This window comes from Daktulosphaira vitifoliae, unplaced genomic scaffold, assembly GCF_025091365.1.
Source record: "Daktulosphaira vitifoliae isolate Bord-2020 unplaced genomic scaffold, ASM2509136v1 Scaffold_2, whole genome shotgun sequence".
NCBI lineage: Eukaryota > Metazoa > Arthropoda > Insecta > Hemiptera > Phylloxeridae > Daktulosphaira > Daktulosphaira vitifoliae.
The window spans coordinates 43,731,238-43,875,416 of NW_026099573.1; the positions used below are offsets into that span (position 1 = coordinate 43,731,238).

Below are 144,179 nucleotides of genomic sequence, written 5' to 3' on the forward strand. Positions count from 1 at the left end.
ATGGAAAATTTAAATATAGGAAAAAAACTGGTTTATTTCTATGTTTACAATATTTTAATTTTATTTATTCTGACAACAATTAACAGACAAAATACATGAAATAAATGATTTTTAAATTATTGTTATGAGACAATTAGTAAAACTAAAAGTTCAACTCTTATGAAATAAGACGAATACAACAAATTTTAATACACTTACAAGCTCACAGTGTTTTCAAACAATAAATATAAATTAATAAATAATTTATATAACGCGTGTAAAAATATAAATTAAATAGCAAAAATCTATGATGCATAGATTTGTGCTATTTACAACTGAAATTGAAATATACTTATTTTTATATTATATGACTACTAAAAATCAAGTAGTTAATACCTATTTGTTTTAAAATTGCAAGCTATTTTTTTAATTAATTAGTCTAAGTATCAATAGGAACAATTTTATTTCTTATCTAAGATATTTGATTATTTTAACTAGAATTATTACCTTTTAAGAAACAAGTGTTCACATTTACAACAAATATTCAATTTTGGTAGGATTTTGTTTAGTATGATTTTCACTTGAGAAATCAGTTAGTTTTGAGGTAACTAGATAAAGTTAAGTTATGAGTGATTACAAGTTAATAAGCATAAACAAAAAATATAAAGAAATTGAGTATTAGCGATTTAATGACAACGAAATTTTATAATTATAATTTAATTATGCAATAAATTTTTTATATATGAAACTATTATATATAAGAAACTTTTGAAATTCAATTTGATTAAGTTTTACCACCCACTATAAATTAGTATTAGAAAACTAGTGATTGATTTAAATAATACCAGGTGTGTTCAGAAAATAACAGAAATGTTTAAATTTCGTAGGTTTGGAGAGTCCAATTATAAAAAAAAAATTTAGCTGGAAATTCATTTTTTACTTTGTCAATGGCAGCCCCTAAGATAAGACGTATTTTTATGAGTTGGGCGATTTTCGATTGTTAAAAAAGATAGATCGAAGGATTTTTATCGAAGACTCCATTTTCGCTGGATTGCATCGCTGAATTAGCTGAAGGCTATTCCAAACATCCAGTTTGAGAAGTGTTTCGAGGATTTGGAGAAGCATTAGAACAAGTGCATAATATCTAATGGGGACTTTTTGGAAGGCGACAACATTAATGAAGACGAATAAATAAATATTTTTTTCAAAAAACTAAAATTTCCTGAACATACCAACCCAACCGTATTTGTAATATCTGACAAAAACAAAAAAAATTTATAATTGGTTTATATTAACAATAGACCAATATTTTATAATCCACCATCTACGAGGTTTCTTGGAACTAAAATTAATATTATTACTAGAAAATTTGTCATAAACAAATTTCTCACAAAATTATAGTTTTAAATGTGTCACCGTAACAAAATATCAACAATATGACCGCGACAATGTTGAACAAGAAAAAACTATAAAACAATTTTAGTTCTAAAAATGATGACTAGACACAAACAGCGAAAAACTACGACAGATAGGCGATTCGAAACGAAAAAAAGTTATGATTTTTCAATAGCATAATTGCTACTCAGATGAATTGACTTGACCTGTGATAAAAGAGACAACGGGTGACCAATCAGTGTGACCATGTTTTGATAATAGAGTTTGCTAAGTGCAAACACATGATATTATATTATTTTATAGTTTTTAATTATTTATAATATTGATACAAAATTTAAAACATGAGTAATGATTTGAAAATAAATTACAACCATGTGTTATTAAATATATGATACAATTTGGCCATAAACTTTTTTCTTACAATTTTATTAGTTATTGTCATTGAAAATGTATGCATTTTATAGATTAATAAATAGCAAGAAACATTACAACAATGTGTTATTAAACTTGCAAACTATGTAAGCATAAAAAAATTGTTACCTAAAGCTACCAACTTTTTACCAGTTTAGGTGTCTCACAATTTCAAAGTAATAAATAACTATCTTACAACATTAGGTGAAAAATAATAACACAAGGATGTTACAGAAAACTAACAAAGTACCTTATTGAAAATGACATCTTTGAAGATTAATAGGTGGAAATAGTTGACCTAATATAAATAAAACCTTAAAGGTGGTTGAAGTCTAACACAAACTTACATATTCTCATACACAAGGTGAATAGCTAACTATATCTCGTGCAATACCTTCAATCATATAAGAAAATATATAATTTTTTCTTTTGAAAAGTTATTAATATCCTGAACACTTTAATTAGTAATAAAATAGTTCTATCCTCTCTCATTCCTCCTTCAAATTTTATGAAGTTTCTTAAATGGTATTATAGAAGTTTAACTTGCATAAAAATGAGAAAATTATCCAACTAAGAAAATGACCGATCGATAACAATTTTTTAATCATTATTATAAAAGATAAAAGTATTTTTGTATCATGTTGAGAAGAGGTGAGTGGTTTAAAAATTTTTAATGATTAAAATAAATAGATTTGCGCTTCAACAGTATATTTTATTATACTAGTTCAAAATTTGTTATCGAACAGTAATTTTCTTAATTATTTTATTATCTAATAAATAAGCTAGTAAAAATATGTATGTTGTCATTTAAATAAATACATTTATTTAAAACAAACAAATTTTTTTTTTTTTAACTTATTAAAACTATTTTACTAACTCATTCAATTTTAATAGATAAGAAAGTATTATTTAAATAAATTTGAAAATATATAATCTTTTTCTTAGAAAAAATCCAACATTTATATAAATGATTCAATAAATGCCGTCTTAGTTGTGCATCGAAGCTAATAATAAATCTTATTTTCATCGTAATTTATTACAAGTATTTTGTGCAAATTTGATGGATATTTTATGTTTACACAATAAATGAGAATTTTGAAAATTCTTACAATACAGTATTAACAATGTATGAGAGATGACGTAACTATCTACGACGGTTAATTTACACTTGGCTAGACTAGCATTAATAATGTTAACTATGTAACATTACATAATACTTGTAAAAAAACACAAAGAAAAATAGTAAAACACCTACGATAGTTTTTGTACTCAATATTATTTTGGAAAATAGTTGTAATTAATCTGAAAATATATATACTTGTGTTAAAACTTAATCGAAAATGTTTAATTGTTAGCTGCCAATTTAGGGTTCGATGATTATTAAAAATTCTATCATTGCATTAATTTGACCTTATATGATCCCACTGGATTACTTCTAGAAGCAACGTTAACAGCTTACAACATATAACGCATGTATTGGCGGTTATTGTTTGATAAATGTTGAAAGTTGTTTAAATTATTGGCTACAAGAAAACAAAGACGAGATCGTTGGCTCACTTGAATTGCATCGGATAGAATAAACTTTACCGCTTTACCGCCACCGCTTTTCCGGTTGAGTATTGCTTTTTAAGAGTCCCAAAAGTACTATTAATGCTCATTCCTCACCCCAATGTGCCTACTTTTATCCATCGAAACGAGTAAATGCTGCAAAAAGTTTAATTCACTAACAACATCTAAGGAGTGAACGACGCACAGTGTTCTAAAATCAAAAAAACTGGACAAAATTTATTAATATTATATTCTAATAATATTAGTAATGTTATTATTACTAATATATTTAAATAACTAAAATGTAGTATTAAGAAAAACAATTTGGAGATTAAGTTTTTAAGGCCACTAAATTCAAATTATTTTATTATTTTTTCAATATTATGAATTTATACGTTTTTGAGGTTATCTAATTCAAACTTGGTATTAATTTTTAGTTATTTTATGTGCTGAAGAAGTTATTTTGATTAACATCAATTGTTTTGTGGTATATATATTTTTATACATATTGTAAGTTGTTTATTTCAAATTTAGTATAAGTTTTTTGATATTTTTAAATGTTAGGCTATGTCGGGGAGTTCAAATTTGATACATTTAAAATCTCTAAATATGTTATAATTAAATAAATTAAGTTATTACTTGTTTAAAATATACATACTATACATATATTCTATAAAAATTGTAATCAGATTAAAATAAATTATGCATTTGACATACTGTAAAACTGATGATAAATACTAGTGTCCAAATATAATAATTAATACCTAAGATAGGCTGCCATTAATAAATACTTTAGTGTGTTTATCATATTTTAAATTAAAATATACGAGACTACAGAAAACCACATCAGGAAAATTTCAAGACTAATAATTAATAGCTTCTCTGTATCACAAATTCGGGTCCATTAATATTATCATAATTATGGGTAAACAATAAAATAATATAACCTACAAGTGAAATAATGTGTAAATAATTAATTTAAAAAATAAACAAACATTTATTTTTTAGTATTTAGAGTTTTCTTTATACGATGAAAAGGCATTCCTTATGTAGGGTAACGCTATTTCTGCGTATTATCAAAAGATTAAAAACTTGGATTTTATTTTATTATTTTAAGGTAACTAAAAAAATGTAAATTTGTTTATTTTTATATAAAGTAACAGACAAATTAGTTGAATTAAACGTTTTTTAATAAAAAATATACTTTTACACATTTAACCTAACGTTTATACCTTTACTATTATAATAATGCTCAACGACAGATTTACAAGTATTTGCATCTAAAAACTATATAAAAATATTCGGCATGTTTTGTTACATAAGCTGAAACTATTTTCACCGTAAATACTAGTAAAGCTTATTACTGAAAGGACATTTTATAAAATGGCAGTTTTTTTGCTTAACAAAATATATATTTTAATTTTTATTTAAGGTATTTTGTTAAAAATTTTAAAAACTATAGTTAAAATTGATTGCAGTTCTTAAAGTGTACCTTAATACAATATTCTCATTACTAGTAAAAAAATTTTTAATAACTATTTTATTAATGACTAAAGTTTTAGAAAATATAGTATAATTTTCATCAACAATATATTCAAACCTTAATAAAGATGGTATAATTGTCAAAATTTAATTAATAATATACGTTGTATTAAAAAATCGTTCATCTGTCGTAGAATAAAAATCAGTCATCAAAGCTTAAAAAAAATTAAACAAATAGATTTAGGACTAATTTTTTATAATTTGGAACACTAGCAACGCCAGTGTAAAGATGAAAAATTCATTAAATATACTAAATACAATTATTTAAAAATAAAGTTCAGTTGTTTTAATTTTTAATAACATGATAATAAATTTAATATAGTGGTTGTATAATAAATTCAATGTTGGTATTGAAAACACTTTGGATTTGGTACATTTTTTATTATTAAAATATTAATAAAACGTTATACGGCCATTATTAAATGATACTTTTTTGAAATAATATACAAATTAAAATTAAAGATATCCATTGTAACGTTTTCTTCAAACTTGATTATATGAATTACATATATTTTAATTTATAATGTTAAATATTAGTGAATTAATTGATTAGTACATAAACAGAACTGGTAGATCTTATGATTTATCATTAAGCCGGTGAAAATCCAAAGTTAGAAAGGTTAAATCTATGGACAAAAGGCTCTATTTTCATCAATTTCTACACTATGATTTTTTAGGAATTGTAATCGTCAACTAATTAATTCACGTTATATTTGAATAAAAAAATTGAAATATGTACTAAAAGTTATTCTAGATAATTAGTTTTATTCAGTAGCTATTTTTTTAACAAAGTATTTTACCAATATTCTAATTTTGGCTACGATTGATCTTGCTATATATTGAAATAACTATATAATCAACCATTCAAAAAAATATAAATAGGGATAGCCCTCCTAACAAGTATTTATTGTGATTAAAAATTTCTTACTATGTAAGAAAATAAATAAATTTCACAATTTTATCTTGGTAACAACAAAATTGTCGAATTAATTTTTTCATTCCTTACTTTTACCTTTAAAACTATACTGGATAAAAGTTTTAATGTACAGAAAATTATTTTGATTCTCCAAGTAATTTAAAAAAGATTATTTTTCATAAAAGTTTTGAACCCAAGAGAAATTTTAACAGTTAACTAGATATACATAAGGCACACTTAACCTTAAACAGTACATAATTCATTGAATATTTTCAGTTTCTAACTTAAACTTACCCGTGTCTAAAAATAATAAACCTTTTTAATTTGAGTCGACAGTAATTATTTGTGACTATTATTTTCATCAGTAGGATGGTAAAATAATATCAGCAGGAGACATGAAAATATCATTAGTAGAATTTTTTATTGGATCATTTTCAACAACAACCTGAGACGATTTACGCGAACCGAATAACTGTAGTGTATAAAAAATAATAATTTGATAATAACTTATTTATTTGTTTGTTCCTATTAAAATTTCAATTACCAGATTTATAGTAAACTTACTCAAGCGAATTAATTTTGCTATATTTGGACTTCACTATAGAATTCACTAATAAGAAGTTATGACATTCAAAAAACCCAAAGTATTATATATTTGTTAAACATCATTCAATATCAAAAGTACTATTTGTTGCAATTTTATTTTGTTTTACATTGTAAACTATTCAATAAAAATGTTTAAAAAAAAAACATTTACTATTATATTTTTAGAAAATAATAAATTACAAATTCAAGTTTAGTAAATTATCTTATTAAGTAATATACAAGGTGATTCATTTATCACGAACCACTTAATTAATTGAAAAATAAAAATAATATTGAGAATTTTTTATTTGGTTTATTTTAGATAAATTTTTTTTTCTCAATTTATCAGTCATGAAGTTTTTTTATGTTCATCCCTTATACTTTAAAAGGATATCAGCTTTATTTTTTCAAATGACAATACACATGACTTACTAACTTATTAAATGAGGAAAATGACTGGTCGCAATAAAATAATTTGGACTAGCACCTCACCGTACCTCATCTTTAACCATCAATTCAGTACATTTCTTAATTATATCATTAACTAATAAATAAACTAGTTAATTATTTTATACTTGAAAAAATAAGCTGATATCTTATAAGGTTGTAAAAAATGAAATATGTATAAAATATACTTTATGTTGAAAAATTTAGAAATGCATGTAATTCATAAAAAACAACAAAAATTTTCTCAGTGTTATTTTTATTAATTAAATTGTTTACAAAATTTGTATAAATTCGTCTAGCGTAGTAATAAAATCTTATTTTAGCGTGGAGATTTAGACCTTTTTATGCGTTGATATATTATTAATACTATGAAAATACATCCCACAAAAATGATACCATAATTTTAAGATTATTGTGTAATTAATTACCCTGAATTTCACCCTGTGAGATAAAACACAGTATATATTTATTTTTACTAAAAGTCGACGTTCTATTACTTTATTATGAAGTACCTTATAGACTTATTAGTAGTATTACGCTATTTAATTAATTCAACGAAAGATAAATTTTTTCTCCTATTAATATACCTTAACTATTATAATTTTCCCAATTTTTTATCTAGAGTATGTTATTATCATTTAAAAATATTGATGATTTTTTTGTAATAATACTAAGTGGTTGTAAAATATATTATATATACTACTTATTTAGTTAAAAATAAATTATTTAATTATGTATATTCTAGAATCGACTTTATATTAACTTGAATAATAGTTCTTTCTAGAATTTTAATCACATTAAAATACCAATTGAGCTTAAAACAAATTATAAGCTTAAGTAGTCAAATTTATATTAATATAATAATATAAAACAAAAATAAAATTACTTCTAATTTCAATGTATACTTGTTAGATTAATGTGTAACTTTACAATTAATCATTTAACCCTTAATTGTTTTAATATAGTATATTATCATAAAATATAACAAAAAATCAATTGAATCAGTAATATAAAAGTGTTTCCTGGATATATTGTATTTACTAAGAACGATATATTATTTATTAAGATGATTTGAGTAACATATTCATTGAATAATATATTATTGAGCTTGTAATACGGGTGCCTATGTAAATTTTCATTTAAAGCTAAGACTTTAAGTAAAACGTGCTAAAACTTCAAAGCAGAATTATATTCCAAGAATTAAATCCAATTTCAGTTTTATACAAATATATAATTTATATAAAGAGTGATTCACTTATTATGAACCACTTAATTAATCGAAGAATAAAAATAATTTAAATAATAAGTATTTTTGGTTTCGTTTAAGTACATCATCATAGCCTTAGGCTCTATTCCAGCTATTTGGGATCAGATCTATCTTACAATTTTTAACAGGAATTTTTCATAGACTGTCGATCTAATTCAACATCATTATAACTGTGAGAGTCATTAAGACGCAAGGTGCGTGTTACTGTTAAAGTTCCCTTACACGAGAACTCACAGCGCAGCTGAATGTCAGCAACGAGTAAATGATTCACTGTATCATACCACGTTCCATTTTTTTGTTTAGGTACATGTTTTACAGTTTATCAATCGTAAAGTATTTCTTATGATCATCTCTAATACTTCATAAAGGTATATGCCGCACACCGCGTCGCCAGCGAATGTTCTATTATTATATAAATATTATGCAAACATTATTATTAATTGTATTCGTCTTTTCGGTTCTTTTTTATAATAATCTGTTGTTGTTCATCAAAACCATTGTCGACTACATCATTGCAACGTAAGTCGTATCAGTTGTCATTTGAAAAATTAAATTCTTTGAAACTCTACAAAACTATAAAAGATGGACATATTTATGGAGAAATATCTAGTAAATTTTGTAAAAAAAGTATTTTTTGTTTCTTTTTTAAAATCAATGTTTAGTTGTTTTAAAATATACGTATTAGGTTTATTAGTTTTTTATAATATCATTAAGAAAAGAAAACCCGTTTTGTTTTTTATGAAAACACATTAACAAAAAAAAAAAAAATAAGCTTTCATTCATAAAAATTAAAACTTATAATATTTAAATGCATATAAGTATGAAATAAAAACATGTCAATTAAGTCTCATGAATTAAAAATAGTAAAACTTTAAATATTTTTAAATAATAATACACAAACATAACACATTTTTATAAAATAAAAATGAGTTCTTTCAGTCTTTTAAATAAAAAATTAATAATCATTAATTGTACAATTTTAAGTTACTTAATTATTATAAACAAGTATTGATCTTCACTTTCAAATTCATTTCTACAGTGAACCATCACTGTAGTATCAGTGTCATCGCCATCTAATAACAGGATATCACTATCTTCATTGCATAAACTTTGTTCAGGTGTATATTAATTGATTGAAATGGTATATTATCTTCCATGAAAAATAATGGTGAGAAATTTTCATCTGATTATAAATTAGGAACAGAACTTTTAGATGTTATATTTTTTGATTGATTCTTTAAAATTTTTAACTTATGAGTTAGTGCACATAAACTCCCTGCTCTCTTTTAGAGTTTAACGTATTTCTTTTTTTAGTATAACCAAGAAAATGTATTAAAACTTCTTTCTGTAACTGCAGATGATGCTGGCGTTGATCTTGATAAAGCTATACTTGGTATTAAAAGTCTCCACCACTCTTTTGGCCTATTAAATCAATATTTTTCTATAGAAAAGGCTTTGATCAAATTTCTTCACAAGATTAGTCATCAAACAAGTTATTTATAACAATAAATTTAAGAGTATTCATTTTTTGAAGTGATGATAAAGTTTGAGTAAGTTGGGAAATTTTAGGTCAAAATTTGTAATCATCAGTATTGTTACCTTAACACCTCTTGGTAAACATTTTAATGAGTTATTAACGGCAAAGGCCTACAATGGTCCATTATTTGTTTAGAGACATTGTAATAAAAATAAAAAACTGTACCATCCAGTTTTTACTAATAACTTTAATTAAGCTATAATATTTTGTGTTTCTCTGTGCTTTTTAAATCTGACTAATTTTAATGGTTTTTATTATATCCTTATACTTTAATATAAATCAGTCTGATATATCTCTTTAATGATTATAGCTTGCATTTTATCGCAGAAATTGTTAAAAAATTTGGTTGTATAAAATTAAAAGTTGATAATTTAAAAGACGGTTTTAACGTTTTAAAAAATTATTTCCTAGCTGTATGTTGTGCTGTAGACAAGAACTCTACTTACATACAAAATTTCAGCAAATTTTAGATGAAATTTTTTCTAATATAAAAATACAATAAAATTTATAATTATATAAGTAATTTTACACTTAACATATATTACCTTTATTCTACCAATTTTTTTTTTATTGTCACAATTCTCAAATATATTTAATTATCTACATATTAGTCAATAGAAGAAACATGATATTTTTCGAGCTGGGTTATAAGTCATTATCAACTTCGTCTGATTTAGACTGTTTATTATCTTCATTCGATGTTTGAATATAAAACTGCTTCTTAAAAGTGTCTGAACAAGATTTGTACTTTATCAAATGATTTTTCATTTTATTAAAATTTGCCAATTTAAATAATTACAGTACACACTTTTACTAACGGGTCACACACGGTGTTTATTGCGACTAATGTCAAATTACAGTATATATTAATAATTTTATGTAAATTAATTAATAAAACTTAAATAAAACAAATAAGTATCGACACAAACACTGCACAGTTTACTGAAATTAAATTTAGCTTATCTTGACTTAAATCGAAAGATTTAAGCCAAGAAAAAAATATCCTTTTATTGCGTTTTTATGGTCACTGATTTCAAACTTAATAACTGATTTTTAATTTTTCTAAACTTAGGGATACAAGAGTGGCAACCTTTTTAAATATAAAACATTTTATGTGGCATATGGAAACAAATGTATTTAAGAATGCTGATTTAAAATTTACCTAAATTTAAGGGCACAAGGAGTAGGTTGGTAGGTTTGTCATCATAGGTTTCGGGTTTACAGGCGAAAAGCGAACACGCAGTACACATTCTTTTATCACCTTCTGGGCTAAGATGACTCAAAACTGACGAGATATCATATTCATCATAAACTTAGATCCCAAATGAGATCTAATTTCACGCCAGTAACGGAAAAGTAATAAAGATAGATGCGACGTATTAGGTAACAGTCAAGCGTTTTTCTAACTTTCATCAAATCTTCATGTTGGAGCCGGCAACCTAATCAGATTAGACCATTATTGTCCACAAAAGGCGAAACTTTGTCATTTGACTTAAAAGAAATACGACGGTTCTCTGAAAACTCATTCTTAAGCTCTGAAAAATAAATATCTTGAGCGTACATCAGGACAGCCTGCAACGATGACTTATAGTCATAGGAACGTTGCGGCTCATGTGATAAACCCCGTTCACGACAATTTCTTATAAACCGACGAATTTAAGCAAGTAACAAATGACACTTGTTTTGACCGATTAATAGATAACGACTTAAATTCTGGAGTGCAGAAAATGCCTCAAGGGGAACTAAGAAGAAGGAATGTAATATTTGCAGCAATTTTAGACAGATCTGCACCTAACTTCTATTTTTAATATACGCGTTATAACAATGTATTAATGTATGCAGATCGATCAAAACTCGGATCTGACAATTTCAATTCTTCGCACATACTCTAACATCTGAAGATAATCTACAATGTGGAATTTTATCTATTATCCATACACTATTACTAAAAAGTGGTCCAAATATAATTCCGAGTTTAACTGTAAAATTACTACTTAACTACTTTTTTTATATCCAATATAGAAACGCCATTGTGTCCCCATATCAGTGAAGTCCGTTTTTTGCGCGTTAGACCCTAACGACTAACATACAATTCATTTAACACTTTATCAACTCATATGTTTGCAACATCTTTAAGTAACTCAAGCTGATCTTTTAACAATGACTATGCAATTTCAAAATTATCACCAGTTTCACCGACGCTTTTACCCATATCGACTGCTATACCCCGTTAACAACCATTAAATGATACAATTTTTCGCTGTTAGATAATCATGTCTTGTTTCCCATCAAATCCATAAATATAAAACAAAATTTTTGCTATATTAATAAGTCACCAGAAAACATTGGTAATGGAAATTTGGCAAAAACACACCGATATTTTACCTCTTCTTCGTGTTCACTATAAGCCACTGACATAGAGTCACATAGTTTGATTTACTTGTGTACTTCCTCTAGAAACGCAATTATAGTATAAAAAAGGACATGTGTGTTTTTCTCTAAATCTGTTTGAAAGTCGTTCAACTATCATGTTCGCGTTAAAATGTTCAATAGTTTATCACATTCTGTTGTAAGGGCTGTTTACTGACTTTCTAAATTTTTTGCAACTATTAAGAATTTTGATGTTGTACTATTATCCTTTGCAGCCGTCTCATACAATGAATAAATATCGTTTATTCGTTGGACAGCTATATCACGATCAACAATACATTTCTTTTTTAAATGTTCACTAGTCACTTCTGTATTGTACAGGTGTACAATACACTGATTTAAATACACAGATACAATACATTTTTCCACTGATAAGTGCAACAATGAAAATAATATATACAAAATAAAACAAAGCCAGTCAAATTTGTATTTTCAGGGCAAGATTGTGTATGTACAAAAGATCAAATGGCAAAAAAAAAAAATTCAAAAAACCGTAAGACAACTCATCAATCCAAACTTACTGGATAACAAACCTAATATTTTTTTTAACAGGGAAATAATAAAAAATGACAAAAAATAAATACACTAATAATTTTTACTACTCTAATTGCATCTTTTACTAATCCAAAAATAAAAAAAAATGATTAAATTTGATCTATTTCAATTCATCGGCTAAAATAATAATAGCGCTAATAATGACTATAAAAGATGAAAAAAATACCTAACTAAATTAATGCTGCAACTTTTATTTAACAATCTCCTATTTTTAAATAAATAAATATAACTTCTATATACATAACAAAAAATTTCAAATATAATATTTCAGTAATAAACCTTGTTCATTGACTATTCCACGTCCAAGAATATCAGTTATTTCATAAGGTAATAATTGTTACATAATGGTAATTTATTTATTACTCATCTATTATGTTAAATTTTTAAATTATGTGTATATACTATTGTACTTCTCAATATACAATCCAAAAATGATCTTTTTTTTTTTTTAATTATTATTATTATATGGTATAATGTGTATATATCTACTTTCCTGTGTTAATTATTATACGCTTTCTGAATGATGATTTTTAGGAATGTAAAAAAGGAATCTTATAACTAAATTAATAACAAAATTATGTCAATACACAGAAATGATATAATATGAACTTGATTATCATTCATTATTTAAAAACCAATAATATTTTGCGTCTCCAATTTACATTAGACAAATTAAATAACAATTCAAATTAATAATAAACAAAAGTGTTTTGTAGAGAACTAACATGGTCTTTTCTGCTGCCTAACTCATATCATTCTACTAAATCCACTGACTTAGTACTTTTGAATAATAATCGTAATACAGTTCCACACAACCAAACAATCTGTTTATTTCCATTACCAATTGAAATGCACGTATATGAAACAAAATCAATCTATTTTCAAATGTGATAATTTTCTTATTCCCTACTAAATAACCGCTAAAAGCGGTGATAAATAAATTCGGTCCTCGAAAATGAAAAAATAAAAGAAGTACCACATACTTATTCTTAATAATAATGAATAAATCACACAAGAGAGAAACCAATCTGGAGGAACTTGGTATCACATGTCATCTTATTAACTTAATACTTTTTACAATAAAACATGTTATTTGTAGAAATTTGTAAGATGAACTCACCTATAAAATCTTTTGGTTTTTATCCTATTATTAATGTAAATATCGAGCACAATTATTAATTCTCTTTTTATTGCAAAGTTATTAAGTAATAAAATATTTTAATATCAAAATATAACTACGCTTATTTCAAATTTTTGTTTATTTATTTATTAATTTAACGGGCTTAGCCCTTTTTACAAAATTAGGTTATTTAACAATTTTATAAAATAATATCAGTATAAATCTAATTCACAACGATTCAATAGAATATTTGAAATAATATATAGAAAAAAAAAGATAATATTAAAAGATAATATTAAAAGATTTAATATTATTATTATTAATATAATATTATTAAAAGATAATAGATAGAATATACTCTAATCATATACTTTATATTGCAAAATGCGCCATCAAATTCAGACGACATATACATGTATTAATAAATGAATATTATTTTTTTTATCAAGTGATTTAAATTGAAAACGATACTAATTTAAATTTAAATCAACATAAATTGTTTTAGCTGATGTGTGAATATAAATAATGAAAAACTTTTGATAGTTATTATAATAAATACTTTTTTTTATTTTTACGTACAAAGGCGGTATTAGATTTTGAAAAAAAATAAACGTTTAATCACATTATTCAGAAACTTTATGAGATTAAATTAATAACACATAAGTTAAAATGAAGTCAAGTTAAACGAAGATGAAAATTAAAAGTTTCTCTGCTTTATTATAAATTGAAAACTTTACTTAGAAATATTACCATGAAGACACTTTCACATAATTTTAAAGCTGTTTCATGCATTGAAACTTTTAAACAAAGACGTATGCGTAAAGATTACAAACAATCACAATCAAATAATTTCAGTTCACACAAAATACAAAAGGTATTTCATATTAATTAGCAGTAAATGTTTGTTGCAGTATACAGAGCTTTTATAATAATATTCTTAATTGAGTTTTTATTATGTTTACTTATCGTTTTTTGATCTATTCGAGAATTATTTAGATTTTAATGAAAAAAGAAAACTTCTACTTAAAATTTCCCTTTTAAGGACAAATTAATAATAATAGAGAAAATAGTACAATAAAATAATATCTTACAAATTTAAATATATTCCTTTTATGTCATAAATGAGGTTAATGATAAATTTAATACATAAAAAATGTTATTGTTTTATTATTTATAAAAATTATTATTCTTAATTTAAATTTAAATTATTACTGGTAAACTACTTCCAAAGAAATACATGTGTTGTATGATTTTTAATAGGGATTACAATGATCGATATTTTCCCAAAAGAAAACTTTATTTTCATAGTCTTCAAAAAATAAAAAAATTGATAAAAATTTTAATTTTTATAAAAATCAAACTCTTCTTAAAAAGTATGGGTACAATATTTTATTGTTATGATATCAATTATTGCGAATCTATTAATGAGTTAATTAAAAAAATTTTTAAATAAAATAAGTAGAAAGAGAACTTTGAACCTAACCTTAAATAAAACCAATTTAAGGAATTATTAAATAAAAATTTGAAGTAACAATTTTTTGTTGTGTGTTGAAAGTGTTTGTTGACAAATTGAAATTATAGTATGTGAGCATTTTTAGACGGATATTATTATTTATTATAAGTTATTTTATATACTGTATATCAAAAAGATACAGAGCATTTTGATAATATTTAGTTTTAAAGTAAGATTTCCAAACAATTTTAAAAGGAAAGTAACACTTTCATTCAATGACTCTTTCAAGTATAAAATTGTTCAAATATATTATTGGTTATATATTATTTCTATATAGGTAATATATAATTCATAACTATATTAAAGTTTCATAAATTTTAAGTTAAAATTACACAATTTTCTGTTTTATTGACATATTTTGATTTCTAAATTTTAAATAACTTAAGTAGTTATTTTTGTTATTCAGAGAAAAACTATCCATAATCCCTATTTTCGAAAATGGTAGCACCTCGTTTTTAAGAAAAATGTGATTGGGATAGTTTACATCTGGTGTAGATTTTTTAAAATAAAATCGCGTTATAAATTTACAATTTCATTAAATTATGAAAAATTATTTGACACTCAACTATACATTATAATTTTTTTTCTCGAAAAAATTTAGTTTTTTTCTAAAATATTCGTATTTTTTTAGAAAAATTACCCTTAAAAAAAAAAAAAAATGCATTTTAATAGAAAAATTTAATTTCAAACAACTTTTAAAGATTATATAGTTTTTAATTTATTTTTATTATATCAGTTTTCACTACATATTATACTGTATATACTGAGGAGGACATAACTATATAGGTTAATACAAGCTGTTTGTCCTTAACTCACATTAATTGTATGCAAAAATTTATAATTATAATGAACGTAACAGTTAATCAATCGATCATGAGAACACAACAAAGAACAACAATAATTGCTAGTGACATCTAATACATAAATTATTCAAAAAGCAGATGCGTAACTAATAATTAAAGAGTAGATAATTTGATTTATTTATATTAAACATTTTTTAGAGTGACGATTATTCATTAAAATAATTTGAATGTATTATTCTTTTTTCTTAATCTTATGCGTCTAAAATTTAATCAATGAGTAAAATATATTTTGAATAATACATTCTTAATTTTTTGTAACTTATTTTCATTAAAATTAATAAGGGTAATGTAAAATTTCTGGAAATTTAATCGTAGAAATTTTTTTATTTTACTAATTTCTTGTGTAAATCATCTCTGAGTTAATAATTTTAAATGACTGTAGATTACATTGAAACTTAAAATAAAAAAAAAAAAATAATTTCTTCTAACTATATTATCTAATTTTTTTTATCAAATTTAGTTTTACAATTCTAATTTAGGGTTTTAATGCAAAACAATATAACTATTAGTGCACTTAAACCAAATTTGATTAAAACAGATAGAAGTTATAACTTTTACCTCTAAGAGTTCTAACGTTATATCACTATATTCTATGGGAAAACTAGAATATTGATCTTAAAACATTATTGAAAAAAAATTATTAATTTGTCCTTCTGATCTTACACAGATGATATACTAATTACTAATATTTTGTTATTAGATATGTCTCAGCCATGCTCTTCTTCTCAGAAAGCTATAAAATTGTTAATAATCTAAATATAGGTGCAATTAGGGGGTTAATTGGCTACTTAGAACCCTCTCAGGCGACATTAGCTTTCCTAAGCAGATTTCACTATTATTTAAAATTTTTATAATGAAAAAAAAATATATTTCTTATTATTGTTATATAAATAATAACTGTATTTTTAAATTTTGTGATTATGAAATGTAATCGGTATAGTGTATAATATTCCGATGATATTGTACAGTAAAACACGCATACGTGTATATTACTTTAAACATAGTAAATACGTGTTTTGGTTACAACAATTGTAGTTAATTCTTACCACAGTGGAAGAAATAAAATGTATAATTATAATGTTACACATAATAGTATATTTATAAATATATGTTTCGAGAGAACCGAGAACATTTTTGGAACCTAAGCATCCTCAAGTACAAAATACTATTTGCACCTATGAATTTAAAAATAGCTCTAACATGTCACTCAACCCATTTTACATTATAAAATACTAATAGGTTTCGAGGGATTGGTTAGTTAAGTTGGTAACGCAGCAGTACCTGATGCAAACTGCATTGATTTGAAAAATGGTCATAGTAGATTCCATTTGCTGAGCGAAAAATCAATGTATTAGTTCTTCCTAAGTAGATAATCTCCTATTATATATTGCAATTCAACATGCATGTTTCTTTTTAAATAAATTAAGTTGACATTATTATTATGTATGAGGATGAACTGTCAAAGTACTTAATAAGTAAGATATTAAAAAATATATAAATCTAAAAAACATAATAATTTAAAGCAATACTCATATTTCGTTATTTGTATAAAATTAACATAAAAAATAAGAATAAATGTCACTTCCTTACCTAAAAGATATTTTCTATTATAAAAAGTATTGAACTACTCGTATCACAGTGAGACTAGGATAAAATATTCTTATAAGGGTCCTTTTTCGTCCATGCAATTAATTTAAAGTAACTTTTTTCACAGACATCCATATTATAATATTATTTATACTCAAGTCAGTAATACAAATTTTATATGCATACTTTTAATAATTTTAATAGTTTATTTTGATTCAAATTTCAAGATTTTTAATGCATAAATTTATATTATTTTATTATTTATATATATATATATTTTTTTTTTTTGAGGAACTTTTTAAATTAGATTTTTTATAATATTAAAAAAAACAGCTTAAAATTGACTATATCGTAATTTAATGTATTTTTTTTATTCGTTCATTTTTTTTTTACGTTTTTAAAATTTAGGGATCAAAAAATTTTGCATTCAAGTTTAAGTAAAAAATTGTAAAGAAAATATCACATCAATGAGTTGTGTAATTTTTCCGTTTATACAACAGTTTCAAACTAGGATTTAATTTCGTAAGCGATCTAATAATATTCAAATTTATGATGACCTGTCTTGTGAAATTCCGAAAGAGAAACATTTTTTATTAAAACCACTAGCTTCAAATATCACGATTTTATTTCTAAATAAAATATGCGTCGGCAATGTAGATTCTGTCATCATATTTTGTATCACTTTATTATTTTGAAAAAAAGAAAAATCATTTTCAATGTATTTAAAATATTCTAAGACTCCGTTTTAACTTGTACTTGATCAATATTTTCTTCAATCCATATTTCATCAGATAGCTTTAATACTGTTAAATAATGTACAAAAAAACTACGCAAGTTGAAATTTTATCAAATATTATTTGTTTAAACTAGATTAAAAACATAAAACCTTTTACTACGCATTATTTAAGATGCAATCCGAAAGGCATATTTCAAAGAACTGTAAGTTTGTTATTTTTTTTATAAATGCAGTTAAAAAATTCTATACCTATGTAAACAGCTTTTTTTTAGTAGATACGAGTTATTCTTTCAGGAAAAACGTAGATTGTACTGTTACTTTAAAACAGTTGTTGTTTGATAAAAAAAAACCCACCAATATTGTAGAGCTTGTTTGATACGATAATGAAAGAACTAGTATATTTATAAAAATATATTTATAGAATAATACAAAGTTATGGGAGGGCTAAATTTTATTATAAGACAAAACAAGTAATTTTTCAAACATTGAAAAATGTATTGCATAATTTGTTGTTATTTTATCTTTTAAAAATTTATTCTTTTTAATGTTAATTAATCAAAATTACGTCATATTATCGTCTCTGTGGCAAACCGCGTATATCGAAAATTTGAGATTTTTTGAAATAAATAATCTCTATTATAACTTGAGATAAACAATTGATGATATTTTTAACTCTAGAAATTCAATTTCTCTTAAAATAATAATTACATATTTACTAATAATATATAAGTACATATTTAACTAGCCTATGAAGTAATAAAAGATCTAATTAACAAAATAACTGGTCGATAACAACTTTTAAAACTATTACTTCTAAAATTATTACCATTTTTATGCCTAAAAAGATGGAGAGTCTTAATCGAGAAATGTTTATTGCCAAATATTGTTATGGCCGGGCCTCATCTTTTTTCTATATTTTAAAACTAGTATTTAAACTGACGAAAAATACCAAAAAAATTCTTTTCTTTAGTCGTTTAATGAACAAAAGAGAAATTGAACTAAAATTAATGTTAAATCTAAATATCTCCATTAAGCTAAAAAGTTTGACTTATTAACCAGTTTATATCCAGTCATGAGTACAACACACATAGAATTGATTTGAAATAAGACGTTTAAGCTTTAAAAAGTTTTTTTGAGAAAAAGTTTTCAAGTTTTGCTGTTATTTAACTTATTTTGTGTCACTATTCACAATTAATCCACTTCTACTGAACCTATTTTGCTCAACAATATGTCCAAAGTTTCTAGTTGAAGCTATCAGCGCCATAGTTATGAAAAATTCCCCTCTGTGCCCATAATATAGAGAAGTGACCCAAAATATTACAAATATCATAAAACAGTCAATGTTGATAATTTTAGCTTTCAATTTATTATAATATATTTTAGAAAACTTAACAGATTGATACATAATTTTTATTGATCATACTTTATATATATACTTTTCAAATATTTTCCTTGCTAATAGCATACTTTTCTGAATATAAATGATTAACTAAAATATTGTGGTCGTTTAAAAATCGTATAAAAATTTTTTCTTTTCAACTTTTGATATTGATTAAAAAATCCACTTTTTTTAAACCCACATTAAATTAAAGCTAATACGATGAACTGATGAAAAAAAAAAAACTATCGGAAAATATCCAATTCCTAGACGTTATTAGTTATCAAATCTAAAAATAATAACATTTTCACTAAAAAAGAATGATTTTGTAGTATTTTATTTATATATATATATTTCAAATACGTATTGAAACGTTTTATGATAGTGATTTTAATCACTGTCAGATATAAATTAATACTAATCTAAAAAATACCTCAACTCCACTATACTAGATCCCAATTGTACTTGACTCTTTTATTTTTTTAAATAAATAGATAATATTAATTTTGTAATGGCTAGGTTAATTATTTTTGTTCTAAACTGTTCAAATAATGCACTTTTACTGGAATTAAAATAAAACACCATCTTAATAGCTGTGAAAGAGTTGTGATATCAATAATAATATTTGATAACATTTTATATGATACTTTTAATTTTTCTTGATTATTTATTAAAATCATTTTCAACAGTTTCAAATTAAAAATCATAGCAAATGCTATTGTTTAGACATTCGATCATATTACACAACGTGAATTGTTTTGACTAAAATATTGTGTCGTTGACAGTTAAAAACAAAATATTTAAGAAATAAAACCTACGTTTTAATGGATCTTTAGACGCCACAATCGCCTCAGAAGTTATAACAAGTCAGTTAAACATATTTTACGAACACAACTGTTGTGATTATGGTAGTAATGAAAAATGTTAAAGGGTTTAGTTGGTCTACACCAAAATTATACTAGTCCAAGTAATAATATGTTCTTTTATTAAACCCAACCTCGTAATATGTGTACTACAAGAACCATCTATTTTAAAAGCACATATGGACCACAAGCACCGACCAAAATGCATTATTGCAGCCCTTGAAAAAGTCAATATTTCGTGTTTTGTTTCATAATAATTGTTATATGTTGGGACTACAAATAATGTGTAAATAATAATAGTTTCTCTATTTAATCAGAAAAATAACTTTCATTTTAATTTACGAAAAATTAAAAAAAAGTTCAAGATAGCCATTTTGTAGAGTAGATTTTAAGAAAAATTTGAAAACAAAACATCCTAATAATGTTAAGTGGTAGAAGGTATGTACTAATGTAAACGGCATAGAACCGTTTCCTATCTATGGATAATGTAGGGGACTCTGCCTTTCTTTGAATGACTGTTGTCTCTCGTTCCTAGATAGCGTAGTGATGTATGGTATACCATACACATGCTATTATGCAACACTATGCAATGTATGAGCAAATATACCGATATGCTAATGTATCTTTCAATAGTTATTAAACATACTATAATATTAAATTCAGTTTTTTAATGTGATGTCTATTTTTAAACATTTTCCATCGGTGAACGCAACTGTATAACTCATACATTCAAACTTCTCAGTCGGTGGTGTTGACGTGACACAGTTATAAAGTATTTTTGATTTTTTGAGAGGGGTTATTTGACAGACATAATATTCAAACTAGTGTATTCATTGTTAAGTCTGTTGCTTATTTATTACGCTGTTTTCACGCTCATTTATCCGAAAATTTCAAATGATAGAACACATATCTCTGTACAATAACTAGAATCGGGATTTATTGGATTTATAAAATTTGTTTGGATAACGTTTTTAAATTGTAGGAGGTAGTAATTCACGATGGCCCTCCAAAAACTAAAATAATAATTAATATACATTGATTAGGATTAGGAAAAGCAAAAAGAAATATCTATTTTTCATTAATGTACTCGGGATAACTAAAATTAACTTTGTTAAAATGCTAAAGTCCCGAACCCTTATAACAACCCTTTTCATAACCACTTAAATATTTGTTAATTAATAACTATATTTTTAATTCGTAATTTCTATAAATTATGCAATTTCCATCGTCCCTTCTAATTGAAAGCCAAACTATTAGAAACTTGGAATACTATAAAATTATTATGCATTAGTTGACAACAGTTTTTGATATTATGGAACACTTAATCATATTTATATAAAAGTTTTTTTTTAATAAATTATTTACATTTTTGGGAAGAAAAACTATAATTTTATTTAATAGATTATGTATTTATTATTAAAATTATGTTATGTATCTGTTGTGCAAGAATTATGAATGGTTAAATTTTTAATTGTTGGTACGATTTAAAACTAAAAATTAATTTAATAACATTTAATAACTGTGATAAATGCTAAATTTTTCAATAAAAATACTTTTGTTATATAATCAAAAGAAAAAAGTACTTGTAAAACTTTTTGAACCAATTAATTTTTTTCACAATATAATAAAATATTTATATTAATCATTTCATTCTGAATTGTTCAATTAATCGCCGTAATGTTTTGCAAAAAAGAAATTTGAATTGTAAATGATACTAATTGTCATGTTAAATCTATTTTGCACCTTGTGTTTTAATATCACTCATAAAGTGATTGTTCTGTTTCGTCAAAGATTAGTTGTGATATAAGTTCAAGAAAAATGATTTTTAGTCTAATATTATTTTAGAAACTTATTGTTATTAACATATAATAGTTTGAGAAAACTGTTTGGTTGAAATTGATAATTTGAATAGAGAATATGTACTACAAGAATCCTTTTAAATAATTCGAAAAATCGTGGTCTCCTAAATTTTCGCCTCGTCGACAAAAAGGTCTTCAACATTTTCCGAACGAAAGAAGTATATAATTTTTTTCCTAAAATACAAATGTTTTTAGAATTTTCAAGTAAAATAAAAAAATGTTAACAATTTTGATTATGCCGATCATGTTTTTCTAAAACCTAATGATTATTGGTTGGTAGCAAAATGACTTTTGGTCCAACAAAGAATTTTTATAGCAATAGTTGTAGGATCCCGAACCAATTTATACTGTTTCCTGTAGATAATTTTGCATTATAATTAATACGATTTATTATTAATGGTGACGAAGGGATGATTGCCGTCAGATAGAGCTGTACAGTGCGCGTTCGACACGACCAGCAAATCGAGGAGGGCTCCAACAACGACTTCTGTGCTCAACGGATCGTCTCAGCGTCTGCCCGTCTCTTGCATACCAACGACCACTGCCAGTTGCCGGCACAACATTACTTCAGTGTTGCTGCGATACACCACTGGCCGAGACGCACGCCGACGTTGTTCCGTCCTCCGAGCACGTGCCGCGAACACTCTCGTAAACACTATAAAATTAATTCATTTACTAACAAACAATTTTATTATTGTTAAGTGTGTGTGTGTGTGTGTTTATTTAGCTGATAGTTTAACCGTAGCCGTTTGAATTTTAACGTCTAGTGTGCGTTTTACTCTTAAATATATAAATAAACAATTTATCCTATTATTTTGTATAACATATTATATTTCTTCTTGCGGAATAAACATATATATATATATATATATATTAGATCTCAAAGTGTTTTTGTAATTATATTACGCGTTGATTTTCACACCTTGTGGTCCACAAAACGGATATTGACGACAGTGTCAAGTTACTCGTTGGATATATGGTCACACTCGACCGAAATCGTTCGTAACCGATTAAGCAATTATTAACTTTACTCTTTAACGTCCAGTCGACTTTGAATTAACATGGACCGGCGACAGTCGGTTCACACAATGCATGACATGTGCAAGTCCAGCAGGTTATTGTCTTCAGTTTTGGTGTGCACGATTATACTGTTATTTGTCGATTCAGGTAAGAACTCTATTACCCTTAGATAAAAAGTACTTACGATGATCAACGTGCATCGTGATGTTGACGCTGTAAATGTTTTTACCGTCGCATGATGAATTTTGTGAAAAACATGACCGAAATTATATAAATAAACTGTAGCTCGGCTATGTTTTGGTCATAGTTGACTTCACGTTTGAAAATTGCATATGATGTACATAAAATAACATTTTTTAAGTATCGTAACAAATTGTATTTTCAACACTATATTAATGTATGTTAAAACTAACAACCGCACGACATTATAAGTACACATTTCTTTTGATAAATCTTACTGTATTAAATAATTAAATATCACTTACAGTCAATATTTACATTTTTAATTGATAAGTAGAGTAATTTATCAAGAAAACTACCCCCTATTTTTTCACTAAATAATAATATTTCAATGATAAGATGTACATATTAAAGTTTGTTTTATTTGTATAAATCATAGAAAATGTACAATTACAAAATAAAATCATTATTACGAGTAACTTTTGAAAGTTTAATGGGATACTAATATTATTTTTTTTCACTAATAAATTAAGAATGGTCTAAATAAAATGTTGACTAGTCAATAACTAATTTTGTAACATTACTTTTTGAGATATTGGTATTTATAGACTTAGAAATGGTTAGGAGCTGAGTAGTGATTGGCGACGGTAAGCATAATTATTAATGCTTTCTTCGCAATTTCAAAATATTTTTTTTATACACATTGATTCCTTAACTACGCTTCACTCGATAACATTGAAGATAAAAGTTTTAATAAAACATATCTTTCAACCTAAGTGTTATATTTTCCCATAATTTATAATTTCCGTACAAGTATTTAGTTCTATCTCCTACTAAAATTGAATTGAGTTTTTTGTATGCACAATTTTATATTTGGATAGGAGGAGGCCTTTTACTTTACCTTGAAAAAAATTAAGAATTATTAATGAAAGCTTAACTAGAAAATTTTGACCAAAGCAAACAATTTGTCCCTGGATATTTTTATGCGTATGAATTATTAAATAGTCTCCTAAAATAGCCGAGTACAACAAACTCCTTTATCGATTCATTCCAATCGTGAGTTCTATTTTTATTTCCTAGCACCGTTCATTCATTTTTCGAATTTTAAAATATTTACACTAAATATTTTTAACAAATATATGCCAACTTTATTATCTTCAGTTCATTAATTTTAAATGCTGTTTAGAATGAAATCAGACTAGTTCATGTAAAGTGGGGGTTTAGTTTTAATAAAAAATATCATATTACATTGATTAATATTAATCAAACTAGCCTTTTATAATTTTTTTTTTGTTAAGGTAATTTTTTTAAAACTATAAAATACTTTTTGTTCGTGTAACTGTTAAAGAAAATATATTTTCGATAGCATCTTACAAGTATAACCTTTAACGTTGCACAAATGTACCAAAGACATTAAGTTACACACATATGAATAAAATATAAACTTTGTATCACAAACAGTTGGCACGCGTTACGTTATTTTAAGAAAAATGATCTTGAAAGCTTTAGGGTTCTTCAAATGCACATTTAACCAATGCTGTTACATTATTTACAAACTTTTCGCGCACTGTCGCCGTGATAGTCTTCCAAAGTAACGACGTCATTAATAGTTTTTTGAGGAAACACTAGTTGTTTTTAATCCTTTAATTTATATTTCTCAGTGTACATATTGCAATTAATAGCACTTTTAAGGAGCTATTACTTGTGTTGCTCTCTAAAACGTTCAATGAAACAGGTGGAGCACTTAAATACATAAGTTAAAATTCCCATTAACGCAGTGAAAAATTGATAGCCACTTCCGCCGGCGGTAGCAATTTACAACATTAAAATAAAAATTAATTGCAGTTGCATTTAATGAATACATATTTTTTACGTTGAATGATAAAATTAATCAAACATCTCCTTAAATGTTTACACATTAATTTGTAACACGATGTTTATTAATGAAATTGTTGAGATTATTCGTTAGATTTTCTAGGAAGAGATTTTGCCCTTTGTAAAAATCATCCGTCAGAAACTTTAACCATACGTTGATTGTTTGCTAAATATATTTTTTGATAGACCGATAACTCGGTCTATAGTATTGTCACCGAAGATTCCCCGCAATTACATAACGTTTGTGCATTGCGAGGGAAGTGACAGATACTATAATGTACTTGTGTACCAGACGTTTATTTTTCCTATTGGTTTTTATTTTTCTTGTGGAAATTGCCCTAATGTCGAACACAGTCAAAACAGTAGGTTGTTTGGTTCGTTGCCTGGACTTGTCATTCTGCTTGGAGCCCTCCAGGTGAGGAGAGACGAACATTATAATAGCACTGTACCGTTTGTGAAACCATCAAATTTTATAACAACATTATCTATCTTAAACAACCAATGACAATCGTAATACTTACAGTTAGGCCGTAAAAAACAGCAATAACGTCCTAAATCGGTATTACGCGTAGTTGTCGACTGGCGAGGATGTCAAAAACTTATATTCATTTTGTTGGCTATTGATTTTTTATTAGAAAACTAATGGCAACTTTAGTGAATTGAGATTTGTTTGTATTTTTTTTTTTTCCAACAAAAAGGATACACATTTTAAACTATCATTTTTCGCTGTTTTTAATTTTCGTTTCTGAAAAGTAGAAGAACAAAAGTGATAATTAATGATTTCAATATTTCAATGTGGATTCCTAGTTGACGTATACGCCGAACGATAGAAAAGTATTTTTGACACGTGTGGAAAACGAGACGTTAGAGCTGTTATAAAAAGTTTACGCAGTAACAGAGTACACTTTTTTTTTTCATTTTTAACAACCGTTTTCATATCAGTGACTGTCATCTCGGCTAACGAGACACTTCCTCTTATTGCTCACGCTACAGCTGTTGTACTATATTTAAGCGCTACTAGATAAAAAACGATGATAATTGTATTATAAACAAGAGTTGGACGAACGGTTTAAGTTAACTGGTCGTGTACAAGAGTCAGGATTGGAATATTTGTTTTGTCTGTTTAATGGGCCATCGTCGACACGTGCCCACCGCGTACATAATCATAATGATATATTGTGGAACGTGCCGAATTGAAGTTGTTTGGTAATCCCAATGAGCATGTGGTGTACCATTAATTGTCGACGGGTCGCATTGTAGACATGTACTGAAATGGCATCGCTTAAGCATCCACATTTGAAGGGTGCTGTCATTTTGAAAAATACACCGGACGAATTCGGAAAGCTAAGAATCCCCACGAAAATAAAACAGAAACGCTTCTAAAAATTGCTAACACGTTCAAGTGACCGTTGTCTTTTCAACGAATACAACTTCTATTGCATTTCAAACACTTGATATAAATTCAATTTTTATAAATTAATTGTATATTTATGGTAAATGGATTTTAATTTATTTTTTATTTTAACCTATTAATACGACTAACGAATCTGTGCTAAACTAACCAAATTATTTAACTACTTCAAAAATAAATCAAACAACAGCTCGATGTAATACTAATCTATTCGCTAACATCCGAGAGTAGTGTACACTGGTAGGTGTTTACATTTCATTTATAATGGGTAATATTGTGGAACAACTGTGTTTTCACTAGGTTAACGTGTTGTTAAGTAAATTTTATAATAAATATATTTTTCGTTAAATTAATTCAAAAAACATGATATATTATAATTAGTTAAGCAAATTGATTTCCTTCCTTCTTAATGAAAACACTATTATTGTTGTCTTTATACGTTTTGGAACGGTCATCTATGGTATCAATCCAATTAGATAGTGGAGTTATAAGTAAATCGTGCTAGATCTGTTACGCCTCATAAATACACCTCGTGATATTTTCCACAGAATTCAATGAAAACCCCTAGAAAAAACAATAGCTACCAATCAGTGTCACGGCCAAGAATCAAAACAAAAAAGATAATAATAGATTATTGTGTACACATTTTAACACAGAAGTATAATAAAATGATCGTTGGTGGTCTGCTTAATTGGAAATTGTGTGAGTAGTATTCAAAATATAGATCAAGTAAAAAAAATGTTATGAAATTCAGAGTTTTGTTTAATTCTAAGGACAATGCTGCACGATAAAATAATATAACCGTTAAGTAGTGACGTATCCGTGAGAGATGACGGGCTGAAACTATATAATTGGAAATTCTGAGTATGCCACTACCGTTAAGAAAATGAGAAGTTCGTAAAATATAAGATCTACTGTACTTTACGAGAATTAACAAGAATAATAAAGCTCACTTAGCTATTCAAAAACAATATACCAAACAATATGGCAACAAAATGAAATTATTATACTTATGTTTTGGAAAAAACTAACACAAAGAATAATACCTATTGATGAAAAATGTTCCTTATTATCATTTCATTGGTAAGTTTTGTTGGATAATGCCTGTGGATAGGTTTTTGCCTGTCTCATGTCATCATACTTTTTGTTAAGTTTTCTTTTGTTATTGATTTAGCTGAGGTTGTTAAAGATTTTCTTCTTTTCAGTTAAACGAAAAGCATTACCACCTTGTAAAACTCTTAGTACGCCTACTCTTATAAGTGCTACTAGTAATTCGAAATGACATCCTAATGCAACCGTCACGCATAACCTAACAGGAAATCGGCACCCGATATACATTATTTTTCCTTTTTATTGCTAATTTCAAGCGTCTAGATTACTTATACATGATTTCATAAATTATTGCTTCTTTGTGTAAAACCCTGCGACAGAGCATAATGACAAATTTATTATTATTCTAAATGAATTATTCAACAGACGGACTATACATAGCGATAAAAAACATACATTATCCTATTCATTGGGCTATATGAATGAATTCAGTCGGGAAATTATTATTATTATAACGAAAGAATAAGAGCAGAAACGCTGACATGATAACAATATAGACACTGTGCGATGCAGTCGAAATATGAAATTCTATTGAATTATTTAAATAATTTACCAAATTCCGAATTCTAAAAATTAATCATAATTTTTTTTTTGTATTTTAAAACATAGGTCACAGGAACTCGAGTGAGCTTGTAGACTTTTAGATGTATTCAAAACGCGTTCTATCAGTATTTTAAATCGATTTCTTATCAACAGAACATGTGGAATATTTATGCATTTTGGATTTAAGTCTGTGACATCAAACGCATTGTCTCGGTATCATATTACAAATTCTAACCACGACGTTTTGTGCAAAATTCGAACCCTGTTTTCTGCAAATACGTATGAATATACTAATATTATTATGTGATAGTGATGTTGTCGAATGTAACATCATAAACTCAGCGATGTGCAAAATATAAAAGTCATTTAATAAGAGAAAACGAAATTTGAAATAACTTTCATTCAAATATCTTAAAATAATTACCTGAGAATCTCGAGTTAAATCGCTAAAATAAAATTTATTTATATTCATTTGTATAAAATAAAAACGTTATTATAAAGCATATTAGAATCATGTGATGAATTATAAAAAAATACGGCCATGAACTTTTCATGCCATTTTTGTTAAAAATTAATTTTATGCTCGACATTATTGTTCCAAAACAAACTTATACACACCGAGCCAAGTTCCGTTTTGAGAATTGTTCCTTAAATAAAACATGACCGGTAGATCCAATTTAGCACCGGTGTCCAGGTATGTATAAGTAATTCCTTTGGCGTACTTATCCTTGTATAATGACCGCGTACTGTTCTATTAGTTTGATGATTCTACCGTGTTTGGAATAGTTAATATATTTTCATAATTTCTCATCTAGGCCATTTACTCGAACTGTCTTACTCCTATACTTGGACGCGTACAACACACGCACACACACAGTGGATTACGATCGTCGTGATTATTCATAAATGTAAAATAACAATTTCAGTAACTACACTGTGCAAACNCTCCTATACTTGGACGCGTACAACACGCACACACACAGTGGATTACGATCGTCGTGATTATTCATAAATGTAAAATAACAATTTCAGTAACTACACTGTGCAAACTCTATTGTATGTGCCGTTCTTTTGTTTTAGTTTGAAAAGTTTAAATCGCAAGAAACGCATCTTAACACAACAACATAGGCGATATGGTTTAAATGGTAACACGCATTGCTCAATAATAAAAACGACGATAAAACAGCATCCGCACGGAATAATGATCCAAAATAAAAACTTACCGAGATTATTATTTTCGTGAAACTAATTTTATCTCAACGCGCATTGAATACTTTTCTCCTTCGGTTTTAAAAAATATTCAATTAATGTGATTTTCAACTTATTTGCGGTTCTCGAGTAGTTTACACGGCTTTGATGCCCAACTTCTACCAGTGCGTTTTCTTGGATAATGTGTAATATACAATTTTGTTTACTCTCGCAAATGTAACATAAATGTTACATTTAAACATTTTTTTTTTATCAAATAACGTTGTGCACGTGGTGTAAACCTTTGAATTTTTTCCGTTAAAACTAATTTAGCAAAAAGTATAGCGTCTGCTTACTTAAACATGACAAATATAAAAATTAATTACTGGCTTTATGTAACCCAACATTAAAGGTAGCTGCGTTTTAAGTATGACATCGTGTGGAGTATTTATAAACGCTTTTATTTAGTAAGTGCTCGCGTATTAAGTGAAATTTTCTAATTTTAAAACCGTGTGAAACCGTTAAGAAAGGATTTACGACTTTACCCTGTCAGTAGCAGTCGCGGTTGGGCCAGAAAAAAATAATAATAATCTGCCGTTTATGTCCCTTAAAAGTCGACAGCACAGTACGGTAGTTTCAGGCATTTATCAAAGAAGGCAATGAAGAATTTTCACTATGAAAACGGTGGCTATTAACTGGTAGCACTAAGGTAGGCAAAAAAAAAAAACACAATAAACAATTTCTAAAGTTACCACCGGCATTTATGTACGTAGGTACATTTATTGTGGATTCCCTTCTCCCTCTTATTTTCAGCAAGAGTAAAGCGCATAATATTATAAATTATTATTATGGGCCTTTAACAATAAACCGTACATTACTGTTGTGTCGTACCATGATAGACTGCCGTTTTATTAGGTATCACTGTACTTCACTGTAAATATACAGGCTGCGCAATTTACCTGTTTAGACACAAAAATGACACCAACATAATACACACTGCACCAGGTGTGCGATTGTGGAGTCTCTTTCTATGAGACTAACGGTCGTTTTGAATGGTTACCACAGTATTTCACGTGTATTCACAATGTACGTATAAGGTCATCGTGGAGGGTGAAATATCGGCAGCTTGTGTGAGTGTTCAATATATTGGGATGAGAAAAAGTCAGTTATCACATGCTTTGCACTAGAGCGGTTAAAATATAGGGAAAAATATGTCAATAAATTATTTTTGTAAAAGCGTGCAAAAAACGTATACGCGTGTATGATATTTAGTATTAGTGCTAATTTATTCAAGACAAAGTAATAGTTTGTGTATTTATACAAAAACAAATATTGTCTCCGCACAAGACTTATATATTTTATCCTATACAAACAACAAATATAAAGAGTATTTTCTGACGAAACCGCTCAGCAGGACAAATATTTTTAAATAAATAATATTGAAATAATAAATAACGCATATTCTTCACAATTGATATCACACTTCATATCTATTGATTAAATCTCGGGTTCGCCGTATCAGAACGTAGTATTTTATTGTAATATTTTTACAAACGGTTGTAAAACAAGCAGAGCAAATAACTTTCAATACGTTTGATTAGTCTAGTTTCATTGCGTTATAAATGTTCAAGATAATTTGAACTATTAACAATTATTATAGAATTCATTTTCGGCTTTACGATAAAATAAAAAAAGTGTGTGCACATATTACTCGTACTAGATACAATCATCGTTCAAAAAAACAACAGTGGCCATTTGTTTAAGTCGATATATTCCTTCCGTGTTGACTATTGTACACGTCGCAGTTGTACTAGTAATAGTTGTGAGTCATGCCGTTAATTTCTACACTCGCCCCGATGTCGTTATGACACTGTAAATATTTTCGGGGTAGAAAATGCATTACCATCTTCAACAATCTATTAGCGGACGTGTTCTACATTTTCCACGCTATTTGCCGAATTTATTCATTGCCCCTTTCAAACAGACATCCTCTTCGGGGCTTCCTCCACGACGTCCGCACAAAACAATAATGGACCGCCGCTGCACTATAAATTATGAATACGCGCCATGTATATACGTTCGTGGCACGCACAAGAGTAGAAAGACGACCCCGCGGTTAATTCCTTCTGATTCGAAGGGATAGACGTCCCACTTGAATAATTGTCCCNAAATTGGAAGGGATAGACGTCCCACTTGAATAATTGTCCCGTTTCCGTATCGGCGCTTAATACTTAGGCCGAGGCAGATTTTCGAAAATNGATTCGAAGGGATAGACGTCCCACTTGAATAATTGTCCCGTTTCCGTATCGGCGCTTAATACTTAGGCCGAGGCAGATTTTCGAAAATCTAATAGGGTTCACAAGTAGTGCGTCTCTATCGCCCTCGTGCTTATTAGTTTCCTTTATGGATTACATGCGATAAGCTGATATTATTCAATATTGCTTACGACCCTAAGCCGTCATATTACTATGATATACAATTGGGTTTCAAGCACATCGATGATAACGCACGTTCGCTGATTGATTCAACTCGAGTCCGTTGTACTGATCGATTATAGACTTGTTGTCCCCAAATAAATATTTTCTGCACAATTTATAACAAAAAAATGTGTTTTTCGGAGTGTAAAATGAATTTTGATTGTGGAATCGCGCGCGTATACCAAACTAAAAGGCACAAGATCATGTTTCCAACGCTGTACACAAAATGCATACATTAAATGTTTTCAGTTCAATGTACAGATTGTCGCCGAGTAGAATATTTTATTAAAATAATTGAATAAAAAATATGTGTTTGCGCGATAACCAGTACAATACGGCTTGTCGTAAATCATACGGTTATTGTTTTGTTTGTCAAAAAATGTTTGCGGATTTTCATCGCGTGTACAGACGGCAAACTACCTGGTCACAGGCACTATTTTGTATTGAAGTATATCCCCTGCAGGTTTTTTGATTATTATTGTTTATTTTCCTGTAGTACTTACCGGCATTTGCTATGGCGTTTCAAGTTGTTTTGTCCTATACACGATTCTAAATTATGTTGACTCGAGTTCTTATAGTCCGACACCCAAATGCGTGACTCTTTAGATACTTGCGCCCAAATAAACAAAATTTAATAAACAAATAAAGAAATCAAATTTATCGTATCGATATTTGTTTGAAAACCACATTGACTTGAACATCGTCGAAAAACCCAATACGGATTGTTATCTATATAAATTAATGACAGATTTCGGGTTAAAACTTCTGTACTTTACAAAAATATTCGTACAAATCTCAAAACTATTCAAGTGTTACTAAGTCGATGGTCATGTGGCCCCGATTCCTTTTGTGATACAAGAGAACTTTCATTTATTCATAAATAAAAAAAATTCTTTATGCTTAGATGAAAGCACTGGGTACGCTCTACGCAAAATTCGCATCCGATAAGTCCCGGAACCGTATCATAAATTATATGCTCTCGCGTTCCCTTCGGTCTTCGGCACATCGGCTTCCGTTTCTACTCTTTAGTTAATAGATTTCCTTTTCCCTTTTTTGTAGATTGGTCTTATTCACAGCACCAGTAACGATATAAATAAGTTATCAAATTCACAGTGATTTTATTCACGACGTCCGGCAAATTGTATCTCTTCTACATACGATTTCTCTCTCTCTCTCTCTATATATATATATATATATATATATATATATATATNCTTTGTTGTTATTTTCCCCTTTTATAATGTATTGGAGGCCAGACAGAAACACCATTAGACCAACAGCGATTGGCCATTAACTTTGTAATGTTTCTTAATCGAAAAAAAGTTATTGATTTTAACGTTGTACGGCTATAGTTTCCCTTTTTCCGCCATAATTTATAACATAGTCTTGTGCCTCAGTTTATCCTAATTACTTTTTCATGTACATAACAGTTGAATCATGATTCTTCTATAGGTAACTACTAATTATAAATATCACTATCATAATATTATACGTTATAAATCTGAAGATAGAAAAAGTATACTTCGTTTCAAAGAAAATTCAGGTGACTTTCTGCTCATAAAAAACCCGAGTTTATCATCTTTAGTTAACAAAGATTATTTTATTTGCAAATACCTATTTCGCTTGTAAAACGTATTTAGATTAGTATTTCCCAGAAATCGGACCGATTCCATTCATTTCATCAGTGATTTGTTAACTAACTCTACAGTTAAAATCATTAATGGTAATTGACTCCAATAATTTAATTTGCAAACAAATAAATCTTTGTACGTTAAGCTGTTGCTTTGTTTAAAATTTCAGCAAAATAGCCTAAAAAACCATTAATATCAATTGAATAATGTTTCAAATTTATATTAATCAAATTTGAAATTATAAATGAGCTCGTATCGAAAACGCTCATTTGTAATAGATTTTATAAGTTATTTTTGAGTTTGTTGGAATTTTATTTTATTCCGCATTAAGTTGATTAATCATGCGACGTTAAGCATACATATGAGCCCAACTAATGAAGTTGACAATAATTGCTTACATTACATATGCTATACTAAAAGATTCCGGGTAATACAGTCTAACCCAAAGAGGAAAGGCTTTAGTCTTAAAAGTATTATAAATTTGCATACAGGCATTATCGCGGCTTGAAGCGTCTAAAATACTATGAATTATTTAAGTTCTATTACGATAGCCTCACCCTTCTCTCGAATGCAATACATACAACGGGAATTTAATTATAGTCCACCCCTTAATAATAAACCTTCGTTATTTATAGGGCATAAAAGTTATTCAAAATTAATTTAATCGTTGTAATAGTGTTCTTCGACAATGATCATCAATAAAAATTTACTATTTCCTCCCTTACTAAACTATACGTTATAGAGATAGACTTATTATATCTGAACGTGACATTTTCAAAAAACAATGCAATAATATAATCCCTTTAAGACCTCTAGTATTTATGGAATGTATTCGGAATTGAAATTTGATTTGCCTGTAGACAGAATGAAGATTCACCATTAATAACTGATATAATATAAGAGGCATTTAACGCCACAAGATGACAGCTTGGTTTATTTTTTTATCACTCCTTATGACACAAAAACTTAATATATTATCACGAGTTATTCGAGTTGGGCGTGCCAAGAATTATTTTTGTCACATTATTAGACCACACACTAATATTTCATATCTATGTTCTATGATCATAATAACTAATTGACTAGTCAAATATGTTTACGAAATTTTTAAAGTTTGCGAATTACTCTGATTTTCTGAAAAATGTATTAATGAGAATAAAATTTTAATTATTACAAATATTCCCGTAGTTAAAATTGAAATTTTTCGTATTTTATGGTTAAACATATTTATACGTGCGAATGAAAAATATTTTTTATTTTTGCTACTTGTTTTTATAACAAGTAACATGTTTTGTGATAACAGAAACATACTTTACGTTTAACAGTTTGGTAATATATTACTGACATTTGATAAAAAAATATTAAGTTAAAATATAATGATACATATTGAATTGTCATTATCGTATATAAACGTCAGATTGCCAACAAAATATGTTGCTAAGAAGCATTATGCCTTATTCGAAGTAACAACTTCTTAAGTGTTTGTCAATAGTCAATACTGAATATTAGTTATTTTGATATTTTTATGCTTATACGCTCAAAGGCACTTGAATACTAGAACAGTTTACGATTAATAATCATTTTACCCTTCTCTGAACGACAATTGAATAATCGAGAGTGGAGCAACTTTGGCCGGTAACAATAAATAATGCTCTTTGATACCATTTTTATTTTTTTTTTTGTCCAAAATGAGCTCAATGATTGTTACCACTAGTGTCAGCCTTTACCTGCCAAAACCGTATATAAATCCAAAAGCCTCTTTTGACAAAGCGTCCCATCGCACACGTTAATAAGCCTTGCGATAAATCACACCGTATTAACCTTTACTGTTGAAATACAAGAGCGAAGCGTGACGACAACCCTTAAACTTTTCATCATTCCTTCCAGCCTTATCCTTCCCTTCACTATCAGATCATTCACCATATTGAAATACTTATACCTCTTTTATGTTACCTTTTATCTGATTTTTTCATTTATAGAACTACACTTGACTACGCCAATTGCCTGAATTAAACATCGACTATGAAATAAATTGTGTGAAATAAATCATTAACACCTTAGTTTAACCAGTCTAGACTGCTTGTTTACTTCATTTTTGCACACACGAACGTGCCTAATAAAAATATAAACATTGAATTTAGTGCGATATCTTTTGGTAAATCATTGAAATATTTTACTTAAATAAACTATTGTTTTACTTAATTTTTTGTGTTCGATTGGTGTAACTCTTATAAATTGTCGATCATTCATTATTACCAATAATATAAGCAGGAGGCGTTTTATAATTTTTGTTCGTTTCCTTATTCAAAAAAATTCTTATACTTATATATAATGCTCTATAGAGTACTATGTTTTACGTGCAAACGCAATAATGTCAGAAAATGACTAATGCCGTTTGTGCGTTTAACAAAATCTGACCGGGTAATAAGCTTTGGCCACGAACAAACTCAATTAATATTGTCAGTAGTTTTTTAAGTGAACTTGTACATAAAAATCAAACACAATATTGACTAGATAGTCAATCAACTAATGAAACATAGTTAAACTGGGTATCCAATTAAATGTGTGCTTAAACTAGTCATATCCACTCTGATTGATCCAAGTGTAATCCCTTATAGTCGGAAGCAATTTAAAGCTATTTAATGGAATTTCGTGAATATGTGCGTCATCAGGAGGGAAATTTCCAAGAAGGAACAATTTAAAAAGATAATGATCGTTTTAAGCTTTTAGAAGGGACAGAAGAGAATAGAAAAATATACACGCAGTGTAGTAGAACTTGACAAATGGTTGTATATATTATTGTGTGTTAGCAATTTTGTGATGGCGGTGGTGGCGGCTATATTAGTGAGGGAATTCTAAGACCAAACATCAAAACTTTAATACTATTAACGACTGATTTATCGCTTTGCCTTCTTATCGTTTTCCCAAACTTATCTCCAAAACAAAACCATAGCCTGTGCTCGACCTGATTACCACAACACTATTGTTATTGTTATTGTTATTATTGTAGAGCTAGAGAGCCCTCTGATCTCTTCATCAGTAAAACTTAAATAAATTGAGTGTAGTCAATGTATTTCTTGAAAATTTGAATAACACCTATATATATATACTGAAAATATCATGGAAAATATACATAAGATGAAACATAATTGTTTGCGTTATTCTTTCAATAGATGACGGCAACAGAAAATGTTTGTTATTTAGTTTGTTATTTTTTTTAATTTGGCACTTATCTGTGCTCGTCTTAAAATATATTCCAATTATATTTCGAATTTTTAAGTTGCTAAAAATAAAATAAAAAGAGGGAAATACTACGTATTAGAAATAAATGAAAATAGTAAATTAATATCCGTAGTCGCATAGTTTACTTTAAGTTAAGATTTAAGTTCATATTGTGTTTTCATTATTGTTACAATGACAAGTGCGTGCATCAGACTGTGGTATAAAATTCAATTGACATGATTCGTCAACTGACAACGTTAATTTTGTATGTCTATTTCCTTCACGCATTAACCCTCAACCCAACTAATCGTATACTTCCGGCCAATTAAACGGTCACTTGTTATTATGGCGGTTGCCAAAGCCACGCTGTGCACATGTGGTCAGATGAAAGTAATCAGCTACGGATATTCGCAAACCAATAAATTTTAAGGAGTTTCCGTTCAATTGTTAAATTTCAACTGTTAATTAGCATCGACTTCAAATTACTTACACTGAAAGTATTGTAGTAATATTCTTTGTACAATTGAAATTTTATACTATTATCGTAGAACGTCTACTTGGCCATTAGTTTTGCAATTTTTATCAATAAAAAGAGCTTCAAGAAAATCGTACAACAAACTTACCACCCTCGTATTTATTATAAACCAACATGATGATAAAATGAGGAATCCGCGAAATTCTATACTCCGTCGAGGGGCATCCTTTGTGCACATTAACATAGTGTGTATCATATCTTCTGTGGTTATGTGTACAATTGTAACTAACAGTGAACGCGCGGTGCAATAAAAATATTATTATACTCGGGCGATTAATAAAGCAATCTCGTTTACTGATACGAGCGCTTAGTAGCGATCCGTTCAATCCATTTAGACACGCTATTCGTCACGCCGTCTTCCGGACTCCCCTTTTTTTCTCCGATTTCTATATTGTTCACACAATTGGTACACGCACCCTACTATGTGTACAACGATCTTTAAGCACCCAATTTCGTTTACTCTTCGCCTGTGTAAATGCAAATGTCGAAAAACACATTAATTCAGCGTGACACGGAAAGGAAATAAAAACAAGTCATTGATGATTTCGGTCAAGATTTATATTTTTCGTGTGTGCATCCGACACGACGTATGAGCTTTTGAGATTTGAGGGTGTGGTAGTTTTCCTAATTGTTGTCGGTACCATTGCCATTTGTATATGAAACCGTTGTAAATCGTTTGCAGCTACCGTGGATGTTTTTTTTTTTTAGGTTTCTTTCCCTTTTATCAACACCGCACACCCGTTTCCATCCAAATTTTAAATCTTGAACGTCAGCCGCCAGCTACGACTACCACCCTTATCCCTACGAAAACGCGATTCGACACGGACCAAACTGTGACAAACAATATAACGTTATAATAATGATGAAAATAATAATAATCGTTATTTTTTGAACACTCGATAAGATGAAGTCGTATCGTAGAGCCGTCGGAAACAATACGAAAAAAATATGATATAGTCATGCCACGTAATTTTGTCGATTGGTTTCACCCGCTTCCATAGCCGAGTCACGCCCTGATATTGGTTAATACAGTAATAAAAATTTTAAAAGAAATCCGACAAAGGGTTCAACGTCGTCGATAACAATACTTTATTGAACCTAGATTAAGACATCTACCTTTGACCGCGGTTGAAAAAATATTTTTTATTTGAGAATCACTAAAATTAATTACATTATTACCAAAGGATGATCTGCAACCGGAATCGTAGTATTGTAAATTGGACAGTTTTTAATTTTCACCAGTGTAATCCTGCGCAACATACATATCGAGAAAAGACTACAAATAATTAATTTTAAGTTTATGTTTGATTTGTCTGTATCGTGGCTCTGAAGATATATTATAAACGACGAGATCAATTATGTGCAAACCCTACAATCAGTACTGGCACTCAAATATGCAGGTTTTATTACAGTTTTAATTAGTAGTTATTGCGTTGGTGGGTATCTTTTGTATAACACGGTTATACTTTATAATTAATTTGACAGGAAACCTATAAATTAAAATTTACGAGGCCTAATAAAACTCATTGTCTAAAATTTGACTATAAGTAGAAAGTGCTTATGACCCTTTATAAACGGTTAATAATACTTGTGTATCTTTCGTTGTGTCAATCATCATAAAAGTTTTTGACCGTTGTCCCGTATCAGCATCATAATGCCGGTGGACCATTACATAATGATATTATTATTATTATTGCTGCAACAATAAAAAATATTGTGTACATCACATATATTCATAATCCCTAGAAATTGTTGCCATCGTACTAGACGTAGCTGCTAGTTGAAAAAATTATGTTTCTACGGGGAACGGAAAAGCCGCTGTAGTTGCGGTGTAGCTAATTCATTCCGACCGTTCATAAATATCTATATAACATGTGGTCTCAATTAGATGTGATGTGCGACTACACACCACATAGCAAATATACGTACATGCATACTGAACTCGGCACCGACACGGTGTTATCCACTGGGAAATAGACGTAGTGTGATGATTTGTGACCAAACCTCGGCTCGGTATTAATGCACATGATGTAATAATAACCAGAGGATGGCACATTATTATTATTGTCGTGTAAGAGACTTGTGTTGATCTGTGTTCGATAAGCTTGGCAATAACCGAAAATTCTATCTATAGGGTGATATGTTATGTGATATCCCTGCGTAGACCTCTACGACCTTATCAATACGTGTAAACGTACAGACATATTATCGCTGTAAATGTTTTTTCATTTGAAAAACTATATATTCCCGTGCGCATTCAGAAAGGGATAAGATCCGCGACAATCCGGATGGAGCATTCAATTCGTTTTGGAACTCTGTCAACATGAATTGAAATCGGACACTATGCCAAAAACGACATAACAATAATAAATGAATAAAAAAAAAAAAAAGAATACATTATAATAGATAAAGGGATGGATTTAATCGCACGAATGAACATTAGGTCGTCGTCGTCGATTATTATCGGGATGATTTTATTTTTTTGTCCTTGTAGAAATCATCTGTCAGACCTAATAATAATATTTTGCGGTCACGACAGATTCCGTCGAGTACAGGAAAATATGGGGGAGACTACGAAATACAATCTGAAACGATTAAATGATTGCGACGATCCAATGTTAGTTTTAAATTACAAACACAAAATCTATGAAGTACATAAATATATCCATCAACTATTTAACAAAACTCGAATCATGTAAAACATGCAGCTGTCACATGACCGTCTACTAAAAATTACACGAGTTCGTTGCGTGATTTCTCAGATAGTTATTTACTTGATATTAGAAAACGAAAATTGTTTTCCAGTGCTCCCTTATATTATAAATTATTCAGCCACAAAAATCAAAGATCTAATATATTCCTTAGTATTAATTTCATTATTTTAAATCAATTTTTACTATTATTTTTACAGAAAGTCTATATTATATACAGAAAATCTTTTCGTACATGGTGAAATAGCAATATTACATGACATACAAATAGAATGTAACTAATCGATCAGTTTAAACTACTCACGTGTTTTATGTAACGTTATACTTTTGTTAATCCCTAAGGCTTGTTTAGTGTGGGTGAACCAAAATGTAATCCTGATTTTCTTTAAAAGAAAATTGAAAACTTTAAGTCGGTATTGCCACGAAAACATTTGTTTGGTGACAATTGTAAAGTAAATTTTATATTATTCTTATCTTTCGGATTGAAGCTTACATCATACGTACGTATCAAAGTATTTCTTACAGCTTAGTGACACTATACAATTTTAGACGTTGGTAGTTGTTTATTTTTTCTTTGCACAGATTTACTGTAATATAGGGTGATTTTTTTAAAGCTAGTCACTCAATTTCTCTTAAAATATTTAGCTTTTTTATCGATTTTTCTTTGTTACAAATGTATTTCCAATTATCGGTTATAAAATAATTTTTAGATTCATAGCTCATATCTTACGGGGATGTCAACTTTATTTTTTGAAATGGCCACATACATTTTAAAATAGAAAATAATCTAATTAAAAAACGACTAATCGTTAACAACTTTTAGACCAGTATTTCAAAAATTATTTACAATTTAAAGTAATGATTTGAATTCAGGAGTGGATACTGTTATTTTTATCACTGATCATTTACAGATCGTACTTTTTTATCGCCAAGCTATGAAAATGAGAATAACTTGCAAAGTACTGGTTCAAAAGTTGTTATCAACCTGTCATTTTCTCTATAGCATATTTATTAATTAATTATATTATAAATCGGTTTTGTATTTATATATCCTTTGAATATCTGTAGTCACATTATTGTAGACATTTAAATAAAATTTTGTTTTAAAATATTTAAGAAAATGTAACAGAAAAACTATAATCTACATTTAAGACATGAGATATCGATTCTTGTTTCGTCATTTTAATAAAATAATCAAAGAAAAATTACATAAAATTGACGAAACGATCCTAAATTAAATTAATAAAAATATACTAAATTAGTATAAATTAATAAAAGTTCAAAAAATCTTAAAAGAGGTCCTTTAACTTGTCAAGTATAAATAAATTATGCGCAATACTAATGATTATAAGTTAGATTAAACGTTTTTAGGCATGTACAAAATATCGGCGAAAAATGACTTTTTTTAAAGTATTTAATATTTATTTTCAGAGTAATTTGAATTTTAGCGTAATATAAGGTCGGTTTATCTGATCGTGCTTAAGATACATCTTCATTGGAGTTATATATCTCATAGTATAAACTCTTCAATTTAGATGGCCAGATATGTATACTTTGAAGCCTTGCGGAATTCTCAATACAATAAGAAATAACAATAACTATAAAGTTGGTAGTATTTGATGAAAACATTTAACTTCACGTCGTTTACATTCAAAATAATAGAATGATGTATTTATTTACTGCAGTAGAATATTGTTTTACGATAGAATTGAAAATTGTTTATAAAGTTCGGTTCAGTCAAAGAGAAATAAAGTTTTTGCTCTTGAAATTTATTGTTTGAATAACTATATGTTGATATTAAAGTTATTAGCAATATCTAATAGACTTAAATACTTTTTAAATTATCTATTCTACACAGCAACAAAACCCTTTGACAATAATAAAACCACATAATTATATATATATATATATATACAGAGTGGCCAACCACTCACTGACAACTTAAATAACTTTTGATCCAGTTAATATTTTTAGTTGATTTTTTTTTTAAATAATAGTTATACGTTAGGTCTATAGCTATATCTCAATAATTCATTTTTTTACATTTTATTAAAAATATTAATTATTTTAAAATTTTAAATAAAATGTAAAAAAAAAATCTAAGATAGCTATTTTGTAGAGTAGAATTTAAGAAAAATTTTAGTAAAAAAATATCTTATTAATATTCAGTAGTAAATATTCTGTAGCGTTTTGAAGTTTGTGAAAATTTGAATTTTCATGTACTATTTTACGGTATTAAACATTGAAATACGTATTGAGAAAAGGACAGAAGAAAACGCTATCTTTTCATGATTACTGTGTATACATATGATGATAGTGTGTATACATTACAAACTTGGCATTAATATCATGATAAGAAATTAGATAAGGCAATGATTACTTATCACTCTCATTCAAAAGTATAAGTCATTTTCATGGAAAAAGTTACACACCTCCAAATTATAGTAATCATGAAAAGATAGCGTTTTCTTCTGTCCTTTTCTCAATACGTATTTATTATTTAATACCGTAAAATACATGAAAATTCAAATTTTCACAAACTTCAAAACGCCACAGAATATTTAATACTGAATATTAATATGCTATTTTTTTACTAAAATTTTTCTTAAATTCTACTCTACAAAATAGCTATCTTAGATTTTTTTTTTACATTTTATTTAAAATTTAAAAATAATTAATATTTTTAATAAAATGTAAAAAAATTAATTATTGAGATATAGCTATAGACCTAACGTATAACTATTATTTAAAAAAAAAATCAACTAAAAATATTAACTGGATCAAAAGTTATTTAAGTTGTCAGTGAGTGGTGNATATTAACTGGATCAAAAGTTATTTAAGTTGTCAGTGAATGGTGGGCTACCCTGTATATACAGTTCATGTATTTCGTTTAAATAATTTTTACGAGAAAAAAAATTATTTTTTTGTGAACAACAACACATTTTATTTTTTCGTATATAAAAAGAAAATAATATATGATATTATATTTTCTATGTTTTTTTAAGATAAATTTCAAAACATTAGTTCAGAGTAAATTTAGCATGACAATGATGGAAATTAGATGCTCGTGAGAACGATGGTCTATACATAATAAAGTTTAATTGAAAAAAATATCTGCTAAATTATTATTTTTCAACTTTTTAAACGGACTTTTAAGATATGGTGATATATTTTTTCTATTATTTTACTTGAGTGATAAATAACGTACATGGTTTCATTAGATTATACTTGGCAAGGTTTTTATAAAATTTAGGGTCTGTAAAAAAAAAATCGAACAAACAATGAAATCTTTTATGTACTGCACGTGGTGACAGCCACTAAGGATAATTATTATTGCACAGTAAGCCCTAAGTGTATAGGTATAAAAGAACAATAGACCATTCTGAAAACGTTTTTTTGATTATGTAGGGAACCAGTTTTTGGAGTTCTCAATTGGACCATGTAAAACCCAACCCCTATTCGTTTCATTGGTCGTCTTTTAGTTCTTGCAAAAATTTTCTCAAAATAAAAATACAACCCTTTGATATGATTTTATAATTTGTCAAACAAACATTGATTTAACCCCACATGTTGAAACTCAGCAGGCTACGCGATTGGATAAAAAAACGAAATTCATGTAGTTGACGCATATTTTATTTCACAGAATTTGTACACTTTGTCTGTAGCTTAATGCTATTTCGATGTGCATTACTTGTTATTTGATTACCGTTAAATTGTAGTTCTTTTGTCTGCAACCATTATTTTCAATGGGAATATATAAAACAAAATTGAAAATAGCTGCTTGGCTTTTTAAAAGACAACATTTGCTGATTTAGTTAATGAATATATTTCTATTCAAAACTAATAAAAGAATTCGATTTAGGCGACATTAAGGGGTATATATTAATTAATAAAATATTCGATTATATTTAACTGCGCATTTAACAGAAGCCTTTGGGTCCGTTACAATTACTCACCTAGAATCTAAAATAACGGTAGAAAACGGAAGTTCCCCACACTTAGTGGCAAACTTGTAATAGCACTTGGAGATATTTGAGACCAATCTATATGACTTATAATAAAAAACTAAACAAAATCATTTACGTGACGCCTTGAAGGGATTCACTGAACCCACCATAAATGTTTTTGTGCCACTAGCAAATATGGATTCTATCCAAAAAAGATACTATCTATTTTGAAGTATATTTATTTCTTCAACACTGTTACAACGATTTATTCATAGTGTACGTATATTTAATTTTATGTCATATAAAATAGCGTTGATTAATGAGTTATACTGTTTTTAACTAATTTCATTTTTACAAAAATTTGTTCATATAATTAAAAAAATAATACTGCTCGTTTATTATTTGGATTAACAGCCAATGTTTATATATATATATATTCGGTTTTATACATTTATAATAAATATATATGTTATTTCATTACACTGACATGTTTGTGTCAGAAATTAACATGAAATTTATTATTTTTTTGAAATGCAAATAGTATTTATGTTAATATACTATCCAAAAATATAATTCTACAACGAATAAATGGGCTAAAAGGTTCTAAATACTGCATGGAAATTGTATATTATATCATCTATAGGTCGGTGCTGCTGATGTATGTATGAGATATTCATAAATATTAATGGTTTTTGGGTTAACAACATCGGAAAAGCTGCGGACTTTTTCAATACTTAATTTTACAATTAGCATCAGACACGTGTTGAGTTCTCTCACAGGATTTGCAAAATCAATTAGATTCAAATGTTCAACCTCCAGATAGACAAATTCAGTGTGATAACTAAAAAATATTAAACAATCCACGACAATTGTGTGTCCAATGTTATTTTTTACTTTAAATAATTATTTAATTTTATATTTAATTTGTACGACACATTAATTAATATCATTAGTTCGTAAATTTTGAATTATTTTTGATGAACTGATTCGTATGCTCACTGAGTATAACAATGCAATCAAGGGTTTTTATTTTAATTTTGACACAAACAGTACAATCAAAATAAATAATATGAAGACATTTGCTTAGTAGAAGAACAATATTTAGTAGAAATTCATTACACTTAGCTGTTTTTAATCTAGCTTTTTATAATCTTCGGTAGAACTGTAAACGGCATTAAATATCTGTTGGTCTATTATACAAAATCTACAGCAAGAATAACAATTAAAATAATGGTATGTTAATGTTTGCTTTTGCTTAAAGCTGTGTTTTCCCGGCCTACACAAATAAGTGTAATTAGCGGATTCACGGGCTTAAGTATTATTAAATGGACTTTCCTGTGACAAGAACAAAATATACTTAGTTCTTTTATTCTAACTTTTTTGGAAACAAAAGTCTGTTTTTGGTACAAAAAAATAGAGAAAAATGATTAAAACATATTTTAAACAAAAAATATACTAAAACAATACGTAACTCGTACTTGTCAGCGCCGAGGGGAGTACAGTCTAATCCACAAGAGGGAAATATTTTTGTTCAAATTGTAGATATATATTAACTGTACATACAAAAATTTTACAATTTCGGTTATTTACCTAATATATTATCATGATCTGTTTCAACGCCATTTACTAGCGGCAAGTGTGTTATTATTTTAAAATACTTCACAAGTTCACTAACGAGACTAAAACGCTACTGTACAACCGAAATAGAAAAACAAAAAGTTTTCAAATAAATGGTAGTCAACTCGATTAACTCTCGCTGTATACGTTACCTACTAACATGTATTTCTTTTAAACAATTCAACTCAAACTTACCGTATCACACGATTTAAACAGGAGATAACGAGTGGTAAATACTTCTTCTTGTTTAATTGGCTCTCGTTTTGGCTTAATACTGCTGTACTTTTAGAAAAGATTAAAAGCACTTAATTTTGCATCTTGATCTTTTTTTTACTATAATACTACAGTAAAAAATGTTTTCATTCCTAATTTAATTTTTTTAACTTTATTTGAGATAGCAATAAAATATCGGTTTTTGATAAGAAAATGCCGAAAAAGAAGAAAATATGTAAATAAATATAATTTTACTAATTTGTGTGTTGATGATTAATGCTATATTATCATCATTTTATACTAAATTGTAGTCATCTGATGAATCACGTCTTATCAATTTGTCGTCTAGTACAATATCTTATTTTTGAAGTATAAATAAAATAGAAAAAGTATCCCACGATTTAAGTACCGTTCGGCATTGCAGGAGATGACAACTACTGTGATAATGGAATGATGAAAAAATTAATCAACCAAAAAAATGTAGTACTACCATTAGTACATAATAATGGGCTCGTTTACGGATTGTCATCATTGTACTTATAATGTTGGACAGAATATTATTGGTGCTGAGTCCACTATAAGATATTGTTATTATGACACCTGTATTGTTATAGAAGTACCTTGAACACGGGTATAAACCAATTGGCGTTGTGGGTGTTCCTTGTTAGTGGACCAACTTCGATAATGCTTCTTATATACAATGTATTCTAGCTGTATTAACAATACAATTTGTCACCTACATGGAACATTTGCCACGTCTCACGGTTATTTCCCATTTAAAAAAAAACATTTAATTTTTCACCTAAACGCCAAACAGACATTTGTGATTAACAGTGAAAATCACAATCATAGATACTACAAGTTTTTTCCTAGGAAAATTCCCAACTCTTTTGCAAGTTTAAACAACATAATTTTAAAAACCACAAAATGGATCGTCAAAAAAAAATTGATGATGTTGCATAATGAAAAAAAATATATCCGCTTAAGTTCAGTACTCTTTTCCGCAATGTTGACACATAGAGTGAATTCATACTAAAGCACACTGGTTTTAGCAAGGTTCTTACCCAACCGAATCGCTTGGACAGTAATAATGATAATCCTTTGCTTCTTTCATAAAAATAAAACACAATAGTCTTATATTTTTTAATCAACTTTGATTGAACATGAAAACATGTCCGACTACTTAACCACATAATCATAATCAAATTGGGTTACCTATGAATCATTTTTGAAATTTTATTTTATTTTCAAGAAAGGAAAATTGTATACTGTTTATGTTTATGAAAACATTGTTGAAGTTTAGCTATCAGGTATTTTTTTCGACGGGAATATCTTACAATGTATACATTAAAGAACACCGTTCAAAACCCAGAATTTAAATCTCCAGCAAACGGTGTGTATATTTGAAAAATATGGAAAATCCGAAATAAAAATACTTAGGATAGTTTGCACGGAATGACTCCACGGTGAATCCTAATCCAGCCATGTGTAAATATATAATATAGTATGAGACCAGTGCGTATAAAACGGGACGACAACTGGCAAGAAAAATAATTCAACAACTTTTCAGGAATGGGATTACTAGAATGACAAGCCAAGAAAGGGGTAGAATAAAATTCCACCGAGAAAAAATGAAGAAACAACGTCGTCGGCATAACCTTTCTTAGTGTATATGTTTTCTTTGTGGGTTGACACGCACTTTCATTTATCACTTGGTTGTGAAAGCGAGAAATTCGTTTTCAGAGATAGGAAAAAGTTATAACATTAAATGGAAGCATAATATTTGGGATAAGTAATTTTTATAAAAGTGCTAGTATTATTAAAATAATGAAATGGAGCATTTGCATAAAAAAGTATCGTTGACTTGAGAAAAACATTGCTTTATTATTTCAATTGTCGAATGTTACTTGAACAAATGCATATTTTAACTTGAATCAATTGATTCATACCACACTTTCGTGTCAAAAAATGAAAATTCAAAAATATTGCAATTTAAATGATTAAATCTGAAAAATAATTGAATAATATTTGAAGGATTTCAATCTAATTGATTCTACTTACCAAGAATTTCCACTTGAATCGCTATTAAAAAATAATTCAAGAGAATTTATACGATATGATAATAAAATAACTCCAATAAGATGTGAAATATTTTAATTGATATCAATGATGTAAATTTCTATTGAGCATACGAATATTTTTACACATTATACAGTAATAATTGAATAATGCGCATAATTTATTTGCGTGAAATGTGAGTTCTTTGAGAGCATTTGTGTTTTTAACTGCTAACTTTTAAACTATTGGAACAAATTACTGTAGCAATAATAGGCTTTAATTAAATTTTACTGACTTTTCAATAAAGCCTCGAGAAACGATTAAACGGTGGGATTATAAAACAGAAGGGGATGTATTCAAATCTCGTGACATTCTAAGCGCTATGCTGAATTGAATAATAAAATAAAACTCGTCAGTTTATTTGATACAACGAAAATGCAGCTACAGGTGCAAGGACCGTGTTGACAAAGAGACATTAGAATCAAAACTGTACTGGCGCACCGATTCAGTGAAATGTAAAAATATTATTAAAACGATGAGCGAGTAATCCTGTGCAGCGGCGGTACATCAGACGTTATCTCCTAGCTGTCGTCGTTGCTGTTGCTATATTGATACGATGAGAAGGGTCATTTAGATGCTGTCTGCGACGACATATGCAGTAATAAAAAGATAATATTATTGCCATGCATTCGACGAAGTAGTTGAACTGACAAATTATTATACTGTCAACATTTAACTATAGTTATACTGCGTGCATTATTAAACTGTATTTGACGTTACCGACGGTCATACCGTTTGATCCAGTCGGAGTGGCGACAACGACTCGCATACTGATCAACAATATATGAACGAAAATATTATATTGTAAATAATATCGCACACATACTTTAACCGTCTAGTTTTGTATCGATCACGCGCCCTTGGGTATAAGATACCGCAAAATAATAGAAAGTTTTTTCAACAAAAGTTGTTTTTCTTACTACTACATTTTGGTTAAAAATATTAAATTACATCTGAGTAATAATAACATACGTATAAGCTGTTTGTTTAGTTTCTTATATTTTGCCGTGTGAGTTGATAATAAAATAAAAAAATCAATTAGAAAATGTTTTTCTACTGTGACTTGACCCAGTAAAGTCAAATAAAAACTTATTTGTCGTACCCTCCTATAAAGATTACAGTTATGAATAATGTAACATAGGTAAATTTATACTCGTTAAGATCAAATTGATATCATTTTTGATGTGATCTTGTGTTTTTATTTCACATAATATGATTTTTTCAAATATTTTATTAACATTTCATAGAAGAGTTTTAAAATGCCATAAATACTACTCGGGCTAACAAAACAATGTAATATTAAAAAAATCAATTTAGTAAAACAAGAAATCTATATTATTTGATAGTAAAGTTTTCCAAAGTTATAAAATGATATTCTATAAAATCAAAATGCGACTGCTATTAATGTATTTAACGTGTAATATTTCATTATTTTATATTTTCAATTTACGTTTTTATTGTAACAACAACGATAAAAAATATATATTACATCAATTCATCGTAAATTATAGCCATCACTGTTTGAGATAGTGTACTTTCAACCAAAAGTTTTTTTAAAATACGAGACATATGCATATACTTTTGTCGTTATTGTCAAGCATCTGTAATGTATTTTGCAGATCCTGTGGCGAGATTACATTATGAATCTTGCAATAAATTACCGGTCTATTAAACAAGAATAAAGATTACAAAACAACATACACAAGTCTTAAACTACCCTATTCTAAGATGAGTAAAAAAAAATATTAATTTTCATTTTTTCTATAGTATATAACGTGAGTTCTCTTTTAAAATACATTTACCTCGAGGGATTCTATTCATCTGTACATTACTTTGGTTTTTGTCAACGATCTCGTCCAACTCGGTTTGACAAATATGGCCAACCCACCCGGTGGTAAACACATTGTGTGCAGTTAAATACGCGTATTCTCTCGATTTTTATCCATTTCAAGCCCGTTTTATTTTATTTTTTACACTATAATATGTATTATATTATTGACAAGCGCCATTATTCCATTCAATTTCAATTATTTTCCTCATATGTGATGTTTTTTTTGTCAACTTTTTTTTTTTTATGTTATCATTGTTAAGGTTCGACTTTTTTTAACGTTACGATTTATTTTTCAATTTAGGTTCTTTCCTCTCTCTTTTACCGTATATCTGTACCATATTACCCCGTGGCACACAATATAATATTATATATAAAGCGTCAGGTATCCTCCCACGAGAACTCTGGCAACAACCAAAATATCATAAAGTATAATGGCCGTATAATCAGTTTTATAAATGACCTGAGCCACGGTTTTGACAAGACTACCAACAATAAGGTGACCGACACTCTTTCATCAACGACTATCATCACAATTCTATGTCTGTCGTTAGTAATGTTTTTCTTTTTTACCCTGTCACAACAGAAAACGGATTGTCATCTACCCTGCTAATCAACCAAAAAATTTAATAGCCGAGATACAGTTTCTAAATAACTCTTTTAGTATTTTTAAAATTTTTATTTCTTAAAATCTCTTTTTTTTCAAAAGTTATTCCAGTTTAGGGGCGGAGGTTATTTCCTTAAATTTTATCATTGCCAACAATTATACGCTTAGGAAATCATTTGTTCATACAGTAAAAAAACTTTTTAATTTTTTATCAATATATATATATATATACATAAATATATTGTGAATGAGTTCAATATATCACGTTAGTAATAAAAACCCTAAATAGATACAGTATAATTGATTTAAATAAATCTTTAAGAACTTTTTATTTTTACTAAAATTTATAGAGCAAACTTTACGTATCGCAGTTATTGGGCGCATAACTTTTTTTATAAAATTATTGTTTACTCGCACAGTTCAATTGGAATTTATTCGGCAGTGTTCACTAACCCGTAAAGATCTAGTACAGAAAATGGTATATAAAAGTGTATATTATTATATTATAGCGAATAGAATCTGTAGATGCGATGAATAGTAGCATCTGAACAACAGTGATATATTGCTATTATATGGTGTGTAACGGCACTGTCTCCTTACCGGCAGTGAATCGACAATTATTTTTCTATTATTATGCTCATTTTCATATCCGCCTACACAATATTGTGACTTGACTGGCCGCCCGTGAAATGATGGCCGACAACACTATCAAACATACAACATTTATCATCGACCAAATTTCTTTGCTGATTAATCCCGTTATTAAATAATAATGTAATCATTTTGCTGACTTGATATCAATCATTTTCGATTCCGTCATCCATAAAAACTGTAATGTAATTTTGTTGAATTACCTTTCATCAATAAATCTCCAATCGCTCTATCTTTGATAATAATATTAGGCTGACTTGACTGGGCGGTATTTGAACTATTTATACTATTTAATAACTTAATTTATTGTTTAATAAACTTTGCTACAGTAACTGATAATTGATTTTTTTACTATCATTCAACAGCCTATAGTTTAACAGTATATTAAAAAATATCATAGTATACTTGTTTACTTCCGAGATTAAAATAAAGCATGTCATTGTATAAAAAAAAAAAAAGGTTAAAATTAATCGAAGCGTCTTTGACTAGACTATTGGATTTTTTAACGTTTCTTTTAAATTTCAATTAAGTTACATTCCTATAAAAATTATATAATAAATGTTAGCTTCAATAAATAAGAGGTGCTGGTTATAGAAAAAGTACATCAGATCATTTAATTATTTTATTGTACAATGTTACAGATTATTAAATATAAAATATAGTGGTAAATTTTGCAGACTTTGATTAAAATAAATGTTTAACCCTGTTTTATATTATGTGATCAACTTGAACTCATCAGTGTTTTCAACGTTCGGCTGAATGAGTTTTTTACTAAGTTAGTATTTTTATCTCATGATCCAAACATAAAGAAACTAGGTATAATATTTTTTCAATTTTTACTATCGCGTCATCCAATATATCAGTAGGTTTTCCAATATGACGAAAAAACTTTTAAGAGAGAGGTCATTCGCATGTATGTACTTTACTTCATCAATAACGAGAAAGATGTAAAGGCGAATATCAACAATCGAAGGGTACATAACAATACTTTCCTACGATCCCCTCATTGGTTCTTCATTGTTACTCATTTAAAACCTTGGAAAGTATTGAACATCGAATATTCTTAACAAAAGAGACATCGTATACCTATATTTAGTTTTGTAAGGCTATGAACAGTGAGGACGGTAATCATACGTCTCGGTAATCATTCAGCGGATTCGTTATTTTCGTCCGGACATCCTATTTCATTCAGAACTCATCAGAAACACTATGTACTTGTCATCGACTGTAGTGTCCCTTGTGTTACATTCACTTTAATATTAGATCTTCAAGGATATTACGAATTTCCCTTACTCAACTATTTTCATCCCTTGCAAAATCAATCATTTGACAATAAGTAATATATAAAAAGTGAAGTACAGTCGGGATCCAGCGTTTTTTTAGAATTGATTGATATTGACAGTGATTAAAATCACTGTCGTAAACCGCTTGTTTGCGTATTTGAAACAAATTTAAAAAAAATTTATCATACACACGAAAAATTACATGATTTTTGACTTAAAAGATTAATTATTTATAGAGGACATGTCATCGAACACATATTTTTTTTAGATATTTAACACATTAAACAAGCTTTTTTTTTAAACAATTTAGAATAGTGCGAGTATTCCGTTACTACAAGAAAAACTTTTAAAATCAACCATTTTTACCAAAAATTATATTATTTTTGGATTTAATAGCTAATAATCCTTGTTATCTAACTTTTGTTAATGATTAGATTTTCAAAAATATCATATGTCGTCGGTAAGGAAAATGTTGAAGATCACATTTTGTGGAACAGGTTAATTGTTACAATGATAACAATAAAAACCCGTTTCCTTACTTACTAAACACCTCATATGTTATTTTACTGAATTTAATGAAATTGAATTTAGACTGTATACAATACATATAGAAATCCATTGGTGAACATTGTAAGCCATTCAATGAAATGAAAAATTTCTAGTTTTCAAGTTAATAAAATATTTGTGCACTATCCTATTATTTAAATACCCACTGTCTAAGTTTAAATTTTAGTTTATTGCTTTGTTATGTACATAGGAAAAGGAAATCGAATAGAACGCCAAAATTAGAGTGGAAGTGCTTAAGCAATTATTGAAAAGGGTCCCACTTGTTGTTTATTATCGGCCTTTTGCATACCTTCACTCCATCCAAAACTTAACGAGGGTTTGCGTGTGTGGGCACTCGTAACGTGACCGTTCGTGATGGGAAACTTTCACTTAAACGGCTTCATGTGACGTTTGAAAAACATTAACTTACTTCTAAATTAACTACAAAAAAAGGAACTTTAAGTGTGTGCGATTTTGAGCAAATAAATCAACATGTGAACATTTTTAAACGTACAATAAGACTATTAGTAATAATATGCATAACGACTCTGTGAGCTATTACGTAGTTGCTAACGAATCTCTGGTTATTAAAACTTGCTGTTTGAGTAGTAATGTTATAATGTTTGAACCGTTTCAGTACCATGTTATTACAGTTTTTTGTTGCTATTTTATTACACGGCAGCTTTAAAATAGATAACGGAAAAATTTAAGCGGGTGATTAATATCGTAGGCATTTAAACTCTCATTTACTTACCATCAGTTTTGTACTCCGGGCCATGGACTAAACAAAATCGACGAGGGATGAAGTTTAAGGTTTTATGTGAGAGTGTTTAATGTTTATTGACCGTGGGTTGAAAACGGTCGGACCTTTATCTGGCGAGACCTACTGAATATAAGCCTGAGAATTCTATGCAACTTCCTCCCTGAGCGTTTCACAATTCCGTAGACAAATGCCCGACTGGACGTGCGCATCCCAAACACCTTAATGGTAATTGTCTCTAATCTTTTTCTCATTAGCGCCAGGTTAGCTCGCGGCTGCCCGTATCTTTTTACGCGAGCACATTCCACCGGTCATCAATCACCACTCCACTGTTTCAAAAACAGCCCGCCTTTCTCACTTCTTTCGAGCAATTTAAGTGTACATTATTATATACACTGTAAGCGCAGTCAGATCTATGGTGAATAAGCATCCAAGTATGATACACAATTTCTCCCATTTTATTGCCACTGGTGTTACGCCGCAATAATAATACAATTTTTTGTTTTTATTTCCCAGACAGATGTAACACTAATTGTTTCCAATTTATAGATAATTTGCTTTCGATCGACTAACGAGAGAGGCATACCGAAGATTACTTTGAATTTTGCAATTAAAATTCAATTTACCATGACTGTTTATTGATGTACAAGCGGTGTATACAATTAACTGATATCCAAAAAATGAGCATACAGTGTGCAAACACTGTACGCGGAATGATTCATTCTGATAACCGACTCGGACGTACAGGAATTCTTCACACGGACCATAATGGTCGATAGATGGTGGTCGGGGGGCCCCACGTAGTTTAATTAATAGTGGGTTGTGCCCCTTAACGTGTAGAGACAAGAGGGTACGGGAAATTCGACTGGAGACGTGGTGGACCTATGTAATATGTGCGGGGACCGTAAGTCGCTGTTTCTCATCATTTTTACCGACGTTCTAATAAGCACCTGTCCATATAGTGGCCGGGGAAATTCGTCGAGTGCCGTATCGGCGTGACTGCACACGCCCAACAAGCGCACGTACTCGTGTACACACTGAACATTCAAAACGCAGTGCAGCAAAAAACATACTAAAAAATCAACTTTATTACTCGAACGTCACGATTCATCTGTGGATCTATCTGTACACACACAATTCGTCCGTGCTTCTGACAGTGTACACATCTGCTTGGATATGGTGGCATACGTACGCGTTGTGAGATTGACTCGACGCATATTATTCTTAAGGTGTACTATGATTGAAAACCAGTGATTTATTTCTCATTGTCGGCGCTTTTCATTAATAATAATAATACCTCACCAATGTTATACAAGCTACACGCGCACAGGTCATTAACGGCAAACGGGATACCTAACGTGGTAGGAACCGCCAGACTGCTCAACAACAACGACGACGACAACGGCGACAAGGACGAATGTATATATGACATGGGAAAATATTTAAATAATTCAAACGTTTTATTTATTTAATATTTTCATTTATTAATAGTCGTCTAATTTTCGTAAAATGGGCTTTCATTAAAAACTTTAGTGACATTCCGTCAACTATAATGCAAATGGGCAGTTGGGATGTTGCCGAATGAACGGACGACAGTTTATATTGAAGGTTTTTCGAAAATAGGATATCAGAAATAAAATTTTAAAAAACTGTATGTACAGTTCAAAATATTAATACCTCCTTATTTTTAAAATATTAAAACGATTGTTGATCACATTTGCTTAAGCGTTTTAATATATTGATACTTTTTTATTAAGAAATTTTATGGATAAGAACATAATAAGTAAACATTTTGGGGTAATACGGATTATTTAAAAAATTATTTTTGTATTTATAATGAAAAAACTTTCAGAAAAATTAAATACATTTATGTTTTGTTTGACGTTCGAAGGAGTATAACTATAATTTCATTGCCTGAGATATTTAAGTTCCCGAAAAATTTATCGTTCAAGCGCCTTGTTTCTAAAAAGTATCTGTATTCACGTAGTTATTTTACTAGGCTTAATTAATTTTTAATACGAACCAATTCAATGTTAAGTCACTATTATTTAGAGATGTTTAGTTATATCGATACAAAAACATAACGTTAAAATTTAATTTAATTTTTACGACAAGAATTATCCGAAACTACTATGAAGCTCACAACAAATATAATGTACATAAATAAAAGTAGGCTCACGTGGTGTATTCAATAAACAAAATGAATATAAAAGTTTCGATTTGAAGTGCGGGCTATATTTAATGGTCAGAGTTCATAATCATAATTAATATTTATAACCACCAATCTAGTAGTTGACCCCGGGCCGAAACAAGCACGTGCCAGCTGAAATACTCTACTAATACAATTTAGGGTTAACTTATACAATTAGAAAACACTGCTTTTATTTAAAAATCAGGTAACCGTGACTGCTAAAGGGTAGTTGAGAGGATAGTTATTTTGTCAATAATTCATATGCGATTACTCGGTCAAATAAATGCAATTTATTGCATTGACTAATTCGTCGTTTACGTTTGTTTCGAATCCAAAAATGGGTGTAATGTATAATAATTTTATTAAAATTCTTTTTGATCATTGGAAAAGTCGGGTAAATCTTAATTTAAACTTAAGGAAAAGTTCTTATTCTCATTGAATTATGGTAGTGAAAAAGTATGAGGTCTCGAATTACATCACATAGAAGCTGAATTAACAATCCTTTTTATTTTAATGGGATTAACAGAGGAAAAGTTTGAAATACGTGCGAGTGGAAAAAAAATATATCCTCGAAATCCGATAGTTCATGGCATGTAATATTGTAGTATTCGATGGAAAATACCGAAAACGAAACCTACTAACTATTTTGTTCTTTTATAGCAACCGTTTTTGTCAACAAAGTTTATTATTATGATGGTATAATTTCAAAAGCGAACTTTCGCACTATTTTGTAGCTTTTCCCGAAAGTGATTGTAAAATTGTACTATAATGACCCAAATATATAAAGTGGTGGTATATTTGATGGCAAGTTTGCCTTCGTAGAATTCATAATACAAATATGTACACTGTATTTTTCTATTGCGTCTCTCGGCTGCTAATGTAATATTGTGACGGTCAATTTAACTACGACTGAATAGAGAGATCCGATGAATAAAACAGCTGATGTATATGGCTTTAATAAAATGGTAAACGCCGTTCACTTGTGCCGTTGTCGAGACCCGGTCACACAGAACTGCTGTGTTCTCCGGGTGTTTTCAACCGCAACATCTTGCCGCCTTTCATAATATTACGATGATGATACGGCACGCAGTCGAATTCTCTCATTAATAGTAAAAAAACAGACTGATGGAAGAAAAAACGTTTGGCCGTGGCATTGACGGCTGTTAAATGTAGCGCGGTTAATTTTATCCAACAGCAGCAGTAAACAGTAATTATATTTATGCTGTTATTATCCCAACACCTATGGTGTTGTACTTTTGACTGTGTAACATAACAGAGATCATGACGAAGTACGATTAACGCCGTTGTAATATTGTGTTGTACATGGTCTATACACAAGCGAACAAGAACATTTTGTGATGGTCGACAAAGGCGGCGAGTAAACGCATAAACAAAATATTGATGTTGTCGCTATTATTATTATTATTATTATGGAACGTCGAGGTGCATAGGACATAGAAACCACTGCTGCCGTTGATAAATCGACCGATTAACCTAATGGACAAGAGTCTACCCGAAACACTTACTACAATAGCGCCCGGTCATCTTTGCCGCGTCTGAGTAGTATTAAAAGGATTGTAAGCGATACGCGCAATGACTGTGGTATTTTTTTTTTACTGTCGTTTACAGAAAATTGACTTCCGTTTGTTTAGCGTCAGTCGAATTACTAAATGTTGTCTTCGGGGTGTAATGGATTTTTGAGTTAGCACATCAAAATTAAACACATTTTCCATGACAGACCGGTGCATGTTAAACAAACCCATTAAAAACAAATTATTTTACATGGACTGTAGAAGATCAAAAACACCGTACGGTGATAAACTTACCAGAGAAAATATTAATTGTATGCCTAAAAAGTATTTCAATTTTATTAAATACAATCTAAACCCTAAAGGCTGTATTTATCTATTTAAAAATACTATAAACAAGTAAATCAGAATTATACACAACGTAGACTATTTTGTTTTTTTTTTTTTTTAATTCACTTTTCATATTTCCGGTAGCACAAATTCAGCTAACCGTATAATGTGTTAAGAAAATATTGAGTTTTTTACGCATAATTTTAATGCATCAACAAGAGATAAGAGTAAATATACAGCGTGATTTATAAAGAATACTACCTCCCTTAACTAAGTATAGTTCGCATAATTTTTTGATATTTTTCAGTTTATTCATGCCTCACATATAATTTATTTTAAATTACCATTAGTGTAAAAAGGAGGTTCTTGATTTATTACTTTAGGACTCCTAGTTTTTCGCACCAAGGTGTTGTTGTTTATCGAATTCTAAAATATCACGGTAATATTAAATAGTTTCAAATGGTGTTAATACACATTTCAGTGCCTGTCAATAACGTGAGAAGTCTAATTTTATCAACCGGATCGTGACTTAGAATCGTGAACGTCATATCTGAATAATTACAAGTAAAATGATTACCGACGAAAATTGCGGGCATGTGGTGATGAGTTCTGGACATCAAATAAGTTGAAAACTTAATTTAACGCTGAAAAATTTATCAGTCGTTTACTTTTGCTATTAATAGTTTCTCCGCAGTTTACTACTCATGTGGATCATGGTAATTATGATCCGCATAAAAAATTTGTTCCGTTTTTATTATGACAAATGAAACAACTTGAGAATTTAACCGTAACAATATTAATGACTGTTTTTGAATTTCAATTTACCCAGCAAAGTCACTAGTTACAGATGGCAACTATTATTCCAACTAGTTATAATGTAATTATAATGAAATAACGATCTAGCATCTCGGTGCATGGTGTATTTAAGAATAAAGTAGGCAACCTTGAACCTAACAAATGCACACACCGTGGTGTGAAAGAATCAGCGATGGCGGCGGATATTTAGATTTACACACTCGAGTAACTTGAATGGTTTAAATTTTTTCACTATAGTAAATCATATTCGGTTAACATCGTTTTACTAGCTTACGATTGTCGTAAACGGTTTACACCGTCGTCGTATTCACATCAAATAAATAAATCGCTTACTCAAAGAAAATTATACAATTTTAGATTTGTATGAAATAATTGATATTATACATAGTTTTGCATTCTACATGAGAGGACAAATTACTTGTGTACAGATATAATATTGCTATCGTTATTTTCACTTAAATGCGTAAATACCACAACCTTTACTCTATGAACGTCTTCAAAGCCGTGTACTATAAACAATTATTTGATTCAAACGATTTAATTAATAATCATTTATGCGCCAAGTCTTAGGTACTGTTTATTTGCCGAGAAAACTATGTGCAATAAAATCACTGTCGAACGTTTCAAGTTGAAATTATGATTATATGTTTATTGTGAAAGGAAATTAATCATAAAAAGTATGGAATTTAAGATTCGGTGCAAAATATTTTACTTTTGTTAATGTTTATTCATGTATAAACAAGCGTAGAAATTTATTTGTTCAAATAAGAAAACACATAACTGTCTTCAATCGAAGAAAACAATTATTTCACATAATAATTTTATTCATTAAATAAAACAAACTGACACCGTTTATATGAAACGACAATTGTTATGATGTTTTACGCTATTGTTCGGAATTAATGATTTTTATAAAGAAAAATAATATTATCGACGATGAATATCAATTTATACGTTCTGTAGATTGTTCTCTGAAAACTTTGAATATTTAATAGAAATCGGAGTTCTTTTGTTTATTTTTCTATGTTCTTAATTTATCTCTCGAATGATTATAATATTATTTCCGTCATATTCTTGTTTTCATTCATAGCAAAACTTTTCAATTTTCCTTTTTATTCTTATTGTTTTTCCTATTAATTGCTGAATTTCGAATTCAATACTAATTTTTTTTTTCTGTTTTAGGTAAATAAAAAGTTATAAAGAATAAGAAGCTACTAAGAAACGTATTCATGTGTAATTTTTGTGAGTATTGTTTAAACAAAATTGCTTCAATTTAAAAACAAGTCATATATTATTAGATGAGCTTTAAAAGACGAGTTAAATATGATTTGATGACTGGTTGGTTGATCATGAAGTGTTCCGTAAGGATAAAATGAAAAATAAAAAGTCTCTTTCGTGTACTTAACACAGAATAATAATAATTTACAGGTTTAGTTGTGTAATGATTAAACTCATAAAAAAAATACTATATGATCGATTGTGTTGGACAGGTCTGGTCAACCCCACACTGTGAACGTGCCTATATTTCATCTTTGATTTTTTTTGTTTTGCTCTGAACAACCGTGGATGTAATATGATACATCTATCAAAACATCAAAACTGCTTGCCCACCTAAATTATAAATTATTTCACTTACAATATTCAAATTACTACACGCACACACATGTAACAAGTATAGTGATAAATTGATAAATATTTCTCATTACAAAGTAGTATGACAACGATAAGTTGTTACTTAAACGTTATCACCATGTATACATTATATATATTACCGTAATACTCTGAAAAAGTTAAATTTCTTTAGAGATCATCAATCAGCTAATCATGTTCGTAGATGACTTTAACTCACAATAAGTAACCACTGCAGTGGTTATAAAAGTCGCAGATTAAGTCCAACACTAAAATAAAATATAGTATTGCACGATAAAATTTTTTTTCTTGATTACTTATTGCTATATTTTAACGTCAAATTAAGCTTTAATTTATCACGTTGTTTTTTATATTATACTATTTTAACTACTATGTAAAAAACTGGCATATGTCAGACCCAAATTAATTGTTTTGTACTGAAACCACTAATGAAATTAGTTTTCAGTTTAACAACGAATAGAAATGAAATAAATAAAAAAAAACGAAATGCGTCTTGAGATTTTTATTGCTTTTTGAAACCATTCGAGAGTTTTGTCAACTTTCAAAGAGTATTCTAATATTTTTCGTATTTAAATGTATATTGTCAAAGTTTAGCTCAATCCGTAAACCCTCGTGGGAATTAATCATTGACCGAAAACTTTGTAATTCAACGGCCATTGGATATTTTCAAAATAAATTCGATTGTAGAGAATTAAAAATAATTATTATTCAGTTTAGGCATCATTTTTTAATCAAACGTAATATATCATTTACCGTCGTCATTCGGATAAATATTTACTACAAACTTAGAAATGGCTCCTTTAGATATTATTTTTATGTCGTCAATATTGAATGTACCTCTGATATACTTAAATACAACAATTCTAAATAAAACGTAATAAATGGTATTTATACTTATCCAGTGATCAATTTTTTCACTCTTGAAAAAATCTGTATAAAACCCAGAAATTTTATTATCAAACATATTCTCACTTAACAAAAGTGTCAACAACAGCAGTCACAATAAAAAAAACCCAAATATTTATATAAGGCTACTGAAAAGGTGTTGTGGGTAGTTATAATATGAAGAAGGTAGAGGGGTATAGACTAATTAACACAATTATGATAGTATCACTGAAATCTGGAATCCTTTACAAACCGCGTACACAATGCGCAATTTAATTGTAATTTTTTATATGACATAGTCGCATTTTGCAGGTTAGTGGTACCACTAATTGTAGCTGGAGCTTGTTGAAATTACTGATTTTAATTTTAAAGTAATAAAATTGTTGTTAATGAAAGTAAAAAGCTGTTTGCTTTATAATCCATGCAATTAAAAATGAAAAATGATTTAAAATCATAAAAAGAACGGAACAAAATTAGACCAGAAATTATTCAAGTGAACTTAGATATAGTGAAAAAATGCATTATTGTATACTATATTTATATTGTTATATCATTTACTCAGGATTTCAAATTAAACGAGACAGTTCAATAGTTATAAAAATCTATTCAGTATTTCTTAAAGTACATCAATTTATAATTCGATAGTTTTAAGTGATAAATAAAAATGCTAGACTTGCTTTTTAAGTAATTTTAGCTTCCTTCCTCAGTTTGATAGTGTCATAAAAATATTTTGACAGATGAAATAGTGTACTCGTTTGTGCTCTACGAGAATAAGAAATAAGATTTTCCATGAATCCTAATCAAAATGCGACAAGGGGAAGTTTGAACTATACTGTTGTTTATTTCCTGTTCCGGTTTGTTAAGGTCTGTACTTTTGTTATGATCTATCGTGTACACACAAATAATACAATGAACATATTTACTACGTGTTGTGGCTCATATTTGCCTGATTTGGTTATGCCTCAGACATTTCTTAATTTCCTTAGAAGCCACCGTTTTACACGCAAACATATTGAAACACCATGCAGCGCAATACAATTTAAAAAAAAATCAAGCACATAAACGAATATCAAAAAAATTACTGAAATATTGGAAGTTATTTTTATTATGATTATATTATCCAACAAGTTATATCAAGTTTCAAATAAAGTTATGCAATAATAAAATTTCTAATAATGATTGTTTTTAAAAGCATTGAATAATAGACAAATGTAAACATTTCAATCAGTCTTTAGATTTTTTTTTTGATATTAATGAATGCAAAACATTATAACATTAATCTGAGTAGAGATGTTAAATGCAGTAGGAGTCCAATAGGCTGGAATATTATCTTCTTTGACATATTTAGAGCGTCGTATAAAAAGATTTACAAAAAACGTTTGGCAAAATCAAAGTCTACTACACTTTCATCTAAACTTTATACTTAGATTGATTACAAAATAGTCTCGATTTGTATTACTAACTTACTATGTAACACACTAAAGCGTTTAAGTTTCTATAGATACCTTTGCAAATCTCGCGAATTGAAAATTTGAAATAAACCTCATTTGCTTAAATTATTCTCTGATGTAACATACGAATCACTCATCTTAGTATAAATTGTATTAAATCCATTTACTTGTCAATTCAACGAGTTAATAGATATTCCAGAAAGACTGCTAAGAAACTTTAGATAATTAACTGGGACACATATCGTTTTTTTTTCGAGAGAGAGAGAGGGAGTGTAACTAACCATATTGGTTTTTATTTTAAAATATAGCAGAGAAAATATTATATTTTATCATTTGTCACAGAAGTAGAATAAACCGCATTGAGACGCGTAGGCTTATGTGTGCTTATGAAAATTCTTACCAGCACACTGTGTAAACAGCAAAATAAGCTTGGGTAGTCCAGATGCAGACGTAATGGTACAATATCAAGGTAATGAGTACGCTAACAGATAAACAATGTCACAAATCATTTGGTTCGTTAAGTGTGCAAATGGTTCTTTAGAAATAAAATGTCGTTGAGACTAGTCGTGATCATACAGTTTATATTGTGTACTGACAAATGTTACAGGATTCTACAACATAGTAATACTATGTTCCTCGCAAATTAATATCAGGAATTGAAACGTAAAACCATCCTACATTTAACAACAATTCATTTTAAAATAAAAAATCAAATTGAATGACTATTATCACAATATTTAGGAAAATGTTGGTGTTGATTTTGTTGATTATGTTAATTTAATAAGATCTGAAGTAACGGTACATTTTCAATTATGTTTCTATGCAAAATTATTACCGAGTTACAAGGGGTACTTATGAAATTTATGCCTGTATAATCAAGCTTTAATTAACTAGCAAATTTTCATACCGAATTGTATATTTACTTGGTCTAAGAAAAAAAAATTATTAGCAATTCAATATCATGTATACTCGTGATAAATTACATCAGTGAAAGAATTCAATTATTATTCTATCGAGTAGTTGATTTTTCCTCTTGTTTGTTTTTACATGCTACTAAAATATACACCAATAATCTTTGAAATCAACTAATCAATATCATTTCAATAATTGCTTTATAAGATTGAGAAAAAAACTTTATTTCCTACGATAATTATTCACACACTGAGCCTTGTTTTATGAGTTACTAGAGTGGACCCACAAAAGCTTAATAGAAATACGTTAGCATATTTTTATTACAATATTATTACACACAGTCGTACTGCATTCTCAAAGAGGCGTTGTAATAACATGAGCTGATCCTATGGTACTATTTTTTTTTTTATATCTTTTAGTTATGTTCGTATTAGACCACAAATAAAACGTAATGTAATGGGCTTATAACCAGTTATTTGTTCATCGTTAAAAATAATTACTGCGAACATCCCAGACGATGCAATGAATGAATGGTAGGAAATAGTTAAACCGCAATTCATTTTCAACCCGCTAAAACTCCCCTAAACCAGCCCCGGTCATTTTTTAAATGACAGACCACAATAAAACGTTTAATACTATTGCAAAAACTCAAAATAATTATATTTTGTAAATATTTTTGAATTTAAATTTCGTGTTGAGAAATTGATTAAGCGAAATGTAAAAGAATTTCTCATATGTGGAAATTTAAAAAATGAGTTTTTACCGCAATATATTTATATTCGCTGGCATGTTATAAATGTATTAATTTGTTCATTGATAACGTTACTTCATTATCATTATTACTACTCGTGTTAAATAATCACTTCTCATGAATAATTGAAATTTCATTACAAGTCAGATCTATCGTATTTTCTGTCAATTTTAAATAATAGAAATGTTCCGTTAAGAACCCATGTAGGGTTTTAAATTGAAACACTTACTCTCATTTTTAAAAAGTTTAATAATGAATTATGCACATTGTAAACGAGTCTTACACCTGTAAGTCGATTTTACAGTCGATGCATTATTATTTTATCATTGTAGACACTTGTATAACGCGTAAGTTCTAATAATAATAATTTTCTGATAATGAATGTGGAGGAATGTTGTACGAGGATACGGATTATTGTGTTGGCAGCCAGTAGTGTCGATGGACGTTTTCCGTGACGGATAACAATTGAACACCAGTAATTTTAATTGACATCTTATTTTCTACCGTTAATTTATAACGAGAAACATGACTCATAAACCATGTTTTGATTGAAATGTGATGAACATACAGAGTCCAACCGACGCACTGAACCAGTACCGGGCCAGAAACGTTTTATACTCCATTACACTTTTTTAACTATGAGACTATGGCTTCATAGAATACATTGTGCAAACGTTGGTCAACCGACTCAGAAACGGATCAACACGTCTTCGCCTGGACATTTCTATACCCGACAAACTTGTGCCATTAATCAACCGGGACGAGTAGCTACGAGACATGTAAGGCGCACCGACGTGGTTGCTTTTATCTGCAATTTATATATATATACGTATATACTTAATAATGCAGTCTATATTGTGTTCCACTTCATTTATTCATAGACAATTCGTTCTAAACGGCTCAAAACAATAAAGGAACAAACCATCCGAAAAAACGAATAATCATTGCCGGTGACGTTTCCAAGGCAGCTCACTTTCGATTCCGTTAATTTAAATTTCATATCATATTCGTCGTAATGAATTGAATTCTATGGGAACCTCATAGAGGCTTACCACCCATTATCATTTGCACAAAAAAGAAGACACAAAATATATTAAGCCGTAAAGTTGTCTGTGATTTCACACACACTTGTGCTTTGTAATGTATTAACGTGTCGAGAAGGCTCTTATGTTTCGTACAGCATCGGAAGCTAACGACGTAAATCGATTTCTCAGTCGAGTTCCGTTATGGCCATCACTATGTTAATTCAGTAACACCGATGGTAAATTACTCAAACGATAGGTTTTGTTATTGAGTCCGAAAACAAATAAAGCAATACTCAATACGCTGCCCACTGGCATCAATTTAGGTCTACACAAACAAATTACAATAATAACACTGGTTGAAAAAGGTATATTGTGTTATTCATACGAGTTGCGTACTACCAATGTTGGTTATTAACAACTGCTATAGTACGTGTTCAGCATCATTAATATGCGGTTTTTGGGCTTTAATCACAAAATACATACATATATTATGAATAAAATCAGTGTTTCATACAGGTATGTATAAGAGTGTAAGCCGGAAATAATAGCTCTAAGCATGTTAATTACAAGCGGTAAAAAAATATTATTACGGTTAAACAAAACATTGCTAAATAGTAAATATGACTCGACTTGGACGTTTAGGGCACGCGAACCTCGCACGTCATCACATATAGGTGAGCGCCAATAAAAACACAACTTTTAATTTTCTTTTAAACTACTTTTGATGATTTAACGAACCATTACGCTGATATAAAACAAAATTTTAGGATTAAACATTTTTGAAAGAGATTAATGTTTAAATAATATTAAAAATAAATCATTTGAAATTGATATTAACTTACACCATCATTATTAGCTAATTAGCTGAATTTATTTAAACATTAATACGAACAATTCTTTTAATTTTCTACCAGTTGAAAATGCACTTAACAATAAATGTCGATTGTCATTAACATCTATTATAATTATTGTACAAAATTTATACAAGTATACTATAAAATATGTATTTAATTTTATTTGTTTAATAAAAGTTTTTCATTATTTATTTTTAAACTCAATTAAAAAATACAATTAAGAATTGCTTATCGTTTCATAATCGAAAATGTATTTAATTTAAGTAATAACTTTGTCTATTTTTTCCTTTTTTAATGCGTATAAACAGTGGGAAAGTTTTTGGAGAGCAAATCATTAATGTGTATAATTATTTATCATATTTTTTATAATGACTATATTATTATGTCTATCATCTACACAGGTGTAACTTTTATAGACTGTTTTCACGTGAGTTAGTGCTTATGCCAACGCAATGGGTCATTTTGTCAGAGTTGTGATGGAATGAGGAAGACGGTCAATAGGTTCATAGGGGTCAGGGGAGGCCAGCAACAGAGAGGCGCATTACGTATATTATAATGATATTCTGTGTACAGTGAGTGAATCAATGCTCGCGCATATAACACATTGGCAAACGACGGAGGAAAGGAGAACTAGCGAGCACAAACGGGCGGTTTTAATTAAACAACCGTATAATTATGTGCCGGTAAAGTTTCCCGAGATTATTACCAGCCGTCCAACATATTATAATATACATGGGTACTGTTTTATATATATATATATATATATATACATCCCCACGCAGTGTTATCGCCAAAACAGTTCACGCCTCCTCTAATAGCACTATATATAAAGCAGGTACAAAAACACAAACGAGTAATTTATCGCCAGTTTAGGTGCTCATCTTCAATGGCCGGTAAGGGCTGCGTCAAGCCAAAGTTATTATAGTATTACACTCACAAGTTTTTACTTAGTATTCATACAGGTACGAGCAACAAACCGATAATTGTAACTGTCAGAATTGCACTCCCAAAAATAATAATGCCTGATGATGTTTTCAATATTTTTGATAATTGAAAAAAATTATGTAATTTTTTAAATGTTAATGATAAAATAAATTTAATGAAAGATATTATACGTGTGTTTTCTATCGAACTATATAAAAAACGTGTTTGACTTTCTATAATACGATAGGTGACCAATATTAAATGACTTACTTTGGTCTTTTCCGTCCGTTAATGTTGCCAAAAAGGATTGTAATACACAACAAAAGGCTTGTAGGAAGCAAAAAAGCAAGCTTGGCATAGAATTTCATTAGATGCATACATGTGAAAATTAAAGATCGAAACACAATGACTTTAGATAATAATATAGTTACGACAATTTTCTTTAACAGCGAACCTTTATGTGGTCAACACACCTAAACAGCCTAAAACAACGTACTTAAACTATACTCAAAGACGCATGGAAAAAAGTTGTGTTCTCTATCTTCTTATCACCAATTTATCTAGTACAACAATTATTAATAACTCGTTCGCAAAGTTATTACAACAATTATTGAACGATGCCAAAATATTTGCTTAAAAAAAAATCGTGGTGTATGTAATTCTAAACTTTTTGTCCAATCTGACATCGGCTACTTTCTTTTTTTTATATGTAATAATCGATTGCATTCTGTCGGAACGCAAAGAATGACTTCTTTTTTAACACTCAAAAAACTATTCGCTTCAATATGATTTCCATAGTACATTAAATTACATTTTTTCTCGCGAAAATATGTTGAATTAGTTTTTTGAATATCCTATTGCTTCTACAAAATTGTATTCTGAACTTCCCCATTGTATTTTATTTTTGAAGTAATGCTAAAAGCTGTAATGCTATCAGTTGTACTCTTTTATGATCGGCACATGAAATTTCCATAACGCATTCAAATTCGTCGTATGAAAATATATTTTGCCAATTTGCAAGCTTGTGTCGAACTTTAATAAATTTTCAACGGTGCTCTGTATTACAATAATAGCACCGTCGTCATACCAAAATGTCTTCATCGATTGCCACTTTCGGTGATGGTTTTTTTATGCGACCGATATTCAAATGGCCAATTTGAGTAACGTGTGACCACAACACTACCTCAATAATAACGTAAATGCACCACGCATAAGTGATACCTTCATAGGAGAGCCGCGGGCGAATCCGCACAAAGGAATGAAATCACGAACGGGATGATAATCAATAAAATCCGTCAATACGATATTATATTACCATGCTGGGTGCAGTCCTCCCGCCCACTACCGTTGAATTTATTACCGTCACACGGTACTCTCGAGAGGCTCTATGTTACACATCAAATCGTTATCTAATCGGTTAATGCTATTTTTATAGTACAGAGAATTATCATTTTTGAAATCGGATAGAAAAACTACCCGAAAAAATAACCACGTCTCTCGCGTGTAATTTTATCTCGTCCATTTGTTATCATTGCACTCTAGCCACGTCGCTCAAAGGGGTTAAATAATACATCATTGCATTAGATAAAGCATGTGTAATTGTACGTACAAACCAAAGTATTAATTACCCACCCAGGCAAGACGTCCCTAATGATAAGGAAATAACAATGGCAAGTACTCATTATTAAATTATTATTGTTTCATTTCATTATTTTTTTAAATATATTATTATTATCGTGAAATAGGACCAGACGTTGTTATGGCGGTGTCTTCTGCTTAAAACGCGTTATTACACTCTTATGCGTCTCGACGAAATGACAGGTATTAATATTGGAGTGGATCGATCCATATCACGTTGTTGAGAGCAATTGTACCTATTTCTCGAGACCTATCGTTAAACCCGATGTCCGAAATCTTTTTAAACTCGACGGTACGCCCACGCGCCCAAAAAGGAAAAATATATATACACACACATACATATGAATACATAACGCCCATATACATCATTTACTTACCCATATTTACACACATAATGCGTTGTTCTCTTGTACAAAACACAACACGATAGATTATGTGAGAAATATACCGGCTGCTCGCAGACGACTCTGTAGGGTTTGAATAGTGGTTAACGGTTATTGGGCGTCGGTTACTTTTGAATGTTAAAAATACGCCTTTTCCTCTAAGAAAAATTTACAACAGTATTCTCTTTTAGGTTTTGAAAACTCAGTGTTCACATTGTAATTTTACATCGAATGGTAAACGACATACCATACAACTTCACGATTTAATGCGTGAACGATATTATTTTTATACTTGAAACACTTTTGCGAAACCAAAATATGATTTAAATATAGTTGAAAAATATGTACCTGACTGCACGAACACTATAAAAGGGAATCGGATACGTACCTTATTGTGGAAATTAACCTGTGCGATTTTTCAACAGTAAAATATCCAACGAGTCCTTAACATCACTCCTGAGTAATTACTAAAAAAAAATATAAGTCCTATATATTTTATAATTTGACTTAATATGTTACTGTCAATGTTAGAATGTCATAATATATTAATACTGTTATTGCAATCGTGAAATATATTTGTGAACTTTGACTACTGCTGCCCCTCAAACCAAAAGACAAATTACTTACAACACGATTAAACTGATCGGTACCCGAATACAAAATGTTTATAAAAAATACTCTTAATGCGATTACTGCATGGGGTAGTGTTGAAATTTGGCCGCTAATAAACCACAAGCTTACATAGGTCAAGCGAAACGCGTTGATTGATTAATACTCAGTTTAACCGTACATAGGATGTGGTCTTCTACCATGTAAAGAACGTGTTACAACTAACCCACTTTAAGTACTCCAAAACTGTTTTTTGAAACAACTTATTATGCCACGAAAAGTAATCCTTTCAAAGCAATTTGTGTTCCAAATCTCATATCATCTTGAAAACTTATGATAGCTACGTGAGCGATATGAGAAACTGACATCTTATTATGGGTATTTGTGTACAACGTATTTAAACAACGTTTTATTATTTATTTTTAAACATTTTTATAAACGTTTTAAAGTATTACATGCGGATTAAAACGTATCGAGATTGCTGTTTTCGTATTTGCCAGGATTTACATTGAAAAAATAGAAATATTTTAAGAATTAATAGACACAAAATGTTATTAAAAAATAATAATGATAAGCGCAATACATAATATAGAAGAGAATTTCACTGTAATTCAAATTATAATTTATAAGCTTATGGTTAAAAGGCTGTGACCTCAATTAACTAGGTTCTCTTGAGTTCCGCCTTGTTTTACACAAAAATCGCATTAAATGCAAACATGACATTATTAGAAAACTACTTAATACATGTTTTGAACAAAAAGCTCTGTAAGTATCTACATTTTGTTGAGATTCGCCTTTAAATCTATGGCGTTTAGTAAGTTTACTCGGTTTGTTAATTTTTCCTCTTATCGGTAATGTCCGTCGGCAAAGTCCGGAATGAGGTAATTGAAGGAATATAAAACGGGTTATGAGCCCAAAGAGTTTGTACCGCTTTTTCGATAACATCACAGACACGTTGCAGGTTCTTTTTTCAGTACTTTTTATTACTAAATTCGGTTGAGCATGAAAATATACATTTACACAAACACGGTCACCCAAGCTTGAGCATAATTTGAATTCGTTCCTTTATTACTCTTATAGTGATGTATAAATTCTTAAGTAGTATACACTATTTCTTATCAGCTCAAGTTTTTTTCTTTGCTATCAGAAAATAACCTTATGCTACATGAGATGCTATGGATTTTGGAAGTCGTTTGTTTGCGTTTGCAGTAGTGGTCAAGCCGTTACTACTGGTAATCTTGACCTCTATAACAAACTATTGGAAAAACGACCCAACAAGTCGTAAAAACCGTTCAAGGGTAGGTAGTCGTGTCGGTAACTGTTCAGCAGGGTAAAAACATAGATGTCAGTGGAATATGTATTATTATCGTAGAAATAAAAATAAAAGTCTGCAATGCAATGCAGACTCTGCATTCACCTAATCCCGAAATTGTTCAATAAACCAATATTGCTTTAGAAAATACAATAAATACCCCATATAAGTATCAGTATTTTATTATTTTCATTGTTGAATCTAACAAACGCATTTTGACTGCTAAAGTAGTGTTATAATGTTTGTTTCTTCAAGCTACAAATTGTTGAAAGTTAGGAATCCCTACAGTATCAAAATATATCAAGTGAAATTATAATACCGTTTGTGTTTGTTACCTTAATCTCACTTAGATATTTATGTCTAGGACCGTGGATTATTTTTGCAACTTATCCGTTGAATAACGGACTTTAGTGTTAGTGTGCCTTTGTATTATGCTTTATGTATGCTAAAACGTGCGAATATTTGACTTTGAATTTGAGAAACCGCTAAGTTAAACAAACACGGAATACCTTGGCTACAACAAAATATGCATCTCGGATGATAATATTTTTGATGATGAGGTAGAGGAAGAGAAGTAATGAACCGAGGAAAAGGAAAAACATCAACCACTCTCAACGTTTTCACGTTTCTGAATAATAAAACATTCATGTGTTTAAAAGCGTATGTGAGGGCGCTCGTTTTTGTAGGGTTCCTTGTGTCATGATACACATATATTATACACGTATGAAATTTGGGTTCATAATAGTAATAATAATAATAATATAAAAAGTATCTTGTCATTATCGTTGCTTGAGAGCGGCCCAGGCTAAAGAAATGAATAAACGACTTAAAAAATCAGGATGCCCGTAGTTACGTATATTTTATATTCAACCAGCTTTTTTCCTAAAACCCGACCATATCTCATATACATATTATTGTTATTATAAAGTCGGACCATCTCAGCATGCGATACCATCTCGTTGCAGCCGGCCGTTCGTGATATCCGTATATGATTATGAGTATTATATTTATACACTTTTTTTTTTACTTTAAAGTGGCTTTTGTTATAATTGATATACCGGCTACCCGTATGTAGCTATTTTTCATCGTACATACTCTCAAAACCCACACAGTGCATCCGTTGCTCCCTTAATAACCAGGTGGGAGTTTTATGAAAAATTTTTTGAATAAAAAACACATGTGCATAAGTGTTAAACAAATGTTTTGGGTTGTCTCTGTTTGTATTGGTGCTCATTAAATACACTCTAGGAATATAAATAAAACAAGGCAAAAACAAAATGTCTACGGTTTACAAAAATTAGATATATCCTCCTAGGTCATTTACTTATCGTTGACCACTAAAATATTTAGTGTTATTTATTTCTCGATTTATAAGTGGTTAAACATTTTTTAGGTCTATCTCTTATAAGGGTAATAATGTTCATGATTATGATTTTATATCAGATTTGTTTGCCTTATGAACCAACCCAATTGTCCAATAATATTTCTATACACTCAATATACAGAATATATTTACTTTAATAACATGATTTATGAGCCTTGTAAATAAATTGTAAATATAAAACTGCGGCATTCAAATACAAAATCGTAATAAAGATTAGAACTTTTACTTGGTACAACGTTAATTAAAATTTTTTTTTTTTTTGTGTAATTATCACTTAATTAATAATTAGTAACTCACTCATAAATGAGATGTGATAGAACAATTCTAAAGTCAGATATGAAATCAGCACCGAAATCCCATACAGGATTCATCTAAATATTGTAAACCGCAGACGTTTATTTTTTTGTCCAGTATAATTGATTATTTTTCGAGCAACTTTTATAGAGCCGTAATGCAATATTTAATTATGATAAAATGAACTAAAATCATAAAATGGTCGCTGTTGTACTACGTATAGACTTGCAATCTAAAAGAATTATTATGTAAATAGCTTTAACTACACAAGGCAACATGTCGATTATGCTGATGTTGAACACTTCGTGTTACATTTTGAGTACAATATAACATAAACACGACATTTTTCGTGTAAAGTAAGTTGTAATGAAAAATTATATTTTACCTTTTATTATTATTGTTATTTTCCCGCAAGATGAAAGCATTTATTTTTATATTATATACTTGAAATTAGTTGCTAAAATCGACAATAGGTTTTGTTATTTTGATCGATGAACAAAATATAATTTAATAATAATCAGAACAAAAACAGTTTAAAGAAAAACTTCCAGTAAAACGCCGCGATAAAATCGAAGATTTTTAAATTTCAAGGATATAATCTATCACAATTTCAAAGGAAAATCACTCAGTTGGGTTTGATTTCATAACAAAAATTATAGTGTTTTTAAGTCGTATGACGATAGAGCTACAACGTAATAGTGTACTTATTACGTGCCATTAAAAATATATTACCACTAAAAACCGAATATTTGGTCATTGTGGATGAATGTATTGACATGTTTTTTGTTTATTGGATAACAAAAGCAATTTTAGTTTTGCACGTCCTGGACACTTGGAAGGTATAATTTAAATTCAATCAAATGCATTAACGCGTTCTAAATTGTAATGAAATACCCAGCCGGTGTATAACATGACATCTATTACACGGAACAACGATAGTGATAACGTAACAATAATAATAATAGGAATTAAAGAAACAAATTATTTAAGTGGTGGCGGAGAACATGAAGAACGCGTTGGAGTGCGTAGCGTTCATCAACCGTATGTATAGGTGCAGTTGTTGTGGTGGTGGTGGTGTCGGCGGCGGTGTGGTGTTCTGGAGGTGTGTACTATGTGCCATGATATGTGCCAACAATGAGTCATCGAAAATAATCGGACGTCAACCTGCTAGCGACGAGTTATGATATCTGTTGGAGTTGACGTGAAGCCACTAGGTATGCGTTGACCACACACACCCACGACAAGGAGAATTTCGACGATCAACAGAGATAAATGTACTTATCGATTTACCATCACAATAGTAAAAGTTACAATTGTAACATATATCATTTAGGCGCTACACGAGTATTATTGTTTACCTCGTGATAATACCGTGTCTTATACGCGTGTAACTTTAATCGCGCCATAATATGTAATACAACGACGGCACGCCATAAGTGAATATTTATTACAGCACAGCAACACTTTACAGAACAGCGTCTCGCGAGCCTTCACTGTGATAGTAAACATATGAATGCGTGTGCCACAACGGTAAGATACGATAACTCGGACAACACGAGAAACGACGTATTGTGATTGTATGGGCCACTTGTTTAAATTTTAAAGATTTCACCTAGTTTATCTCACCAGAGGTCGATTGTTGAAACAATGATAAATTATATTAACTAATTATTAAGTGACGTAGATGTAAGTAGAGATAAAGTTTTAACTAAAAGCTTAGATAAATATGATAAAACACTTTTTTTGGTTTTTTATTTATGCTTGGCGTGTTTTTACCTTGTTAATGTATATTTTAGGGCATAAAAGTTATTTTTATTTTTTTTAACCCAATTATTATTATTTGTATGTTTCATGCAGTTTGAATATAATAATATGATTAAATTATACATATATTTATTAAAATAATGAACTGAAGAAAATAATAATTTTTCAATTATCATTGGAATGGCCCGAAATTTGACGTTTTTTAAACAATTTTTATTTTAGATTAATCGTAAACAATTGAGTTCATAAATCTAATGTTTTTGATTCATAATTTTTGTTTAAAAAACAACTAAGAATTTTTTTTTTTTATGCAACAGTATGATAACAAACATTTTGATAATTTGATTTATTTATTTGACTATTATTTAACTAATGTAAATCACAACATATATTCAGTCTCAAAATGAAAATTTTAAACTACCTTACAATCATTACAATTACTGCTAAAAATAGAACAAACAAGAAAACCAATAAAAGAGTTTGAATAATATGTACCAAAAATTGACTAGACCGACGTAATGAACAGCATACATTTGATTGACTCAATCTATTCACAATACTCATGTACGATAAATAACGTAAAGAAAAATAACTCAACCAGACGATCTATTAATAGAAATAATTTTAGTATGATAATGTATAGATACACCATTTGAGCGACAAATTCAACTGTTTGCAGCAGATGGAAAAATATTTTGAAAATGGCGACAAATCCATTGATAAATTTTAATTCAATGGACTGATATTTCAGAAAATGAAAACTGAAATCAATCGAATCAGGTAGTAAGAGCGACAAATTAAATAAAAGATAAGTTTATTATCAGTACACGTTTTCTCAAATATTTGTCCATCGAATTAATTTAATCAATGAATTTTTCGCCAATTTGTCGAGTACTTTTCAGTAAATTGCTCAACTATATAAATAATTGGATATTAATATTTTTGTAAAATGTTCAGTAAAATGCATTTAAACTTCGAAACCCAATTGATTTGTTAAAAGTTTTCAGTTTATCAATAATAGCATTTTTTATAGTAACCATAATGTTTCATGCGTAATTTATTATAGAGCTGTGTAAATGATTTGACTATACTCTACAAATATATGGTGTTCAAATATTTAACTTTGAGAATTGGCCCTCAGATCTCGGACTCCTGGAAAATTACGCGATGACTTTAGTGTAAGGTTTGATGCCACAGCCTGCGTCACTTAAAATAATAAATTGACGAGCTATGATTTATCTTATAAATATTACTTCTGTCACCGCGTTGAAAAAAATTGTATATATAAATATATATTATTACTACAGCAGTATAATAGAACGAACAAAAAAGCGCAATAGACATCATCCGGCGATGGCGTTTCCAAGTCAGTGAGAAATCACCGGACCCGATTAAGAACTAAACGACGTTACACACCGCAAACCGAAAATAGTTTCCCATCGGTATACACTACCTGGTAACGACACCGATTAACCACCACAACCAAATGCCTATTTTTCCGGACAGCTAGTTGCGCTTTGAATATTATTCTTAAATTTTATCATCCACATTTTTATTACAATAATATTACTATGTCGTGACGGTTGACAACGAGAGCCGCAAACGAACACAACCACCGCGCACAGATTCATTTCTAAAAAAATATCCGAAAACATAGTAATACTAATAATATTAGAATGTAGTAAGTAGATAGGCAAATTATCTGACAGTAAAACGCTGTTTGTGTGGTAATGTTACGCGGTTGCGACAGCAGCTGCTTCAGGTTTATCTCGATGATTTACAACGTGACACTTCATCAACACGACAAAATCTTTTTGGAATAATTTTGAATAAGGTCATTTCAGATTACATTAGTGAAAAATATCATGGACAATAATTACTTTTAAATATAAACTGTTAGCCATCATAAAAAAACATTGCACCAACCAGTGCAATTGATATTTTATTCTTCATATTAATTACTGTATTGCTTTGTAACAGCGTCTAAAAGACTGTATTCCAATAGAGAATTAATTACTGTATGTGCTAAACAACCAACCGTAAGTACCGTTCAAATAATTAGGTGTGGTATATTTTAATAAATTGTAAGTCGGCTGATATTATTTTTTATTCTTTCGTTCATATATAACAATCCTACAAAGAAATTACCACACATAATGTCACATGGTTATTTATGTTAGTAAATTTAATATCTTAAAAGTTGAAACATTTGTATCATTAAACAGTTTTAAAAATATAGAAAAAAATAAGCTCAAAGGCATAATGGGGAGCTGAAATAAATTTTATTTATTTTGTGTATATAATTTCGATTGGAGAATGGATTCAAAAACATTCAATTTATTTTTAATTTTTTTTTTTTCATTTCACGTGCTCTTTGAAGTGTTAGACGACAAAACTCATTATTTATCAATGTTATTTATTAAAATAGCTAAATGAAAACATTAAAAATTGAATTAAGATATAACTATTGTAATAAATAAATGACAAATCGAATTTTTAAGTTAATATTGAGTAAAGAAATTGATTAAAAAGTACCATCTACAAAATTTATAAATAAATAAGCTATAAGTGTTATTTAATAATACTGCCAAAGCGTATTTATACATCGTTTAAAAACTAGTTTATTTTTATAGTTCATGCTTTATTGATTTATTTTACTTTTTATTATTTGGATTCTATACAAATATAATTGCCACTTATTTATGTATGTTTTAATTTATTAATAATGATGTTTTTAATAAAACCATCGCAGACGTTTTTTTGTTTTAATTCTGAAACTTTTGATGATGAATTAAAAATTATATTTAATATAAGAAAAACACTGATGTATATTTAATTAAATTAGACTCGAGCCATTTAAATGGTAAAATTACCGAAGTTCGGAACGTTCACAGGTTCAATTTAATTAAAATATTATGAATCTTTGTACCTTAACCATACTTTTAATAATTACGGTGTAATATTCAAGATTTATAATTATTCTTCTTGATATTAAAATGTTTTCTCAACTGGGATAACTTTTTAATGTTGTTATGACAGCTAAGAAAACTTTAAACGTTTTTCTTAAGGGTCTACATAAGTTATAGTGTGTTTAACATAATAATACATTTATTTATTAATAAAAAAATTCTAGTGAAATGTTTTAAATGGAATTGCGATTAGTTTTAGAAAATGTTAGACTCTGAGTTTTTTCTCTTATAAGAGTTAGAGGATAAGACTCGTTTCGTGTATATTACTTTTATTGTGACAAATAGTAAATTAATTACGATTTTTTTTTATTTTCGTTGATATTTTTAGTTCACTGTTCAATATTTTCGATGAATTCGATTAACATATAATTTTTACAACTCATCAAGAACAAATTAGAAAGTGTCATTGTATTACTACCATCTGAAATTCCACGATCACGAATAGTGAAATACTAATGATAATAAAATAACATATTTCAGCACGTTTATAGGCTCTTGAAAAATTATAATAGATACTATTTGATGGTGACATATTGGTCATGCTGAAAAACTAATATAGTAATAATGAGACAGGTATTGCACCTGAAAAAGCTACGCGCGCCGATAATAAGTGATAAATGAATAAAAATATATACATTTACAATATAAATAGGTAATAAAGTCCTGTAACATATTGGCAACATATATTATTATTTACCCCGATTGCTTCTATTATTATGACTGGTCAAAGCTATACACAAATACAATAATAGTAAATCGTTATTCGTATCATTATAGGAAGTCTACCTTTCTCTTTGTTCCTCTTACAAAATCATCCGAGTCCTTACTACTCTTATCGAAAATTGGACAGATTTACCGTGTTCATAAATTTCTCAACCGTATTAACGACTTTTCCGGATCGACCTAGACTTCTACCCCTTACCGACATCGTTGGCTTTCAAAAACTGGCCAAACTCGTTACAGTGTTCGTGGAACCTCGTTAAGATATTATATCATAATCGAAGATGACAAAAAACCTATAATCGAGCGAAATTTATAGTTCTACTAGTTATATCCATTGAATTCACGCGAAGAAATAAATAATGTTATTTGTAACCAAAATAACTAACGTCGTTTCATTTATTCGTAAAAAACATGTTACCGCGAGCAGTGACGCTTAATTAATATTTATCGGGATGATAATAATAATTCAATTTTGAAAGCGTATAATGTCTATATCCGAGAAATCATTAGCAACTCTGTCATCCGATAAAAAAACATGTAGAATTCTTGCAATTCGTGTCCAACATACAGCAACTAATCAGATATCGTATTATTTATTAATGTCCACGCGATGCTACGCCGTCGGTTTAGTGGTCAGCTAACATCGGGCTTAAAAAAAATCAAATTAAAGTCATCATTTGATTTCGTAATGCCTAAATTTAATACATCACTGGGTCATTACAAGACGTGCATTGATAAATCGATCTAGGCGTGTGTGTGTTTACATTAACGTCGGACGGATGCTACCACCGCTATTGATTACCTATTTAATTTACATAATACTTCGATGAACGGAAATCTTTCATGAAAAAAAAAAAATCAATTTCATGCTTCGACCCGTGATTACATGTAGGTAAACGTAGGCGTCGGTTACGGTATTTTTTTATTTTACCACATATTAAAATACTATTAAAACTACACTAAAAAGTAATTTATAGTATGAGGTGGCCTACACAAAAATCTCCAATTGACTGTTGTCACTTGATTTCATGTCAACCTGTATGAATTAAAAAATTTAACTTTTCATGTACTTTCCGCGTCCCGGTAGTGTTGACCTCGAATGAAAAAAAAAATTAATGTAACTAAAAATTAATTCATAATTTGTTTTTTTTTTTTAATGTAAGTTTAAAATAAATCCAGTGCACCTGTATAGTTTGATCGAATTCAACGTTGTGTGTTTAACGACAAGAGATAAAAAAAATGAAATTGTTGTCACTTGCGCAACGCGGAGATACTCGTGCGACTAGAATATTGGGCTGTGCAGAAGGGCAATTGCTCGAATAGAAAACTACACACACGTCTACGATATATTATAGATTTGGTCGAAAACCTAATCAGAGTACGGAGTGTGTTCTGGAAGCGCAGGCATTTGCATATTTTATCAATTACCCTCACCCGGTCGTTTATAAATCTGAGCTTTCACAACGACAGTCTCGGGACAATATACATGCATATTTATGTACATTAGAATATCAACGTCGAGAGCCGTTAAACTGTACACACACTTCGCTTTGAAACTAAACGTTTAATTAGCGATCTCGTGCGCCACCGAGTCGCTGAATGTCGCCGTATTCGCTTGTTTTCCGTCTTTAATGCCGGCCATTGAATGGAACTACACTCCGAGTGCCGTCCCGTCTAAAGTATCATTTCGCTGGGTACGCTGAACGCTAGTCGTTTAACGGCGCAGACGACAGTGTTCCGCGCCGAGTTTGGCCCCAAAACCGTTTTAGCGCAAATTGGATTTTGATGAAAAACAAAATTAATTCGAACCTACAGGGCGCTCGTTTGCTGCTTCTAATAATATGTAAATAACTACGCTGTGTGCAATGAGCGTTTCCGGCGACAGACAAAAAATGTATTATGTTCATTTTAGTTTTGCAAAAAGATGATAACTGGCCATTTAAACGTATACGGTTTGCGCAACGAAAACTCAAGTGCAGGCGAGCAAAATTCGATTGTGACCATTATAAACTTCTAGCTTTTTCGGTGACAAATGTACGATAAATGTGAAAATCACAAAAATTTGTTTTTCCAAATAGAGTAATGTGTGGTGCCGTAACGTTAAAAAAATACATACGATATTAATAAATAAACGTAACCCCCCACTGTTCGGATCGTTTGATAGCAATAATTTTTGATACGGCCGCAATGCACTACAATTATATTATTTTATTATTCCGACTGAAAATTACGGTGTTGCGGTGGTGGTGGCAGCGCAGGTGCTGCGGGGAACGAAAGCCTTTTAAAAACATCACGTTTGTGTTTTAGTATTATTAATATACATAATATGTTCGTGACGAATGCGTTGCCGCTGGACGACCGGTATAACATTATCCATTAGCGCGTGTTGTATAATGTTACTGTAGTGAATGGTCAAGATAGTGTGTTGCCGGTATTCATGTGTTGTTTCATTTAGGAGCCTATATCGCGACAGGATTTCTATCACGAGAATAGATACATGTAATTAAAAGCTTTGCAATGATTGAATTCGCCAGTGTTGTTCGGACGTAATTGGATTTGATCGTGTGATTAAATTGATGCAACTGGGGGTTGGGTGATCTATGTGTTTTATTATTAACTAATAATAGCCACTATTGCCGCGGGTTTATTTCGCCGATATAAATAACTCTATCGGACAAACAAATAAACAACATCCAAACGAGTATACATTATGCTAATTTTCGGTAAACGATAGAATAATATGCTAATGATGATATCATAAAAAACGTGTGAGCGGAAGCTTATAAAACACCGTGTTTGTCGGGTATACCACCTCGGACGATTCCAGACAATTGCATTGGACTCGAAGTGACACAACCAGTTTTCAGGTGTCCATAGCAGTGTTGTCCTGAAAATTAATGTGTTATTTATTAACTGAATTACACGGTGACGTTGTTCGATGACAATACGAATAGCTGTTGTATATATTTTACCGGAATATTGGATGTTTGCACAATATATCACGCACGAGTAGTGCCTTAGTCATTCTCGGGTCGGGTTTTTGCAAAAAGATCATACGCGAAACAATATGGTCCTCACCATCTCGTTAACACGACTACACGCAGCATCTTATCGACTGTTATCTGGAATGTTAATATATTTCATTGTGGTATTGACGTGTACCCGAGGGCGGCCTACGGAGCACAATATTTTTTTATAGCACAGACGCGCGGACAAATAGATTGATATCGGTCGCGTCTCCGCCTTTCTCAGTCATCTACATCCTCAGCGCATTGTGTTGCCACGGACGGCCTAAAGTTACTTATATCATACATGTATTGAAATCTCACGTGTGTTGCTGTTGATGGCGCACCATAATCTAACACTTCTATCTATCTCCATACTTGCAATGCTGTTTATGCGACTAGCGTTAACACTGGTGGTCAACTGTATAGACCGTCATGGGTACCGCGAATCGACGAGAAACAATGGCCAACCCTATTGCGTGTGATACCAATCGTTCAATTAAAAGAAAAATCACCAGCTTAGTCGTTCGTTCGAGGCAGACTGGACGCGCATAGAATTTATTGACTAGCCATCAGGAATTTTCCTTCCATTAGCTTGAAAATCCTTTAATACACGAGAATACCATTTTTTTCATCACGTTTTATTCTTCACAGTCGAAAAAAACATAGGACATTGTTAGGATTTAAAAGATATACTGAGCTTTATGATTGTATTTTTGTATAAGATATCCATGTGGATTAAAGTAAAAATTACACACTTCTCACGTTATTTCAAACATTTCGCGGGACATTAAGTTTGAAATTTTTGTCTAAATCGTTCATTGGAATTAGATTAACTTATTTGATTGTTTCCTACATGTGTCCTATATCAAGTTACAGCTAACCGAAACATAAAAAATTGCCGAGTTAAAATTATGTGACATAAATTTGGCTTTTATTATTATGATACCGAGTAATTTAACTATTATTAACACGTGTTTACCATTAATGATAGTTTCAACGGAGTGAAAAGAACAATTTTCTGTGTACTTAGTATGTGTGTGGTGTGTACCATTGACAGGTTTACGAATGTCTTGGCAACCACATCGACGAGTGACCGGAAGCGTATCGGGGGCCAAAAGTGTGTGTGTGCGGTGGTTACACACATTATTCACTGGTAACTAAACGGCCCCAATATCTGTACAGGACATTTTATAATCCATTTCTCAAACAGCATCTACACCCTTTTTACCGCATGTAGGTGTACGTCTTTACCAAATGTTTGTTATTGGACCTAATAAAATAGTTAAGTTTTATAACATCTAGAGACAACTATAGCGATTTTATTAAATTACCTGTATCGCATAAAACAAACTTAGAAGAATAGTACATAATATCTAGTTTTGTCAAACCAATAGCTGATCTATATTCTACGATCCCCATGATTTACTCTTCCTAAATCCATGCAAGTCTTTAAGTTATTTTGTATTCATAAAGTTTATTTTTAGCGACTGCCATAATCCCAACGGAGAATTCTACTTTGCGTAATCGACCTTGTTTTACTTCGCTAAAGAAGTTTATATATTTTATTTTTCATTCAAAACTAATTCGAAACACTTAATGCGGCCCAGTAATTGCTTTCATCATTATCGATTAGGCTACACAAACTTTACTTAGGCTCATTCGAGTTTGTTTTTGTTTACGGGCGACACTACAACAACCACGTAAAAAAGTACACCGTATCATCACTGTGCGATCGCACTAACTTTTTGATTACTTTACTAGTAAAGTGACATCATGACTTCGGTTTGTATGTGTATATATATATATATATATAATGTATTCACTTAAGTTCTTAACAGAGTTACACGGTAGTTTTGGACAAATTATTCGTGTTGTCTTAAACACTTGTTATTTGCGACACCTTTAAAATAACCAACCTGAATTTCATGATTGATGTGCGATACTATCAAGTGAACTCTGTCGAAATATAAAAAGCACATTATACAATGCCGCGCATTGTTATTGGACATTGTCGAAGAATAGTGGTTTGCGTGACCTTTAATTAAAACGACCTGGAGGTATGTACAAGTTAGGGAAAACGGCGAATACTTTTTAAGAGTTATGTAAGCAAAATAATTAAAGTGAGCGTAGATAGATCGTGGCTGATAAAAATTACACCGAACCCTAAGCAAGCAACGGCAGTTCACATTATGCTCGTCGAAAGAAATATGATTAACAACGGCAAAACAAATACTATAACCATATTTCATTGATTTTTTCCTATTAAATTCTAAAGGCGGGTTAGTCATACGGTCATAGACATCAAAGTTTTATTTTGGTTTAAAAATAGTATAAAATTTATTTCTGTATAATTCGTTTAATGGATACTATTTACGGAAGGTCATTTTATAAAAGTAAATGTTTATTGGTGGGTTGTGCTGTTTCTATAATAATTTTGAAAGCTTCGATTGAACGTTTGAATTTCGACCAAAACTTGCCTATTCTTTTCTGCGTGTTGTAGACGACCTCACGTAGGTTTTTTATTGAAGGCATAACTATAGTTCCCACACAGTCGCTCTTTAATAACCGCCTGTTGCGGTAACGTTATGAATAATGAACTACTTTGCAAGTTATTTTTTTCTTTTCGGTAGCACAACCGTTTTGGCTCATCGGCATTAGTGTAGGTGCCATTAATGATGGTATCATTATCAGATAGGCCAATGTACAAAGCGATTGGCCCAATGGTTATATGTTGTGTTAATAGAGGTTTTAAATATTTTATTCACATACTAAGCCGAATAAACTGTGTACACTAATAATTAATAACGTTATATTATTCAATCGATAGAATTTATTGTTAAGTACCCCTTAAATTATTTAATTCCATTTCACGTACTGCAAAATTTAGCTTCTCCGAGTTTCATATTCCGAATTAACATGTAATAATTATTTTTGTTTCAGGTATGTACATTACACGAAAAAACGCGTCGAAGAAACATTTTCAATTTTCCACCGGTATACATTTGTTGGACTCTTTAAGCTTCTCAACTCTAATCGTTATTGTGTTCGATGCCCTGGCCGCACATAGTTTGCATTAAATCATTCACCTGATTATAATTATTGTGCGCTGGTATAAAGTAGACACTAATACATAGTCAAATAACTTAGATTATTTTTTTACCTTACCACCAGATTACTCGCGTGTTTGGTTTAAATGATAATACGATCTATTCCGGATATATTATTAATAATAACATAATAATTAACTTTCGTCTCGTGCGGTGTCCTGCTGATCACGTGGTTAGTATCATTCGAGTAATTATTTATTTTTCATGAACTTCCATTCGTAAAATGAGTTTTTAACCTTTCATGACCCAAACCAGTTTTTGATTGCTAAAATTAACGAACTATAGAGGAAAATCTGAAATCAACAGTTTGTGTATGATAATTTTTTTACATATATGCAGTAGTCTTTGGTGGTAAAATAGCAATCCGGTTTTCTAATGATACACATACACGATAAAACACATATTATAAATTACTTAGTTGTTGTAACATGTATATACTGTTAAGTACATCGGGTGGTCATCTCGGCAGTGAATAATTTAAATTAAAAATTTTTGCTTTTTTTTAACATACACACAGTAAAACATGGTACCAATTAAAACGGACAGGCCATTTTAATATTATCCTTGTCTATTAAAGTAATTAAAATCACATGTGCGCACGCAAAAAACGTTGAAAAAATAATGAACAAATTCATACATGGTTTACTTGAAAGCACTAACAACTAACCAGTAGCAATATCATTAACTTTTGTTACTGAAAAAAATCGCGTGATAATGGTTCATTGGCTAATTGGTGTAATTGTTTATTGAATTGTGTTAAAGTGTTAAAGGTAATGGAATGGATCTAATCCTTCAGAGATAATAGTGCTTCGAAATAATTTCTATGGAGCACAGCTTTAAAGTTTATCTTATAATTTTTTAACTCTCCATTACTGTTGTGTAATAATATTATAGAGTTTAGCGCACTACGAGAATACAACTAATGGTTGTCTTAATTCGATTTAATCCGAGAGACGGGTTTGGTATAGCGAACAACGCGGCAAAGTGATTTGCGCGAAGGATTATATACCTTTTTTTCATTTTAAAAGCGTTCGGTTACTATTTGTTAAAAACCGTTTAAATTCTTCGAGTAATAATTAATCTATTTCGAGTACCGTTAGCGTAAAATGTTTTGATAAATCGATTCCATTATTTACAAAAATAATAATAATGGCTTGACTAGAGCGCATAGGATCCATTTGACACTAGTAGTCAATCAAACGATTTTTATCATTTTTTTTTTTTATAAAAGTTAAATAATCTTTTATACGAAATATCTTACCAATGTAAATTTGATTCACTAGCAACGACAACATGAAAGTTAAATGTAAAAATATCAGCCGTTTTAAGACGTATTTAAGACCCCACAGGAGTACATAATTTAATATGCATACAATTAAGCCTATCTTTTTTAGCCGGATTAATATGAAATCTCTTGAATACATTACTTTTGCTGAAAATCTACTGATATTATTTGTTATTTTTACAGCATCCTTTATTATTTTTGCTACGGACTTACCCGCAGGAAATAAACGTCGTTTGTAAGTCTAGTTGACGTTAAGATGCGGGTTTTTTTTTTTCACCGCGGAAACACAACATTAATATAGACTTGGCGTGTATCAGTAGTTTGATTGTTTTATTGCCTTTAAAGTCGTAAATGAACACAAAGATTTAGGGTTCGCAGTAATCGTTTCTTAGGAGAAGACTTAGCAAACTGTTTACGAGCAATAAAGTTTTTTAAAAATCGCTCGCCCATTTAAATTATCTTTGAACAGTTCATAATTATTACTACCACAATGACGTGGTAGGATCCGATCGTTAACATTTTATGGTTTATGTGCTTCGTGTCGATAGTCCGTCATGATGTAATAATTAGTACATAAAACCGCCATATGTTACTAGCAGTCCAATGACTGGGAAAGTCCATAAATCCGACACGACCGTTTTTGTACCACGTTAAACATTATTTTGAACCCTCATTGTAAAAACGGTCATAAAATTTCATTTTTTTCGGCCCGCGGTTTATATATTTGACAATACATTCATGTAATACTCGTGTTTTTCATAATGAAACTTAAGCTATAATAATTACTATTTATTGCGTATGTGTTTATTTAAGTGTCGGAGCATTTTCGCTGGCGTGCGAGCATTTAACCTTTTCACAAACCGTTTCCAGCAGTCGTCCTCGGTGCTAAAACATTGTTGTTATGGCCTTTACGTCATGGCATACTGAGCGCATTTTATTGTTGCTGTGAAATCTGTCCGGTACTTGGGACTGAGAGGAAATTCCGTTTTATGGAGATTTCCGCTTTGCTGTTGAGCCTGCACAGAAAACGTCCACTCAGAAGTGTATGTGTGTTTACCTTAGTGTTTACTACCGACGCGTAAAATAACTTTAACGTGTGTAGTTATAGGAAAAAAAAAAGTTGTAATACGGCGTTGCAAATGTTATAAAATAAAAAATACATTTATCTACAGTTCTATTTAAATGATGTTAGAAAATAACGTCTAAATATCTATTGCTTACAAATTGTTTTTAAAAGTTGATACTAAAAAGTATTAATATTTAATCGAAAAAATAACAAGTAGCTAAACCCTCAGGTGATTTGCAGTTGTATACACAATGTAATGATTTAGTAATATTTAAGTAACTACTTGTTGTTACTTTCTGTCTTGTGGACATTCTCTACTGCCTACGCAGTATAATTTACTCAAAATAAATATAAGAGGATCATAACGAGGATTTACGTATACTTTTTTCATACGTGTGTACACATTCATATCATTTTGTAAGTCTACGCTTTTCTTGGCTTCAGCAAAAAACCATATCGCTTTTTTTCACGAGCTACTTTTTTCATATCATATTTATTTATTTTTAGACCAGGGAAAAACTTTCTTTATCATTTCGGGGCTTTCTTTTAGTTAAAAAAAGTACCAGTAAACGTTATCATCTTCGCGGCAACTTGAACTTGAGCCCTGTCGATGCTATTACGTATAAAACGTTATTCGTAGAGAACTTGAAAAGTTAAGAAATAGAATTGCTTTTTATAGAAAAATACGCTGAAAAAGCACACATTGATACCAAATAGCCGTCCTGATGCAAGACTTAACGGTAATAATCCGTCTTTTAAGTATGAAAGAAGATGTTATTAATTGTTCGCTTCCGAAACCATAATTTAACACAAGAGGATTATGATCGTTTTTCTATCTCTATAGAAATGTATTATTTCTTCTCTCATTTTTCTTTTCCGTCATAAAATTCGGTACTCGAAAAATGAAAATACATAAAAAACCAATACAGTTCTACTGGCTATGATGTATATTTCCTCATACAAACAAGACATTCCTTCTGTTTATTCGCTACTCCTCGCAGGCATTTAGTCTAGACACTTTCTAAATTATCAAAAAAATTTACCATAATATCCACGCTTATATACGAGTTGTCGGTTATTAAACTGGACATTAATTATAATCGTATAATTATTCTACTTTCTATGTTACGCCCGCATGATAATAATATTAATTCGGATGATCTACGCCCACAATTCGGTTCTTGACAGTGTTGTTTTAAACTTTTATTTTTATATTTATCACAAAAATACATCGACACGTAAGAATACAAAATTAATTTCTTCATTTTCACAAATTGTGTAGGGCGTTGTGTGTACTAACTTTTAATTACACTGGGAAATTTTTTTTTTCATTTCCATAAAAGTTTATTTTGTATTAAAAAAAACTGTCGTAGTTTACATATAAATTGACATGAATATATTCTCAAGGAAAGTTAAATCTGACTAATTTTAATTGAACTTGTCGTATTTTATTAGACTCCGGCACATTTTCGATTATATATGTTTACAGAAAGTCGAATAAAAAATGCGCATGTTTAAAAATCATTAATTTTGTTAATGATATAATAAAATTGACTAAAAAATTGTACTCCCAATAAACTTTTTATTTAATTAAAAAAGTTATTCAAAAACACGGAAAAGTTTTTATAAGTTATTCTTCATCTTCTCAACAACAACAATTGACCCACTGCGATTACTCCCATAGTATTCATTTATTAGTCAGCAATTTTTTTTTTCAACTGACGCGTATGATCCCTAGAGACCGAGTTAAAGTAACCGAAAGGGATTTTATTAACTAATAATGTAAATGGGTTACCTTAAAATAAAGCCTATTGTTGTTACGTTAATAAGTAATTTATTACACAGCATGATTAGTAGTCACCGCTCAGTGACCTACTAGACACTCGTTCAGCATTGTTAGGCTTACAGAACCTCAACATTTGCTTTTACAATTCGATTGATTTCGATAAAGGATGATCTATAAAAAACTAATAATACGAATTTCATAAGTTGTCAGATTACGTTTCGATGTCTCTTAAACGTATCAATTGTTAACATAGACATAAATCCCCGCCCGTGTTCTGTTCATCTATCAAAATATTTTGTAACATACCACCGGGTAGTTAGTAACGGTCTTACACATTTTTCACCTGACATACACTTTGGGCGGTACACGAGGGGAACAACAAACGGCTATCATAATTGTGTAAACTGTACACATCATTAACACGGTAGACATTGCGTCGTCGTTGTCGCATTCACATGGGCAACCTGCAGCTAACGTACAGGTCGCTATTGTTACAAAACACAGATAACCAATACAATGCTACGATAATATTCGGAACACTACCTTAAACCAGCCCTGGCAATTTGTCATAGAGATTTCCTTATACGTGTGTGTCTCCCCCATAATGTCAGTGTCTCCTGTGGATTTAATAATAATCGTTTTCGTCCGGCTCTTTTTAACGGCGGCACGGGGTAAGAAAGAGGAACACACACTCAGGTCTTCATACAGAATACGCCTCGGTATACCGCCTGATTAATAGCTCCTGTACATATAAAATATCAAAAAAGAAAAAAAAAAACGTTGCGCCCTCCTGCGGTGCGCGCACCAAACGTTATGGGTACTGATTTATGTACAGGTAAGTCCACAGCCTATTTCACCCAAAACGGCCTTGTTGATATGTGTGTATGTGCTCGAGCGAACGAGATCCCGCCGGTTTCCGTGAGCGCTATAATAATATTCACAGGGGACCGCGTTAACGTGTACATACCATTCGTATTTATGATACACATATATGCATAAACATTATAAAGTCTGAATATTATTCGTATCTGTTTATTGAGAGCAATGCATGGTAGTAGCTTGGTAAAAAATTGAGTTGAGCATACTAAAAACAAAGACAGGCGCCTCTGCAAGCGGTACTGCTGCACTTGAAAATCAAGTATCTAGAACTTTTACATTTTTTTTTTTTTAAATCGAATTCTAAGTTGCATTAGGTTGGCGAATATTAAGTAGGAAGAGGTATTTAAAGAATATTTACTAGGAAACTATCAGAAAAGAAACATTATTCTGTAGTAAATAATTTAGTTTTGAAACAATATCAACTAAAAATGATGCAATGATTGAGTGTGTGAGTCGACACATTGTAAGTGGTAATCAAATTTTGTGACTTGTATTCATTTCAAAAATACCCCGAGACCCGACCGGGGTAACTATACACACAATCCCTCACTCGAACTTCCAATACGCCCTCCACTTTGGTGGTTTCGGTTGTATACATAAGACAGTTTTTGTAGCCCTCCGAAACCCCGTTAAATATTATGCGTATTCCTTCACAATGGAATTAAGTCCAAGTTTATTTCATTTCCTCCCTACACGCGTCTGAATGAGGGACAGTCATGGTGGGATTATTGTTACATCTCTACGATAATGCCTTTAGTCTCCGCCTAGAACGCCTTACTCGGTATACTGTGCGTTCTTATCACTGCATAATAATAATCCAGATTTACAAAAATCCTATTTCGTAATTACATTTCGGTTGTTCGAAGCGGTTGTGGCTGCGTGCAGCCCCTCTCACAATACGTCTCTTTACTGTATATATTGTCCGGATATATCGCTCTATCTTTTCAAAGGCCGAAATCATATTACGGGTTTATTGCTTTTCAGACCACAAGAGGTAAAAAAAATGTATGCTCTATAGGAACAAGGGAAATAATTTTCCTCCCCTTTGGTCTCAGACATCTCGTGATGTATATAGAAAACAGAATGTTCGGAGCATCAATTGTTTGCCATATGTAGATTTTTCAAAGAAACTAAGCAGTTTTATTTCCATGTTCAATTCATCGTCCACGAAACGAAAATGGTACTTACATGTCCTTTGTTGATATTATGACTAATTGAAATTTGTCTGGTTTATTAAAAGTTATTTTATTAGCTTTTATTTTCCTTCTACTGCAAGCTTACAATAATGACTCATAATTATTTTAGATATGTGTTTATTTTTTTATCTTATCAAGTGGAAGTTTAGTGGCCGACGCCAAGTAGTTGGGATAAAGGCGAGGAAAAAGATGCTATCTTTATTTTTCCTAATATAAGTCTATTCATACAACGAAACTAAATTAAAAATTTATTATTATTTATTTTAAGAAAATATTTATTATTACAATTTTAAACTATCAAAGGAATGATTTAAATTAAAAATATTTGTAGTTATTTATCAGTGAAAATTTAATTAGCGTAACAGTTGTGAAAACACCTGAGTCAGAATTTAATGAGCTTATCATATTCTAAACAATTTTTTTGTTTATGTTTATGCAGCGAGTCTCAGGTGATGTTTTGTAATTTGAAATAGCGCACAAGAAAGTACCACTACGGGTAATTTTAGGAGAAATCTCGCATAAAGTTTTATGTATATATATAGTAAAAAAAGTGTTAAGATATAGTAAGAAGCAGATTTGTCCGTTAATGTTTTGACAGCTCGATGGCATGAAATTTCAAATTAATGAACAATAAAAATTATGCTCACTTTGCATCATATTGATAGAAGTAATCATAAATTAGTAGGGCAATACAAGTGTTATAAAATCTTATTATTTGGGTAATATTGTCAACATTTTTGTTATTAGTTAAAACGAATAATTTACAGTAACAACGGCGTTCCTTGTAGTGGACTTCAAATTACTGCAACTTTAGTTTTATTGTAATAAGACGCAAGTTTCAACGAGCTTATATTATTTATTTTTCTCTCTACGTGTAAGTAAAGTTTAGAGTCTATTTGTTTTGCGAAAAAATAATTATGTTAATCGTTCTATTTATTTGTTTGATGCGACAGACCAATAAAAATAAATGTACTTTTACAATTCAGTTAAAAATAATCTATGGAATTAAATTAAATAAATAATTTATACTTAGATATTAAAAATAACACAAACAAAAATTGGTTAACTAATAATTTAACATTGATAATATCAATTTTATTATGTTCGCATAAAATTTGATAATATCCAACTAAATATTATTTAGGTTTACATTAAATTTAGGCTCATGTTATTAAATAATTCTTTTGTTTAATATTTGTTCTCTCATATATATATAAATGTCTGAAAAGTATCTTGTTTTTCTTGTTTGTTTCATGTTATGTAATAACTTAAATGATCATTAAAAGTACCGCCACTGGGTGGCTTTTTTTTTTGTGCTATTTGCAGCTAATTTGCGATTTTAACACAATAACTTATTGAAAAAATTCGTACAGACTTTTATTTTTCTTAATAAAAAATAAATAAAATATATAATATGTAATGTCGAATATAACTTTCAATTTTATATCTGTGTATGTTTTGATTGATGTTATTCGTATTCAGTTATCGGTGAACACCGGCAAAGCTTAATTGATACAGACCGGTAGGAGTATTTGCCTATATGATTCGCCGTCTGTATTTTAACTTGTAAGGCGTGAGCTAAAATTAAAATATCAAATTTACTATTTAAACGCATCCGAAAAAAATATTTGTACTTGTCCCTTAGTAATATTAAGTATTCGTTCAAATTTTTTCACTTTTGTGAGATAAAATTATACTTTTTTTTTTTTTTTCGTAGTCGCATTTTGAATGTGACTATGACATGACACTTTTCATTTTTTGACAGATAAAAAAAAATTACTTTTTCTAATAATTTATTTAAAATGACATGAATTTTTGGATTTGCATAAAACTTTATATTAGTTTCTTGATAGATATGACATTTATTAGAAGAAAAATATAATAGTATATCTACTGTAATCATATTTGCGCATTAAGTAAAGTAGCTAGAATTCTTCTAGCTATTGGAATTTTATTTTTTCTATACTCTGCTGCATATCACACGGTTTAGTTATCTTTGCGTAGAACTTATAGTATTATTGTTGATATCAGTGTAAATGTAGAAAAGAAAAGTGTAATTTCAACTTATATACTTGCATGCATAGATATGAAGAATTCAATTTATGAAACATAATATTTAGTTACATATCTATAAAATATATGGAATGTTCTAACAATAATAGTAAAGTCCAACCTGTCAAATTTTAATGTTTTTTAATTTACTAATTATTCGAAGCGATTATATTAAACTTACACCAATGAAATTCGTAAATAATTTTTATTAATTCTTAAAAGTTCAAATATACCAATCTACTCTCTATTAAAAATAAATATTTGATAAAAATTAACGAGAGCTTTTATAATGATAAAATCGTATGATTATAATATAATTTGTAGACGTGTGTTGTATTATTTGGGGGCAAATTGAACTTTATTAATTTATAATATGTTCTGAGGTTTTATTGTTGATAAAATTAATACTTGAACACAACTGGAGTGCTCACAAAATTAATGATTTCGAATTCTCATGAACTTTCATGCGTTTCAATAATCTCAACTGTTTAAACAATAAACACATTTCTAAGTACTCTTCGATGACTAGTATTCGCTCAAGTTGATTATTAATTAATAAACCTCTAATTAAGTCAAAGCAATAATATAAATTAATTATTTTGCAAATTTTTTTTGTAACGGAGAAAGTGAATGAAAATATATTATGCAGCAATTATTGATGTTATGAAATTAGTTTTGATAAAGGAAATTATTTAACAAAAAAATATAAATATTAAGGTTTTATTTTGTTACCAATGTCTGTTATTTTTAATGGAAGAAAGAATAGTATCTATAAAAAAATTAAATTAAGCTATAGCTATTTTTATATCTGTGGCTTTATGATAGTAATGCAGTTTCGACTATCATTCAATTTATATTTTATTTCCGACAAGTTTATTTTTAAACTAACACTACAAAAAACACTTTTCGTTTATAAATGAATGTTTTAAATTTATATTCTGCAATTCTATGTTAAAAATTATTTTAGAAAAATAATTAAGTATTACATTAAATTTCCTTTATATCGAATAAAATTATATTTTCTTTATAATGATAGAAAACGTAAACACTACTTATTTTTTTATTGAACATGTACTAAAAATTTGATAACTACTGATGGTTCACCAATACTGAATATTTAATAAACTTTTCTCTTTCAAGCATTTTAATTATAGAGGAAGAAAAGGGTTTTCAGAGTACTTGCTCAGTCGTCACTTGTACATCGTTGTAAAAGAGACAGTTAAGCCATTACTTCTCTATACCTTCTTTTCCATTTGTTCTCAATCCTTTAAATTCTAATATTACCGTTAAATAATTGAGTATAATATTTTCGACACAAAAAAATGCATTAGTTTAATTGTTTGTTTGGTGTCGTAATTCAAAACTATTATTAACATGTTAACAGTATATTTTTTTCAATATTCCTATTTAATAGTTTTTTATAGTCAACTCTTATGATCAAAAATAATTAATAAAATGACATCAATAGATATCGTATTATTTTGTTTTTGAAATCAGCCAAAGTTCAATGTAAAGTCATCGGGATTTTAGTCCTTTGTTTTGTGTTTAAGGTATCCTGTTCTTTCTACAGTAATACATACGTATGTTACGTTAAATTTATAACCTATTACAATACGCTTAATTTTTTTTTAACATAAAAATAATTAAAATTCAACTTTTTTTAAATTATTGAAAAACTGGTATTTTTGAAAGTTAGGTCAAATTGTTTTTATATTAATACAATTGAGTCGATCATTTCAGAAACCTGTCAAATACCAAAAATAAAATAAAATAACTTAGGTTGATTTTTTTATTTTTCAGTATAAATACATCATTTAAATACCAGTCAAATATCAATTTTTTATATTTATTTAATTTTAGATAAAATAATATATTAAATGTAAAAAAACATCAATTAAATGGTTTCTGACAGATTTTTGTGTTAAACTGCAGTAAATTTTATTTAACTGTTTGGATAGTTAGCTATTCTATACAAATGTGTATTTGTGGGAGGCATAACCCCATAGAAAAATTCTTAAATTTTTATGAGATTAGAAGGGTGTAGAAAAAATTTTTCTTCTGTAAAATAATCTAGAATAAACCTCTATAGTAAGCTGATATGATAATATTTTTTACTATATACTATGTATATGAATGCGAATTCAAAAATTGTATAAGAGGTGAAGTCCAGATAGCTTTCATAACATAGAGCAGTGAAGATTTTGGGGGGTTCGGACGTAAAGAACACTGTAAATACACTACAAAGTAGTTGAGAATGAAATTTTAAATGCCATAGATTTTAATTCGTTAACTAAATACTTAATAAACAAACGATATTTTTCTACATTCTCTTTTTATTATTAATAAAATGTATATTTAATTAAAAATTGGTTTTATTTAATAATATCCTTACAATAATAAAGTAATGGTGTTTTAAAGAATAAAATATGATATGTTGCAGAAATACGTTTAGTACAAAATATTTTATTAAAATAAAATAAATATTATTCATATTGAACAATGTATGATAACTTTAATGTTATTCGAATACAATATTAAAGAGTGAAAAATTCATATTCATGTTAATTTAGTTTCAGTATAAATTTTCATATTGATATTAAAATTATTGAAAGTAAATTATTACTGTAGTAATCAAGTTGAATCAGACAGTAGTTATATATCTTCCGGTTTTGATTGTACTTCTTGGATTAGCTCTTTTTATTATTATTATTATTTTTGGTATTCTACATTATACCAAGAAAGTAGATGGTAGGTAAATATACTTTTCCAGTCGGTAAAATTCCGGAGCGTATAAGTCGACTAGCGGATAGGAAAAAACAAAAAAATTATTGCTAAAAAAGCGACCATAGTACCCGGTTGACTATAGTGCTCTTGCAATGGCCTGTTCAAGACAGACTTCTTTTTTTTTTATAAATTTATTAGCATCATTTCCTTTTTTTGCGCGTCCCCGTTAAGACAATGTTTTCCATTAGTCGGTTCTTATAATATTATTTTGATTATTATTTATATACATACTTAAAAACACAGTACTGAAAGTAAATAGAATAATAATTTAGCCATAGGAAACGGTTGAACGACCACGGAATGCAGAACATTTAGTTGAATAACATTTTCCATAATTTTCGTTTTATTTTACAAAATGTGATGCAAGTTTGAAATTTTTAGATTGACCTGATTCCTGAGAGTCAGCGGGTGTCTTCAAGATTGTTGAGTAATTTATTAGTTTTGTTTTAAAATGAAAGAACCATTTATAAAAGTCGTATTATAAGCAGCATTTTAATTAAGAGTAGACATTTTAAAATGTTTACTAAGTCTAGTGATAAACTCGTAAGTAATGACCTTTTTACATCATATTTTTTTATCGCCGTTATCGAACATAACGTTGAATTTTCGCATGAGTCAAAATTATTGTGATAAATCATCTTTTCATCAAAGGCTAATTGTAACCGCATGGATAGTCGTTATTGTGAAACAGTTGTATGTTTTCACACCTGTTGTGTAATTTATAACCATACATGAGTGCACCGTTTATTAATTGGCTATGAATATACACTGCATATATTAAACAATCGATTGACTTTAGTCTTGTGAATTAATCTGAGAAACTTCCAATACACTACCTAAACAACTGATGCAGTAGAAAAACACGAAATTGTCTTTTAACAAATTTTTGTGAAAACTTTGTTTTTCGCTGAAAACTATACATCGATCAACTACACAACTAGAAAACTAGTTGAATCTTTTTTCATGAAAATGAAGTAAATAAATTTTAGTATTTATATTTGCCAAAAACTTTTTGGACCCGGTGAAAAATCAAGACTGGAAAGTCCGAAGACCATGCGCTCAGTAAACGGATCTTATGTAAATTTATTCATTTACTTTTCAAAGTTTACTCGTACATCAACAATATAATCCGTTATTTTATTTATTATTATGACAATTTATTTCATTTTTTTTATTGTGGTTTCTACTAAAGTGCTTATTTCTACCATAACTAATGAAATATAATTACAGAAAGTCGACTAAAAAGTCCAATACACCTGCAGCTTTACCGTTTACGATATTGCCAAGGAGGCAAAGTGAACCAAACAAAATTTTACGTAGTTCATTAACGTTTTTTTCGCATTTAATTGTCAATTTTTTTTAATTTATTCAGTTTATTTATTGATATTACTAAGGTTAAAAAATATTTTGAATTAAAATTTTTTGTTTTATAGATTTACCCTAGTGATTAAATATATTAGTTTTACATATTATACACTAATGTAGAAAATAACGTGATACATCAAATATTGCATTGTTAGATTGAGGTCCTGTTGGTTGAAGTATTTTCGATAGCTATCACAACAATGGCTTGATATCTGGGTCCTTTTTGCAGATGACATACTACTCTGATAACAAAACGTATACACGCGGCAAGCAAATAAATCTCAAACCCTACTCTAGTGGTCGTTTATTTGGATTGGTGGTGTAGTGGATTCAATTTTCTGATAAATAAAAATGTTTTCAATGTTTATTCCACTATCATACGTCTGTCCCTAACCACAATCGACTTTAGTATCCTTACACATAAGCAATGTATATCCTCTATCACCAATAAATATATAGAGTTCACCTAAAATCCTCTGATGTTTTCATATGATAGGAGCTTTTAATAATATTCTTTGCAAGTTTTAAATATTAAATATAATTAATTAACACTACATTATTATGTTTAATTTGTTATTTTAAATTTGACGTTTTCCCTGTAAAATAGGCATTTTGTACTGATCTATAGTAGTTTTGTTAATGTTCTTTCAGTAAATCTAAAATCTTTAATACACGATTTTTTCAAAGGAAATAAATACAGTTTTATACTATTCGAAGTTATAATTAACTGTAACATTTAATACTGTGGTAGTAATACCATTAAAATATGTGAATCGCCATTTTTTGTTTATCATGATGTACAACTATGCGATATATAAAGTATAAAATTAGTGATTTTCCTAAATTTTATTTGTGTTATATTACACACATATTATCTTTGAAAATTGTGTTAAAAGTACATTCTGAAGTAATTATCTTTAGTTAAGTCCTCGGGTAAATATTTGCATATGTTGTAAGTTTTGTATAGAATTAAAAAGGATAAATCAACATTTTGTCATACTGGTTAAAATATGTCACTTTTTAATTATCATGTACATTGAATATAAAATTGAATTTATATTTTACTAACTTATTACATATTGAAATAATTACTAAAAACATTTCCTCCCATGACAGAAAGTGTTTTATCTTCTAATAACTTATTCTCTCTAAACAAATTGTATTATGTGTAAGATATTTGTCACAATTTTCCACTATATTTTATTATTATGATCACAGTGTTTATTGTTCAAAAGATATCATATTTAGTTGGATAATGCTACAACTTGTGTTATGCTTCTTGATTATATTGTAGAGTGAGCAGGTAGAATAGGGTGGTTTATGTGATTTATTGTCAAGCTATGTTACAATAGAAATGCAAAAGAAGACACTAGCAGTATATTGTTACGCCTTTAATTACTCAAAAGCTGAGGAGGATATATTTGTCAAGTAAATTAGTAGTACTTTTTTTTACCTTGTAAAGAAAAGCGCGTTCCCCATAATCCGTTTGTTGCGAACCGTATTTAGTATAAAAGACGTTCTATTTTCTGATGTTGAGTTATTCTCTATGAAAAGAGAAAGACAAAGATGAAATACACGTCCACTTGTACAAGAATAACAGTAATTATCAAATGGAACGTAAATACCAGACCCTTTCTTTTCGTGACAGTCTGTTTATCTTAAAATATACCGGCCTACCTTAAAACAACCTACGTTTAATTAAATTATTTTTTACTTACAGGATTGGCATCGCCAAAACGTACTGTACTAGATCCAGAACTTGAAAACTTGCCTACATTTGGGACACAGGGCAAGAGATTTCGAGTTGTCACTAATGACACGGTAGTGTTACCTTGCGACGTTATTAACCCAGGTAAGTGTTTTTAAAAGAAAAATCTAAACAATTTTTTACTTATGTCATTTTATCGTTTTTTTTTTTTTTTTATAATTATTTATATGAAAAATGATGGGGTATTACGGCGAAGGGGTGAAGGCAATAACATAACATAAACTCATGTCTAAAGAACATTTGGGTGGCAAAAAAAATGGACAGAGATGGTGGAGTGCTTTTAATTTTTAATTTGTTGTGCATTTAAATTTCCTCACTAAAGTCATGCACGTGCTGATTTGCATATTTAACGTTTACTGTAACAACGAAAAAGTAGCCGTTTTTGGTAACCAGGAGTCAGCAATAAATTAACTGTGGCCAAGTAAGGGTCAGCACGCGAAGTCGAAAAAAAAAACGGTGGACTAAACTATAGCTCAAAGGCGGCAATGGGGTCGCAGCCAAGAAATGTTACTTTTAGTCGTTGCCGTTGCACATACAAAAATAAATAGTGCGATTAAATTGAGTGCCTGGAGAAAACCTTTATCGAGAAACAAAGAAAACCAAATAATAATAAATAAAGTGGATGTATGATTTATCGAACTGTATGGATTTTATATAAATTACTCGGTGACATTTTTATTTTTTATAACCTCTACTCTAGTTAAATGATTAATATTACTTAACAGACATGAAAAATTGATGAATAGCGTTGCAGACTAGAAAATCTATTTTTCGCATTCCTTGACTAAATATTAAGATTTTCGACTGGCTTTTGGTATAGATATTACCACCCACCAGTTAAAAGAAATATTTTGATGTTAAAATCTATAGAAACGTAGTAACATTTGTGATGGAATTATTTAATAAGTCTTCTAAAAATATTCATGACTGTTGTTGACAATAATATTTTTGTAAAATCATATTAAATTGAAAGAGAAATTTTAACATTAAATATATAAATTTTCAGTAAAATTTGTTTACTTTGTATCATTTATAAATAATTCTCAAGCTAAGAGTTATTTATAATTTGATAAAGGTAAAGTAAAAAATGTAAACACATTAATTTGTAAATACAACTATTTTTAAAAATTTACTGAAAAATAAATTCTTTTATTTGATAATTATTTTCTTAAAAACCATCTCTATTAGTTAGCTAATAATATATTTTTCTAAACATTTAACAAATGATTTTATTTTAAGTAATATTGCTTACGTTTATTAATATTTTTATAAACTCTTGAAAACGAGTACTTGTAGTAAAAAGGAAGTTCTTCGTGCTTTGACTCCTAAATAGGCGCGTGTAACTATGTCATAATTAGAAGGGTTTATAGTTTTCCGGATATTTTGCAACAGAAAATACTTTAATTTATTCACCGTAAATTATATTTGAAATTGCTAAAAAAATTAAAAAACTGAGATAATTTTGATTTTATGGGGCGATTCATTAAATGTTAGCCACTTGATAGGTTCTTTTAAATAACAATTTTTATTTTATAAAATATTGAGTGATTAAAATTGATTATAATCATATGAAGAATGTTTATTTTTTATACTTCTAAATTTATGAATAATTATGTATTTTTAAGCTCATTACCTTTGTCTACAAATCATAATCCACGTGTCATATCTAGTCTATAATAAAAGTTGTAAATATTTTCTGAAAACTGGTTTAAAAACTGGATTTTTTACAAATTATAATTGTAAATAAGTTTAATGTATATGCTAATAAACTTTGAACATTACTGTTTACAAAAATAAGGGAGGTATCTGAGTACCCTAAAAATTTTTTAGTAGTTTATAAATTAGTTAATTTTTACCGAAAATATATGATATTTAGATTTAATGCTCAATAACTCCTACAAATTTAGACATCGGATAGTTTTTCTATTTCATCTTAAAACAACACAAAAAATAATAATAATTCACCGTAGAATAAAACCAATAGCTTCTCAGCCTCGCATCAAAGCTAAAAGTTAAAAGGAATGTAAAAAACATTCAAAACGTGAATAATATTTTGACTTATTAAATAGATACCATTGAAATAATCATCCCTCACATGTTATAGGACTAATAAATAAAAGCAACCGCCTTTGTAGATCTCTTTAATGTGAAAAAAAGAAATTAACATAAAGATCAATCATTAATGTATTCCAACATTTATCTGTAGGATAAAAATTAATATTTCCAAATAGACAAACAGTAAATGTCTTAAGTTAAAGATTTTAACTCAAATCATTTACTAGTTTGTTAATTTTTGCTTATTAAATAAGCATTTGAATTGCTATTTGTATAAACCCCAAGACTAGACACATAAATGCAGTAAGGTAGATGTAATTTGTAAAAATGTATTTATATTAACTAATTAGACTTGTATAGTAATAGCTGTCATCCTTTTGAGTTTAAAAATTATGTGCCTATGTAAATTAATATAACAAGTGTAATTACATTAAAATAAAGTCGATTATGCGTATAATTACCCATGCAAAACCGTCATACTTGTATACTCATAAGGTTAAATGAAAAGTTTTTTTTTTTGTTTTTCAATTTCAATAAATTACCTAATGGTAGAAGTGGTAGCACAATTTAATGTTTATCAAGCGTGTAGAGTGCGAATGTATTAAAACTCAAGAGCCCCATTGATATTCCCAGCATTCGCATGATATTAGACAGTTGAGTTTTTGTTTTTAATTTTGAAAGCGTTAACTTAATAATGTTTTTTTTTGTATAACGTTTGGATAGATTTTTTTTCGAATCGACCTTTTTCAGTGTTCACTTAATTTTATACTGCACAACGAATGATGCTCTTTATTTTAAATAAGAGCAAAAATATATAAGACAAGTGAAATTTCAAAAAAAAGAAAACTTCAAAATCAGTTCGGTGAAGTGTTTTTTTTTAATGGAATAAACGAATTTGTTAAAAAACCTTTTGATGACTCTATGAAGTTTATTTTCAAATTGCATTGTAAATTTCATGTAACAGAAAGTCGTTTTTGATTCTTTGTGACTAAATTCTTCATATATAAATTTTATTTAATTAAAATAAATATGCATCTAAATTTTTCAGAGTGAACATTTTAGTTCCGATGTGCAAAAAGGTATTACTATGACATGATTAAAGATTACAAATCGTATATAGTTTAAGTTATCAGGGCCGTGTTGGTTTTGCATGCTAAGTTTTTAACCAGCAAATAATTAAACGTTGTAACATGTCCTCTTTTTAATAAGAAAACATTTAAATAAATACGTTGTAGCTTCTTCTCTCAAATAAAATATGATACTGATAATTTTGTACTTTTGATATGACACATTTTTTTCAATTCAGAAAAAATGTTGTTTTTTCTATAAAAATCAATAACAGATTTAAATGTTTTTCAAAATTGTAACGCTTATTAATTTTAACAGCGACATATCGCAAAAAATACAATTTTATTGCCTTTTATTTATGTTCTCTAAATAATTAATATATCTTTGTATTATTTTAATATATAAATCGTTTGATAATTAGCATATCGAATCTTTTGCCGTTGTTTGGTCAATTATTTTGATTATAGGTATTATCATTTCAGAATAATCTGTGAATACATTTTTTGAATATAATTAATCTTAAAATTACTTATCATTTAAATGTGCCATAATTCGTAAATTGAATTTCTCTTTGAAATAAATCTCTTCCGTCTATAAGTCTTAAGTCGTCGTTATTTAAAATAGATTTTGTATACCCACTCAAAGAAGTTTTACCAACAGTAGAAGTGTAAATGCGCTTTTCTGTATTATTTTATATCTTTTTTTACTACGTCTCGACTACGTTTTCATCTATAAAAACGACCATCACTTAAACTACATTAGAGACAAAACTAACCATTATGCTTTTAATATAGAAGAAAAGAACGTATATCAATTCACTACTATACTTTTTTAGTTTACTTAAGTGAGTCTATCAACTATAGAAAAATAGGCAACGTCGAGTCAGCGCAATCCATGTGTGTTCAATTTTTTTTTATATATATATCAACAGCTTTACTGCACAAATTACATTATGTCGTGGATCAGTATTACAAAATATAAGCACTCTCAAATGACCCACAAGAAGAAAAAAAAATAGTACATTTTTTCCATCATAGGCTACCTATTACTCTATACTCAAGTACACTTAGTATATTCTTTTTAGTAATATGGAAGAACGAAAAAAGTGGCAGAGAATGACACGAACAATAATTTAAAAAATATCCCTAATATGAGCTTTACAACAATAAAAGTTCACCGCGCACGGCTAACTCTTATTACTGTTTCGGTCTGTCTCATATATAATACGAAAATAATACCTGTCTAATGAGAAATTCTGAATAAACTCGCATATTTTTTCATAATAATAAATAGGCAGCTTAATTTTATGTTTCTACTTTAATATTGTCCCCTCGATTATAAAGTTGTAAAAATACAATTGGAGCATGAACATTCAGTTTTTGCCTTTTGTTTTACACACCCCAATGAGACCTTTTATAAAATATACATCATATGCATTTGATATCATTACTAACGCACTAATTTAACCATATTAGAGAACTTTGGTCACAGACGGTAACATTTGTGCGCCGATTTTTTTGCTAAACGGTTAAAGTTGACATATAAAGTGCATCCAATGCTTTTGTTTGCATTATTTCTGTTTTGGGAAGTATTATTTCTACGATCACAAATTTGTTTCTACATGAGTTACCAAAATTATGAGTATATTATTGTTATAATATCTTTTTATAAAATTATAATAGTGAGATTTTTTATCAATAATTTACAATTATATTTATGCTACGCATATTATCGATTGTACATATCTTCATAATCTACATGTATCAACTTCTCTATGTGTTAAAACTTTTAAAAGTAGCATAATTTTAATTATAATACTACAATGTAAAAATAAAGAATCATATTACTTAACTTAACATTTGAAAATTTATTAAAAATATTTGTTTCTTTTATTATTTTAATATTCCTTTAGAACTTTTAACTAAAATTTAGAGAATCAAAAATAACACACTATTAATTTTAAAAGAAGAGGCTGTTTAGCTTTAGTAGCTCAATAACTCTTTTTGGGAATAAGATAGTAATTAATGTCAATAAAATGAATTAATTAAGATTTTCAACGAATTTATGGTAGTGACAGTTATTATGTTTGAATGTAGCTAGTTAGTAGTTCTTTAATAATTATTTATAAAAATAATTAATTTTGAGATACGATTAAATAAATTTATGAAATAATTGTTGATGTAATAACTTCAGTTATAACTGTTTTTATATTTAGGTTTATTTTAAAATGCAGTTATATGATAAATACTATTTTCTTGTAATAAAACTAGTTCTCGTGATCATTGTCTATATTAACAAAGTATATTGTGTTCGTAAAGGGATATTACATGTCAAAATGTCTTAAAAAAATTACTCGGGGGCATCATGTAAACATCTTCGATGCTATTCCGACTTAAAATTACTTTTAAAGTTATATTTTTCATGTATTCTTAATATTTTATTTGAATTTTTCAGTATAGATTTATAGATTTTTTGACATCATTGCAATTTCTACAAAAAATTTAATAATATCGTACTATATTAGTACACTTCTTGATCCCAAAACCTATCTTCTTAAACTGCTAGATTTTGAAGCCATATGCCAAATCAATTAAGTATTAGGTAATATCTAATACTTACAGAATATTATACTGTATACTGATACATCATATTATGCTGTTAGAATAGTTGACGTGTATGAAACTGAGGTATATAGGTGACGAACAGCTATTTATTTTGTCTGGGTAAAAATGAGTTTGACAACAGATGATTTCGAATAATATTTATATACATATATTTTTACGTTGAAATATATTTTATAAATATATTATTATGATTCCTAGATGAGTAAAGGATAGAGGTTGTTGCAATATTAAACAAATTTATGCATAAAGCTTCTGCTTCACCAGTCGAGGTGAATCAAAAACTCATCCATCAAGAGCCGAAATGATCATATTCATCAGTTGGCATCCCACTCGTTTTTCTCTCACAGTCCTTGACAATAATACCTTATGACCTTCGCTTAAAGTAAAATTTTCTATAAAAGCCATTGCTGACGTTAGTTACTTCAACCTAAAACATTATATAATTTAGTTCGTGGTAATGAATGAATAACATTTCTATAAACTAATTAAAACTAACATTAATTTAAACAAGTTTATTTTATGTCATTCGATAATATGTGATTTACGAATAACACAAAAATAAACTGTTATAACTGTTTCAGTAATCGGCATGTATTCATTTGATATTTAACAATGAAGTTATTAGATAATTAAATTCAACTCTCCTATCTTTACTGAAAATAAAAATAATATTGATTTATTACAACTGAAGCCATTTTATTTAGTTGTTATCATACGATCAATGAAAATAAATTTATTCGCTAAATTTTATATTTCATTTGAATAATAAACTATTTATTTGCTATATATGTATACATAAAAAAGCTATTTAATTAATATTCTCCATGTACATCATTCTTACGCAGGTACACTACAGTACGTTGATGGATCAAAAGCAATAAACTGTTTAGCCTGCAAACATTCGTAATTAATGATTTTATTCAAAACCTAGTGCGTTGTCATCAATCAACTCATTTAAATGACTTGACTAGAAAGCCAACAGAAAAGCTCATTTTATTAAACTTGGATTTAATAGTTTTTTAATATAATCCTAAAAATGTCACTAGAACGTAAAAATGAACTAAATCATTATAATGAACATTGAAACATTACTTTATAGTTAAAATATTTAATTTATCTTTCCAAAGCTTCTTAGGATTATTATTAAAATATTATGTTTGTATAACATTGAAAAAAAAATTTATATCCCATTTTGTTTATTTTGTTTAAGGTTCTTTTATTTTGGTATGGAAAAAAGGAATAGCTGTACTTACAGCCGGTAGTACTAAAGTTTCACCAGACGAAAGAATTCGACTAGTGGATGGTAGTAATTTAGAAATCCGAGATATTCAAACAAATGACGCAGGAAATTATGTTTGCCAAATTGCAACATTAAAACCAAGAGAAATATCTCATACGGTTGAAATCTTAGGTAAGTGTATTTTTTAAACTTCCTATTCATTAGTAGTATGTAACATAAAATCCAATAATTTCGTACAGTTTACGTATAAAAATTACCAGTGAAAATAAATAGCTTACAAATAAAAATTTTATATTGTGTATAGAGAGCAAAGATAATAAAATACAAAATTATTAAATTACTATGATCTATAGTAAAACAAATTACTTATGCTGTTAAAAATGGCTCATTTATTTTATTTTATTAACTTTTAAAGATTTTTTTTATGAAATCTCATAACTCTATTTAAAAGAATTCCTAAAGCCTTGAATTATATAAAATTTAGTATGTGTACTTCCAGTTCTGTGTACAGTACATAGATTTTATTTTAAACTTAGGGGTAAAAACTCACTGGTGGATTTATGTAAACTTCGAGACCCTCCAATTCGTTGTCTTAAAACTATTTGGTTATTAAAAAAGAACACGATTCGGCTCTGAACTGTCTTTACTTATTTATATGAAACACACACCCTAAAGTGGAGTGAAGTGACATACATGCACTTGGTGATTCCCTACAGAGTTTCATTTTGAGTATGAGGGCCATCGAAAATTCACACGACCATCCAGATGGTTTTAGTGTTGTTACATAATTAATGAATACTGTATAATAGTGTAGTTGTATAATGTTATAAAACTCTTTAAAAATGGAAAAAGTAAAAGCTAGGTTGATCATCGTTAAAGTTGAACATGCTTTGTTCACCTTTAATTTTTTTTTACTTCCTCTTCAAGGTTCTTATATTCTCCGTCTTCTTATTTTATAACCAGTAAATTAGTGAATAGAATAGGTTTGAACTTTTTTTATTCTAATTTAAGATTTTAGCGGATAAAAATACTCAAGAATTATGTATCTAAGTAGAGTTTTTACTATCTCGGTCTAATTGCACTTAGGTTAAAGTTTTTTTTTTTTTTTACTACAGTATGTCTATTTTTGATTAAAGTTGCGGACGGGAACAAACATACTGTTATACAAACATTATTTATATTTTATCTTTAAATGTTCGTAGCTTAAGCTGTAGTATTTTATTCGAATACAGAGATAGATTACATACCATGCTTCATAAGTCCCTGGATACAATATAGTGACAAGACTTTGATAAACGAGAAAAATGTTGAAAAATTATTGTTGTTTGTAATGTAATATTGTTGCTAGTTACATAAATACAATTACATTGGACATATTAACTCCCTTTTATTTTTCATATGAAGTATGATGTTTCTATTTTCCGAAATATTATGAACATAATTTTTAGGAATATATTATTGTTTAAATTTTCCTGTCAATTAATTGTGAAATAAAAATGGTACACATTTAGAAGAATCACCCATATTAAATTCAATTACCTTCTAGACATTCAAACGTATAATCAACCCATAAAATATAATTTTAGATAAGTTAGTTTTTCTTAGGTAATAGAAACAAAAAGTATTTGATTGCATGTTCTACAATATATTAATCAAATGAAAACAACCCTTTGCACAAAATTGAAATATTCACTTAACACGCTTTCATTTTTCACCCGGAAACATATCCGTTACAAGTCGTAAAATATATACATATAAACAAAGCTATAAACCTTTACTTTAGTCTTCCTTGTATTTTGAGGAACGCTAGTTAGCTATAGATATCGATCATTTGAGTTCTTGAATAATTTCGGTTTACTCAAATCTGTAAAATATATGTTCCACAATACCTTTGTATTATTTTAAATGTAATAAAAAAAATAATAACAACATAGCTCCAAATATGTGAAATTTCTAAAAAGATGAAAAAAAAAAAGACAAAATGTGAACTTTGAAGAAGAAAAATTATCATGAATGATAAATTGGATCTGATATCCCTTTTCAACAAATTGTCAACGCTATCATAGAGAGTTACCATCTCGTCAAAGAGATCTTACGATGACCTCTTTCGGAAATATTTAATGGTCAGTGAAGTATTGTAAACATATAGAAACAAAAAAGACGTTATTTTAAATAAAAATGTCTTGCATGAAGGGAAAACGTCCTTCGAGATACTGTCAAAATTTACATTTTGATCATTATTCAAAACTTGAACCTTAGTGTATACTACAATAGTTAGATAGTATGTTGACTCGGTCTTACTTATGAGATCTTAGTTTATTTGCATTTCAATTGATGACGTTCTTAATTTACATAGACAATAACATATTTTGAACTACATAATATGAATGATGATAATTTTAATTGGAAATTAATTTGCGTATTAAAGTTGAAAAATGACTATTTAAATTGTATTTTAAAAAATCATTTTAAAATATTTGAATCGTATATTTAATTAAATATTATTTTGAAATTATTGAACTAACTAAAATAGTGAAAATGTAAATATTGTATAATTACTATTACACTTGTTGAGTTACTGTAATAATTGAGTTGGTTTAAAATTAATAGTTATTGTAGAGCATTATTTATGAAGCTTTGAACTTACAATAATTAAGTGAAACCCACTAAATTCTAGTGAAGAAACCAAAAGAGAAGCACAGTGCTTTAATATTAATTAAGGAATAATGGCACTGACTGAATTTTCGCTAACGGTGTTTGGTCCTAACGTACGTTTATATTAGCAAATCTTACAATGTCAAGTGTGTATAAAGAAATAGATGATATCAAGTAGGTGCCAGAAAGAGTATGGAAATCATTTAGCATGTATCATAGGATAATAAACGTAGTTTTGTGTGTGTAATAAGTTTGGTTATTCCTTTATGAAAGATTAAATATATCACTTAGATTGTGATTCAAAATTTATCCATCGAGTTGCATTAAAATGTGATAATTTTTTTAACTGAGTAGATATCTTATAAAAATATTATCAAATAAAATTAAAATTAATTTATACACTTATTATTACATTGACAATATTATATATTGTTATAATATTTTACGAACAATTATAATATTTTGTAAATTTAATTGTAATGCTAATAAGATTTTTTTTTCTAGTCCCATCAAGAATTAAGTCCGTAACTTCTGGAGGTAATATTGATACAAAAAAAGATTCTTTGATCAAATTAAATTGCGAAGCAGATGGAAATCCTGTTCCAAACATAACGTGGACAAGAAAAGTTAGTACATAAAAATTTTTTTCTATAATGCTCTTTGATATAAGAGTATTAAATATTCTCATACTGCGCATTATACAAAAAACATTACTTAAATTTTGAATAAATTTTTCTAAAGAACTTCAGTCAATTGATTTGTGAAAAACAAAATATAGGTCTTTTTTTGTCGACTTGAATGAACTGACCACAGTAATATTTAATTGAAACTGTGAGCTTAGGCTTAATCTGAAATGACGGCCATATACTAGTTATTGAATTAATTGTATTAATACTTTTATTAATATCGCAAAAATTTAATCGTAGTAAAATTTTATACGGAACAACTTTGAACAATACAAAGTGAGAATTTCTGTTATCTTTAATAATTATAGAAAAAAACAATGAATTTGATTGAAATCATGAGGAAAATCTTTGAAATTTTAGAGATTACTACAATTAGATTTATTAGTTATTATAAATCTTAACTTTGTGTAAGATGTTGAAAATCAATGGATTGCGAATCGCACTGTATTGTTTTTTATTTGAGATTTATGAATTTTTCATTTGAACAACAATTTCTTCCTTTAAAGGTAATTACTGAATTTAATTTGTTTGCAGAATAATGTACTTCCAAATGGCGAGAGAAACACAACTGGAGACACATACATTATACAATCAGCAACCAGACATGATGCAGGTATTTATATATGCACCGCTTACAACAACGTCGGTCAACCTGCAGAACAAACTATTGCAGTTAACATATTATGTAAGTATCTACTCATTTTTTCCATGAATAATTATAATTAACAAATCTTAACCACTTGAACATCTGAAACATCATATTTTTGTGTTTAATTAGCGTACAACTTTCATTATTACAATAATGTGAATATAATTTTCGGTGTTATATTTCTCGTTTTTAAAACGAGATAAAACTGCGCTTAATAACTCATTTTCTCAAAAGTTTTAAGGATCCAAAAGTACGCCTTTATTTAAAAACTTTAAGATTTAAATTTCTAAATTAATTTATATATTTACTTTATAAAAAGTTGTAATATCTAGGTTTTTAATTTACCATAATTGTTTTTTATAAATGTTTATCGCTTTTAATAAATCAATAAAAACTAAAGACAACAAATAATAAGAATAATTAAAATTAATGACCAATTTTATGATATATTTGTTGATTTTTATGCATATATTTAGTTTATAGAATTTTATTTGTTATTTTCTAGTACTCATGGCTATGACACCTCTTTTTTGAAGGAGGTCGCTATGGCTCTCAATAGGTTGTGAAAACGTAAAAATCAAATAAATATGTCGAACACTTTTTTAAATAAAACTATTCATAATACAACTTACTTTGAACATTAAATTTTACAATTATTGTAAAATAAATGTGCAAGTAGAAAGGGTATAGACTTTAAAAAAGCCAATTCGAAAAATTTGAATGTTATTTAAAATTAAAAATATATTAAAAGTTATTAAGGCTACCAAATATTCATAATATTTAATTCAATATGCCACAAATAGTTACTAAAAAATCGACGATACGTATTTCGAGAACAATATTATCATTATCAACACTAAACATATACTGACTAGTTCCCGAAATTGGTATCTGTGATTTTTTGTAACATTTTGAATAAAATATTAGCCATAAGTGATCAATTTTTATTATATAAAAATTGAATGGATATCTACAAATATTTGTTACATTAAAACTACAGTATTTATCTCTGTGATATTATTACGATATACTCTGAGACAAAACCTATTTATGACAATGATATTATGTTGTTTGTAGATCCTCCGGAAATTGAAGTGGAACGTGGTTGGGTTCATTCTGGAGAAGGAAACGAAGCTTTGCTTGTTTGCATAGTTAACGCTGAACCGCACGCAGAGGTAAATATTTATAATTATCACGTTATAAATATATTTATAAAATGTTATCTGTTATGTGAAATTATCTAAAAAATAAAAATTTTTAATTTTATCTTTAAAAAACATTGATTTCTATAAATAGCGTGTATGGCGTATTAAATCAAGACATATTCAAATATTTTAAAATTATTTTAATTAATTTTGTGTCTGTTGATAGTTTACACATCTATGACAAATTATAATTCATAAAATTGTTTTTAAATTCATATTTAAAATAAAATACATGGAATAATTAATATTACTAAGAAAGAGTATAATGATATATTTATAAATATCTTTAGAAAAATTTGAATAGCATTATTTAAATTACGACGGAACTTTACAAATACTGAATAAATACCCTAGTAAGCTAAGAGATTAGGAATTGTTTAAATTTCAATTGAAAGTATATTCTGATTAAAATAATGATTTTATAACTTTGTTTCGCCAGCCGGTAGAAATTCTAATGAAAATTTTATAAATATTTTATTTATCTCGTAAAATATATTTATATTTACATTTTTAACAATATATTTATTTAGAGTAAGTTTGAATTTAATTTGAAATTATTCTATATTGAGATTTAAAACTATAAATATATTAACCATTGTTGTCAGTAACAATTATAGTCGAATTAAATAAATATTTATGTGAATAATAATATGTGTAATGGTAGTAAAATTTGAAAATTAGAAGGATACATTAATTATGTATGTAAATAGCAATTAAAATATTTTTATAGAATGTCTGTTTGTGTTGATGTATATTTCTTAACTTGTTCTCTTATAATGCTTTTCGTTTAGGTGTCATGGTACAGAGATACATTAAAATTAGATACTAATGAACGCCGTATTACGGAAGTTAGAGGAAGTAGACATACTTTGATAGTGAGAAAAGTCCAAGCAAGTGACTTTGGTAATTACAGTTGCGTTGCAGATAACGTTGTAGGCAAAAGCAGGTCTTATGTTGAACTATCAGGTAATATATTAAATATTTAATTTTTCATAAATATTTGAAATTCAAGCATTTATGTAACTTTAATGTTACAGGAAAACCTAATCCAGTGAAAATCAATAGTAATAAGATAGGTAGACATCAAAATAATTTCAACCTTTCTTGGTCAGTTGATAGCTACACTCCCATAGAAGAGTTTAAGCTATTTTACAGAAAAGTGCCTCTTCCTGATGAATCATCGGTAGACACACGAACTCAGTATCAATGGCCTAAGAAACCTGTTAGACACGTAAGTTAACTTAAAATTTACTTAACTTTTTTTGGATAATGTCAATTAATTTTTCATTATAAATATAAGAAATTACTGGTGGGCATTTTCAAATATTCTAAACTATTGAATGACTATTCAAATTGCTCTTATACAATCGAATAGTTTATTTTAAGATTAAACTATCGAATATTTCGATAGTTACTGTTCGATATTTCCCATTTCTAATAGAAATGATTTGAAAGTGTTATATATGTTTTTTCGGAGTATTTTATATTTTATAACGGTTTTTTTATTAAAATAGGAGAACAATGATGGCCTATTAGGGACTCCAATTTATGGATATAACAGCATGAGAAACGAATGGAACGATGTAGTCCTTCCAGCATTGCCCAGTGAACAGTTTACTCATCGCATGTCTTATAACATTCGTGGTTTGGAAACCGGAGCTGAATATGAAGCTAAAGTAATGGCCAAGAACCGATTTGGCTGGACCCCAATGTCTGACGTGTTCAAATTTATCACTTCTACTACACCTGAAATCGGTAAAAGTACGAATGCTTTTTTTGGCTTTTTGATTTCATTTTTTACACGCATATTTCTTGACGACAATTAATACCATCATTTTATCTAAAGACCGGAGCGTTTTTGCGGTCGTTTTTGTTATGCTATTTCATTATTATTATTATTATTATTACTAGTATTAGAATAAAGTGAATGTTCGTTTACGCACCATCTGTTCAATTAATTCTCTCATTATATTTGACAAACAATTAAAATATACATTGAAATTAAAATTAATATTTTAGATATTTAGTATTAAACAATGAATTAAAAAAAATTATTTATTCATCGTAAATATAATTCTATTTACATTATCTAAGATCATTTTAAATGTATGTCGTCTCTGTCTGTGTACACATATTTCATTTATTCATTAATGCAAATAATATAAATGCAGCGATTTTAAAACTAAGACAATGACGTTTATCTTTTTTTAAATATCCCAATAGGTCAATATTCTCCACTTATTAACTGGAACTCACTGTACACTACTCTACGCAACTTGGTATCGCTATGTTTCGAATGCGAACAGACAGAGATTGCAAATAATGGTATGATCTTGATCACAATAATACAATTTATGTACATAATACTATATGTTTTCTAATCAGTATGAAGATTTAATGTGTTATTTTATTATATCACGAGAAAAATACATTTATTGCACATAAATATTTACAAACGAGCACATCTTAGATGTCATTTTGATTTTAACGTTAGTTTATTTAAATTTTTATCCATCATCAATATTTTATTTAAAAATTTATCTTGCAGTTTTATTTATTACAACTACAAAAATACCGTACAAAATTTTTGAATACATGAATTAGAAACACTATTTATAAATATATTATTTAAAAATAACATTGGCGTTCGTAGATATTGCAGTTGCATGTAATGCAAACGTTTTAAACGGACGCTTTCATAAATAGTCTCATTCAATTTATAATGTAATTTTAAAACTAGGACGGTATAAAAAAATAATATACATTGGGTAGTTATACACACAAATTATTTTTGAACATTTTTCTATGTTTTGATAAAAAAATTTAAATATTGCATGTCACGATTAATTGTTTAATTACAAAGAACCTTCTGACTGATGTGTACGCATATCGTGTTAAAAAAACGTCATGTCTTGTGATTTAATTTATGAGTTCGAACAATGGCACACCTATGGTAATATTAGTAATAATAATATTAATAGTTTTAATGATTATACAAAAACCACACAACCTTTTGCAAAAAACAGTCTTGAATTTTAACACGCATCTAGTATGCCTTTTTTAATATTTATTATAATTTTATCTTTTTTTTTGCATGGTTTTTATTTTTATTTTTATTTTTTTTTTTTCATTGGCTGGCATGTTTAGACTCCAACCCAAAATACCAAGCATCTTATGGTAGCTCAATGACATCAAGTGTGTATTTTTTCATAATTTATTTTTCACTTTAAATCGCATTGTTTGTCAAAAATAATTTTAATTGATTGTCGTTTGGTTATTTTTAGACGCTGAAGCTCGAGACCTCGGATCTACTTCTTCATACAATGGATTCACCAAACGCAGCTGCAACGTCATACTTACCGTCATCTTTACTACCTTTTATTTTGCCTTTACTGTCATTGTTTAAATATCCTTCAGTAAAACCTATAAATACCATTGATCTCACAGTGGCGTGAAAGTTGTTAAATATTTATAAGGATGGAACGGAAAAATCTTAGGGGTAGTTTTACAAGTTTTAACAAGAATGTAAAATATTTTTTATTCATTTTTGATGTTTAACAATATTTTTAGCTGTTACTAAGGTTAACAAAAACACGCCACTGTGTTGTTATCCGTCTGGAATGACTAATACTATTTGCATAATTCGTCAGCTATTTCATTAAAAAAATATATAATAGAAACTGAACAAAATATTACAATTAATATTAAATTAATTAATATTTAAAAATTTTAAATTACTTTAAATTTAACTTAAAACAAAGAAATCACTTTCATTATTTAAAAATAAGTAATTGCAATTATTTATGAATATTTCTCAGTTTTATTTAAGAGAATCTAAATTTTCATTGATTGATGAAGTATAGTGTTTGGTATTCCACGGATCAACAACTCAATCACAGTATCTTTAAAGAACATTATTTGAACATTTTGATTGGAACTTAATAAAATTAAACTTATAAATTCTAGTCCAGCTTTACAAATCTAACTTATAGTTAGACGGAGAAGTAAGGGGATAATATTCTACAGACATTTGGGGCCCCATCTCTATAAACGTTTCGGTAAAACAGAATTTGTACATTTAAATTAAATAAGTTTGGAGAATCAATTGGCCGATGGCAATATAATGGCTTTAAGTGAAGTTAATTTTGTTTCATCATGAAGATCATTGGCAAATAAGAAGATAATCGCAATCGCCAATGTATACTTTTACTTTTAATCTATACGCTTCACAAAGTTATATCACGTGCAAATAATCGTTAATCCTGAAATCGGTGAATATAATCATAATAACCATATTACCGCAAAACCGCTTTCTATAAAACTATTCAATATTCAAAGGGATTATACATATTTCGGACATCATAGTATTATTTCCGTTAAATTTCATCGGTTAACTCACATTGCACATAACATTCAAAATTTATATCATTCATTAGCACATGGTTTAAGTGCTAATAGAAACAGGATGCTTAAACTCTTGTATCCCTTTTCGTCATATACTTTTGGCCTAAAAGTAAATGACGTACTGACTACCAACGTATCATATGAGACTTATACGATTTACTGAAGAATAAAATTAATTTATTAAATAATTTTATAAATTCTATTTTATTCGACTATCTTGCATATTATAAATCTATTCTGTTATACATTTATGTTAAAACCTATAACTACCATAAGAGTTAATCAGCACAAAAACCGTTTTAAGCACAATGAGTTGTAAATATATAACTATTTTTATGTTGAAATTATGAGAGTAAGTTTTAATCCAAAATTATGGACTTAAAAACGTATTAAAATACTTCGAATTTCATTGAAATAATGAAACTACAACAGCAACTTTTCATTCGACTCGAAATTAATCCCTGAAATTTTCAATTTACGTTAAAATTGTTTTATTTTATGTTTGATAATAAGTTCTCAAATATTATACATATATAGGCCAGTATTTGAACATATACCGTAATTTAAGAACATTCAATTTATAATAAAATAAAAGATCATCATTATCATAAAAGTATTACTTTTTTGTTTCAATTATATCTAGTTAAGAGTTTAAAACTTTACATTAGTTATAGTTTATTAAAATAAATCTTTTGTAAATAAATGCATAATTAAGAAATATTATACTTAAATAATTGTTGCACTACAACGAGTTCTATATTAACGTGATTGAGAAAGAAATTTTGAGCCATCCGGTTTTGAGACAATAATGTTTAACTAAAATTCATAACATCATGCAATTCTTATTTAGACAAAATTGTAGAAAAATCACTTAAAAGTCAAGTTAAAATAATTCAATTCGTTTTATCTTATTGTATAAGTGAGAGAATATTTGAATTTATAAATTATACATTTTTATCTAAAGATAAGATATAAACCATAAAAGTTGCTTGTCCAAATTATATTTAAACTATGTTAGTTATTTGGTCAGTTTTCATGTAGTGTTAAGACTCAATTCTTTTATAAATGACCAAGCATAATAGATTTTTAAGAATGATTTATCATATTAAAATAAAAAGGATTTTATTATGTTAATTAATATGTTATGGAACTTTATGTTTTATCATATAGTTCTCAACAATCTATTTGTCACATTTATTTATTCTGATTAATATTGTTAGAAAATATATAATATATTATATATATATATATATATATCTTAATACTATCTAAAAATTAAAAAAAAAATATATTATTAAATTTATGTTTCTCTATAAACTGATTGAATTTTGTAAAAATTATATTTAAATGTTTTAATATTGAGATTGTAATGAAATATTATAATACTTTGTGCTGTCCTTTTGTCTTATACTTACATCAGATAAAAAAATTATTTTATAAAATTTATAAATGTTTAAAAACAAAAAAATCTGTTATTTATCTTAATTTGGTCATATTATAAGCAAGATCGATATAATATGAATTATAATGTAGCTAAATATTGAACAATATTATTTATAAGCGGGAATTGTAATAACAAATTGACTGAAACATTAACTTGACAAATTTGTCAATTGTAAGTAAAATATCAAAATGTCTCTTTGTCAAATGGATAATTGAAATTTTGAGGTGCCTAAATACATTATATTAATAGATATTGTATGATTTTTTGACTGATTGTTTTAAAATTGTTTTATGAATTATAAACATTCAGTAATTACAACATACAGTTAATAAAACGTTAAACGTACACCTTTTTTTACTGTGTATACTTGTAATATTGTTATTATTTTTATATCTTTAACTAAAATATCTTATTTATTTGACTATCGTCAATAATCTTATTACTCTGATTGTTTTTAATTTGTACATTTGTACATTTTATTGTATAAGTTAAGAATAAATTAGTTGTATAGCTTGAACATTATGTTAAAGGTCATATAATTTTAGTTATTTTGTATACATGTAAATTTTTTTGTTATTTATAATTAATGTAGTAATTTCACATTGACTATCGATAAACGAAATATGACATTTTGCTTTTTAAAAATTGTTGGTAACTGTTAAAAATAGATACCTATTCAATTCAGATAGTATTAAGAATTATTTTTTAAATATGTTAAACATACAAATAAAGTCTGTAATAATAAAATTACTTTTAATTTTGTTTTGTGTATATTATACATAAATATATGTATATGAAATATATTATACAATAAAAGTATTTGAGTGATTATGAATTCTTTATTCTTATGTTATATGTCCCGAATATCATGTGGAAGACAGTTACTTAATTTAAATCACTGTGAACTTTTAGGGCTCTTCTAGATAAGAAATCTAAGTTTAAATGTAAATCTTCACTAAAATAATACTTACGTGATAAGTGAGTTACAATTTTGCACAGATGATTTAATATTTTTTAATTCTATTTGATACTTTTTTTAATTAAAAAAAATATTTTAAGTTGTTGAAACAGTAATTGGATCATATAGGAAACTATTAATGGTATGGAAATAAGATTTAGGTTAAATGGGTGCTATATTAATGAGCCAAATGTTATAGCCGAAATCTGGAGATGGTTCAATTTAGGCATCTGCCCAAATAAGGTATCTACCTCTTACCACTACCTTTAATTATCTAATAATTCAGTAGTTAATAACAGTAATTTAAAATTTAATTTTTGAAGTAATTGTCAATACAAAAAAATAATAAAATACAACTTTGTCAAAAAAGTGATCACGTTAGCTATAACTGTTACTATGTTATTAACTAAAGAAGTAATACTGCTGCTATCTAGTAACAAAATTGTAACTTACTAGATGAATATAAAGCAAATATTAATATTTTTATGATCATCATTCTGATTAACATTAACGGATTTGTTCTAATACCGTCCGTGATTTTTGTTTAATTATTTGATTTTGTTTAAATATTTTATTTTACTTTTGTTGCCTTTATTTGTAGACATGGTTTTTGATACACTCGTATTTTTTTCCATGTTCAACTTAATTTTCTTTTTTTATCAATTAAATTATAATATTTCGTATTGCGCAAGTAACTTAAGTATCGCATGTATTTTATCCTTGTTCCTTAATCTAGACACGGGCTACGGTATGTTTTACATATCAATCACTTACAACTTTAATTATCATAGTTGTAGTTAATAAATCACGAGGTGTTATAATCATTTATACATATAACGACCTATTAACTTAAATTAAACTTTTAATTAACTTAAAATTAAATTTGCATTATATTTTACACTAATTTATTATTATACATAACAATGATGACAGTTTAAATAAATATAATCATAGGTCCGTCTAAGGAACCTAGTCCCCAAAAGAATTTATACAATTATAAATGTGGTTATTTTCTAAAAGCTAAAATCAGATAACTTCCTCTTTAACAAAAATTATAATAAATCTCAATAACCCATTTACATGTATAATTTCACATAAACAAACCTTTATTCTAGTTACTACCTTCAAGTAAAATACTTATTAAATAATCTTAAACAATTTTTTATTCTAAAAACAGTTTATATATGTCAATTTATCGTTAAAATAAGACATTTTTTCCGTCCATTAAAAAACACTTAAAAAGGTTAACGTTTGGTCGATGGCCTACGAATCCGGGTTCGTATTTTAGCTGAACGGCTGCGTTGGTGGACTTTTTTTCTACTCAGTCCATCATTGGTTTCCTCCGTATCACTGCCATCTATTACTCTAAATCTACAACGGGACCGACGACGCTTTGTACGGCAGCTCCTGGGTTTTCTACAACTCATTGATCTTCTCCGACGAGATCGCTTACGACGTCTTTGTCTGCGACGGCAAGCATCAGAGGTCTCACCTCCTTCGGCTAGCATAGAAGCAGTCACAGTTAAAGGCTGTATGGCTAAACCTTGAGCTCGGATTGAAATCGGCTGGTATGCGTCTTCACTGGCTTCTGACTCATCGCTCATGAAACATGAAATGTTCCTAGTTTTATCGTTACACATTTTTGCGCTTCGGCGACTTCTACACCTGCAACTTCTGACACGTTTTCGGCAGCTTCTCAATCGAGATCTACAGCGAGACGATCTTTTTCTGTGACGTTTTCGACAGCAGTCGTTAGGTTTGTCACTTTCTATTGTCATCGTAAGATTCAATACATAAATCTTAATATTTCTTATTAGCCAGTTAATTATATATTTTTTTTAATTGATTTTTTTGTGTCTAAATATAAAAAAGAGATACAATAAGTCAAAATATCTCAAATTATATCTCATGGAAAATATCATTCATAATTTAAAAAATACCCGCAATCGGCGATTTATCCAATAATCCATGTTAATATTTTCAATTTTAATTACATAAGAAAAATAACTTTTTAAAATATACAAGGATCATGATACATTTAACTTTTTTTCATGTTTTTAAAATACCCTTTAAATCAATACCAAATTAAAGCTTTTAAAGCATTCTTTTAAAACATTCTGCAGATGATATTGCTTTAGTGTCTGAATCAGAAAACGACATGCAAAAATCTCTAACCACCCTCACTAAAATATTGCAGGAGTATCAAATGAAAATAAATGCAAATAAAACAAAGTCAATGGTGTTGACTAAAGCAAAAGAAATTCCTTTAGTGAGGTTGGAAATAGATAATAATTTAATTGAGCAGGTTCAACAATTTAAGTATCTAGGAAGTACGATTACTAGCGATGGTAGTTGCTCAATAGAAATTAGACAAAGAATAGCTATGGCAAAGAGAGCATTTATGCAAAAACGGCAGCTACTTACAAACAAAAAACTCAATATAAATATGAGAAAAAATTTTGTCAAGTGCTATGTATGGAGCGTACTACTATATGGCTGTGAAACATGGACCATCAATGGACAAGACAAGAAGAAGTTGGAAGCTATGGAAATATGGACATGGAGAAGGTTGCTGAAAGTCAGCCGGACAGAAATGAAAAGTAACGTAGATGTATTAAACCAAGTAGGGGAAAAAAGAATTCTGTTAAACGTCATAAAAGAAAGAAGTGGAAAAATGTTTGGTAACCTATTAAGGCACAATTCGTTTATAAAAAATATATTTGAAGGACGAATAAATGGACACAAAGGTAGAGGTAGACCGAGGAAAGCATATATAGAAGAAATGATAAGACAAGCTGACTTTAGTTGATACATAGACATGAAAAGACTGGCTTTTAACAGAAAAGAATGGAGATCCAGATTTGCAACGACAAGGCAAGGCCATTAGTAGAGAAGAAGAAGAAAGCATTCTTAGATAAAAACAAAAAAACCTGATATTGTGCATAATATCAAATATTTTATTTAATTATTTAAATAACAAATATTTCAAACCAGCCTTTTAAAACTCAGTACACCTTTTCAAAAGATATCTATCACAGTAACCAGTTACAAATAATTATATAGCAACTCAGGAATTTCACTAGAGGTCCCTAGTTTACTATCTCCAGGATATAAAGTCTAGTTTTCTAAGTTTTTCCTTATAAATGAGAATTCATGGTCAATATTCTCTCACATGGAATCTGCGTCAGTATTTGTAAATATATTATTTGACACGGCCACCTTTATCAGCCGTCGCCCTACTATGAGTATTTGACTGACCAACACCGCGTGTTATACGCTACGGTGCAATGTCCAGCAAATGCCGCACGGCCGACGACGACCCGCCGCAAATGTTACGAGTGTCTTCTTCCCGTTGTGAAAGCGACAACGTCGACCAACCGAACCGCACCCGCGTACCGTCGCCTACAACGCTGCTAACCTTTTGTTGCTCAAGGATCACGCCAGACATTGTGTGGTCGACGTCAGCGAAAGTGCCGCGATATTATGCGAAGATTATTATTATTGTGTTTATCTTTTCGGTTTGTTTTATTTTTTGTTAAAATAACCTGTTGTCGCTCATTTAATAAACGACTCACGGGTTTCTACCCTCAAAACCAGTGTCGACCACATTTTTGCGACGTAAGTCGTGTCATGTCTCAAGATATTTTTTCATGCATATTCCATTAAATGATAAATATTGTTTTTAGATTATTTATAATATATATTTATTATTATTTATATAATATTTTTGACCAAATTATTTATATTAATTTTAACAAAGATAACTTTTTAAGTTATTTTTTGAAATCCAGACTACATTTACAAATGCCATAAATTAAATCTGTGTAATACTATATTTTAATTTGAAAAAACATTGTTATCGATAATTGTTTTTGTGGTAAAAATGGCTACAGTATTTAAAAACATGCTGTTTTAGCTCTGATGCGAATCTGAGAAGGTATTGGTTTTACTACGATGCGTTTTTTTTGTGTCTGTTACCAATTTTTCTCAGCTCTCACCGAACCGAATTCTTTCAACGAAACACAAAAAACCCAGTGTAGGAGGGCGCGGCACAGTGGTGACGTGGCATAGTTGGATCAAGTATAATGATATCTGACAGTGATTAAAATCACTATAAAAAAAACGCTTCCTTGCAAACCTTAAGATAGTGTTTAATTTTAAAAAATTGGTGGATTATTCCAAAAGCTACATGATCATATCATACATAACTTTTTAGTCTTTTGAAGATTTGGAATAAGGTAATAGATAAAATAATAATAAGAGAAACATTAGTAACAAAATATCAGTTTGGTATTTTGCCTGGAAAGTCAATGATAGAACCAGTAAGACAAATAATAGAAATGTATAGGAAAAGAATAAAAAGTTATGTATGATATTTATAGTTAGTATTTATATTTATAAAAGAGAGATTTTAATGTGGGTATTAATTAGAAAATGAGTCCCATATTAATGGTACATTAATATAATAGAGGATATGTATGATAGCACTTGTACCAGGGAAATAATGTGAGTAGAGTAACAGAAGATTTTAGAATCTATAGTTTCAACTAGGTATTTTCATTAAAAAAAATTATTATCAGTTTTTTTTTAATAAATTTTTTTCTTACTTTGCATTAGATTAGATTATACTATTATTGTAAAAAATAAAATCGTTATATTGTGTATACTGGGACATTTTAATATTACACTACATCAAACATATTCGTTAGCTTAACAATGACAAAATTGACATTTTTTTTTATCATAAACTTGTTAAAAATCTGTTTCTTATTTTATATGAACTTTCCTGAATATATTCGTTACATTCATTTTTTATTTGCTTGCAAATAAGAAAGTAACTAGTCAATAACCTTTGAATTAGTATTTTGGAAATGATTAACATTTTTATACCAGGACGAAAGTTGTGTGATTTAAAAATAAACAGATCTACGTTTCATCTTAATTTCTTATAGTAAAGTGTTAAAAGCTTCGTAAATACTGATTCAAAAGATGTTATTAACAAGTCATTTTCATATTTGTAATAGCCAGTTAAATATGTATGTTTTTATTTAAAATATCAAATATGATAAATTTTAAAGGGGAAAGGAATAAAATTTTTTTGTTTAAGTGTGTAGGATATTAATAACTTCTGAGAGTAAAAATTATATTTTATCTAATACTTTTGAAGATACTGCGTGACACTTAGTTAATGGATCACCTTGTATATGTTTAATTTTTTTTAAATTAAATTCTACTTAGAAAACTTTTATTGGTGTAAAATAGTTATAAATAAGATAAGATTTACGATTTTTTTAATAAATTACATGAGTATTATAAAAGTTAAACAATAAGTTAAAAATCTTGTAAATAATAAAAATAATAAATGAGGTATTTGTAACATTATGTAGTTTTATCAGACAGGGATGGTAATAATAGATTTACATAATTGTATTTTCAATCATCTCTTTATTTTTTGTAATGTTCTTTCCCTTACTAGATATGAACACTTCGTAAAATAATTTTATAAAACCATCATTTATGAAATTTTACTAAGACTTCATAAAATATTGATCCCAGACTAATTTTTTATATGTCATTTATTTATAATATGTTGCAAACATTTTGACGCACTTTAAATAAGTAATATCACTAAATACTTTACAAAAGTATAGATTAATTAACTGTTTTTTCAAATCAAATAAAGCAAAACTTTATTTTTCAGTCCTCATAAGTATTATGAGGTGTTAAATATTTTTATATTAATGAATCAGTATTGTCTTTTAAGTTAAATTAGAATTGTCTGGAAATATAATAACTGACAGTATTGTTTTCTCGTTTGCTGTATTAACAGTTGCATTAACTTGAATAAATTTCTTCACAATATCAATTGTAAAATTTAATATAGTTTTCATATATTCTGAGTTACTTGTTATAAATTTGCAAATTTTCAAAACAATTTTAATGAAATTGAATAATTGAATACTTAGAGTGGAATAGGTATTTTTGCTCCAAATGAACAAAGATAATACAATATCTATTAGTTGTTTTGAAAATGAGCGGTTTATTGAAGTATTCAGAGAATTTGTTGGCAAAAAAGCCAATTCTGATTTATTAGTTTGATAACTTTTATTTTCTCCAACATTTATGCCATTAAAATCTATCAAATTATGTGTTGATGTCGCAACAGTCTTTTTTTCATCAGTTTCATCACTAATATTTTTCAAACATTCAAATAATTGTATATGTTCAAATCTATATTTAAAAAATAATTTCTAATTTAATTTACATTATATTTTTAAGAGCAATTATTCATACTTTTAAAATAAAGTAAAATTGATAAATTGTAAAATATACAGGTTGCATCACCTAGCCCCTTATATTTTTGTTAATAATATCTTTCTAAATATGATTTAATACTTATGCGCCACTCGTAGCTTTCGTTTAAATCGTAGCAGTTTATCCATTTTCATAATGGCATTTTTTAACTTTATATTTAATGGATCAAGTCTTTCAACGCTGAATTCACTCAATTGGTTGGCAATTACTTGTAGCTGAACTGTTGGTGGAACAACTGGTTCACCTTGTAAAGATTCTAATACTTCAGACCACTTCTTTTCATTTTTTTTTGATAATAAATCTGAAGTTTTGAAATTTGATGAAGCAAATTTTGCGGCTAGGTCATCTCTTATAACAAGTAATATAATAAGTCCTATTAAAACCCCAAAAATTATACAAGAAACTAAAGAAAATATATTCAATAAAATTGTGACTAACATTATATTGCTTGTTTTATTTAAAAAAAAATTATAATGATTTTAGTCGTCCTAGTAAACTACTTAAAAACAATTTTATTGTATTTATGATTTACCAAGGTGTATAAATCTTAAATTAAAAAGTAATTGCCATATCATTATTGATACTTATTCCAAAACCTACTCCGAATATTTTAAGAATAGAGTAATTACTGTTTTTAAAATGATATGCCGAAGAATAAATGTATGGGATGATTGAACAAAACGTAGATGACACAAAAGGTTCGATAAATGACGTTTATTTTATTAATATCAAAAGTTATGTCTAACAAATTACAGAAAAAAATTGTATGTTATATATTAGAGAACAACAATCGATGAGAGTGATCGTCGTGGTGATGTCAATCGTTGAGATGAAACGATGAGTTTCGTAAGGTGTTACAAAGATGACTTCGACATATATTTGCGGCTGGTCGGCCCTACTGAATTTTGTACCTTGCCGATGGTACACGGTGTTGGTCAGTCAAACTACCACATACACATAATAAAGCGACAGCTGACTAAGGTGGAACAGCTCACAAAGCGATAAGCCATCGTATCAATATTAAATGACATTAATTTTTAATTTAAGATTTATATTGACACACCTTGTCACATAAAAAAAATAAAACTGTTACTAAGACAACTAAAAACGCTGTTAATTTTTAGCTTCGATGCGAAGCTGATAGATATGGTTTTACTATGATGTATTTTTTTTTTATTTATTTATTTATTTTTTTTTTGTCTCTTACCACTTTTTCTCAGCTCTCATTGAACCGAATTCTTTCAACGATACGTCAAAAGATCACAAATCGTTTTAATAAATAAAATTTATCATAAGTGAGTGCTGTAATGTGAATAAATAATCAATAATAATATGAAAAAACCCAGCAGGGGGGTTTATTTTATTAAATTTCAAGACTACAGTAATTAATAAGTAGTTATTTATTTGCCATTATCTTATTACTTTTACATATATTACTAATTATTTGTCTTTGCGCCAGTGTTGCATTAGTGTTAAGTGTTCCCCCCTACCCCATTAGTACATATATAAGATTTTATTATTTATGTTAAAATACAGTTAATTGTTTTATATTCCTTCAATACATTTTACTCATTTTACAGTCCACTCCTACTTCTTTCTCATTGCATGATTTTAGAGACTCTAAAATTAGAATAACATTAAAAAAAAAAAATTTATCGACCTTTATATGCCTTTTTAAGTGTTTATAAAGATTAATTTTTTTAAAAATGATTAGATGATTCAGTATAAAATACATTATATAAATCATATAAATTAATGTGCTGCTCTCTATCGATTAATTCATAAGTATATCAGACATTTTTGACTACGGCTGTTACATCTTCTAAATAATGTCACACTATATTTTTATTGAAAATACAAATTAATTTAGTACTTTCTCGGAATTTATTTGTTCTAAATAACAAAAGTTTTTATGATTTATAAAAACCTTTTAAAAATTTAGCTCTTAATTACCTGATTACCTTATCAATAATTTGTAATTTTTTTACAACCAAAAGCTTATCTCTGTCATTGCGTTGTATGATTTCTTCATAAACATTGCAACTATTTATTACATTATTTGTACACAGTGAATTACAAAAAAATTAATAATCAACAATTGTTAAAACATTTCCTAATTCTACTTTTCTATTGGTTGTTTTATAAATTTGGTAAGCGTAACATTTTTAATGTAATATATTTTTACACGATCACATTTTATTTATCTTCATAAATCATAGTATCTATTTTTTCATTATGTAAAATGTTATTTTTTGGGTATTTTGTTAGGGTTATTTTTAATGATGAAATTGGGAACTATTTTTTTGTACAATTTGACATGGTTTGCAATTAATCCATTAAAAAGCTTAGTTAAATCAATTAAGTTAGATAACTAATTTTTTTTTGATATTAAAAGGAAAATAGTGGACAGGGAGGAATGGAGGAGAATTGTCGGAAGGCAAATCCAATCGAAGTCTGTGAAACCTGAAGAAGAAGAACTAATTTTTAGGAGAATCTAACATTATTTAACCAGTTACTTTTTTAACTGAACAATTAACTTCAAGTTCATTAATTTAGTTTAAAAATATACAAAAAATTGATTTTAACTTAACTTCTTCTTAATTAATATTTCCAAAGTTAACATAACTTAAAAATTAAAAAAAGTGTGTTTATTTTTCAAGCATTGAAACTAGAAAAAGAATATAATTATCCAGTCTTTAATTAGTTTTAAAGATTTTATTTGTAAAAATGTATGATACAGTGTTATATAGACTTTTCTTGTAGTGTAATGTATTTATACTGACTTTTACAATAGAAATCAGTGATCTACCCAAAATTATTTCAAGGAATAAGATTAGGTTAAACATAGGAAAACTTTACTATCTTAATATTATCTTAAATGTGGTACTATTTAAGCTGTGGAGTATTTAACCCTCAACCCCTTCAGTCAAATCCTTATTAGAAAATAATACTCGCATATCGATTATTTATCAATAATAAATGACAAGAGTCATTGATGGTAGGCGCAGGGTGAGCAAATGGTCATTGCTACTTTGGTCGTTTAAAATCACTATAAAAAGCCAAATGGTCAGCAATCCTTTTTTATATTTATAAGCAATAAAAAAAACAATTAAAACTGTTGTACCCAGACATTTTTTTTACTTTTAGTTTAAAAAAACTAATGTAATTCATAGTTATAGGTTTGCTTGTTTTGAAACTAATTTAATGATTGGTCTAATAAGAAAAAAAAAAACGTTAAAATTAATAAAATAGTCTTTTAAAAACTATCCCACTCAGTCCTTCGAGATCTTATTCTGCCTTCAACTGATAGAATAAAAAAAAGTTTTACAGTGGATCATAGTTGCTTGAAGTGCTTAAGAATGTATCCACATTTAAAGTTGAGTTCTGATGTTTCAGACTCATTACAGAGTGAGAAACGTCAGAACTCAACTGTCAGACCAACAAGACAATCCATGAAAGCTTTAACATATTCAGGATCATAGTTTTTAATAAATATTAAATAAATCATTGCTTTGACTAAACTACAAGGTGATTGATTAACAATGTCTCTTACTATATCATTAAAAATATAAAACATATGACTATTAGCACTTATACGTACTGCATTTAAGCTATTCCACAAATTACTGCTCTTAAAGTATTATTCTAAATGGTTCAATATATATATATGTTATTTTATATTTTAGTTGTCATATAATAAATTTTGTTTATATTTCAGATTTTAAAGAAGAGATGGTTTGTGTACCTTGTATTTTTGTGCCATTAATTGTATTTTTATGGAGCATGGTTAAACTACTTATAAATTGGTTTTGGAAGAAGCCTGCAAATGAAAATAATACTGAAGAAGATCCCGTTTGCTCTTTATTATCTTCATGTCCCTGTATCAATAAAAACAAATCTGTAAAGGAGGAACTAAAAATAGATGGCAATGATGCAGGCGATAAGGAGGGTATAGCTGATAAAAAGAATGACTAAAATCACATTAATCACTTTTGGAAAAAATTATTCTTAATTTTTTGTAAAATTATCTAAGTATAATTTATAATGTTTGTTTATGAATTTGTATCACAAATTAAAGTAATTTTTTGATCTCACTTACAATATTAACTCACCTGTGTACAACCATGTTATAAACAACTTTCTATTCTAGTTGTATAAATTGTTTTCTTTTTTTTTTGTATTTGTAATAATTTACAAAAAGGTTATCTACTTTAATTAGTGTTATCATTTCATAAAATTATGAAATTTGTAATAAAATGTTTTCATTGATTTCTATGTTAATAATAAATATATTAATGATAAAAAACGTATAACAAAATAAAATTTATTTCAAATACAAGATAAATTCTATAGGCAATTTTTTATCTAAATTATATAAATTATGAAAATCTTATGTATATAAATACATTTTGTTTTTAACTAACAAGTTCATAAATCTTTTTACCCATACCTGTAATAAAAATATTTTGACAACATTTTAAGCTTGTTTTTTGAACAGTTGCATACATTGGAATGCAGATGAGTATTATTTGTTTCATTTTGTATCAATGTTATTGTATAAACTAATAGATCATTTCGATAAAAATTTGTATGCTTGAAATTGTCTAAAGAATATTTGTATCCATAATTATAGTTAATATTGCCTTTTCCACAAAAATGTGATTTTGTTCATAGATAGCGCTGTATATTCTAAATTTAATTTAAAATAAAATATTGTTTATTTTTCCTATCAATCTATCTAAACTGCTGGACTTATTTTAACTTAAACAAATATTTTTTTTTAAACAGGAATAATGAAAATAAACACCTGACATCAATCTTTGGTAATTTAATTATATTATCATTTATACAGTATTTTTCAATCACTTATGTAATGTTTAAAGTCTTGTTAGTTGAAATTTAAAAATCAAGAATCCACTCGGTTTATTCTGCGTTACATCCCGACTGTGCTTTGTTGCAATATTTTCCTACTATAGTTGAGAGTTTTTTTTGTGTCTGTTCGTGAGAGCTGTCAACAGCAATCGAATTCTTTACCCAAGATCCGACAGCAGCTGACGCATTGAATATTTATGCCTGTCTGTTCAAGAAAATCTAAAAGGGTTCGATAAGTTATGCTTAGGTTCAAAATTATGTAAGTAAAAAATGGTTGTAAGAAATTTATCGTAACTGACGAAACAACTGTAGTCTATGCGCACCGGAAGCGTATTTATAGTACATTATTTTGTTCAATCAATTTCATAGTAAAATAAATTCATTTAACTATCTATAGATCATTAATTTTTCAAATTTTTAATGTTATAAACGTGTTTATTATTTAATTTTCTTATTATTAATGTACATGATTTTAAAATAAATTATACATGACTCGTATAAAAAAAAAAAATAACAATTTGTTTTATAGCTGTTAAGACTATAGTCTTTAAGCTGTTTTAATTTTTGTTTTCTTAGAAACCATTAGAAATTAAAAATTTTCGTACGAGAAAATATTATTTTGTTTAATAAAACTATACAATAATATGTAGTTAAATAATTATTGTTAAATTTTATTTAAACTACTATTGTTAATAATAGTTAAATTATTATTTAAATATTAAATAAATAAAAATAATTATACAGAGATATAAACCTAAAATTAACATTTTTTATAGTTTGGTATAATAAAAAAAAAATCCTCAAATAATTTTTTCTATCCGATTTATCTTCTGTTATTACTTGTTTAAGTTTAACGACTTATGTTTTATTGATCATTTACTGTTTAACATACAAAAATATAAAATGATACTTTTGCCTCTATTCGTTTTTGACTGTGGGGGCAACTGTCTACCCTCTATTGGTGTCATTGATCTTATCTTTAATGTTTCATGTCTAACAATTTTTAAACACAAACGGTTTATGAGATAAAAATATTCAACAAAATTGTTAAAAAAGTGTTTACATTGTATTATTAAACTTAAAATAGGGATTCTCATTAAATGTATTAAAGTTCAATTTTTTTTATCCTTAAAGGAATGAAAAAAAAAATTATGTAGAGTTGAGTGTTTTGAATAATACAATATTTTTCTCTATGAAAATTAAAAATGTTCAATAGTTACCAAGAAAATGTGCGTCTTTTCCTTAATGAATCACTCTGTATACTACAAATAATTATAGTGATACTTCTATACAACACTATTTATATTTTGTATGGATATAATCAAAATGCAGTGTAAAGATACGTTCACTATATAAAGTTGGTCAACATACTATTGATGGCAATCTTAAATAAAGCACTAGGGTAAAGCGAAAATACCAACATTTTTTTTTTAATTTTAAATCAACGGGTCTATTTTTTTACCTTTGATATACAAAGTTTCATTATAAAAAAAATATTTATTACTTTAACATTTGATCAGCGATATAGTATTTATTTGATAAATTTATATTAAAAATATAGTAAAATTGTTGTCATGAATGAAATATTAACTATTAATTATAATACAAATATTTTTACTAATATATTTACTTTTAATAAATTGATATAAATCATAGATTGGATTTTCATCAGTAGATGGTTACACAAAAAAGGAAGGCAAGTGTTGAATCCACTTATATCGAAAGAGGTCATTTGATTCTTCTTCTTTTTCTTCTTCCTCGACTTAATCCCAAATACTTGGGGTCAGCCACCCTTATCCTAAACTTCCACTTGACACGATCTCCCACATCCTCTATGCTCACATCAGCTGTCCTCATATCGCATTGAGGCCATTTGATTAATTTTTTTAAATTAATATTACATCATTAGTAATTACCTGAATCTTGATCAAATAATTTTTTAAAGAATTGAAAAATATCGACTAATTTGAAAGACTTTTCTCATAAAATCTTTGTCAATTATAAAAAATACTTCAAAAATTATTTTCAGTATTAGTTATTGTACTACAATGTCAATTTTGAGTTATATAGGTCGATAGTCTAAACAAATGCATTTTCTTTAGGATTCAACATAACAAGGTTACACTGTACACATAAAATATTGCAAATGGATATCTCATTTTATTTATCTCATGTAAGTTTCATTGATTTAAATTTTGTAATTTTGTCTTCTAAAATATTGTGATTGTAATGGTAACAATTAATTCATTAATTATTATAATTAATGAATCCACAAAAAGGAAAACGATTTTTAGAATATTAATGTTATAGATATATATTTTTTTAATTTTAGAAAATGCAATTATTGTATTGAAAAATAAAGAGAACGAAAAATTTACCAGTGAATATAGTTGGTATTTATAAGGTAATTTTTTGAAATGATAAAATGTTTAAAAATTTCTTTTTGATCATCATTTTAATAAAATATTTCTGTTTAAATAATGAAGTAATATAAAAAAAGAATACCTTTAATTTATGTATAATATAATATGTACGTTGAATTTAATAAAACTAGGATAAAAATATAAGAACTAGGGAATATTTATTTTCAGCAATTATATTTATTTTTTAACATGACATTTACATTACCCTAATTAATATGAGTAACTGACACACAATTTTCTACATTCTTTGCTTAATACTAACAATTTTTTTTATATTTATTATATAATTAATAAATTATACAATCACGTTTTATTTTTATACTTAAATTTCTTTTTAGTAAAGAATTAAAAATAATCCTAAATTAAATTTACACTGTGTCTATTTCCGCTTTAAATATATCCCTCCAGTAGTTTTGAGCTGCTTGGGGCATAAGCCTACAACAAAATTAATTTTTTTATAAAAATTTCCTTAAAATATACTAGTCTAGATTATTTTGAGACCTGGTGTCCAATATATAAATAAGATCATTAAATAATATACATTATTTAAACTATATATTAAGTGACATAGGTAAGGAATGAGTTCAACATTTTTTTTAACGCATGTTTTTATAAATTAATATAACTCACCATAAAAAACTCATACTAAATTTTAAAACTTCAGGTATTGAAACAACTACATGATTTTTTTTTATTCCGCGAATTGCAGCCGTAGCAACTTCAGGTATAGATAAACTTGGTAGTACAGACCTTGAATTGTAAAAAATAAAGTTAAAATTAATGATGCTTTTACATATGAATATTTTTTGTATATAATAGCTAAACCAAGTTTAATTATAAACTAAAAGATGTAGGAATCGTTATAAAAACGTTAAAATAACATTTTTTTCAGATTAATTAAATATAATTATTTAATTACATTTGTTATTGTCAAGCTTCGACAATTTTTCAAATTAGTACCAATGAATCCATGAGTATTACATTTTTTTTAAAGCCGTGAGTTTGGACTTTCAATGGAAACAAATCTTATTTAAAAGTTTTAAAAGAGACGTGATAATTTTATTATGCCAAAATGGGATGAATCGACTTAAATTGACTTTAAAAGACAAAACCGTCTAAGTATGTCCTTGATGAATTTTGTTACTAAAAAAGGTTTTCTTTTCCATAAAATATATATGCATAAATGATTATTATAAATCCAAGATATTATATAGCCTAAAAATGTTACATAAGAAATAAAATAGAATTGACAGCTCTATATAATTTTATTGAAAATTCATCTTTCTCAAAACATTTTAGTAGGAACTAATATATTTAAGTCATTGAAACTTTTTAGTCAAAAATCTATGTTTATTCATATTAGTCACTAACACTAATAAACACTAAATGTGATTAAACTTGAAAATTTTTGGGTGATATAAAATTATTTGTATATTACTTTAATAATAATCATACTTTATATTTAAATATCGATTTTAAATAAACTTACTTAACATCCCAATGTTTTACTTTAATTGGTTCTGAGTCTAAGAAAAATGGATGGATAGTGGTAGTTAAGATTTTATTATTTGGATTTGCTCTTAGTTCTTCCCCCAAACAACTCATAAATCCTGTAAAAATAATAATTTATCTACTAGTTGAACGATTACTTGTGTCTATTTTATGTCATAATAGCTTAAAATCCAACATCTTTAATGGGTTAAAGTTTCATGGATTGTTGTATTCTTTAGAATATTTATAGACACATCCATGTCTTTAGGTTAGGTTTTTACTGAAGACATGATCATTTATATATATATTCTAAGTAATCCGACAGTAGTTAAAATACTATTTTTAAACGTTTTAATGTATATGTGCATGAAAATTATTCAGTTATTATTATTTTTTATGTCAATAATACAAAATTGTTTGGGAGGAATTAGTTCCATGTATACATTTATAAAAAAGAACGTTACCCTGAATGAATTAAATATTTGAAGGAAAAAGAGCTTTTTTTTCATTTTCATAGGCGTGCGCAGACTTTTGAGTGTAAGATATCAAAGACCTATACAGGTCTTTACAAAAAATGTAATTTAAGATTCTTAGTGTCCCAATTAATTGTCCATAAATATTTTAGGAGTAAACAATTACCCCCTTTATACCCATCTTCTCCTTATAAGTAGAGTCATTGCTAAAACATTAGTTACCATTTATAATTAATTCTGTTATTGCCAAAAGGTTTCTAAATTTATAGAATGATATATTCAGACCAGTCGAAATAAATTAAAATAAATTTCATTAGTTCTAAAAGCTTAAATCCTTATCGGTATCATTCCTTCAATTATATCATTTATTTAATTCTGTGAATCAATGAACACATCACTATTGTATTGACATAATAATATCAAGTGATACAATAAAAAAACTATACTAACAACTCCAGGAGGGTTAGTTATGTATATATTAGCGAAATAATAAATTCTTACAATACATCAAATATAAAATGTTAAAGGTTAAACTAATAAGTAATACTTATTTAAATTTAGAATGTTAAAACATGTTTAGAATGATCAAAATGTAAGTTAAAAAAACAATTACCAAAAGGTAGATCTTGCATTAACTAATAAAAATGCAATTTATTTTATGAACATCAAAGAAAATTCTAGAATAAGTCTGTATATTATTTTAAATAATATAAAAAAACTACTTAACCCTTTCTAGTCAAAAGATTAACTCATTGATAAATTGTGCGTATCGCAATAATTGCAATGCGCACACACAAAAACTACGTGTGTTCTTATAGAAAAAAGCTATTAACTCAGTTAAAATAACGGATTTCAGTGAAATTTTTGATTTAAAATGGATAAGGTTGGTAAAAATTTCATATTTTATCAAAATCATTGCCACAATAAGTGTTTTTGCCAAAGTTTTTAATCGTTTACGGCAAACTTCGCGAATAATTTTCCCAGAATAATAACGCCAGGTTATTTCACAAAAAAAAGAAAAATTGAAAATTGAACATTTTCAAGTATCGTTTTGGCAAATTTTTAATGTTTTATGATATAATAAGATCATAATATTAACAATTTTCATTTTTGAGATATTTTACTACAAAAAATTGAGTATAATTTTTAAATTATAATGAACGTGTAATTTTAATGCATTGATTGGGACAATATTAACATTTTGTAAGCTGAAAATTTTAATGATATACACGAAATTAAAAATCACATAATGATTTTGTCTCTCAGCTCCGTATCAAAGCGTAATTACTAATATAATTAATACTAACCAGTTACTCCATATTTCGTAGCAGTGTAGGGCGCAATATTAGCTGCGCAACTGAAAGCTGCAATGGAAGAAGTTGCAACAATATGACCTGAATTTATTCTAAGCATATTTGGTAAAAACGCGCGAACCATCTAAAAATATATTTAAAAAATATGTCATAATTTTAATTATGAAAAAAAAAACACATCATAGTAAAATTAACAACTTCTCAGCTTGGCATCGAAGCTAAAATAGTAAAAACATTTTAAACAGTTAATGCATCACACACTAAAAAATATTAACGAATGATTCAACAAATACCAAAGAAGTTTTCTTTTTTTATCTGACAAACAATCTATACAATTATTTGTATGATAAGCTTATAAGATTAAGATAAATATATAACATGTAAACTAAATAGGACATTTAAATATTAGTTATTTATTTCTTATATTTTTAATTTTTTTTTGAAATAACCGTACCAAGGAAGTGAAAAGTGAAAACTTAATGTGTACATTGAATCTCAATTATAAATAATTACGATATCGTGGACTTAGAAATACATGATTCATAAATTATTGTCTTTGATTTGCATCTTGATAGACGCACGTCTACGATAACTTTTATAGAAAATGGACCAAAGGAGACAGGGTTTTTGTTGGTGCAAAGTATACAAATGAATTTAATTTACTATAGTATCTTTATTTTTCAAGTCAATTCAAAGTTGATCACTGTAGAATGAATATTTTTACTTACAACATGTAATGTCAAGACCTATTTTTAAAAAAGCTTACATTGTAGCCATTTGGATTTATTACGCGTGCGACGTTAAGGCTTAAAGTAGTTTTGTGTTTACATGTACACGAGACGCTTTCATAAATGTTATTATATTTCTTTTTCCCATGCACTATTCCTCTGGGTGCATTTTCCAACAGACTTTAACGTTTCTCTTTATCTTTTTTGACATAACGTACAAAATATTGCTTTAATTTTCTATCCTACATTAAATTTGACATTTTTTTTTAAATAACTACAAATTTTAGTAATTTTTCTTATTCAAATGCTAAATCAAAAATGTTTTTTTAGAGTCTTGCAAAATTGAAATTATTCCCAGCGGAATTTAAAATAATATTAATTTATATTTTTTAATTGCAGTAATTTGAATTTTAAGTTTATTATTAGGTGATACTACTCTTAGAAAAAATCGTGTGATGTTTACCCAAAATTGAGATACGAGGTTGACGTCGACCATTCGTCGTAAACTGTCATCTGTCACTTCCAACAACGGTGTACTGGCCACTATACCAGCGTTATTTATCAAGATATCAACTCGACCCCATTTATTTTCCACTGTCTTAGCTAACTCTTTAACCTGAACTGGATCTGCTACGTTTGTTGTGTAATATTCTGTATGCAAATCATCAATATTTTGCTCATTTTTAATCATCTCGCATGTTTCCTTTACTCCTTCCGTGTTTATGTCTACGCATATTACTCGAGCACCTTCTCTGGATAATTGCAAGCTAATTTCCCTACCAAGACCTCTACCTGCTCCAGTCACCTATAAAATCAAATTTTATTATTTTTTCATATAAATATTAATGTTCATAGAGTAAGTAGAATCTGTGGAATCTAGTAAAGTAGACGTGGTATTTTTTATTTTAACTAATAGTGTTTAAGTTCATCATCGTAAAACTTTTTGATGCGTATTTGTAAAAAACATAACAAACATTCTAATGATTTGATGAAAAAATAAAATAATTTAAGAATACAATAAAAATTATGTTGCATGCATAAAGACACGTGTCATAAGTTCACGTGGTTTAGATATACTGTTTTTTTTCCTGTAAAATATAGTTATAAATTTTAATATAATTATTGTGTCAACGACTCAAATATTGGTTAAATTTGAGTTTTTTGTCTATTATAATCGATTCCATTAATTCTATATTATATTATATTTATTTTTAACTTAATTTTTTGAAATTCACTTACTAGAATGATTTTATTTCGTAGCGTCTTTTCAGCACAATAAAATGTCGTTAATAGTAATTGTAAATAAGTGTACACAGTGTAGACTATTCCAAAAACAATTTTTGTACCGAGAATAACGTAATTGAAAATGTTGTTTAATTTATCTGAATCTGTAAAAATGTCACTTATATGGCTTCATTAGTTATATTATTTTATCAAATTAATAAAAATAATAATTGGTAATTCTCGAGAAAAAACAGAGGTTAAGTTTAATAACGAACAAAATTGATTATAATATGTTTTTTATTATAACCTTTATTTTAGGCCAAAGGGAATATGTGTTAAAATATTGAAAAAGAAGAAACAGTAAATTCGTAAAAATTATTTTGGACAAATGGAGGTTTATGTATAATAAATGCAGTGTATAAGAGTGCATACATAAAAAGTCAAGCACGAGTCCAATATTTGTTCAAAAAGGTTATTTTTTTCTACTTGTCCCTTTTTTTCTTCTAAAAATCCAGAAAATATTAACCATTTAATTAAATTGTATATGTATTCCAAAAAATAATGGCTACATTTTTTCAACAATTAAATTATTCTTAATTTCTAAGGGCTCATGAACAGTTTTATGGTAAAATATTAATTACATGATAGTTACGATAGTAACCTAATCGTGTTACTAAGACGTTCCTAATTATTTTTTTTATGTATAATAAAATTATATAAAAATTATTTTTAAACCTCATTTGTTAATATGATTTTTCTTTATAATCCTTTACAATAATTCATTACTAAAACAAAATCTTTAAAGTTCATTTAAATTTTATTATTTAGATATTTTAAGGTAAATAATACATTAATTACATATACTACATGACAATACATTAGAAATGTTTTAAATTATATTGGGTTTAGATATGGTATAAATTTATCAAGCACAAAATATTTTTAATGGTTGAAACAAACTAATTCATTTTTAAAATGATTTCATTAGTACTTGACAAAACAAATTAGTCAGATTTTTTTGTCTTGAAAAAATAATATTAAATTTTTTATTACGATTTTTACCAACTGTCCGAATTACATGTTTATAAAATGAGTACATCTTGGATAATCAATCATTCTACAGTATTTTATATTAAAGTACCACAATGTGATAAAGTACAATACAACGTAGGTACATAATAAAAACGTGATTCTTTAAATATTACACTTTTTATAGTACTTATTTCCAAAATTCATTAGTGAAATCAAAACAAACCTCATGTGTTGAATTTTTTGTTAATTTATAGAGGATATAATTACAGTTGTGTATTTGACATAATGTATCAAATACACAAATCTGAATACGTTAAAATGAATTAAATTTGGTCTCTTTTAGTATTGGAATTGGATTGGTACGTTATGAGTTTTATTTTATATACCGAATCGATCGCCCCGGGGGATAAGTTTTATGCGTTTGAAAATAAGAACTTTTGAATATTTATCATTCAGGGTAACCGGCTAGTGCTTGAAAATTAAAAGACCTTTTTCCTATGGGAATTTGGAACCAAGGTTGCTGTGAATCTAAATACATTTTCTATTTCTTCTTTATGATTCGTTCCGGCAAACTGTAATACTTGATTAAAACACAAGAAAATATTGATAAAAATTATGTAAATTAAAATCAGAAAAATAAATACCAAACTTATTTGCTGTGAAATATATTTTTTACTTTCCTACAAAGTTTGGCGTATGTCTATATGTTTGATAGATAAGAATGTAGTTGACAAAAAATTCACATTAAAACTAGATTAAGTTAAAGAACTAAAAAGACGTTTTTTTTTTAATTTAATGATCGTGTAATATATCATAATGTATTTTCTGATAACATAAATTATGTGTAACTTGTTTCACGGTCATCATGTAAAAACAAGTTTTACATTATACAGAGTATCCTTCCAGTTTATGACATCTATTTAACTTTTGATTTATTGAATATTTTAACGTAAAAAAGTTAAGGTTATTATTTAAATTATGCTAGGCCTTTTTTACCAATGAATTGGAATTAAACGATTGTTGACTTAAGATAAATTGATTGAGAAATCAATGAGTAACGTGTCTGATTTTATACAGTAGAATCTACTTTGATTGAGATAACTAATAACTGTTACTTATCATTTGTATTATTTTAATAAATACAAAATATAAATAATTGTTTGTAACAATTAGTTAAAATGTGACTAAAATAAAAAATAAATAATAATATAAAATAAAAAATGATCGTGCAATGTAGGCTGTTTATTTAGCTTAATCGGTAATACATTGTGTCTCGGTGTGTTAGGTACCTTTTGCTTTAATTCCGTTGCACTGGGTTTCCTGTCTTTTTGGCACAAGCTATAGATTTTAGAGAAAACGTTAAAATTATTTTAAAAATATCTACAGCACTAGTAAAATATTTACAAGTATTTTCGAGAAATAAAAAATATTTATTCATAAAAATTAAGTAAAATCTGTAAAAATTATAAATTGCTCTAAATTTAATCACTACCACAATTTGGCCCATTTAACGGTACATAAAAATATTTATCATAAGCAAAGTTTCTTTTTGAGTAAAATGAATGATAGAAACATGTTATTAACTAATCTTACTTGAGCTGATAGTGGTTGTTGCTTTACCATTTGATTTTATTGATGCCATGATAAAGTAATTTTTTAAAAACTATTTTTTCTTTATGCGTACACGCTTAGTATATAATTAAGAATTAAGAAAAAAAAACGCCTTAAAATGAAGTAATGTTTACACTACGGCGAAAAGTTATGTACTATGGTACTTACGGTTCACCTGATTCCATTTAATTGTAGTTGATAGTGTTTTAAGAATTTTTTTTCCTATAAGAACAGGTGATATAACTTGAGTAATACACGTTATACTCGTCGTGCAACAATTTTCAAGTTGAACAAGGGGCATAACAATCAAGATATCAACTTGACTTCAAACACAGGATATTTTATTGTAACTATATAATTACAATAAAAAATATTATTTTGGATAATATCGTTAAAATGAAAACCATATGCAATGAACAAGAAACGTAACTATTTATGTATTTGGATTATATAATCTTCTTTATCATTTACAAATTTTAACAGTTCAAAATTATTTATAGAGTTTTTTAATAAAAATTGCAATTTAAGTACATTTATCTATGTTTATTGAAATATTCTTATTTTGTTATAAACTGAAAATATTATTTATGTCCATTGGACATTGCCCAATTGTAATTTTACTTTAATTCGCTTAATTGGAGCTCCGCCACAGACCTGTGGCCATATTTGTCTTACGCGGTATAGAATTTTGTTGACTAAAAATCAAAAATTTGAATTGAATTTTGTGTATTTTTAGCATAAATGTTATAATTACGAAACTTGAGATTTTGAAATTTATTTGATAAGTAATAAAATTCACTAAATTTATTAAAATTATTATTTTTGTTATAATAAATGAGTATTTTTTTAAGTATTTGACTTTTTAATGAATCAAATATGATAATTATTTATATATTATCAAAGTTTAGCAATATAATGATCAATAAAACTGCATAGTAAATGTATTTATATAAGTAATAACCAACTTCATATTTTAATTGTTAAAATAGTGCCAATAGTTATCCCTTGCCAATTACTATACATATTACCCTATCGTAAATATTGTTGATATGTTTTACTTTTCATGGGTTATAAAATTTTTTCAAGTCCGCATTTCATAAATGTTATAATTATAAATAATTTACAATTGCATAAAATCTTTTTTCGACCAAAATTTATTACTATAACTCAGTGGTGAATTCCAGGGGCCTATGGATTAAGCCGTCTATTAGCCGTGCCAAACTAATATTTTAAGTAAAAATGACCTAAAAAATTGATTGAAAACTTTTTGATATTAGCTCCATTGAAAAATCCTGGGTACGCCCTTATTCTCATTTATTTTTAGTTGTTATCGTTTGGATTACCAAATATCTTTATATTGATATAATCGTATTATTGAATTGAAATACGCTAAATAATATACTAATAATTATTTATAAAACAACCTTCGAAATTCGACTCAGATAGTGATTTATTATTATTTCTCCTTTTTTCCGATTACTTCATCAATAATTACAACGATAATTTGACTGCTTAAAAATTCAATTAATCCTTTGCCTCTGCTAGAAAACAGCTAGTCCGTGCGTGTAAAATATTCCCCAGTGCATGGCGTGACGAAGGATATGAGCCTGAGTACTTTATACGGAATACGCTTCCACTGGGAACGAGTCTAGGGTCCAGCAAATAAAATTCCACCAGTATTCAATAATATAACAAATGGTTGTAGAGGTGGGGTAAAACTGTCGTCATGGGACTTATGATCAGTAGCATTAATACACAACAACCACACACGGGAAAAAAATGATCGTTCAAAATGTACACCGTATAGATTCAAAATTAATGTTATACTTAACGGTAATAATAATGTGGTTTATTTGTAAAGATAATGCATACGTGTAACATTTATATTAAGTATGAAAAAAAATTATGCGATTTCCGCTAAAGTTTGTATTGTGCAGAAACAAACATTTTTTTAAGTCACTTTAATATAAGTATAAGAAAAAATAAATACCAAATATCAATCTAACAAATATGTAAAATAGCAATACTACTCGTATAACTCGTTTATACTATACTAATTACTATGTCTTGTAAAATAAAGGATAACATGAACATAATAATAAATATCATAAATGTCTACATATCTGAATCTTAAGAAATCTAGTTTTTTTATTTATATTATTTTAGCTTCGATGCGAAGCTGAGAAGGTATTAATTTTACTATGATGTGTTTTTTTTTTGTGTCTGTTACTAATTTTTCTCAGCTTTCACCGAACCGATTACTTTCAACGATACGTCTCGTCTAGTAATCGCATCAAGTCGAAGATGTTATCCTCAAAAATTGAAAAAATTTCTCTCGTTCCCCGTAAATGGGGGAAATCTCCAAAAAAATTACAAATTTAAAACTCGCAAATTTTTGATATTTTTGATATTTTTTTCACTGAAAACTACCATAACTTTTTCAAAAATGACTAAATCAATATAATTTTTTTTTATAAATGCATGATGTCTTTACCTATTATTTGGTATATATTTTTTTTATAAATCTGACCTTTTACTTATCCACAGGGGGAGATTCAAAATGAAAAATTTTTCATAAAAAATTAACTTTTTCGACTTAACTTTTGAAAATGTTCCAAAAACTCTGACACTTATATATATATATATCTTAAATTAATGCTTATATAATATACTTTATTTTTAAAAAAAGAAAATTTCGGACTTTATTTTGTCTTCACAGTGAAAATGGCTACCATATGCTATTTTTGTGTTAAAATTTTCGATTTTAGATTTTAGATTTTTAACTTTAAAATGCTATAACTTTTTGAAAAATGTATGGATCAATACAATATTTTTATGAAAAATAATATTAAAAACATCATTTATTTAACATACTTTTTTTGAAATCGGACCATTTCCCTTAATAAAGGGAGGTTCAATACTTAAAAATACATATAGAAAGTAGAACTTTTTCAACTTAACTTTTGAATGTATTCCGGAAACTCTAACACTTTTATATATATCTTAAATTAAAACTTATGTAATATACTTTATTATTAAAAAAAGAAAATTTCGGACTTTATTTTGTTTTCATGTTGAAAACGGATATCAAAATAACTAAAAAAAGTACGATTTTTTAAAAAAATTCTTTTTTATATTTTTAAATTTATAATGTTACAATATTTGAAAAATATATGGATCAATACAATTTTTTTATGATAAATACTATTTATATATCTCTTTCATTAGACATATTTTTTTTTTTAAATAAAACCATTATCCTTTAAATATTTATATATTATAAATATATTTATATTTATATTACATATAAACACCACATATTACACTTATAAACCATAAAACTTGTAATCAGGATATAAATAAGGAAATAGGAGATTATATAGCTTTTGGAATAATCCATAAATTTTTTAAAATTAAACACTATCTACAGATTTGCATGAAACGTTTTTTTATGATAGTGACTTTAATCACTGTCAGATATCATTATATTTGACTCAGCTGTGCCGCGACCACACTGTGCTGGGTTTTTTTTTTTAATGAATGAAAATCAATAATACTAATTTAAAGTAATCGAAGCATAAAGAGCATAAATATACAATATTTTTTTTTAAATACATGTAATGTTTAATGTAAACTAATTAAGTACCTTAATTTAGGAATGAATAATCTGATCAAGGCCATAGAATAATATGGTTTATAAAAAGGCAGCACATTAAGTTATGTAACATTATTACATTATACTTATTTTGGAAACAATGTTACCATTATCAACGCTAAAACCATACTCGCATACAGTACGTGTTTAGCGTTAATTATTTTTAGTTAAAGAATTGAGAACGACATATTAAACTAATCTCTTCTAACCCGTACTACAAACTATAATATAAATTAATATACTAATAAAATAGCAATGGAAAAGTATTGATTATTTGAATTTCAAGTATAAATAGCCAAAACATGATATAATTTTATGTTCCGGGAAAATTGTTCACTTTTTATCACATTTTTCGTTGAATCACTTCAGCTATCCATAGGATCGTATTTTATACTCTTATTTTTATTATGAGGTCTAATGTTCTTCAAGAAAATTGACTAAAACTTACAATGGACGGCACAGAGATAAAAGCATTACGATTTATCGGGATAATTGGAAATATCAGTTGGATTCACCTTAGTAAGAGGCCCATATGTCTTAAAATGAGTAAAAATAATAAAGACATCAATATGTTTTGAAGTGTATAAGTTATTTCTTGGTACAAAGTAACAATCAAGTATGATCCAATATTGAATACTTAGATTTTGAAAAAACATATTGTGGTATTACTAAATTACAGGTTGCTTAAATGTAACGATTATATAACGAGATATTTAATTTTTATAATATATATTGTAAACAAAATTTTAATTTAAAAACTTTAAAAAGTGACATATTAAATACCTAAACGTTTACAAAATGTTGACAACCATTTCGGTCCCCCTACAAAAGGGAGCTTTATTACCAAACATAATTCTAGTTAGTAGTAGTTAGTCCGACATCGGAGAAAGACTGTAACTATAATTACCGAACTTATTTTTATCAGCTATTAAGTATTATAAAAGTGTAATGATACAAGTACAACTTAAGTATCAAAGAAGCCTAAGTATAAAATGTTGATATCAAGTTACTCCTACCAAGAATTAAAAACGTTATTTTTTTCATTTATTACGTTTTATTTATTGAATACAAAAATATCAATTATAATAAAACAAATTCTGAATATACAAGGGATCAAGGTATTTTGAAGTTTAAAAAGTTAAATATCTTTTATATAATAGATCCTAATACTAAAATATCGTTCCAAAAATCACACTCATTAAATAACTAGTTGAAATTCATGACTTATTTTTAAATGCTTTATAATTATCTAATTAATTACAATATAAACTTTTATTCAATATACATTCATTCAAAATTACAACAAATTAATTAATCGAAACATTAATTAAAACATTTTTGATTTTGTCTTTTGTTATTT

The 144,179-nt window shown here is 28.1% G+C and overlaps 2 protein-coding genes across 11 annotated transcripts; one reads left to right on the forward strand and one right to left on the reverse strand.

Moving 5' to 3' along the window:
• The first annotated feature begins 23,012 nt into the window (after nucleotides 1-23,012).
• On the forward strand, nucleotides 23,013-117,432 carry LOC126898378 (limbic system-associated membrane protein-like). Of its 8 annotated transcripts, none has more exons than XM_050672344.1 (12): nucleotides 23,013-23,698; nucleotides 98,647-98,778; nucleotides 105,652-105,852; nucleotides 108,841-108,962; nucleotides 109,557-109,707; nucleotides 110,749-110,846; nucleotides 111,668-111,842; nucleotides 111,914-112,107; nucleotides 112,391-112,637; nucleotides 113,100-113,201; nucleotides 114,024-114,071; nucleotides 114,161-117,432. In XM_050672344.1, exons 1-12 carry the CDS (start codon nucleotides 23,593-23,595, stop codon nucleotides 114,280-114,282), a joined length of 1,698 nt encoding a protein of 565 aa, XP_050528301.1. In that variant the 5' UTR covers nucleotides 23,013-23,592; the 3' UTR covers nucleotides 114,283-117,432. The 8 variants fall into 8 exon arrangements, with proteins under 8 accessions (XP_050528301.1, XP_050528302.1, XP_050528303.1 ...); XM_050672345.1 differs by having other exon boundaries at nucleotides 112,391-112,631; XM_050672346.1 differs by lacking the exon at nucleotides 114,024-114,071.
• Nucleotides 117,433-131,460: 14,028 nt separating this feature from the next.
• Nucleotides 131,461-139,364, reverse strand: LOC126898353 (17-beta-hydroxysteroid dehydrogenase 13-like). 3 transcript variants are annotated; one of them, XM_050672302.1, is made up of 8 exons: nucleotides 139,147-139,324; nucleotides 138,843-138,891; nucleotides 136,537-136,685; nucleotides 135,761-136,102; nucleotides 134,564-134,693; nucleotides 132,782-132,902; nucleotides 131,923-132,042; nucleotides 131,461-131,727 (listed from the first exon to the last, which is right to left on the reverse strand). In XM_050672302.1, the coding sequence occupies exons 1-8, from the start codon at nucleotides 139,174-139,176 to the stop codon at nucleotides 131,661-131,663; spliced, it is 1,008 nt and encodes a 335-aa protein (XP_050528259.1). In that variant the 5' UTR covers nucleotides 139,177-139,324; the 3' UTR covers nucleotides 131,461-131,660. The 3 variants fall into 3 exon arrangements, with proteins under 3 accessions (XP_050528259.1, XP_050528261.1, XP_050528260.1); XM_050672304.1 differs by lacking the exons at nucleotides 138,843-138,891; nucleotides 139,147-139,324 and adding an exon at nucleotides 139,333-139,364 and having other exon boundaries at nucleotides 136,537-136,699; XM_050672303.1 differs by lacking the exon at nucleotides 138,843-138,891 and having other exon boundaries at nucleotides 131,463-131,727; nucleotides 139,147-139,326.
• Between the last annotated feature and the right edge of the window lie 4,815 nt (nucleotides 139,365-144,179).

What these genes read in the sequence shown, in the direction of transcription:
- LOC126898353 (XM_050672302.1), bottom strand. Translation starts at nt 139,176, where the DNA reads ATGGTAAAGCAACAACCACTATCAGCTCAA. An exon ending in ACCTCGTATCTCAATTTTGG is followed by an intron (nt 134,694 to 135,760) that starts GTAAACATCACA and finishes ATATATTTTTAG; the next exon opens with ATGGTTCGCGCGTTTTTACC. An exon ending in GTAAAACATTGGGATGTTAA is followed by an intron (nt 132,043 to 132,781) that starts GTAAGTTTATTT and finishes TTACAATTCAAG; the next exon opens with GTCTGTACTACCAAGTTTAT.
- LOC126898378 (XM_050672344.1), top strand. Translation starts at nt 23,593, where the DNA reads ATGGACCGGCGACAGTCGGTTCACACAATGCATGACATGTGCAAGTCC. An exon ending in TTGCGACGTTATTAACCCAG is followed by an intron (nt 98,779 to 105,651) that starts GTAAGTGTTTTT and finishes ATTTTGTTTAAG; the next exon opens with GTTCTTTTATTTTGGTATGG. An exon ending in GTCTTATGTTGAACTATCAG is followed by an intron (nt 111,843 to 111,913) that starts GTAATATATTAA and finishes TTAATGTTACAG; the next exon opens with GAAAACCTAATCCAGTGAAA.